Source organism: Emys orbicularis, chromosome 13 (genome assembly GCF_028017835.1).
Source record: "Emys orbicularis isolate rEmyOrb1 chromosome 13, rEmyOrb1.hap1, whole genome shotgun sequence".
NCBI classification, from domain to species: Eukaryota; Metazoa; Chordata; order Testudines; family Emydidae; genus Emys; species Emys orbicularis.
The window spans coordinates 34040979-34183452 of NC_088695.1; the positions used below are offsets into that span (position 1 = coordinate 34040979).

At 47.0% G+C, this 142474-nt stretch overlaps 4 protein-coding genes across 8 annotated transcripts; 3 read left to right on the forward strand and 1 right to left on the reverse strand.

The window, feature by feature from the left end:
* The first annotated feature begins 3519 nt into the window (after positions 1-3519).
* SRSF2 (serine and arginine rich splicing factor 2) lies at positions 3520-7094 on the forward strand. 4 transcript variants are annotated; one of them, XR_010561827.1, is made up of 4 exons: positions 3520-4208; positions 4619-4929; positions 5243-6149; positions 6661-7094. XR_010561827.1 is itself a non-coding variant. In XM_065415582.1 (3 exons), the coding sequence occupies exons 1-2, from the start codon at positions 3847-3849 to the stop codon at positions 4920-4922; spliced, it is 666 nt and encodes a 221-aa protein (XP_065271654.1). In that variant the 5' UTR covers positions 3520-3846; the 3' UTR covers positions 4923-4929; positions 5243-7094. The 4 variants fall into 4 exon arrangements, 2 of the variants coding, with proteins under 2 accessions (XP_065271654.1, XP_065271655.1); XR_010561826.1 differs by having other exon boundaries at positions 5243-5346; positions 6038-7094; XM_065415582.1 differs by having other exon boundaries at positions 5243-7094.
* A 1014-nt stretch (positions 7095-8108) lies between these two features.
* METTL23 (methyltransferase 23, arginine) lies at positions 8109-13844 on the reverse strand. The gene is given in 6 exon segments (XM_065415839.1): positions 8109-8656; positions 8935-9019; positions 10722-10959; positions 11775-11879; positions 13657-13809; positions 13812-13844. Coding segments are annotated over 6 exon segments (801 nt in total). The 3' UTR covers positions 8109-8469.
* A 2133-nt stretch (positions 13845-15977) lies between these two features.
* On the forward strand, positions 15978-32241 carry JMJD6 (jumonji domain containing 6, arginine demethylase and lysine hydroxylase). 2 transcript variants are annotated; one of them, XM_065415633.1, is made up of 7 exons: positions 15978-16106; positions 17980-18368; positions 20221-20507; positions 22395-22530; positions 23916-24054; positions 25324-25451; positions 31937-32241. In XM_065415633.1, the coding sequence occupies exons 1-7, from the start codon at positions 15978-15980 to the stop codon at positions 32181-32183; spliced, it is 1455 nt and encodes a 484-aa protein (XP_065271705.1). In that variant the 3' UTR covers positions 32184-32241. The 2 variants fall into 2 exon arrangements, with proteins under 2 accessions (XP_065271705.1, XP_065271704.1); XM_065415632.1 differs by lacking the exon at positions 31937-32241 and having other exon boundaries at positions 25324-26746.
* Positions 32242-38996: 6755 nt separating this feature from the next.
* On the forward strand, positions 38997-89011 carry MXRA7 (matrix remodeling associated 7). Its single transcript, XM_065416251.1, has 4 exons — positions 38997-39494; positions 62092-62152; positions 69258-69357; positions 88897-89011. Exons 1-4 carry the CDS (start codon positions 38997-38999, stop codon positions 89009-89011), a joined length of 774 nt encoding a protein of 257 aa, XP_065272323.1.
* The last annotated feature ends 53463 nt before the right edge of the window (positions 89012-142474 follow it).

Below are 142474 nucleotides of genomic sequence, written 5' to 3' on the forward strand. Positions count from 1 at the left end.
TTTTAAAATAAGTAATCCTCAAGATCAGAAGATCCCTATTTTAAAAAGTGAGTAAAGCCGAAAAAGTAAGTCAGACATCTCATATTAAGTCTACCCCCACTTCCTGCTATTATTATTTAGTACTTGTATTAGAAGAGTACCCAGAGACCAGTGAGGATTGAGCTAACTCAGGGGTTCTCAAACTGGGGGTCTGGACCCCACAGGGGGTCGCGAGGTTATTACATGGGGGGTCATGAGCTGTCAGCCTCCACCCTAAATCCTGCTTTGCCTCCAACATTTATAATGGTGTTAAATATATTAAAAAGTGTTTTTAATTTATAAGGTTGGTCGCACTCAGAGGCTTGCTATGTGAAAGGGGTCACCAGTACAAAAGTTTGAGAACCACTGTGCTAACTGCTGCACAAATACATACAAAGACATAGGGCAAAACTGGCCCAGTTGAAGTCAATGACAAAACTCCTATGGACTTCAGTGGAGTCCCAGTTTCACCCACCATTATGTCCTGCCCTGAAAGGCTTATCCAGAAGTTACCATTCCAACAACAGCTAAAAACAATATATTATTCAATATTTTAAAGATTGCTCAGCTAGTATTTTACAAAATTGTACAGTATTTTATTTGAAACTAGAGCTTTGTTGTTACTTATGCAAGTCAATAACACTACTCTTATGAGTATTGACTTGGAATAAAAGAGCCAGGGCTCAAGGGGATGCCTGCGTGGATCACACTGCAGGAGAAGGCCTTGGTTATGTACTTGGGAAGAGTAGCTCTTTCCACCCAGTTTCTACATTATGAACACTTACAACAGGAGATTTCTAAGAGACATAGGAGGGAGACTCCCTCTACCATTTTGAGGGATTCGCTGTAAAGCAGATTTTTAAATCTCTCCTGATATGAAGGATTTTTTGTGGTGCGATTCAAAGAGAAATTTTAAATCTCACTGTTCTATGTGAAATGAATAAATAACAAGAAGCAACAAAACAGAAATAAAAACAAGAAGTGAGACATTATTTCCTTAATTTAGATTACTCATGCAGGAAATACCTTGCTTCTTGTTTTTATATCAACATTATTGCTTCTTGTTATATGTTATTTTCACTATTGAGCAAAATATTTATTAAACAAAGCATTACACTAAGAACAAAAAGTAAAATCTAACTACACCTCTACCCCGATATAACACGACCCAATATAACACGAATTCGGATATAATGCGGTAAAGCAGTGCTCCGGGGGAGCGGGGGGTCTGCACACTCCGGTGGATCAAAGCAAGTTCGATATAACGCGGTTTCACCTATAACGCGGTAAGATTTTTTGGCTCCCGAGGACAGCGTTATATTGGGCTAGGGGTGTATTAGCTTTTAGAAATCTCTCGTTCACACTGTAATTCCAGTTAAAGAGAGATCTCTGGAAATGCAGTCTCTTCTTCATTTCAGTTTATTTTCTTTTTAAACAAAGTAATTTATGAAGAACACAATCATAAACCTTTAGTAATGAGCTACATAATAATTAGTCATTATTATTAATTAATTATTATTATTTGACTAGTATCATTGAAGAAAACAGTGTAGACAGGGTCAAATTTCCCACTATCACACTAACACTGGTATTGCACCACTGGCTAGTGGAGTATGGTCACAGTACTAGTATGGATTGGCTGATTGTATCTCTACACCAGTTTGAGCAGGCGTAGACAACAGAAAAGTAACAATTCCAAATGCCAGTCTACCCTAGTACTCCCACTATTGCTACAATCCCACTAGTGGAGCTACACTGTGGCAGTGCAGCAGTGGGAAATCTGAAGAAAAATGCTAGCAGTCTTTTGTGCCACTGAAGTGTATATGTGATGTCCTAGCACCTTGGAGTAGAGATGTGGAAGCCATTGAGAGGTGATATCCATGCCTTGGCGTCAGGGAGGTTTCTATACGATGCCAGCAGTAACATGGCAGCATGCGTATGCTTATGCAGCTTTCATGGCACCCCAAAACCTTGGCAATGTGCATGTAAGCTTTCACACAGCACCAGCAACACTGTCACAGATCATGTATAAGAGCTTTTCCACAGCACTCCAAGCAATATGCTGAGGTATCCTTGGGAACTTTCACATTGCTGGAGAGGGTGTATACATGCATGGAGAGTTCACATGGCACTCCCAACACTATGGAAGTGCATGAATGTTTGTGGCGCTTTTACACACCATGTCCCCAATAGTGTGGCAATGTATATATGTGTGAGGGGCTTGTGTGCAGCATTCCCAACCACAGGATGAAAAATGTGTGTAAATGTGGGGATCTTTCATGTGGCACCCCAAGCAAAGTGGTGGGATGTATTTGGGAGGGAGTGCTACTTTCACAAACTGCCTCCAGCACTTTGGCAGGGGGAGGGGGTGGCACTTGCATGGGACACCCCAGCATAGTTGCAGGGAGTGTGTGTTTCGCGGGAGAGAGAAAGGGAAGGAGTTTCACACAATGCCCTGACACTACACTTGTAGCACGTGGCAGCTTGACATAAGGCTTCATGCTGGCCTTACAATAGCAGAGCAGATGTGCACGGATGTGCTGAGGCCTTCAGGTTGTGTCCCCCCCCCCCCCCCGTGTGGATTTGGGATGGGGGGTTTAAAATGACCTTTTGCACCTAAGTGGGCGTGAATGCAGGGTGAAAAGGAAGTGCCTACGTGTAGTGCCTTCACCTAGCATCCGCTGCACCACGGCAGGGCGAGTGGGGGGCTTCATGCACTGACCCCATATTGTGGCGATGCAGGTGTGGGGGAGAAATGGGACTTTAATGGGGACTGACCAGCACAACAGCAGCGTGTGGGTGTGCCTGTGAGGAGCACAGGCTATGGTTCCCATCCCACATGAGGGGGTGAGCACGGGCCTACAGGGTGCAGGGGGGGAGGGGAAAGTGCCCTCCCCAGTATCGCTGAAGTGAGAGGTTCCTAACTGATCAGCCCACGATACTGGTGAATGTCGTGTCCAGCTTGTATCTAACTTTGTTACAGCGCCCTCCCGCCTGTGCCTATGTTTCTGGCCCTGTCACTCACACATGACAAGGCCTGGCTCGCACCTTCCCTCCCCCTCACACCCACCAGCCCTTTCTGCTGATCGTCCGCCATTTTGACTCGTTTCTTTCCTCAACTGCTCCCCCCTGCTTCGCCACGGGAGGCTCCTCCCAGAAATTTCACGTTGTATGGGTTTTTTTCTCCTTTCCCAAAGGGACCAACATTCACCCTCGATCTTTGTCCCGATTTTCGGGCCACATTTCATTCAAAATTTCCCCGCCTCAGCCAATCCCTTCCGGGGTCACGGCCCGGCCGCCCCAACGGCCACTTTCTAGGATCGCCGAAATATTTATTTAGAGGCGGACTCGCCACGGATGTTTCGCGGCCGCTTCTGTAAAACGCGCGAAGGGGTGAAAAAAAATGAACGGAAAACGTCGGTTACGGAGAGAGCCTGGCGGTCGCGCGCGCGGACCCGCTTCCCTTCCGGGTCAGAAGCGGCCATTTTGTGGCGTTAAGTAGGAGGGCGCGGACTCTACCTCGCTCATTTGCTAGTAGCAGCGGTGAGAGGCGGGTGGCCGCTGCGCTGCATTTGCCCTTCCCCCTTCTTGGCCGCCGATCCCCGGGCTGGGTTCCCGTCTGTCGCCTCTACGGAGCCCGTGAATCTTCTGCGATCTCATTACACGGCCTGTAGCTTTCCACCTTTGTGGCCTAAAGGTCGGGGCCCGCTTCGGCGTCTATTCCCTGGCTTGAGGGGCCTCCCAGGCCAGATCCGGTACCGACTCTCCTGATCTGTTCGCCAGGTTTCTCTCCTCAGTCCCGCCGCCCCTCGGGGGCCTCTGCCCGCCATGAGCTACGGGCGCCCCCCGCCTGATGTGGAGGGCATGACTTCCCTGAAGGTGGATAACCTGACCTACCGCACGTCTCCAGACACGCTAAGACGCGTCTTCGAGAAGTACGGGCGGGTGGGGGACGTCTACATCCCCCGGGACCGCTACACCAAGGAGAGCCGCGGCTTTGCGTTCGTCCGCTTCCACGACAAGCGCGATGCCGAGGATGCGATGGACGCCATGGACGGCGCAGTGCTGGACGGCCGAGAGCTCCGCGTCCAGATGGCCCGTTACGGGAGGCCCCCGGACTCCCATCACAGCCGCCGGGGGCCGCCGCCGCGCCGATACGGAGGTGGCGGCTACGGACGCCGCAGCCGCAGGTGAGAGCCCAGCAAGGCAGGAGTGCTAGGTGGGGGAGGGGCAGAAGGCTGCTTTCCCGGGGCTATAGAGGACTTGGGAGGCGCAGGGCTGAGGGTGGGAACCATGGGTTTGGGGGGGCAGCGGAGGTACAGCCTGGGGGAACCAGTGGCCCCTATGTGACGCGATGGAGGAGGGTGTTTCATGGCTGGGAAGGCAGGATCGGCGCGAAAACGCAGGCTTACAGAGCCACGTGGTGTCCATGGCGGCGGGGAGTGTTCGGGGGTGGATGGTAGGCTCAGCCCCAGGCCGCTTCCTCGGAATAATGACGTCTTGTAACCGCCGCGGGGGGGAGACTTGTTCCACTTCCACCCTGACTAGCCCAGTGCAACACGCCTTTTTCACGTCTAACCGAGTGATTTTAACGTTCTAGCCCCAGAAGACGCCGCCGTAGCCGATCCAGGAGCAGGAGCCGCTCTAGGTCCCGCAGTCGATCCCGCTACAGTCGGTCCAAGTCCAGATCCCGCACACGCTCCCGATCTCGCTCGACCTCTAAGTCTAGGTCTGCCAGGAGATCCAAATCCAAGTCGTCATCCGTCTCCAGATCCCGATCCAGGTCGAGGTCCAGATCCAGGTCTAGAAGTCCCCCACCAGTCTCAAAGAGGGAATCTAAATCCAGATCCAGGTCTAAGAGCCCCCCCAAATCTCCCGAAGAGGAAGGAGCTGTATCCTCTTAGGAAAATGGTAATGTAGCTGGAACTGTATGCAATTTGCATGTTACTTCATAACAGCCCTTAAGTGGGGTGTATCGGGGTAGTTCTTACCATATTAACAACCTGAATCAAGTGACTCGTAATGGGAGACACTGTTCGCTTTTTGAGCAGACTTTTCAGTTATTTGGCTAGGGAAATAAATTTTTGCAGAGGACATATTTTTATGTTTTGTTGAGAGATTAATGGTTTGGTTTAATGAAAATATTGTATGAGACGCAACCTATTAATGAAAATGACTATTTCTTGCTGTTTTTTATCCAACATCTGCATTTTCCCCTTTAAAGCTGCGGTCTCCTGTTTGCTAAAAGAATATTGGCCAGTATTGCAGATTTTAACTGATTTGGCTGATCCTCCAGGGACCAGTTTCTGTGGGCGTGTATTGGAGCAGGTTTGTCTTTAAAAGTTAAAGATACACTATCCTTTTATAATGGAACATCATCAGTTCAGTGGTCATTGCACTGACTGGAGGTAAAAAAAAAAAGTTCTTATAGAAGTGGCAAATGCAATGCAATAAAATGGAAACTAGTTTTTCCTCAAATGAACTTTAGAGGCTTCTAAGGATATACTGGGTGGGGAAAGGATAGTGTGTCTTTAACCCCTCAAACTGTTTGGTCCTGTTTTTAAAATGGAAATGGGCCTAAGATAGTTGTAAGGTTAAATAATTGTATGTTAAAATTAATGATACTGTCTCAGATTGTATTGAATGCCAGTTGGAAGATAAAATTAAGTCTTTAAGTATTACAAAAATTATTAGTTTCTATAACTTCTTATATGGGCTGAATTCAAGTTAAGTGTATGATTTACAGCCTGATGCTTGCTCTTCACTAACTCAGTTTAAACTAATGTGACTATTAAATGCTTCTTCGCTATCAACTTTGAATTTCAAATTTGGCCTTTGAATTAGAGGTAATGTGGTGACAAATGGGGGGAGGTGAAGCACTATACATAATCCTTAATAAAACTTAATTAAATTAGGCAAGGCCAGTTGAATCACAACCAGAAGCATACTTGAAGTCATCCACATAATTGGGAAGGTGCATGGTGGAAATGTGGCTGAACTGTTCTCTCTTCAAACCTAGATGCATCAGATAAATGAGAAATCTACATAAAGGACGCCTCTGGGGGAAAAGATCCTATGAATCTTCAGTCCATTGGAGAGACCCCAGGCACAAGCAACCAGCTGTTGAAAAGGTTATTTTGTAACATTTTTGTCTAACTTTTTACTTGTTTAAGTTGAGCCTCAAATGGCAGACTTTACATTTTATGTGCCATTTTGTTGCTGTTATTCAAATTTCTTGTAATTTAGTGAAGTGAACGACTACCGATTTCATTATTGGCTTGGATATTTGAGGTAAATTTTCATTTTTGTTTATATAGTGCTGGCTTTTGTTTGACTTTAAAAAAAAAAACTGATGGTAACTTAATTTGTTGCCTCAAGTTTCATGTTGCGGAAACATGCAGCCATTACATGCCGAGTAGCTGACTGTCAAGGAAGTGTTCTCAATTTGCCTTCATTCCTTAAATAAAATTCTGCAAAACTTCTTCGGATGTAAACTTCTTGTAAATGCTATTTGCTTTGAATTTAAATAGTATCGTCTATTCCAAATTTGTATAAAACTTTTCAGGTGACAGTTGATTTTTGAAAGGATTGTTTTATCAGACTCAATTCTAATCTCTTCTCTTATGTATTTTTGTGCACTAGGCGCAGTTGTGTAGCAGTTGAGTAATGCTGGTTAGCTGTTAAGGTGGCGTGTTGCAGTGCAGAGTGCTTGGCTGTTTCCTGTTTTCTCCTGATTGCTCCTGTGTAACGATGCCTTGTCGTGCAGAAACAAATGGCTGTCCAGTTAATTAAAATGCCTGACAACTGCACTTCCAGTCACCCGGGCCTTGCATAAAAATAATGGAGCATACAGTGAGCACATCTAGCTGATGATATACACACCTTATTTTTTCCAGAATGGTAAATCTTACCATCTTCTTTTATGAACTTGCATATAAGAAATGTAATGTTAAGAGCAAATGTTTCATTCCTTTGTAAGTACTGATTGGTGTATCTTTTGCTTATGACATTATGTACTATAACCACTGTCCCTGTAGTTACTATTAAACATTTTTCTTGGTGTTAACTTTTCTCAATCTAATGTCTGAGTCAACATTTATTTTTAGCTTATAAAGATCTCAGCAATTATATTGTGAATGTTTAACTTCTCTTCAGTAACTTTACTGTCCATTGCTTTTAAATTGTATCAACAGGGGGTAGCTGTTTCAATACTAGTTTAGTATATCATCTTAGTAACAAACGTTTCTTTTTGAACAATACAAACCTTAAATATTAACTGCTTAGGCAAGGTGCCAAGTGGCAGACCTGGTTGCTTGAAGTCCTGTTTGTTAAAAGAACAAGTGATGAAAAACAGTACTTGTTGGATTTGCCTTTGTGCCAGCTTAAAAGTGAAGGTAGCTAATCTTGTGAGAAGTAATGGTAGTATTTTTGAGCTAGACACCAATGGAGTTGTAATTGCAGCCTGCAAGCACTATGTAGAAAACCATCTGTTCATCAAAATGCTGCCTCAGTGCACATCTAATAAAGTCTTGATTACCTAATCTTCAGACTTAACAGGGATATGAGTATCAGCGGGCTTGTCTAAACTTTTAAAGTTAATGCAGTCTTGAAAGTGCTTATTCTAAATAGAAACAAGGTGCACTTGTTCTAGAACAAATGTCAACAATGGAATTAACTTTGTGTAGATGCCCTAAAAATTAGTGTCTATCTAATACTAAGATGTCTAAAGTAAATTGTGACCCACTAAACTAGAACTTTGTTCCAGGAAAATCTTACTATTCACATAATTACATCTTGTTATTAAATACAGAAAGGGTAACTGCATAAAATGAACATTGTTCAGATCCTTAGTTAAATTGTTAGTACACTATGTTTAGCTCTTAAACTGGAAAACAGGTAAGAAATAGTAACTTTCAGGCTGAACATGTAATAGTCAAGTTCCTAACTTGAACTTTGAAGAAAATCACAACCTGGCCATTATAAATAGTCAGCATGGTAAGCTAGAGTATGTAGACATGAATGTTTTTTGCCAGAATTTCACTGTTTGTCTTTCTCCTATACCTGTGATGCAATTAAAGTAGATGTAAAAATCCTCTTAATTTTATTCTCTAGGTGTGAACACAACTCTTTAGAAGAAAGGCATAACCAAACACTTTCAACAGATCTTATTCATACAATGCAAGATAAGATGAAATAATTCTGCTTAAAATTGTACTAATTAGTATACCTGGTTTCACAAGAATTACACTAAAGCCATTTAGGGGTATGATAAATGACTTTAGTAGCATGGATCGGTGGAGGAAATGCATTCTGTTTTGTGGTAAGCAAACATTTTCCCTGCCTCTTGATCAAGTAGCATTAATTTCTCCAAACAAATGGAAATGCTGTTTATCCAAAACTTGCTTGAAGTGGAGTGTAGTCAGTTTTCTGAGGTACTTTCTTGAATTAGAATCAGCAACGGGAAGAAACTGAAGTGTAGCTTGCTCCTGCTAGTGAGATGATCATCATTTCAATGGTATGTCTTCCTGGGAGCGGAGAGGTAGCCAACTGTTCCTTGTCAGCATTAAAAGACCGTAAGGGAACGTGGATATTCTTCAACTTCCATTTGTACAGCAAAGCTTCAATAGACCAGTCAGAACTGAAGGAAAGAAATGTCAGATGGATTGTTTTGATAAAAGTACAGTCTTAGTTCAGTGCTTGTTTTGTCATTAAACTACTGTGCATGAACAAGCACAGTAACTATAGAAGAGTGACAAACTTAAAATACAAAAAGCTTAAATACACAGCTACCCATATGTTTCTATCTTATTCTGTTGACTGGTTTAAGGCCTTGTTTGTCAAAACTCTGCCCTTTGCATCTGTTGACTTTGGAGCCTCAAGACAAAATGCACACAAGTTAGTTTCTCCTGAAATTACCTTCGGACCTGATATGTAGTCCAGAACTGAGCATCTGGGTTCCTTTTCATCAAGAAGTACACTGTAGTTATAACATCTTCAAAATCTGCATATAGGTTTTAAATAAACAATTTGATCTGGTTAGGTGCATGTTCAAAGATGCCTGGGCAAACACTGCACTAATGCTTAGAATAACTTCAGAAAGTTACAATTGTGTAAGACCACCTATGGTTGGAGCATAGTTCTTCAGTAACTCTTACACACAACAGTTGTCCTAACACCATTGCTCCTAGCTGTAAAGTTAGCTATTAACTTTCAGTATTTTCATCCCTTTTATAGTTTGCTTTTTTGACCATGTTTGTTGTAATATTCATCTATCTGCATGGAACCTATAAAGATAGGAGTTTGTTCCCACACAACTATTAAAGTCGAACACCCAGCTGTGACTTTCTTCAAGCATGCATTAATTTGCAGTTGATTAGGGAATGTTTTCTTGGTGCCAGTCACAATTTTTTTGCTTCCCTCTGAAATACCATGTTGCCAACTTAGCAACTTTGTCACTAGATTTAGTGATTTTGGTTTCCCTACCAAGAAAATGTGTCAAAGTGACCAGTGCCAAATCTAGCAACTTTCACTGCAAATTAGTGACATTCAGAGAAAAGTCACCAATATCTATAGTCAATCATTCATAAGTAGCTCAGTGTTAATGAAATCCATTTCAGGCTCACTACATTCTGTTGTACACCAAGTCACTATCATTGTCTTAATTGAGCATGTCATCAGAATGAATCCTATTCCAGGGCTTCTTGGAAGGTGGGATGAGACAAGGCCATCTGCCCCAGTGGGGCACTGTGCCTCCAGGAATGAAGCCTTTACTCCTCGATCAAAGATGGAGCTATCTTGCTTTCAGCTGCCCTTTACTCCTTTCCCTGGCTTAGCTGCCCAGCTGTTTCCAGAAATTAAACCCTGGAAGTGTGGGGGGGAGGGAGAAGGGGTCCAGCTAGTGGATTTTTGTTTTAAAATCTACTTTCTTGGCTCCCTGCAGCAGCGAGTTCAGGTCAGATGGATGCCCCCTTTCCCCCTGAGTCTGGCCTCTCCCTTTCACTAGCCTGTCTGTTTAAATCGAGGCTGGCAAGAAAGGGTGGTTCAGCTGCAATTAATCAACCCCAGCCAGCCTGGGCTGCAGTGTGCCCTTCCCAGTGAGCAGAAGGCTACGGTTTCCTTCTCAATGAGCAGAGGGCACCCTCCTGAGGATGACTGTACTATTATTGCTTCTGGTGTGCAATAGTATATAGTAAGAAGAGCATGGAAAGGATTTTATTAATGCTATTGAGCTGCTTGTGAATGATTTTGAGACATATGTGCCTATGTGTGTATACTAAGGGCTTGTCTATATTGGCAATTAACAGCGCTACAACTTCCTCACTCAGGTGTGGAAAAACACCCCCCTGAGCGCAAGTTGCAGCACGGTAAAGTGCCAGTGTAAACAGTGCCCCAGCACTGAGAGCTACACCCCTCGTTGAGGTGGGGTTTCTTAGAGCACTGGGAGAGCATTGCCAGTGTAGACAAGCCCTAAGCCTTGGTTGAAGTCTGGAAATTTTGTTTGGTTACAGTTTTGACACCTTTTGAGTGTTTAAAACAGCTACATCTACCAACTTTTCAGGGTGTGTCCAGTGACTTCCTGCTAGGTAGAGTTGGCGACACTGCCATGACTAAATTAAATATTACCATCACTTAACTCTTTACTTTCTCTAGCTTATTGTTATATACATTCATAACATTTTATTTGCTTATGAGTAGTCACTAACCTTCTGGTTCAAAAAATACATCAGAGGCCAGAATAATGTCTACTTGAGGCAGAGAGAGCAGATTGGGAGATATTTGGCCCCATGTGAGTCCTATAATGTGTACCCCTAGAAGGTTATTTATCCGACAGCTTCGCTCACAGTTCTTCAAGCACTGAGGCAGCTCTTCAGTATCTGACAGTATCACTTCGGCCCCACATTTAGCAGCTACTATACCAGGTAGGCTCGTGCCTGCTCCAATCTAAACAAAATAAAAGACTAATCTCATTCATAAATTATATTTAATGCAAAGGATAACTGAAGGATGGGGGAGTATATTCTGTATCTTGCCTCAAAGTGTTTAATGATGCCATTCTTTAGTTGAATTCATGGTAACTTTAAAACTACATGTTCACCTCTGAACTGCCCTTGCTCAGGAGAAAAGACATTTGTATTTGATCTGTAGCAGCAGTGGTACACCACAGATATAAATTTAAGAATGTCATGAATCTTACTTGTTTCTGTTCTTGTAAATATAGTGAAGTGGATGGAATCCTACATGCTTAAACATGTTATTCACAAAGATAAATCCTGCAGTTCATAGATGAGCAAAACTTATATTTAACAGGAAGCCCCTTCGATGGCTCCTAACTGCTGCTTCCATAAATCAGCCTGCAAAAATATCTGCTTTAATTATGGTTTTACTATATCACTCCTTTGAGTATTTGGGCATTTTTCCAATGTTTGACCAAAAGAACTTGCAAACTGTTTCATGAATCTCCAACCACAAAAGTTACCACAGTAATTTTTTGACATTAATTGGATCAGAGGTTAGACCATTTTAAGACACATGGGCAGAACAGAAAATAAATGCCAAAAGGCAGATCACGAAGTAGGATCATTTAGAATTATATTAATACTGAAGCAGAAATAGGAAAAAAGCATCCTGCAGCTTACCTAAATAAAAAAAGAAATCAAAATTAAAACTGATTGAGCGTTAAGACAAGTAACCATGAGCCTAATAATTTTTTTAAAGGTAAGTTTGTATGATCAAAAATCTTTCAAGACTACATTTACCTCCAAAATTCTCTTGCCAGGTAGCATTCTTCTGTGAAACCATAGGTACTGAGCAAGAACCACAGCACAGGGCCAAACGTACATGCCATATTGGGAATCCAGGACCTGAAACAATAAGCCCCTTCTATGATCTTTGGCAGCACCATAAAACACTTTGAAAGAGACAGAAAAATATTACATTAGTGCATTTTTACTCTAGTCGTGCTTTGGTCACTCATTTTGAGCCTGATCCTGAGCTATCCCTACTTCAGTTGACCTACTGTTATTTTCTGCTCATATGTAATTCAAACAAATTGTACATCCCTACAATTAAGTTATTTTCCACATGGCTAGAGCTTTCCCACTTGATTAGCAAAGACTCTTGCCTCACCCTCCTGGTTAACTTTTCTAGACTAGTAAAGATTTAAGCATGCAGTCTTGTGCTTTACCAGTGCAAGTTTGAAATACATCAAGCAATGACACTTCTATCATCTTGTTTTGGGATATTCCACAATCTAATGGTCTGGTTCTGGAATTTTCACTCAGCTAAGTAGTCCTATTACAGCAAAAGAGCATAGGTAGGCACACATTAGTAAGGAATTTAGGATCAAAGGGAATCTTTGTTAAATTTTTATTCTGAAATTTAGCCTAGATTTATTTTCTTGATTTCATCCCATTTTTCCTTGGTGAAAGTTCTCTCCTGCAGCCTTTACTCAGGCAAAATTCCTGTTAAAGTCAATTTGTGCCTAGATATGGTGATTCAGTGCATTTTAGACCCAATTATCTATGTCTATATCAGTTCTTCACAATTTAAAAATGAAGGCCCTCTGTGTCTACACAGTCAAAAGAAATGAGTTTACCAATGATTCCAAGTATCAGAGGGGTAGCCATGTTAGTCTGTATACACAAAAACAACGAGGAGTCCGGTGGCACCTTAAAGACTAACCGATTTATTTGTGCATAAGCTTTCATGGATAAAAAACCCACTTCTTCAAAGCTTATGCCCAAATAAATTGGTTAGTCGTTAAGGTGCCACGGGACTCCTCGTTGTTTTACCAATGATTGTTTATCTGGGATTGAATAATGGGTTTTAGCCTATTTATTACATGGCTTGGAGGAGTCTACACAGGTCAGAACAAAGGGGTTAAATGCTGCATTTTAGCAACAGCTAAATTTGACTGAGTTGTATAGATGGGGCCTAAGGCACTTACTGTCAAAAAGGCAGCTCACTTGCAGGGCTTCTAAACAAGTGAGCACTAAATAGGTTTCTTATTTTAGTTTTCTTAATGCATTCTCACAAATAACATTTTTACCATTTAAAAAAAAATATTTTCAATCAATTCAAATTTTTGCAGGAGTTAGAAACTATTTGTTCAAATTTAATGAATGTAGAAATTCAAAAATAAAACCACTATTTGATCATTACAGAACATAAATGTGTTACTACTTCATCTTTAAGCATCCAGCAAAGTAGAATAGTGAATTCTGTGCTAGAGCTACACGTGCACTTATGAGCCAATTTGTAAAATTTACTTTCAACTTTCCTAGAAGGTCCTGTCCCCACCCCCCACTTTATTTTTTCTAGTAATGCCCAGAGGCCCCAATTTAGGTTGGAGCCTCCTTATGCTAAGAAGGTGCTGTACATACAGTGATTTCTGCTATACAGGGGCATATTGTGGGTCTGAATTTATTGGACTAGATAAGAACAAATGATACAAAGAAATCCAGGAAAGGAATGCAAAATCTAGGCCTTTTTGTTGTTATATATATTTATACAAAATCCTGCCCCTCTTTTCCATCCCCACATGGCTCAGCGTTCCCGGCCCGTGCGCCCCGATTAGGGGAGGAAGGAAATCAGGCTTCACAACGAACTGAAGGGCTACAGGTGTAAATGTATCAGCACCTCAGGAATCAGCACCACCAGCTCTGGCCTCGGCTCTTCTCTTTCTTGCTCGTCCTGCTCTTCCGCAAACCTGTACTCCTTGACACTGAACCGCGGACCCTCGTCGCACATTGGAACCACTTCTCTAGCGGCGGCGGCTGCTGCTCCGATAATTTACTCACCTCTTCCCCTGTGCTGACTTCACCCATGAGCTGACTGACACCAAAGCAGACCAATCACAGGCAAGAACGTTTAAAGCAGGGTCTTGTCAAGGTCCAACCAGCGGTAGCTGGCTGAGAGGGTCTGAGACCCGGGAAGATAAAATGGCACAAAGGTCCACCCCCTTCCTTCCCTTAATCCCTTCCTGCAGTCTCCTAGCTCCTCCCCAGCAGTAGCGCACGTGCTCTGAGTCTGCTGTTGCAGTGTGACTCTGAAGTTAGGGTGACCAACAGCAAGTGTGACAAATTGGGATTTTGGGGGGAGGTATAGTTGCCCATATAAGACAAAGACCCTAATATTGGGATGATCCCGATAACATCACCTTATGATTGCAGGAGAATAAAGCGCAGCAAATTTCTGGGCTAGTATCCAGGCTCACACACCACCCCCTCCTTCCCTTATGAAAACAGCAAAGACTTAAATTGCAGTGGGCATTTGAAGGCCAAATGCTGTACTCCCACTCCAGACTAAACCTTCTGAGTTTTGATCCTGCTCCCTTTGAAGTCAATAGGAGATTTGCAGACATAGGGAATGCAGGATTTGACCCAAAGATTATTGCATAATTTTTTCTAGGCACTGTAGAGAGGTAAAATGAGCTATTCGTGTATGACGATCTCTTCCCTAGCCAAATACATGCCCTGAAGAGTTACTGTCTCAGTTTGTGGGAAGTTACAATAATTAAGGAGTTTGATCCTGTGACAATCATGTGGGAAGTCTTTTACTCCAATGAGCAAATCTGTAGGATCCAAGCCTTAAATTAGGTTTATTTAAGAAATGGTGGCTCAAGCTGAGGGTCATAGCCACCCTCCCTTTCTTCATGAGTAGGTGAAAGAGAGAACCAGGAAACTTTTTTTCCTCTTGTAACGTGGGATCACAAAATGGGAAAGGTTGAAAACTGCTGATCCTAGTGGAATCATATGGAAGACAGAAAGCCTTTTCTTGCTGTCATTAAAACTCATGCTGACTTCAATGAGAGTTTTACCAGTGCAGTGTTTTAACACTGTACAATTTTGCCCTAAATTAACTCAATGTATTTCCATCTAGTGGGATTGAAAACTATCTCTTGAAATTTGTTTAATGGAATTGTCTGGAATTCCCTCCTGCAAGCCATGATCTCAGGATCTACCCTGGTTTCCATCATTCCATCTTATTAGAAGTCTCAATTTCCAAAAACCCAGTGTTTGGGAGCTTTGCACAAATAAATATTGTTCTTATTGGGATGATCAACATGATGAAACAAGCTGCTTGTTGAAAAAGTTGGGGTTTTTTTTTTACACTGTTTCTGACTTGTTTTCAGTTAAGACCCACAAAATATAAACATTGAAAATACCGTGTTGTGTGTCATTGAACCAATGAAAACAATACAAGAGACAAAAAACCCACAAACCCAGATGAACAGTTGCTACAAAAGGTAAAAGCTAATCTGTCAGTGTGGTGATTCCAGTGGCTGCAGACCCCCGTTTTAACCATTCAGAGCCCCAACCCATGACAAGCTGAGCCGCCTGAGCTCCCCTGGGAGTCAGAGGGAAGGGACTGAGGGTGCTGCTCAGTACATTTAAGTCTCTGAAAAGACAATGGGCTGGTGGGAGTGAGTAGAAGTGGAGGAGGGTGGAGAGAAGAAGGGAAGGAAATCAAGGCGAGCAGAGACAAAGTGGAGCGAGGGGGAACCTGGAGAAGAGAAGCACAAGAAAGGAGGGTAGGTGGAGCAGGGAGCTGCCCTGCTCAGCCCTCCCTCCCTCTCGCTGACGTTTCCTTCCCAAGATGGCGGCAAAGACCCCACCTCTCCGGGTTCGGCGCGGCCAATCATTGCTGGGAATGGGCAGGGGCGCGTGGCGGAAGGGAAGGCAATGACCAATAGGATCGCGCCGCGGCGCTCGTGGGCGGGGCTCCGGTCTAGCTGAGGTAGAGGTAGGGGCAGGGGTGAAATTTCTCGAAATTTCTCCGCGGGTTTGGCGGAGTGGCGGGCGGCCCTGGCTGGGAGCCGAGCCGGCGACGGGGCCGGGATTCCCTAGTGGTGCCGGCGGCAACAGCAGCGGGTCCTGGGGCCTGGAGCGGAGGAGGCGGCTGTCGGGGCCCGTCCGGGAGCGGAGGAGGCGGCGGGCCCCGGCCCCGGGTCGCCGAGCATGAACCACAAGAGCAAGAAGCGGATCCGGGAGGCGAAGCGCAGCGCCCGGCCCGAGCTGAAGGACTCGCTGGACTGGACCCGGCACAACTACTGCGAGACCTTCCCGCTGAGCCCGGCGGCCTGCACGGTGCGGACCGGGCTGGGGGGAGCCCGGGGGTCGGCTCCTGCCAGACCCGAGCCTGGGGAGGTGCACGGTGGGGGCCGACCGGGAGGGGGACACCTCGTTCCAGACCTGAGCGCCAAGGGGAGGGGGCTTTACGGTGCGGGCTGGCCAGGGGGTGTCGGTTCCTTGGCAATGGGATTTCCAGGCTGAACTCGGATCCTGGGGTAAAGAGCCTAGGATCTCTGGTGAGGGAACGGTGGAGCCCCCCCTCCGAGATGCCCCAGGAAGAAGAGGCACCCAGGGAAGGGGGTTGGCGCGTCCCTAGAGCATCCATCCAAGGTGTGTGTGGGAGCTCGCAGAGGGGAAGATGGGAGACTTCACACACCCCCCCCCAAACTACCCCACATATGAAGAGGAGTGGGGAGGGGACAGGCGGCTCTGTGGTTCCCTAAGGCAGGAGTCTGGCTTGGGAGAGCAGCGCAGTGTTGCGCCGGACCCGTGGCCTAGTCCTATGAAGCCAGCAAATTATTCACAGCCAGAGGTGTTGCTGGTACTTCATCCCAAGGCAGCTAAGAAATTGCCAGGGTCTGGCCCAAAGAGCTTTAGTCTAAACTGGGTATCGTACAAGTTGTGGGAGAGCAAGGGACTGGCCAGATCAAGGGAAAGGGTTGGCATGCATCACATTGCCTTCTTACTAGAAGTAGCTTCCTCCTTACTTGAGAGAGGGAGGGAGCGCCTCGTGCTGCTCTTCCTTGAGTGTGACTCCTAGGATTCAGGTCTGGTGGAGCTCTCTCCCCTTCCCGGAAGCTTGTCAAGCACGTTTTTGATGCTGGAGTATGAGTGGGGGGAAGGGACAGGAGCTGAAGATAATGGGCAGTATGTGGGCTTAAAGGAAAGGAAAATGATTGGAAATGGAAAAAAGCTATTGTCATTTGGTTAACTGTCCTAGTGGTGAATGATTGTTGGTCCTACAATATTAACTAGGTGACCTGAAAGGAGAGTCTGGGAGATGCATAGAAATGTCTGAGGAAGACAGGATGGGTGAATCAGAGGATGGATAATAAAAAACAAAATAATAAAAACAGGATTGACAAGGGACTTGGGAAAACCTCTGGATTCTATAGTGGTGTGTATTTTTACTTAATACAGACGTGCCTACTTAATTCAAAGGTAGTTTCTAAATCCCTTCCCCATGGTATCAGGGGGAGGAAGAAACAGAATTCTCACATCACAAATAGCAGAGTAAAATGCTGTGCAAGGGGGACTGTTTGCCAGCCTTCAGGCTATGGATTTCCTTACCCCTAGTGGATCTTGGGTCACCTCTACAATGAAGAGCATAAAGCAAAATTTAAATATGCTCATGTTTCTCATGATGTTGGTGATGTGTGTAGGAGCAGGGAAAGAGACTTATTACAGTTGGCGTCTGACACTGCAGTATTGTGCAGGGGAAGCCTAAAATTGCATGCACTCTGTGTAATGTCTCCATATCCTCTAGATTTGAATGCAAGTGTAGGGCTTGCCAACGTAAATTTACCAGATGCAGCTTAAGCCTGGCCTACACTTACAAGTTAGGTCGACATAGCTACAGCACTCAGGGGTGTGAAGAATTCATACCTCAGAGTGCTGTAGCTATGCCAATTTAACCTCTGTGTAGACGCAACTAGGTCAATGGAAGAATGCTTCCGTCAATCTAGCTACTGCTGTTTGGGGAGTTGGATTATCTACAGCAATGGAAAAACCTGTTCTGTCACTGTAGGAAATGTCTACACTATGGTACTACAGCTATAGTGTAGACATCATTTTAGGTACCAACCTTTAGAAACTTGGCCTGTGGTGATTAAGATGGTTTGTGGTACATTGCAGTTCTTTTTTCCCAACTGTTCTCTGATTTTTACAGGATAATGTGGAAAGGGCAGATGCACTCCATTTATCGGTGGAAGAATTTGTTGAGCGTTATGAAAAGCCTTATAAGCCTGTAGTTCTGTTGAATGCTCAGATGGGCTGGTCTGCCCAAGAGAAGTGGACTCTAGAACGCCTGAAGCGCAAGTACAGGAACCAGAAGTTCAAGTGTGGTGAGGACAATGATGGGTACTCTGTGAAGATGAAGATGAAATATTACATAGAGTATATGGAGACCACACGTGATGACAGCCCCCTCTACATCTTCGACAGCAGCTATGGAGAGCACCCTAAGCGCAGAAAACTCCTGGAAGACTACAAAGTGCCCAAGTTCTTCACTGATGACCTATTCCAATATGCAGGAGAGAAGCGCAGACCACCTTATAGGTACAGTATCCATGGGGTGGCGATGGGATGTAGATTCCAGTTTCTTCTGTCAGTTGCTCACAAGCAAACTAAATTTACTTTTGATTATAAATATCTCAAGATTATCATGCAAATATGGAATAGAGAGGAGAAAACTCAGAGTAAGATCTCCTGAGTTCTGTTAACAGCTGTTGGTACAGACTTGATATGTGACTTTAGACAAGTTGCTCCGTGCCTCAGTTTCCTCATCTGTAAAATGAGAATAATGCCTACCCCAGAGCCATGTTGTGTGGCTGTAAAGTGCCTTCGAATTTTCAAATTATGTTACTGGTCTCAAGTTTACTATTAGGCCTTCAATGAGACTTTGGTTGTGCTTAAGTCCAGCCCTGCTAAAGCAAGCAGTATTTTACGTCATGTCTAGATTAGGGCTAAAACTGTACAGCAGCAGTGCTGCAGCTGTGCTGTTGTGGCTCTTCAGTGTAGACAGTATCTGTTTGCATAGGTAATCCACCCTCCCCTGAGAGATGGTAGGTAGGTTGAATTCTTGGATGGAAGAATTCTTCCATCAACCTAGTGCTGTCTACACCAGGGGTTAGGTCGACATAACTATGTGTCTCAGGGTTGTGGATGTAAGTTTCCAATGTAGACCAGCCCTAGGAAAGTGTCAGGTTTAGGTTAGACTTAGCTAGTTCATGTTAGCTCCATATTTCATACAAGCTCTGCCTAAAGGCTTTTCTACACTAGAGTTTTTACCTTAACTGCCTATCAATTAACCGTAATTGTCTCAAAGTAGTGAAGGTTTTTATGAAAGCTAATTTAGATGCTCCCCACACATTTGGACTGGCCTGCACTACAAAGTTAACATCGATCCAACTATGTAGCTCAGGGAAGTGAACAGTTCTTGTGTCGGGGGTATTTGCCATTTCCAGCACTGTCACCTGGTCATAATTGATGTTCTCAAAGCATCTTATTGAAATAGGACTCACAATTCCCTTGTTTGAGTGCTTAATTCATAATCTCTCTTCTGCCCATAGAAACCTGCATTTATTTCCTTCTCTTGTGGACATCTATTAGTGATTAACCCCACTTAAGATAACAGTATCTAGTATGATATCTTACGTACATTTTCATATCCTGTCCCAGACCAATTGAGATCACTAAGGATGGGTGTAACTTTAAGCCTTCGAAGCAGTAGTTCTCTGCATGGAGAAAAATGACTTGCATATCTTCCCAACGAGACTATTGGGGAATTAACTATGACCAGGTAAATGATGCAATGGTGAATAGAAAGTCACAAGTGAACAGTGTGTGGGTGATGGGAGCTGTCTTAACTTCATCTTCTTAACCCTTATCTGAAGATGGTTTTTGTTTATTCCTAATTGGAACAAGAATTGTAGAACAGCACATCTATAGATGCTACTCACAACCAGGAAAAAGCTTAGAAAAACACAATTACCATTTTATACACCAGGTGGTTTAGGCCCTTAAAACAGATGTAATCATCATCTACTGAGGAACAGTTTCTGGTTTCTAAACAATTTTTATTGTAATATAAACAAACAAACCCTTGCTCCAAGAAACTAAGAAAACAATTGCCATTATTTGTATAGGTCCTAGGCAAAAATGTTATGCACCTTTTGCTGCAGTATTAAACTAACAGTCCCTATAGTCAATGCTTTGCTGCCAACTCTGCTTCTAGTGCCCAAACAAAGAAATATATAAAGAGCCATGTTAATTTCAAGCTGTGGTAGAAATGGAAGGGAAACATGCTTGCTTAATGGAAAGTTCATAGAAGAAAGTAATTATCTCTTGTAATGCACCTGATGTTTGGTTCTCTCCCTGCCTTCCCCCCCCCCCCCCCCCCCCCGTGCAGATGGTTTGTAATGGGCCCACCTCGATCAGGAACAGGAATTCATATTGATCCTCTGGGAACCAGTGCTTGGAATGCCTTAGTCCACGGACATAAGCGCTGGTGCCTCTTCCCTACCAGCACTCCCAGAGAGTTGATCAAAGTGACACGGGAAGAAGGAGGGAACCAGCAGGATGAGGCGATCACTTGGTTCAGTATCATATACCCTAGGACGCAGCTCCCCACCTGGCCTCCTGAATTCAAACCCCTGGAAATTGTGCAGAAACCAGGCGAGACCGTCTTTGTACCAGGTATGTGTGGCTGTCTCCAATGGAAATCTGTAGTAGTATGGGAGAACACGTATTTAGATGTATCCTTGTTGAAAAAGTATCCACACTTGTTTACATGGTCCTCCATTTTCCAATTCTGTACACTATAGGACACTGTTTAAAACCATTTTTATGTTGCCCTTTGAATATCCAAAACATAAATGCCATGTATGTTCCCCTGTTACAGGGGACTGATGGCATAACAAGCAGGACATGTGTGCTTGGGAAAATGATCCTGAACTAAACTATACAGTGAGGAAGTAATCAAAGCATGGAAGAATAGAGGCCTTTGAAGACCAATAACTTTCTCTCATTCTCTGTTTTCTTGGGGTTACTGACAGTGTAATAAATGACAGGATTTGTGAGGTGTGAGGAAAAAGTCATGCAAAAATGCAGACAGACCCCATCCATCTTCTTTTTTCCACAACTTTAATTTCAAATGCAAGATTATGCCGTAGCTTCTAAAAGTGTCTCTATTAAAAGGGCATAGCATTTCTATGAAATTGATGCACACTTACACCTCCTTTAATTGGGAGGGGAAGGAGCACAACTGTTGGATAGAGCAGGGGAGTTTGACACCTGAATTCTATTCTTATTTGTCCCTGACTTGCTATGTAAGCTTGAGCAAATCCTTTATCTCCCCTTCTGTGCCTGTTTACTTCTCTGTAAAATGGGGATGATGATTTCATGTTTGCAAAGTGCCTTGTAATAATCTTGGCACTTAGTGCCTTTTTATTATGTCTTCAGTTAAGAAGGCTTTGGAGCCTTATCAATTTCCATTATGAATCCTGGCTTTATTTTTTTATGGGATTACAGCATGACCATATGAACCTCTCTAATTTTACCCTTTTATGGAAAAAAGCAACTTTAAACATTTCTATTTAAAAAAAAAAAAAAAGTAGTGAAATTCTTCAAGCTAAAAACTCCCTTGAGGGTGAAAATTGATCTGCAGTTAGACCTTGGGCCTTTGTGCAGCTTGGGTCACAGTGGCATTTGCAGTTAAGCAAGCTGTCAGTAGCCAGATACTCAGAAATACCACTTAACCAAAAATGAAGATTTAACTTATAGTGTGCTGGAAAGTTCTGTCACTGAACTTGAAGAATACTGCACTGAGTCAAAGGATTACAGCTTTCCGATAGGGGCTTATGTATGGGGGAAATTCTGGAATAAGAGAGCTAGGAAAAAAGCCTGCAGGCAGTCTTCTGTATTTGGTCATCATATGGGGAAGATGTTGGAGTGTGAGTGGAGGGACTTCCTGGTATGAAGGTGTGACAATCCGGGTCCAGAAACTCAAAAGAAGAATAGATGGTTTAAATCCCTAAAATGAGCAGTTGAACCAACTGATTGTATATTGTATTATTGTACTATAAAAGTGTATCAGTAAGGCCTTTTATGGAGGCTTGTAATGTTCTGAACTTGATTGTCATGAGATGTGTACAACTGTGGTTATGACTTTATAATATACACACATACATAAATTCATAACCACAGACCAGTCTTAATATACATGCAACTCCACCTCTTAATGTGGGCTCTATTAGCTATTGCTGATTCCATCTGCTGAGGAAGGATATTTCAGTGGTTAGGGCCCTTGCCTGGGACTTGGGAACTGAACTTGATTCTCCCTGCTTTGCCTCACACATCATGTGTGACTTTAGGTAAGCCACTTAGTCTCTTGGTGCATCAGTTTCCCATCTGTAAAATAACAGCACTGGGGTATTGAGAGAAAATGCATTAAAGATTGCGAGGTGCTCAGATACTGTGGTGATAGGGGCCATACAAGTACCTTAGATAGCTGTATCTACAATACTTTAGATAAACAATATAAAAAAGTGTGTTTAAAAGTTGCTCTTGCATTGCATTTTGTAGGTGGCTGGTGGCACGTAGTTCTCAATCTCGATACAACCATTGCCATCACACAGAACTTTGCCAGCTGTACCAACTTCCCTGTGGTATGGCACAAGACAGTAAGAGGGAGGCCAAAATTATCAAGGAAGTGGTACAGGTAACGGTGCAGTAAATTCTGTTCCTATTTCTAATTTCCAGGCAGTTGAAGGGATAGTCCAAACACTTTCTTTCAAAGCAAGACATGCAGCTGGAATAACACTAATAGTATATATTTGCTTACAACTTTCTTGGGGAAAAACACATTGAGTCATTTTAAAGACATGTTTTCTAAACTATGTCCTGCTTTTTACAGCAATGTTTCTTGGCTCCCTCCCCTGGAGTTGGTAGATTAGTCTTGCTGTTTGGGGAAGGATCTGATCTGGATTTCACCTCTCGTGGAGCTGACTTGATGAGTTCAAGTGACATGCATAAAACTTAGACGATGCAATCTGAAAATTCTTTGCTAAGCATGATAAAATGTAGAGGCAGCAAGTTAGTAAACTAATGCTCTAAGTCAGGGATTGCCAAAGTGTGGTACATGTTCCACTGGTGCTGCGTGAGTTTTATGTTCCATCAGTTACTTCACAATTTTTTAAGAAGGTGGTACGTGATCCAATATGCTGGGTGTTGCTGCTCTAAGCATTTAAGGGGAATTTAGTATTGGTGAAAGGATTTATGTTAGCGGGCATGGAGATGGGAGTCCTGTTATTTGCCTTGGAGATGGAAGTCCACTATCCCCTGGAAAGGATATATCTTTTCCCCGGATCTGCAGAGATAACTACTATGGTGAGAGTATCTTATTCTCCCTTCCCATTTACTCTCTGGTTCTGCAGAGACCACCACCAATAAGGCTAATTGTGATGTGGTTCTTGTGACATGGACAAGGCTCTAGTGGGAGGAGCTGAGATTCTGCTAACTAGCCATCAGGTAGCAACAACTTTAGGTCACTACTGAAGTGGCTCATGTTTATCCATGTAAACTAGAAGTTAAAGGCTTCATATGCCTTATTGATTTCTAGAGATGTCTATTGTCCAGATCTAGTATCTTATGGAAACCTTTAAATTCAAGGTATTTTTCTCACCCAGTAGCCTCTGAATATAAGCACAGTTTACTTCTAACTACTTTAAATAAAAAAAAAAGGCAACTCAGTTATCACTACTAATTCCATTCTCCCTTCAGGAGGACCTTATTGATATCAAAATCTTGTTAATGTCCTCTACTCTGATGTTCCGTGTTAGAATATTAAATTGAGGTAAAATAACTATGGAAACTATATAAAAACCCATCAAAGCTAGAGTGCAGGCAGTTGCACAATGCTACGTGATGCACCTTGCTAGCAAATCATTATCTGTTGCTCTTGCATTAACGTGGCAGTGGACAGATTTTGTGGTGTATGCTAGTGTAAATTAAAACCATGCTAGTGTAAATTAAAACCCATAAAAGCAAGGACATTCTTTTGTTTCTCATTGTGTTCTAATTGCTAATCATGATGGTTGTGTTTAGGATCCTAAAACAAGAGCATCCTGAGCTGGCAGTGTTGGCTGATTCAGTTGATCTACAAGAATCGACAGGTATTGCTTCTGATAGTTCCAGTGATTCCTCCAGTTCCTCTAGCTCCAGCTCCTCGGACTCTGATTCAGAGGTAAGGATTTAACACTGCAGATGACCCTTATCCCATGACTATGCTACCCTTTTAAACCAGTTGTCGAAGGAGCCTTGCCTGTTTCTTTTCTAAAAATACATACAATCTCCCTGACTCACAACTCTCTAGTGGGTTTGACGGTAACAGTTGAATAAACGTTAGACTCCAAAGTTAAATCCTAAACTTCAGAGAAGCTAATAGTGTGCAAGTATAAAGCAAAGGACTGGACCAGTGGGGATCTTGGTGAGAGCTTTAGTCTTCTGTGAGGGTTGGCCCACTCCTCTTGCCAAAACAAACTTGGTTTTGAGACGTTCCTGATTCTCTGTGCTCCCCAGAATCCATCTTTTTATGCTTAATATACTTTGTGCTGCTTCTTTCACCATCTTCTAATGGCTCCACTGGCTTCCCATTTGTTTTGGCATCCAGCTCCTTGCAGATCTTCTTCCCTTGCTTTTAAGTTGCATGGATATACTCCCAACTTCTTTGAGACCTTGTCACTTCCGTGAGTAGGGACTTGTGTAGACCCTGCTTCCTCTCTCCGGCCATACAGTGTTCACGTTCTGACACCTGGAAACATTCTTCTCATTTTCTCTCCCATCCTTCAAACTTTCTTCTTTTGCCACTCAGTAGTAATATCTATTAACTGACTCTTTATTAAATTGCATAATTAATTCTTTACGGTGTTCAGAGGAACCTGAATGAGAGATTCTCATCCAAAAATTCTTAGTGGGAGGGAGGGTGAGTTTGAGTTCCCACCAACCTTTACAGCCTTTGAGAAAATTTGACTACTTTAGTACTTGCACAGCACCTTTCACCTGAGGCTCTTTATTCACTTTACAAATTTCTATCTACCCTTTAAATAGAAAGTAAAACTATCCTTATTTTGTAGATGGGGAACAAGGCCACAGAGTTAGGGCCAAGATTTTTTTAAAATGTAACTAGTGATTTTGGTTGCCCAACTTGAGACCCCTTAAGTGACTTGACTTTCCAGAAAGTGCTGAGCACTCAGTCTGAAAATCAGGGGCCTTTGGGTGCCAGATTAGAATACCTGTAAATCTTAGCCTAAGTGTATTGCAGTAAGTTGCAGGGCATGCAACATGCTCTCTTGTATAGAAATTGTGATGCTTCGGGGAAGAACATGCATGATAACTTCTCTGGTGACTGTATTAGCACAGGTGTGGTTCACTGTCAGATCTTCTGAGTAATAACTGAAGGTTTGTATTTCTCTGCATTGATTTGCTTATTCATTTTGTCTTTCTCTGTACTTAGTGTGATTCTGGCTCTGAGACTGAAGGGATGATGCATCGGCGGAAAAAGAGAAGGACTTGCAGCATGATGGGTAACGGTGACACTACCTCTCAAGACGACTGTGTGAGCAAAGAACGCAGCTCCTCCAGGTGACCAGATGTGACGGCTCTTTCTTTTTCCAAACAAAAGACGTTTTAATGCAGGGATGGCAGGGTTAGGTTAGGCTGTTCCATCATGCATGGGATGCGGGGGGGTGGAGGATGAGGGGGCTGCCTAGATTGTGAAACAGCTTGCCACTGATGATGTCCTCTCTCCTCTCCCTTCTTCCCCAATTCTAATTACGTTGCCCTGCTCCAAACAGGAACTTAAGATCTTCTCTTTAAAAAAGAAAGTGCCAAGGAGAAATTTTACATTATTTAATAAACAGTTTTTTATAACTTTTTTCTAATCATTTTTTAATATAGAAGGAATGCTCCAATTGCTGGGGATGAACTTGGGAGTAGCGGGGCATTTTGCGGGGAAAGTGGAATATCAGATTCAGTGCCCATTGAGGAGCATAATTGTGTGGTAAATTGGCAAAGGGAGGAATAACCAGCAGAAAACAAGGCTTGATCACCTGAGTGTCCAAACTGAAAAGCTTCAAGCAACTCTGTATACTTAGTCTTTCCTACTTCACTGTTGCCTGGACTACTTCAATTCTGCCTACTATTCAATTTTTGTAAGGATTAACAGATTATAAACTTCATTCTAAGGCCTTGTTGCTTTAACACTTAAAAAAAGAGAAAAAAGAAGCTGTGCCCAAGCCTGAGATCTTAGCTGATTTGTGGAGGGAAACACTTAAAATAAATGATAACAGAATTCACTTGGTGTGAATTTATTGGGACAAGGTCTTTTCTCCCATCCATGGGCTCCAAGGTAAGGAGGATCGGAAAACGTTAGGCATTTGGGAGATATTTACTACTAAAAAGCTATGGCAAAATGCTTCTGAGCAGTTGTCCCTGATTCCCTTGGGTAAAAGGTACAAGTTAACCACACTAAAGTGCTGTTTGTACCAACCACCTCACATTCATTTATGCATCCCCTAATTCATCACAGACCTTGGGTTGCTCTGCATCTGTCTTGTGGTTGCAAGCTCTGTGATGAATTAGCAGAAAGATGCACATAGTACTGACCCAGCTGGAGGAGTCTCGCTTCCCAGATGCATGCGTAATGTGCCTGTGTAGGCCCCTGTCTGCTCTTTTGGTATATATGGCTATCTAACATTCAGTGATACAGCATTCAACTTCTCCTGTCTTTGAGTAGTAGGCAAGTCATATGGAGTTGAGTCAAAACACCAAACTATCCTTAAATGTTTGGAGTTAACTGAACTAGCATCTTATTTCCCAGCTGAGGTTCTAATCCAGTGGTTCTCAAACTTTTGTACTGGTGACCCCTTTCAAATAGCAAGCCTCTGAGTGCGACGCCCCCCCCTTAAAAATTAAAAACACTTTTTAATATGTTTAACACCATTATAAATGTTGGATGCAAAGCGGGATTTGGGGTGGAGGCTGACAGCTTGCGACCCCCCCCATATAATAACCTTGTGACCCACTGAGGGGTCCTGACCCCCAGTTTGCGAACCCCTGTTCTAATCCCTTCTTATGATACTCTCCGTTTCAGTTCTAGCAGCCAGTTCTGACTTCAGGCTGAGAATGAGCAGCAGAAGCTAATGAACACAGATCCTGGTTTCCTGATCTCTTAGAAATGCAAACTATATTGCAGAGCTCCATCCTTTCTGCATTTTTTTCAGCCTCTTGCAGTGAAAACATTTAATTTTAATATTTGGTATATATACCTCTACCTCGATATAACGCTATCCTCGGGAGCCAAAAAATCTTACCGCGTTGTAGGTGAAACCGCGCTATATTGAACTTGCTTTTATCCGCCGGAGCACGCAGCCCTGCCCCCCCGGAGCGCTGCTTTACCGCCTTATATCCGAATTCGTGTTCTATCGGATCGCGTTATATCGGGGTAGAGGTGTATTACAAAAGACTAATAAGTTAGCACCTTGTCCAAGAGTCCCTCTCTGTTGTCCAGATCTCTTCCAGGCCTTTCTATGTTGCAGCTCATGATTTGCTTGTTACCTCTGCCAACTCCTTAGATGACACTGTAGTGCTGGCTGGGGTTTCAGCTGCAATTGTGTTGAAGAATACCGTCAATATAAGCAGAATTGTTTCTAAGCCTTGTCAAGCACGTCAGCAGCTTTATTAAAAAAACAAAAACAAAAAAAACCCTTAGTCCTTTGCTTAGGCAGCATACTGCTGTCTTGCATTGTGACACTGGAGGAAAGGTTATAGTCATGACAGGCAGTTGTACTTTTTTTGACAGGATTAGGGAATCTTGCGGAAGCCGCGCTCACCCCTGAGAGCTAACAAGAACCGTCTAGAGGCAGCTGCCACTCGAAGCTCCGTTAGCAGCCAGCTCTGTTCTACCCCTCTCAGCTCCTATCTACTCTTATGATCCTTCTCAAGTCTTCACTGCTACTTTGATCCAAACTCCTATCTTCCATCACGTGCTGACTAAAGATGACTCCTTGCTAACTACTGGGGGGAACTCCCAAGTCTAAATGACTGTGCAATGCTTAGTGCCCTTCTGTACCCCCAAAAAAGTGCACTAACTGATCAGAAAATAACCCAGCTCTGGGCAAGGACATGCCATGTGTCTTACAGTTCATGAAGTTGGCAAGGAAAACAGTCTGATACCTGTTTTTAAAGGACTATTTTAAAACCAGCAGCTACATCCAGAAACCTACCCTGTTTTGACACTGTCATACGTTTACATGTACTGCACATGCTGAAACTAGGAGAGGATCTTGGCACCTTTGCTCTACACAAACATCCGGTGGATATTGTACCAGAGCGCTGGAAGGGATACTAACTCTGTTATGTACTCTGAACTCCGAGGTGACTTCAAATGACTAGAAATGGCTACCTGTGAGAAGCACCTTTTGTGGTCATATTAATCTACGTACACTCTGACTAAACCCAAATAGTCTAAGATGTGACACCTTAACCAGCAATGATCATATGTACTTATGCTTGGTATCTGCCATATTAAGTATAAAAAGATTAACTGGCACTTGGATGTAGCATTGGGGCTTGAGGGAACAAGAGATGAGTGGCTTCTTGTATAGTAGAAGCCACTGAAAGTCACCATCTATCAACAGTTACCCATGAACCTTACGTGTAGGGGGAAAACTATATAACTGAATTACAGACTTTATTCAGCCCCAGCAAGCAGCTGTCTCTTTGAGGTCATGTATTTAGGAGCTTAGTAGCACTTGCTCTGGGCTCTGTAAAAGAGTACCGGGGGGGGGGGGGGGGGGGTATTTTGTCTTAAATGTTTTAAAATAACAGGTGATGCTTGGGTTCACACAACTGCAGTGGTATTGTGCCAAGATAAAGACTCATCCCCAAGCAATCTACTAGGATGGTTGATATTAATTTACCAGGGCCTGTGCATTAAAGCTTTCCTATAGCCTGCTCCCAGCCACCTTAGAGGCTGTGCTTGTGGGGAAACGGGGGAATAACCATCTTTCTCTGATACAAAGAACACTGCACACAAGAGCCAGCTAATTGGACTGTTTCTCTTTGCACCCTCATTTCAGTTTTGCTGTTTGGGAGGGGGAACTGAAAAGAGAGGGGCAGTGCACTCTCTCATATAAGCCGCAATGCCTAGGCATTAGTGCAGAGGTCTTCAGTCGTGGGGCATGCCCTCTGGGGGTGTGTGTGTGTGGAGTAAAGTTCCGTGGGGTGCGGCGGAGTAAAGTTCCGTGGGGTGCGGCTGGGGCCCAGACCAACCCCAAAGGGGGCGGGGAGGGAGCACTGCCCAGCTGTGCTCCTGGCCTGTGCCTGGGGATCCTGGCTGCCAGCCCTGCACCCAGGGTCCTGGCTGCCAGCCCCAGGCCCGGGGATATGCTCCCGACCACGGCTGCTGGCCCCACATCTGGGGTCCTGGCTGCCCGCCTGGCCGCAGCTGAAGGCTTCTGCCCCCAGCTGAGGATCGACCCCTGGCTGAGGGTCTGCCCCCGTCCCAAGCTGTAGCCCCAGCCTTGGCCCCGTTACCATTGTCCGCATCCCCCCTCTTAGAGCCACAGCCCCGCTCCTGGCTCTGTGGGGGGGGAGCGTGGACAGGGTATGGGGGGCATGAGGTAAAAAGTTTGGGAATCACTGCACTAGTGACTGAATTAAAATGCAGACTGGCAACCTTAACTGTGAATTTTCTGTATACAGTGTATTAAGTAGACCCCCTGAATGTTGGTTTTTAACTTGTCCTTTACTATTTGTGTTCCCTCTCCCATCTCAGGATATGGCCCAATCTGTTGTAAAAGTGAGCCCTGCGTATCTTGGTTTGTCAGCAGTACAGACCTTTGTTTCCAAATCTCCTTTGTGGCAGTCACTTTTATGTAACAGAGAAGTGGGAGGGAGTTTGGAGGTGTGAGGCAGGTGGCTTATCAGTGCATCCCTAAGCAGGAAATCCAAGGAGTGCATTTGTGGCAATAGAACACAAATGCGCAGACTTCTCTTCAAAACTGCTGCAGTCTTTCCTGCAGGGGGACTCTTCCTTAAGGCTGCTTAGCTCCGAAGACGGTTTTGTGTCAAAACATCCAGATTCCCTGGCCGAGGATGCCTGTAGTCTGCCTAGCTCAGGGGGCACATTGGCAGCTTGCCCAGAGCCTGCATACTGCACGTTATCTTCATAAAATGGAGCAGGCTGCAGCTGCTATCACTTAGAACAAGATAGGGGGCTGTGGTGGCTACAGGATTAGAAGGGTATCCCCCTCCTAGTGGCAAGGGTTAACCTGGATTATAAAGCTCTCGGGGCTGTGGTTTGGGCCATTGCCTCGCTCTGAGGTGGCTAGCTGCCTTCAGCAGCATGGTTACAGCTGTGCCTCATCTTAATATTTTACTGTATGAAAGAAGTCTGGGCCTGAGCCCTTGAAGTCTGTCATGGGGAAACCAACCTGCCTCCCACTGCCAAGAAAGCTGCTCCTTTTCTAGCAATTGCACAGTCTGATGCTCCAGAGTGCAGAGCACTTTTCCATGCCTACGAACAGATCAGTGGTGTGACAATAAAGCTGTCAATTAAAATGGACACCGTCTCCTCGTATTGAATGGTCTATAAGGTAACATTTGAAACTAGAAGTAGGAAAGGTAATGTCAGCTGACTTCCACAAAGCCATCCCTTGCCTCAACTGAGAAGCAATGGCCCTGTTCAGGCCGCCTAGTACAAGGGCTGGAATTCTGACTACTCGAATGTTCTTCCTCGGAACGGGTTGACTTTGCATAGAGGTATATTGGGTTTCATGAAAACTTTGTTGGGAAGGTTCCTCAAGTCTAGGATGGAGTTTCTACTTAAAACTAGAGAGACAGACCCAGAATAGCCAAGGCGCTCACCCGAGATGCAGGAGACCCAGGTTCATGTCTCTGTTCTGCCTGATAGTAGGGACTGGAACCTGGGTCTCCTGCATCCCAGGTGTGTATCCTAACCACATGCCTATAGCACCAGTCATTAAGCTGCTGAATATTTGATGATTTATACAAAGTGGAATAGCTTCAGCAGCCGGGAGTGAGCAAAAGGGACTGACTAGCCTGCTGGAATGTGCACCTCAGCATTTTTTGTGAAACAAAATTCTTGTTTTCCAGCCAGCCTTACTCAGGACTGCTGGGTTTTCTTCTTAGGTCCACTACTTTCATGCTGTGTGACTTTGGCCAAATAGCTTAGCCTCTCTGTGTATTTGATGTCCTAGCTCTAAAATGGCAATAATACATACCTTGCAGGGATGTTGTGAGTCTACTTTGAATTAATGGTTGTAAAACACCCTTGATCCTTCTGCAAAAGGTGTTACAAATGACTGAATATGGTTAAGCCCCTATTAAGCAGGCTAGACACTGCTTTCTAAACTGGCACTAGCTCCTCCCACTAACAAGTGCTACAGGCACAAAGGTTCAGTGCTTCTGGGCACTTGCTCAGCGATAACTTCAGAAGTGCCCACTTCAAAACCAATTCACCCTACATTAGGGTGACCAGATGTCCTGATTTTATAGGGACAGTCCCGATTTTGGGGGCTTTTTCTTATATAGGCACCTATTACCCCCCACCCCCGTCCCGAATTTTTACACTTGCTATCTGGTCACCCTACCCTACATGAACTGTGCCAAATGTAGGGGTAGGTTTCATTGAGCTCTGGGATGAAAATATTGGTGCCTAAACTTGCTGAATTAGAATCCCAGGTTTGCTACTGCATGTCAGCTTTGCTGTCCTCTCTTCTTTCCTTTTGGCCAATGAACATCTGAGATCAGGCACTGCTTTTCTACCCCTGTTTAGCAGCTGATGTGAATCAGTTGTATCCCAAGTTCACCTCTTCCCTTGTTACAGGTTAAAGGGACTGACTGGTGAAATCTTGTCAGAAACATAGCTACAGTTCATAGAATGCATGTTTCTTTGAAGATACCTGCTCCATACACATAGGGCAGGGGGAGCTAGTAGTAGCCTCCCTTCCTACTAGTAGTAGGAAGCTAGTAGTAGCCTCCCTTCCTCCTTTCTCTAACTGTGGTCAGACTAATGCCAACTTCTTCTCCCAACTGCTTACTAGAGAGATGTCCGCCTCTGGCAAGATTAATCGAGAGGCCCTTTTCCTTCCTGAATCCCCAGCCATCCTATGGGGACAGATGGGTGGCACTGTGAAACCTCTGTGCGGGCTGGATTCCCAGAGACCGTGCTGTGTGTTCCTCTTGGGAGGGGGGCAATGGAGCCTGCTGATTCATTGGACAGTTAAAGCCCTATCACTGCCACTAACTTCTCTTATTCGTCCTCTGCCAGGCAGAGCTGCAATGCTCTGAATTGTTTTGTCTAGATGATGATTGTGTTTTCTGCTTCTTATTTTAAATAAAATGATTATTTTGCATTACTCTATTTGTCACATATTCTTTTTCATCTAGCGATCTGGAAAAACTACATATGTGTAGCAGGTGTCTCTGTCATCTGCTGTGCTGTAGCAGCAGACAGAAATTAGTTACAGTAGTAGTAGTAAGGAGGAGCCTCCATCATTGTAGCGTATGGGGGGGAAGTGTCAGTCTCTTTATCTCACAGTATCCCTGTACTACCTATGGTCTCAGTCATAGCCCTGTGCTGCATGTTCGTATCAGATGAGGACAGCACACATTCTGGAAGCTTGTGCCACCATGGAAAGCTACTAGGGACATGATGGCGGCCAGGAGAGGGACCCTCATATCTAATATTCATTGTCAGACTGCAATCAGTGGGAGGGAGGGGGACAAACAAGTGAATTGCTGGAAACTTGCCTCCTGCTGCATGTCTCCCTTGTCACAAGCCAGCAGTGGGCTTGATCTTGTGAGTAGATGGGGTTGTGTTGGAGCCAATACAGCTGACACATGCAATGTAGAAGATGACCAGGCAAAGGATAAATTCAAAGTGCAGTGCAGTGATTTGCGCCCCTCCACTGCTTGTTAAGTGCTTTGGTTTTTTTCTGGTGGACTAATGGAGTTAGCCTTCCTGGAGGACACTGGACTATCCTAGTTGTCACTGGCAGAGACTAGACGGAACTCATCTATATGTTAAGCCTGCCCATATACATGTGTGCATGTATTGGAACAACATTTGGAACTTATCACAGGGTTTGTTGTAAGTTTTATCATGGGCCTTTCAGGAAACCAGATTCCTATGGTCAACAAGTTAACACAAAGCACATGGCAGCAGCGAGGGAGAGAAAGCCCTGAGGAATCTAAGAAACTTATTTTTAAAATATTCCAGAAATTATGGAAAGAAAAAGATCTGAAGGGGAAATGAATTTGTGGCAACACCAGACAAGAATGTTGCTGACTTGTGCCTTAGCCTTGGTCCATTCCTCTCATGTTTGCGCCTCTCCCTGCCGAGGATTGATTTGAAAAACAAACTTTCTATTCCTTTTCCCTCGGTGGAGCTCTTGCAATGCAAGAGATGCACAATTGCTCTCTCTTCCCTTGCCTGCTGGAAAACTGGCTGGAACTAAACAGTGAACCAACAGCAACTGCATTGTTTAACGAATCCAGGCCACCAGCACATGCCCTTCGGGAGAGTTAACATCTTGATGGAGATGGAGCCATTGAAATGCTAACATTGTTAAGGGCTGCAGTTTGGATTAATGCAGAGCTGCAGAAGTATTTTTGCAATGGCGGTCATTCTGCTTTTCATCCCTAGAATTCCCATGATATATGCTTTCATATGTCCCCAAATTGGAAGGACTGCTATGGCCCTGCTCTGTTCTTCCTCAGATTTCTTTTATCCTTTTACTGCAATTGCACCATGGCTCCTCCCTCTAGCATAGAGGATGGGCACATTGATCCTTTGTTTAATTGCTGCTAATGAGCTGCTGGAGGAGGTTACATCAGTTGGAATGTAAAGCTGTAATTACCATGTGACAGCCTGCCTAGCGCTGCCATCTTTCCCCTATTAGCCTCAATTAGAAGCACACTTGCCAAATAAGGTAAAAGTGGCCCCCTCCTTACAGGGTCTGATGTGAAGTGAATGTTGTCATGGACCTCAGAACAGAGGTTAGAAACAATGATGTTTCACAGTGAATCTCGAATGCAGCATGTGCAGTACCCTCACAACCGTATGCTAGAATGGCAGTGTTCCCACAGAGCTGAAAAAGGACCACCTAAACACCACTAAATACATCGTGGCTGCCATGGTTGGGTTGGGCAAATCCCTGTTATTAAAATAATATCGTGCACAACAGGCCCTTCCATGCAGGGATCTCACAGTGCTTTACAAGGCACCACCCATATCGCACTGGCTTGTAGATTTTGGACAAGGGCAAACTAAGGCATGGCTGGCCAATGTTTTCCATGGGCCTTGTGAGTTTGGGGTACCCAACATATGAGACTCCTGATGCCTGATTTTCAGTGAAGCTGGACTCTCATAACTCCAACTGATGTCAAAAGGAGCCATGGGTGCTTAGTAGCTTGAGAATCAGGGGTGCAGGTTGACTACTCAAAAATGAAGGCACCCAGAATGGGTGGACATTTGAAAATGGTGACTTGAGTGTCTTGCCTAAGTTTATACAGTGAGTTAGTGAAGTAAGCGCAGAATCTGCTGTGAGCAGAGAGAGATGATAGGGTGGTTAAAACAGCAGCAGCAGCAGATTTACACTAGTGCTCCTATCATTGCCTGTGGAGATGCTCTGGTGCGAGAGCGGAGTAGGGGAATTTCAAAAGCACCTCGGGGCAGACCCAACCTAGGGCGTTTTCTTTGGCAATAGATGGGGCCAAACTCCTCTCAGTGCTTGTTACAGAAAGCATGACAGGCCCCTAAATTATAAATCAGTTTGGCCTTCCCTTTGGGGATAGAATCAATCTATTAATTTATTTTAAATTGTGCGGCAAATAACTGTAGTTCAGGACCCTGTGCTAGCAAAACTACTAAAGGAGGGGTTGCTGGTGGAGAGGGGCTGTGGTTGACACCTAGGTCATTTCTCTACTACAAGGGCCTCCTCTGAAGTTGTCCATCTGCTTCCAGGAGGCCACATCAACCCTCATGCACTGTTATCTGTAAGGTAGGAAACTGACATGGCCCTGGTGGACTGATTAGATAAACTTACCTCTTGTCGGACCTTGAAGCATGGCGTTTGCTAGCAGTTTCCTTGGCGAGCAGGATATTGCTCCCATCCATGCAGGGAAGATTTTCAAGCATGACCCAACCCCCACCCCAATATGGCAGTTTTGAGAATATAGAGCCCTTAGTAGGGTTGTTGCTAGCACAGTTTTCATCCCATGTGGGCAGTAACCCAGCTGATATATTGAGCCAGGATTATACCTGAATAGAGCAGGATCTTGTCTCGCTAGAGTGAGATGAAACTGTTCCTGGTTGCTTTAGCTCTACTGTGAATGGGTGTGTCCCTTCTGTGCCAGAGGCTCCTGAGGGGACAAGTGGATCTAATTCCTCTGCCCATGAACTGAATATATAGAGGTGGGAGACTAGCAGCTGGTCACATTCTTAAGCACCTCGACTGGATTTTCTGTCCCTGGGGAAATGCCCTTTGTTAAGTCATCTCCTTTTGGCTTTTCTCTTCCTCTTTTGTTAGTTAAAAATATCTCCAGCTTTTTTCAGCCCCTCTGATTAGATCCATCCACAGATGGTTGGCAGAGATGGTTCCTCTTAGTTTGATGATCACTATGCTTTTACAAAGCCACTGTCTGCCTTTCTGTGTAGGCTAGCCCTTTTCCATGGATTATTTCATACCCCTGTTGACAGTTGAGTGTCTGGTGTAGAGCCAACCTTTTCCCAGTAGAGGGCAGCATGCTCTTCAAAGATGGCTCACAAATACATGGTGGCTTTCTCAAAAGCTAGCCCTGCCCATTGAAAAAGGGCTGTACCCATTAACAAACAGCACTTTAAAAAGGGGGGTAGTCTTAGCGAGTGGAATCCTGGGTGATGTATGTCCCCAGAGCATTAAACACCGTCACGGTTAGCACTACCTGATCCCCTTGGCGCTGGCAATGGCAGCAGAGAAGTCAAAGATTGAATAGACACACACAGAGTGGAGGGTAAGACAGGGTTGATTGACCAACTGTGTTGCACCCTTGGCAATCCATGCTGCCAAGCCTGGCAAGGGCCCTGCTGAGTCTTTTTACATGGTGGGCAGGAGCAGAGCTAGAGCAGGGCAACAATCAACAGGGCTGGGAACCTGAATAGCGAATTTGACAGATAATGTGAAAATCAGCCACGTTCAGCAAGCTGAGTGTTTCCAGCCTGTGGTTTTGCTATGTGAATTCTTGGCTTCCTGTCCCTTAGTCTGCTGCAGTCAAGACAAGAGCCGGGGGCATTAATCCTGCTGCTGGCTTGGAATCCCCCCTCTTCTTGGTCTCCAAAGGCACAGGAAGATCTCCCCCAGCGGCCGTCCTCCTTTGGGATCCAGGAAAGGAGGTCCCTATGAACTTAGACCTTCAGGGAAACAGCTGGTTACATGAGCTAGGTTTTTCAGGGGCCTAGTGCACCCTCAGTTTAAGGGGCAGAATTTGTTAGGAGAAGATGAGGGAGCTTGGTAGACTGCCCAGCCTGCCTCTCTCCCCACCCCGAAAAAAATACATGCTGGATTGGGGGCAGGTTGACGTGCCTGGTGCAAAAAAAGATGCACAATGAGCCAGCATCCACCTGCCCCTTGAGAAAAATAGAGAAGAGGGGAGGGCCACCAGCTATCCTCAGCGAATGGCTAAATGTGTGTGGTGTATTCCGGGCCCATTGTGGGAGATTGTTATTCGGAAGTGGAGGAAAATTATATTCAGGAGACCAAAGAGCATCTGAAGGGTAGAGGGAGAGCAAGGTCCAGTGGTTAGAGCCAGAGGCTGGACTCAGGAGATCTGAGCTCTGTTGCTGCTCTACTGCTGACTCACTGGGTGAGCTTGGGCAATTGCATTGGGTGACATTTTCAAAGACGTCCCAGCATTATTGGATGCCAAACTTTCAAGACCTCTAGCTGGTTTTTCAGAGGTGTTGAGCCCCTGCAGATCCCACTGACATTAGCTGGAGTTGTGGGTGCACAACATCTCTGAAAATCAGGTTCCAGGTGTCTACAGTTGGGCACCTGAAAATTGAGGCTCTCACATCAGAGGCTGCTATTGTACAATTTGGCCTTAATTGCTCTGTGCCTCAGTTTCCCCTTCTGTAAAATAGGAACAATGCCCCTGGATCACTGCGGGTTGTGAGGCTCAGCTCATTTGTAGTGCTGTAAGATCCTGGGATGCAAGGTGCTAGCTGAGGCATGACCTCTGCCTAGGAATATCAGCCAGAGCCGAAGAGTGGGGTATTTGCCATGCCCTAATAATCAATATTCCATTCAGTGCCAAAAAGGGAGCTGACAGACGTCAGGCTCTCAGCCTGGCAAGGCCCACCCCGGGGAACAATGGGCCATTATAACAGGAGACAGCTTGAGAAAGAGGTAGCCTCCACCAGCTATAGCCCACAAGGACAACTGAGATGATGGAGGATTCGTTCTATGGCATACCACATTCTTTTCCCATTACCTCTATTTAATGAGTCAAATTTTCTGATGCTCATAACATTACCAGCCTCAAGAGTGGAGGGGAGAGGTAACAAAATATGTGTTTGAGAGGCCTGAGATGCTGCATTGAATCTCTAAATCCCGAGTAGCTGTAAATCATTCGTTATTGTTCGGGTTGAGCTGTAGTGTGGCTATGATGATCTCCCATGAAACCTAAAGCTGCACAGAGAAGAAGAAGATTAAGTGCTGTGGTTGTTTGTTACTAAGAATACAAATATCCATAGGCTAATGAGCTCCTGCTTGATAGGATTACCCAGAGCAGCAAGAATCAGCTCCAGTCCATTTCCTCCCTCCCTTGGGATTTAATTTGGATGGGGCGGGGGGGCTATTTTTTAGTCAATCAATAAACTGCCCACTCACATATGCAACCACGGAATGTTTGCTGGGGTAGCTATGGGAGCCAGATTCCCATGTCTGCTCCCCTGACACTCCACTGTGGCAACAATAATTAGCACTCATATAGCACCTTCTATTTTCAAAGTGCTTTGCAAACCTTAACTGAGCCTCCCGCAGGCAGGGAATCCTGGATGGCAGAGACTTAAAAGTCCTGACAAATCACCCAGTCCAAGCTGGGTCCAATGCAGCTGGGTCCCTGTGAAGCATTTGGCCCAATCTAGTTTTAAAATGTTCCACGCAATGTCCCATCACTCCCTTCCGGAGAACATTCCACAGCCTAAGTATAACCAACCCCATTTGACAGATGGGAGTAATACAGGCATCTAATTTTCCCTGCTAGTCCTTTTTATCCATGCAAAGGGCAGCCTGGCCAGTCCACAAACAAGGGCTCCCTGTCACTTCCAGCATGGAGGGAGGGAGGAAGAGGAGGCATTCTGGAGCTCTGGCATCCTCTTACCTCCAGATCCACCTTTCCCATGAGCAGCCCTTCCATTACCGAACAAAGGGATAATAAGGTGCAAATCATTCACTACAGGGTCCCCAGATCCTGCAGTCAGATCCAAGTCAGTAGATGCCCATGCAGTGAATTTAATTGGGCTCCAGGAAGGAGAGGGAGGGGCTGAGAGTCCGGTGCCCTACAGAGGAGGACAAGGGTGCTGCCTAAACACTGCTACAATCAAAACAAGGCTCATTTAAATTAATAACTCGATGAGTCCCCGGAACTTTCTGGAAAGAGCCTTTTGGACACAGCCCGCTTCTAGAAGAGCTGATCATTTCCATCAGGCTAGCTTGGTTGTTCCCAACATCGTCCCCCGGGGGGGGGGGGAACCCCTTTCCTAGGGGAGTAGAGACCTGGTTCTCAATGCTCGGGGAGGGGGGCTGGGCCCGGGCTGAGAACACACTGAAGGAGAAAGGGGGAGAGAGAAAACCTCACAACTTGGGCTGCCTGCGCGGTGGGAAGGCAGCTGTGGGCAGGGCCCTGGGAAATGACGCGGTTGCTGTGTATGTTGTGAAACCCTATCCAGCTTTAGCAGAGCCGGGATTTCGCTAACAGCTGCGGGCAGATTGCGCTGCCCGTTGAAATTAATCAGAGCTGGTCAGTTGTTCCCAGGCAGCAGCCGCGCAGGGGAGCCAGACAAAAAAAAAAACAAGCAACGCCCTTAGTCCCTTGCAACTCGGCTCCAGAGGCTGCCCAGAGATGGATGTGGCCCTGGATCTGTACCTGGCGGTCCCGCTGCTGTTCACAGTCCTGGCTGTGATCCTGGCTTCGGTCTTTGTGAAGCTGAGAGCGACTGAAGGGGACAAAGCTGCCGAGACAGCCAAGGGGGAAGGGTCCCAGGGCAAGGAGGCAACTGAGCAGGGGGAGGAGAGGAAGGATGGCGAGGGGGAAGGGAAGGAGGGAGAAGCGCTGAAGGAGGAGGGGATTCCGAGGGGGGAGAAGGACGAGGAAGGAGCGAAGGACGAGGGGAGAAGGATCCCGGTGGAGGAGATTGGGGTTGAAGAGGGGAAGGCGAAGAGAGCCGAGGAGAATGAAGAGCAGCAGCCCAAGGAGGAGGCGGTGGCGGTGGCAGCGGCAGCCAGGACTGCAAAAGCAGACAAGCAGAGCCACCCTCAGGAGATGAACATCCCCCGCCAGGCTGCTGAGGTGGTGGAGGAAGAAGAGGAGGAGGAGGAGGACGATGAGGACGAGAGCAAGGTAAGAGCGGGGAGCTCCGGAGAGCTCGTCTTCCTTGTGTAACTTTGGGAAGTTGGGTTGGATCCTGCTGCCTGGCCCTGTGGGGGTAGGTGCTGGAACTAGGGGAGCTGCAGCACCCCCTGGCTTGAAGTGGTTTCCATTATCCAGGGTGTACAGTTTGGTTCGACGGCTCTCAGCACCTTCCCCCCCCGCCCCCTAAATTGTGCCAGCACTCCTGCCTGTGGGAATGACGTGTGTGCAGCTCCCCACCTAGAAGTTGTGTTGCTGTTGTGTGTGTGTGACAGCAGCAGCAGCAAATGCTACGGTTGTCCTGAAACCTGGTGTTTGTCATAACCCCCGTCAGTCCAGGCACACCCATACAGTGCTGTGCACAGGGTCTGTAAGTTACTTCTGCGCTGGGATCTCATGCACTTGGCACAGAAATGCCTCTAGCCAGCCAGTTTTGTTTCTCTTTGTGGCCTCCAGATCATCCCATCCTGCCCCAAACCTCAGATCTATTTAATCTCTCTCCTTCCCACCTCCTCTGATCTAATGAGTTATGACAAGCTTGTTGCTTCTGAGAGTGTGAGAACAAAATGCTGCTTCATGTTGCTCCACTGAAATTTTGATTTAGGATTTTAACTCCCAACCCGCCCCGCCCTGCCTGTACCTCTTCTAAAAAAATAAATTCAGATTAATCTTTGCTTGAGCTGACCTGAGTCTGCACATCTGGTTTGTGAGGCTCCTCCCTCTCTATCACTGGCCTCACTAATCCAGATAAGGAGAAGGGGTTCAGAGGGTTCCCCCTCAGTCTCCTTTTTGCACCCTTTATCTAGATGTCTCTGGTGGAAGCTGGCTTCTTGCGGCTCTGAATATAATGGGGATGAGCCCTTGTGCAGCGGCCTCCAGTGCTCCTCCTCCCCCATGCCAAGGAAGGAGAGATTTGAACGCACTGCCCTGCAGTCTCAGCATGAGACGACTCCCAAAATCTAGACTCAGTGCCCAGTAGCCCTGAAAAGTGCCCTGGGTATCTGCAGTGTGTGTGGCAGTCACCCAGTGCCATGCAGCAAAAGTAAATCCTCCCACCGCTCCAGATCTTGGCTGCTTAAAAATAAATGAGCAATCCAAGGTGCATGAAGAGTTCATGCTTCGTTGCTACCCCTCCTCCAGCACAGCCAGGACTCCAGGGGACCAGTCGCCAATGGATGGTAAACTTGGCCTGATGCTTCTCTCACTCTTTTAAACATGAATTGCAGTTACCAAAAGCTTTCCCCCAGGGTTTGCCTGGTGGTTATTTTCAAGGGCACTTTGCATCTGTGGGTCATTGGGTGAGTAGCTTAAGGGTGGCTTTAAAAAAAAAAAAAAAAAAAAGTGTGTGTGTGGGGTGTCTATTTAAAACCCACACTCCAGACAGGATGCTCCAGTGGAGGGAGCACAGGCCTGGGGGCCAGAGATGCCTGGTTATGTTGTTGTTAACTTTACTTTTAAAATGTCCTGGCCATGGTACAATAGACACAACAGAGCCAGCCCCTGCCCTGGAGAATTTACAATTCTTGGCTCACTATGTGACCTTGGCCAAGTCACTCTGTTCCTTCATTTCCCTACCTGTAAAATGAGGTTAACGCTTTGTAATGTGCTTTGAGCTCTATGAATGGAAATGTGCTAGATGATGTGCCAAGCCCTATTAATTAGTATGGAAAGAAGACTGAAGCAGGCGTGGTGACTTTGGCACATGAATGCAGGCCTATATTTTAACCATGCTCTTCATGATCTGTAACGTCTCTGTAGTGGGGCCTGGGCAGTATCCATGCTCAACTTTACTTAGCTTCTCACTTTCAGAGGTGCTGAGCTCCCATAACCCCTGAGTTCAGTGGGACTTACTCATGGGCAGCACCTCTGAAAATCGAGCTACTCTAGCTTGGTCATGTTGTTCCTGAGGACATCCTTATCTCTTGTCCCACTGAGGATTGTCCGTATTATTGGTCTCATAATGGGAGTACTTTGCCTCTGGGATAAAGAGGATGATACCTGGAGGCATAAATTGGGGAGATACTAGCCCTGGAGGTAGCCACCCTGTTGACTAGGCTTGCTGTTGAAAAGCTTATTAGCCAGGTTTCTCTGCACTCCTCAGTCAGCTGCAGGGTCCAGTATGTGTTCCAGCTTTTCTGGCTGGAAATGGGCAGCATCCCATTAAAGCTGCTGACTTTATAGAGGGTTCCCATCGGTACCCTTGGCTTCCCTCCAGGCTTATTGCTGCTGTAGCATGGCTCTTGTTTGGAGGGCTCTTCATCCTCTCTCTCATACATATACACACCTCACCCCACACATGGTCCCTATTTCAGAGCTTCACTAACCAAAGCCGCTCGGATCCTTTTAAACAAACATGGCTCTGTGGGGGTTGGATGCTCATGCTCAAACCAGTAACTCGGTCAGGGTGACCGTTACCGTGCACCTTGGTTTGCATCATCCCCCAGCTTGCTCAGAGTTCACTCCAGACCCTGGCTGGGTTTGGTCAGTGGGCAGAGAAGCTAGCCAGGGCGTTTCCAGACAGAGGGACAGGAGCCTGCCGGTTTTACTCGCAAGGAGAGCGTTTGCAGCTGAAGGCGTCTCTTCATTGCTCAGCGATGGGGCTGGGCAAATGAGACGAGACCGCCATCCACAGTGAAGGTGTCTCAACCAGCTTGTCTGATCTCCTTGCCCAGTTGGCTTGTTGTCTGGGCTCCACAGGCTGATTGGCAGACTGCAGCTACATTTCTCTGCCTCTCTCCCCAACCCCATCTTAAAACAAGGGTTGTTTCCCCAAAACTTGTTTAACCCCTTCAGCACCTTGCACTCTTGAAGGATAGGAGTCCGTAGGGTGGCATGGCTGCCTCCTTGTAAAGTATGCCCAGAGAGAAGGGGTGTGTATGTGTCAGGTACAGGAGAAACCATAAAGCATGGGGCATATGTGGATGGAGAACCACTATCCTAGTCCACTTTTTTTCATGAGTGGACCCCTAAAAAATTTCGACTGGAGGTGCAGACGCCTTTGGAAATATTAGACATAGTCTGCAGACTCCTAGGGGTCCATGGACCACAGGCTGAGAACCACTGGACTAGAGTCCAGTGATGTATAAACCGGAGATGTCTCCCATACAAACTGGCCTCTGACATGCTCTAGAGGGAGAGGCGCGTGCAGGTGAGATGTGGAGAGTCAGTGAGGGGGAGTCTGTTTTGAACAGCAGGAGCTGCGGAGGAGAAGGCTCCTGCACCACCAGTGTTGAGCTTGTGGGAAAGGATAGAGCAGGGAGGCTGATGCTAGATGAGTGCCCGGGGCGGGGGAGGAGAGCATGGGAAGGGCCATGAAGCAGGCAGAAGGCAATGGAGGGCTGGACCCTGAAGCGATTTAGGCAGCCAGGGAGGTGGCTGATCCGAGTGATGCCACCTTGCATGCCTGCAGGCGGGCAACTTGCTGTGCTGCTTGAAGGCTGGTGCACTTGGCTCCCCAAAAGAGCCCACCTTGATGACTAATCACTTAGAGGAGCACAGCTGGGACACTGACCCCGCCGGGCACTTCACCAGGGCATGGACTCACCGCAGCGCTTCCTTTGACAAAACAGGGCAAGGGAAACTGCTCTGTGCCACCAGGAACCCTGCCCCAGGCCAGCCCCGACTGCCCCCAAGAGCAAAGCCCAGTTCCATGGCCAGCAAACTCCCAAGGGAAGCAAACTTGGGGCAATAGCTTTGTTCCCTGCTCTGCCCCTTTCTCCTCTCCCTGCCCACCCTGTTCCCTGACAAGCACACTCCTGGGCAGGGCTTCCTTCCCTCCATCACCCTCTTTTCCCCCTCCCTCCCCCCCCCCCCAGGTTCCCAAAGTGAGTTAAAATAGGCCCTCTCTGCCATGCAAGGCATTTTTTCCCCCCCTGGGAAGAATGACTTCATTCAGGTCATGCTCCAAACAGTCTCTCTCTGGTGGACCTAAGGCTGTGGACGGAGAGGGTGGGTGGGGGGGACATTTTTCTGTGCTGAGTGTGTAAGAGAGAGATCTAGCTTGTGCTAGGACTCCTCTGAGCAGGCCGTTGAGTTTTACAACAAGGGCACTAGCTAAACAATCTGATTCAGGACAGTAGAGTGGAGGAAAGAAGATGTGCCATCCCAAAGGGGAGTGTGTGTGGGGTGGGGACTTCATACAAAACAGCTAATGCCCCATCACTGTACTTCTTGGCAGCTGCTCACCTAGACAGAGAGACGTCTTTCTCTGGCTACTGTAAAAACAACAGGGTCTCTGTCTTGGGGGAAGGTATTTAGCTCTCCCCACGCCCCCTCTCTCAGAGGAATTTTCAGAACATGCTACATACCCCAAGGTTGGGGTGTGACTTTGCCAGTGACTGGCTTCCCATCAGCAGACTGATGATTCTCCCATCAGCAGACTGTAGGAGTGTGAGAGCGCTCACTGTCCTTGGGCTGCTAACCTCACCCTGCACCCCTGGAGGAGAGGGGCCGAGAGAAGAGGTGTGAGTGGGGTATGGCAGTTCTCTGTTGTGTTTGTTGTTACAGCAGAGTCCATACAGAAGAGGTTGGGAGCAGCACTAGGCAGTCATGTGCCCCATAACTTCTGTGTATCCTAGAGGCTTTTAGTAGATGCGAAAAGTGCCCCAGGAATGGGCAGGGGGACTAGAGAGGTAGAATGGAGGTGAGCTAAGCTGGTGCTATCCAGACAGCACCGAGGTTAGACTCTGGGGTGTGGAGCTGTCTCTGACCCTCAGTAAGGATCTGGGTCTAGATTCAGGTCCAACATCCTGGCCACAGGCATCTTATGGGCAACTTCTGGTGCTGGTAGAAATGCGTCCTGTCCAATGGGTCCAGTCTAATCTGAAAAACTGCAGTCCCCCAAATGACTCAGCACACAGGATTCCCAGACACAGTCAGCTGGGCTGTCTGTTCCGTAGTAATGGCAGGGGTTTGCGCTGCGGGCTGAGAGCTTTATAAATGAATCAGTACATCAGACTGGGGGGCGGGGGGTGTTCTGCAGTGCCAGCTTGGGTTTCTTCCCTTGATCAGCAGATGTACTGCCTCGGAGTGGTCCAATTTCACTACAGCCATTAACCAATCAACCAGAACATTGAGGGAGAAACGTTTTTCTGAGCAAGCAGCACTGGCGTGTCTTAGTCTTTCGTGCTGACTGGCTGGGGTCATGAATTCTGCTGTCTCCGATTATTTTTCCCTAGCATACGCTCATGCCATGCTGAGCTTTCCCTTAGCACTGCCAACCAGCAGTGTCTGTTTAACTTTCTCTGCTGCTCTTCCTCAGACAGCTTCAGAGTCGTATGCAGTGGTGGTGTAGCCGTGTTGGTGCCAGGATAATAGAGAGACAAGGTGGGTGCGGTAGTATATCTTTTACTGGAAGAAGCTGGTCCAATAAAAGAGATTACCTCACCCACTTTCTCTCGCTTCAGAGTCTGTTACTCTTCAGTGTACCGAGATGATGTACGGTCTCCTGGCTAGAGCAGTGGAACTGGGCACCAGGACTCCTGGATTCTATGCTTGCCTCTGCTGCTTGCTTGCTTACTGTGTGAACTTGTGGAAGCCTCTTAGGAGTTCTGTGCCTCGGTTTCCCCTTTTGTGATATGGCTACAATAGGCCCCACCTCACGGGGGTGCTGTGAAGCTTAGCTAATGTCTGTAAAGTGCTTTGATATCATATGAAGGTCTGACAAAGAGATCCCTTTCCTCCCTCCCCCAAAGGATACCAAGACTGCCTGGCTTGTTTTTTCCACTTGTTTTGATCTACATAATCTAGTAGGATGGAATGCGGTGACCCCTCTGCTATGGGGTGAGGGGTGAACATACAGCAATGGCTCTCCCGGCCTCTGCTCTTGCTGGCCCTGGCTGCAGGGTGAGTCAGTGTGCAGGGGTCAGGTGGCCAGAGGAGCTTGCGTCTAAGTGCCTTACCGCCGGGTGAGCTGACTTGGGCTGGTTCAGAAGCAGTTCAAGCTTCCCAGCTGCTTGTCATGCTGCAAAGCCTTGACGTGGAAGCAGTTTTAAAAGGGATCTAGCGCCTGGCCAATAACTGTCATGGGTCAGACAAGAGGGGAGCTTCCTCCTAGCAAAGAGTAGATGAGACAAGGCCTGGGGTAGCTTGTTGCTAAGAAAGGCCATGCTCATCCTTTCCACGGAAATGCCCCTTACAGACACCATCTCCGTTAATGCTATTGGAAAGGAACAGACATTCAAAAGCTATCAGGGCTTTCCAGGGCGCTCTCCATCCCTAGATCTCAAAGTGCTTTGGAAAGAAGGGTGGGGGAGAGGTCTTCCTATCCCACAGAAAGCTGGGTAAGAGGGTAAGTGACTAGCTCAGTGGCAGATCTGGGAACAGAACCCAGGTACCCTGACGCCCAATCCAGGGCCCTTGCTACCGGACCCCCCTTGCACGTGAGAATCTCCCTCCCCTTCTGATGACTTGAAGTTTATTACAGAGAGTTTGTCCATATGTTGTTTCGAAAGTGAGCTCAGTGTGAGTTTTACGCGCACGCACGCACTCCCTGATGTTGCCTTCTCCAGGTGCTTCCAGCTGGGGGTGTGAAAACATCCAGGCTCTGGCCCAACTTCCTTGGGAAGATCCTAAACCAGAGCAGCTGAGGCCAGCACTGAGTGAACAAAAGGGATCAGATCCTTGCCAACAGTGCAGATAACTGCTCCAAGTGGTTTTATCATTTTGGCTGTCAAATCTGCTTTGCTGGAAGGATCCTGAGAGCTGGGATGTATAGGAAGTGGGGGAGCAAACTGGCTCCGTTCTAAAGGAGATTCTTATGAGCTGCCCCATCCTGTAAGGTGCTGAACATCCTCGACTCCTACTGAGGTCAATGGCAATGTGCAGTACTCAGCACCTTGCAGGATTCGGACCCAGGTGAACAGAATGCTCAGAACTTCCCTAGCACCTTTTGTGGAAGGATCTCAAAGCATGTTATAAAGGTATTCATTTTTTGCAACCAACCTAAGATTCAGACTCATTTCACAGAGGGGGACACCACAGACTGAGGCGAAGTGACTTGCCTGAGCTCACAGAGCAAGTGAGTGGCACAGCTGGGGAAGAGAACCCAGGAGTCCTGGCTTCTTTAATCACCAGTAACGCTTCCCCCTTCCTTTGATAAAAACTGATCCTGCCAAAGTACTTGATTTTGATTGGTGTCTAATCGTCTGCTCTCTGATAACCACCCACTGGTCATGTTGTCATCTCCTTTAACACAAGATGAGTTTATATCATGAGTTCTTTCGGAGTGTGAGAACCAGACCAAGCCATCTTTGAAATTAACCGGTCTGGTTCCTGTGAGAAATTTAATTAGAAAATCCCAATTCTATTCTTATTACAGTAGCCCCAACCGACATTGGGGCTCACTGGTACGAGGTGCTGTACAAACACCTACCGAGAGAGAGTTCCTGCCCTGGAGAGCTCATGATCCAAATAGACAAAGGGTGGGAAGGGAAACAGAGGCTGAGACGGGAAGTCAGTTGCCCAAGTTCACCCAGCAGGTCTGATGGCAGAGATGGGAATAAAGCCAGGTCTCCTGACTCCCAATCCAGTGCCCTAGCCACTAGGGAATGCTCTGTTCTAAGGAAAGCCTCAGGGCCGTTGTCCGAGGTGAGAGAGAAACATTACAAAGCACCGGTCCTCCCAGAAAAACTGCCCTTTGCAATTTTCCCATGTGAGCAGCCCTGGTAACAAAAACCAAAATAGGGAAGGGGTGTGGGTGTGGGGGAGACAGATAACAATCCCGGCAGAACAGCCTTTTAAAGGGGTTGTTTTCCATGAAGCAGCAGAGAGGGTGTCTGAATGTCCTTTGGATAGGAGCCATCACAGGACAGAGGTCTCCTGCCGTTACAGATATGGGGAAGGTAAACAATCTCCTTTTCTGGTTCTCTGCCTGAGGGTGGGCTCAGTGATCTCCTTATCCACAGCCCACTGAAGTCAAGGGGAGGTTTTTTTCCAGTGGGCTTTGGATCAAGCCCGTCTTGTAGAGGGTTAACCATAGGGTGACCAGACAGCAAGTGTGAAAAATCGGGACAGGGGGTGGGGGGTAATAGGATCCTATATAAGAAAAAGACCCAAAAATCGGGACTGTCCCTATAAAATCGGGACATCTGGTTACCCTAGTTAACCACCAGGTCCAATCACCGCCGCCTTGCACTAGAAACCGCCTGTCAGACCAAGCAATCAGAGCAAACAATGGCACTAAGACTGCAGGGCAGTGAGCAGCCTTGGGCTTCTTGCAGGAGCCCAGGCTGTGAGAGGGCAGGCCACGTGGAAGGTGAACTGTGCTAAGACAAAGCTGGCCTTCTTCTCTGGATAAACTGACACTTCCCCCGCCAAGCCAGCTGGCCTCCCACCTGGGGTATCACTTTGCAGGCGGACAAGGCCTTGATTTATGGCTGGGGGTGGATATTAGCCCAGCTGCTCTGATGGTCCTGCTGTGTGGGTGGCTGGGAGTCAGTGATGGCTACCCTGGCATCAGCTGGGCATGGGGTAGCTCTTGTGAATATCCACTTGGGAAGCTAAGACCAGGATTTGAACAGGGCAAAGGGAGAGAGGTGGAGAGAAACTGTAAGGAGGGAGCAGAGTTTCAGTGTGCAGGGGACATCCAGCTGCTGCTGGGTTTAAGCCTCAGTCCTGCAAGCTGATCTGTGCCCTATGTGGAGCCCATCAGTTCAGCCTGCAGGATTGGGACCCAAGTCGCAGCAGTTTTGCAAAATCATCATGAAAACGTACCAGGTCAGGCACAAAATGCACTTGTCCAGATGCTACCACTAGGATAATGAAAGCACTAAAGAGATTTTTGTCTGCCTGTGAAAATCCCTTCCCCTGTGAAGTGAGGTTTTGCATGACATTTTTTCCCCCATAGCGTGCGTCATGCCAGCATCTTTATTACTATGTGCATGCTCTGACCCACAATGCATTGCAGTTTTTATTTTCTTTGGATTTGCATGAAACATTGCAAAGCACTCATCCAAGGGCTCTGAATGCCTCTGACCTCTGGTATGTTGTTTAAAAATACGATAAACCCAGCAGCCTCCCCCACACCAGGAAGTAACCAATTCCTCCCATGAATACCAGCTCTTGCCATGCTCCTCCCTTCCCCAGGACCTGGGGAGATGAGATCTCACCTTGTCATTATGTCTCCTGAGACAGGCTTTAAGTGGGTACCAGCAGCTCTTTTGGGGTGGATTTGGGTTCGTCCCGTGTTGCTGCAGGAATGTGGTGTCTGCCCTTCCATCCCATGCTCCTGATTCTGCCTGGCCTGGTGTGGACTTCTAAGGAAAACCACATTCAGCCTTTTCCTGTAGGATTCTAAATCAGAGGTTTGGGACACGAGCGGGACCTGAATGTTGTCTCCCCTTTGTACGTGTCTATCGCTTTCTCTTCCTCGTGTCCCTGTCTTCCCCCAAATCTGGGATGTGCTTCTGAGGAGGTGCCGGTTCTGGGGACTCTAGAGCTGTTACTGTGGTGTTCACTGTAGCCACTTGGAACTTCCTGGAGGCAGCTGTGGGGGTAAAACTCTGATCCTCCTGCTCTAAGAAGCACAGGCCCCATCTTCTGAGGCTAAAGGAAAATCTTCATTAGCAGTATAGGGTCTATGATGCCCCATCAGACAGTTCTGATTCCATCCAGTAGAGGGCAGTGGTTCACAGACACTAGCCAGTTCATGACACTACTATATAACTACTCCACTGGGCCGGGGCGGTGGGCTAACATATATAAGCTCCCCCCGCCCCTCCCAAATTCAGTTTTGTTGCTAGCCACTTGCTAAGCTTTTGAATCCAGTTTGGCCATAGCAGTTGCGGATTTCCCTGGAGAAGGAGATATACTTTGCACTTACAGCCCCTTTCATCCAAAGATCATCAGGTACTTTTAAATTAGTGGGTGAGGTTTATCCCAGCTTTACAGGTAGGGAAATTGAGGCACAGCAAGGTGCCGTGACTTGCCCACAGTGGGGACTAGAATCTGCTGACTACCAGTCCTGCTCTCTAACCACTAGAGACGCAGCCTCCTTCGGTTTCTTAAACACGGTAGGGACGCGTCAGTGCTGGCCGGCCAACCTGTGACTACACTGACCTAGCAAATTGCAGGGAGAATGTAGCCAGGGGCCTGGTGCTGACCGGACACAAGACATCCCAAGGAGACAGAGGAGTCTGATTGCGACGCAGCCCTTCTGTCACAGCTCACAAGGGAGATCGGAGACCTTGGGCAGGGAGAGGGAATAAATAACCTGAGATTTGCGCAGCCAGAAATCTGACTGTAAAGGAGCTGCCTGGGTGTGGTGCTGCCTTGGTGATAATTCCCCACCTGGGATACTGCAGGGGTCCCAGGTGCAGCCGCCAGGGCATGTGACTAGCTCCTGAGAGCTGTGTTCCCCAAGGTTCCCAGTCTGCCCTGGGGGGACGGCGTGTGTAGAGCGTTCAGTGCTAAAAAACGGGACAAGCTTCAGAAGGACCTTCTGTGCTGAGCCATGGAGTCTCCCCTGGGTGGACCTGCCCCTTCGGCCGGTTCAGGATGCACCTTCGCTGTGAGAACAAGCCCCTTGGCTGGCAGGCTGCAGCTGCTCCATGGCAGTAACTGGCGGGCGGGGAGGGGAGAGGCTGAGCCAGTTGTCCTGGAGGAAAAGGCTCTGGAAGGCAGGGAAATGTGTAATGGACACATGGCACTGGGGTGAGTGAGAGCTTGCTGGTGTTGTTGCTAGCTGAGCACTGGGAAGCAGGGGAGGAGAGGTCAGCTGGGCCAGTGGTTTAATCAAGTGATTTACAAAGCAGATTGGCTAAAGCCCAGACAGGGCTTTAGCACCTAGACTAGCATTTTTCTCCTGGCTCCACCCCTATTGCTCTAGTCCTGGTGCTGCCCCACCTGTGTGAGCAGGGGGACTAGGACAGACCAGCTGCTGGTGTTTAGCCCCTCTGCCCAGAGCTGGTCTGCATGACCCTGGGGTTAAAATGCCAGCAGCTGGTCTACACTAGCACTCCCAACATTGCCACCAGCAGTACGACAGCCCAGAGGAAGGTGCTAATGCAGGTGAGGCCTTGGGGGGGGGGGGCATGGAGACTATTGAGGATTGGGGGTGCAAAGGAACAACAACCCAGCCAGGCAGTTGGACTCTCCCTAGGAATGTTTTATTAAACCTAGTTGCCAGTGGGCAGGTGGGAGCTGGGCTAGGTCACCCAGCCATGGAGGGATTTGTCTCCAGAGAGGGTCAAGCCCGCTAAAGGCAGGGAGGTTCTCGTCAGCTTTCAAGTCTAAATCTCCGAGAGCCAGCACAGTGAGTGCCTGGCTTCCCCCGGCAGCTGCGGGAAGGACTTGCAGGATGGGGAGGCCACCGGCAGGGCTCTTCCACCACAGGAATGTCTATAACAGGGGAGCAAAAATAGGTCAATTCAAAACCACCCTGGCTTAGGGGTCAACCCCCATCCGGGGACGTGGCTCCTGCCTCCTTCCCAAAGGTATTTCCTGGCACCTTAAGCCCCAGTTCATTGCCCTTGCTTTGAGCACTTGGGCAAGGGGAAGGGGTGACTGAGCTGAGGATTAACCCCTCAGTCGCCAGGGGACAGCCAATGCCTCTGCCCCCTATCTCACACCCGCAGCAGCATCTAATGTGGCTCACAAGATAGTCTAGGTCCCCAGGTCTGGCCCAAGGTCTGGGCTTCACAAAGCTCTGGTCTCGTGGTCCTAGAAATGAGAGGCGGAAAAGAGACATCCAGTCATGGTGTCTACTGCCAGCATTCGGCCCAGCCCAACACTCCGCCCTCTGTTACTTCAGGATCTAGCCACAACAAAGTGCTGTCTTCGAAGGGAATGGCCGGTGCAGCAGGAGAGCAGGCTGGCCCTGCCCTTTTGACTCCCTGGTGGCCCCCCGACTCTCTCATGCCACCACAGCTGTGAATAGCTTTGGCAGGCAGGGGAGACATGGAGGGTGACCCACTAGCGCTATCTGCACTGCTGCTCCCCCCTCTGAAATAATTGACAGCTCCCCTGGGCCAGGCTGGAGAACGCTGCCCTGTCCAAAACGGCCACTCATGCCCTGGCCCAAGAGGCCCTGTCCCCCTCAAACGCTCAAATTCACCCGCTCTCCAGCCGCATCCGGGATTTCCACTTCGAAGAGCCGCGCTGCAGCTGGCAACCCGTTTCTTTGCATAGAACCGTGGGGGCCTCGTGCTTTCGTCTGCTGGAACCAGACGACAGTTTGGCTCAGCCCTGCCTGGGGAGAGGCCTGCAGTGCTGAGTCCCCATCCCAGGAGTGTGAGCTAGTGTTGGTACCTTTCTCCCACCTGCCCCCTAATGAAGGGTAGCTTTGCCCAGTCCCTTCACCCTCTGATGTGCATGATTAACTTACCCAGGAGCACCTCCCTCGCCCTGTGTCTTCCCCCTCTTCACAGTACATCTGCCTAACACAGGAGCTGTTTGAGTGTCCTGATGGTGCCAGCAGCCGATTCCCAGCTTTCAGGGCTGCCTGCTAAAGAGGTGGGGGGGGGGGGGGAAGAAGTGCATTCCCCAGCACTGTCAGGGGGCTGCTGGGGGATCTCAGTTGCATGCCTAGACCCAGAATGCTCCTGTAGCTCACAGCTAGGCTAGGACTGGGTGCCGCTGGCGGAGCCTAGCGGGAGGCGCGGCTGAGCCCGTGGAGGAGCAGAGGGTCTGGATGTGGGGTGGAGTGACTGGGTCACTTGCAAGTCAGGATGTGGCCTGGACCTGTTTCACCAAGGACCTGCCTCTCCTCGTTCTACCCTCACCCCCTCAGAAACTCCCCCGCCATGACCTCTCCATCCCCACACCAGCCTTTTCACCCAGCCAATGGATACATGTATATTTTTGCCTGGCTGGGCGCAATTGGACTAGGCAAGGCAGAATTTTATGCCTCCCTATGGGCTAGAAGGGAAGAATATTGCCCCATAGCTTCAGTGGGGTTCCTTGTCAGAGGCAGCTGCCCACTTGCTTCTGCAGCTGTTTCCTGGTGCATGGGAGAACTGGAATTCCCCAGCTACACGTGCTTGGGACGGGGGCAGCACTGAGCTGGCGATGGGGTGGGGGGGAAGGGGGCCTTTATGTGCTGAATCGCAGCCAGGCCTGAGGTGGCTCGCATGGCATGTCCCTGGTTGGCCCCTCAAATCCTCACTGGCCAGGATTATTTCATGGGGGAGCAAGGAGGTTTTACGTTGTAGCAGCTGCTTTCCTAGACGCACAAACAAGGCTGAGTGGCGTGATTAGGGTCAGAGGGGACAGGCTGGGCGGTGACCATCTGCTCGGCCAAACTCCGCAGAGAAGAAGCCTCTTCTTTCCCCCTTTTCTCTTGGCTCTTCTTTTTTATTCCCTCTCCTCTCTGTCTGCCCCTTTCTTTCTCTCTCTTGCAATGTCTTGCATCAGGCTTGGATCAGAAAGCGCAGCCATAAATGGCAATATGTTACTCATGTCTGCGTGGTGCCTGGGAGGTTATTCCAAAGCACACTTTTCCTCCCCTCTCCTGTAGGCTGGCGACTCGCTTCTCCCTCCTCCCCCCGGGGTAAGAGAGACACTGGGGCAACTGGAGCTTCGCCTCCAACAATGAAGGGCACCTAGACGCACCAGCCCACTCGGCCAGATTTCGGTTGCCCCCTTTGCTAAAGGGAGGGGAGACTTGGGCTTGAGGGAGCTCCTCGCAGAGAGGGTTTGGGCTGCGCAGAGGAAATGGGAAGAGGCGAGGTAATGGCTCGCATTGTCCAGCACTGTGTTTAAAAACAGATTATGAGATGACTTTGCCAATGGGTGGAGGGTGGAGTGAGGGGACAGACTTGTACAGCAGAGAGTGAGCTGGGTCTCCCTCCCTCCTGACAATCTCTTCTTCTGATCCTTCCCATTTCCTCTCTCTTTGTCTCTCACTTCCCGGTCCAAGGGTTAGGACTTTGAGTGGGCTAATCATTAATAGTTGTGTGCGTTCAAAGCACTCTACAGGTATTAAGTCAGTCTCACCACGAGTGGGAGGTGGGTAGATCACTATTGTTATCCTGATTTTATAGGTGGGGAAACTGAGGCAGAAGGTGGTTTGACTTGTCTATCTTAAGGTTTTACACTGCCACCTATCATGTATCCTGACTGTCTTCCACATCAGATCAATACCAAAGTCCCTAGCAGACTTCAAGGCCCCAGACTGGCAGAGCCAGGACTAGAACACAGGACATCCTAGCTACCTCCTCTGGACCACCCTGCCTGTACTTAAGTCAGTTAAAGGCCAAACTTTGCTCTTAACTTTTTTCAGCATTCTTGGGATTTGACTGCAAATCTCATGATAATTGGTGTTTTTCTTAAAGCCCCAGCTGCTGGAGTCATGTGAACACATGAGAAGCTCAGCTGTTGTTTAAAAAATTCCAGGAAAGGAAGTTTTTAGCTAGGGTGACCTACGTTCACCCTATAGGTTCAAACACCAGAAGGCAAATAACAAATAATTTTGGTTATTTTTATATCTCATGATTTTTAAGCCAATCTTATGGTTTTGGGGGTGCCTGATTCAGGGTATTTTTCACATTTGGGGTTGGCGAGACTGCCTTTGGAAGCGTACTATCCTTTTGTTATTGGAGGGGTGTGTTGGAAAGTTGCCTTGTTTTTTGGTGACGCTGGGAGTCGGGACGCTGGGTTCTGTTCCCAGCTGGAAAGCTGACGCTCTTTGACCTCAGGTGGGTGACTTAACCTCTCTGTGCTTGTCTCCTGGGGTGTTGTTATAACTCCCACCCCTCTCATGTGTGCCGGGAGGTGTGACTGTCTGCAAAGTGCTTAGAGACTCTGCAAGAGAAGACATTTCACTGCAGTGTTGTTATTGCTTGGAGGCACCAGCAGGGGAGGTGCTGTAGAATGGGCCAGGTATGGCAGGGGAGCAGGAGCAGGCAGGGGTCACTGAGAGCTGCATCGGCCAAGGTGGCTGATCTAGGTCTCTGCTCTGGGGCTGGGCAGCTGCTGCATAACCAGGCCCGTCGTTAAGCCTGCAGTAACGTGATCTTTGTCTGTTACAGCAGCTGGCCGGAACTGCCTGTGTAACTGTCCTCCAGATGCTCCCAGATAATTATCGCTGTGTCCTGCCTCCCTAAGGCAAGCAGGGCTTTTCACTGCGGGGAGGTGTCCTCCCTGGGAGCCTGTGCTTGCTGTCTGATGCAGCCAGCGAATTGTGGGGAGAGGAGAGGCCGGGAGAGCACGGGGTTTATGGGCTTGCCTAGCCAAGGTGCTTCAGATTCTGCTGCCAGCTGGGCTCAGTCCCTGCTGCTGATGAGTCCCCTTCTCCCAACTCTAGTGCTCCCTTTGCTGGGAGGGGCGGCTTGCCCTGATGGCCCTAAGATGTCTCCTTGAGCCTCCCCCTGGCTGCTTTTCAACTGGGCAGAGCTCTGGGCCCAGCTTCGCACAGAGCCTGGGCCGGCTGGGCTGTCTGCCTGCCGGAGCTGCTGCGGTTGGCTCGGCTTCAGCAGGTCCTGGAGCCTCAGTCACACTCAGGGCTCGGCTGGGGTTAAAAACCAAACCCCGTCTGCATCTACAGTGTCCAGGCCGGGCAGCCGCCCGCTCTGAAAGCAGGGTGAAGCCCCACCCCTCTATTTCACACTTTGGGAAGTGAATGGGGTCCAGAGTGAACCCTTTTCATGAGCTGATTATTCTAGACTGGGATTCAGGCGCTCTCGGTTCAGTTCCTGGCAGGTTAAGAGCCCAGTGTCGAGAGCTGCACAAAGGAAGCCAAAGCTGCTGTTGGAGCGTAACAACCACCAGTTTCATTGGTCCTGCAAAAACCCAGGAGCTGTGGCACGTATTCTAGCGCACCACCTGCTGGCCCCTTCTCTGTTAGCTAACTGTCCACATCCCTACGGACATGGAGCAGTCCTGTAATGTCTCTGACTCCCTGCGTGACCTTGGGCAAGTCACTTAGCCACTCTGTGCCTCAGTTCCCCACCTGTATAGTGGGATCATAATCCTCCCTTTTTCCCCACCCTGTGGTTTTGTCCATTTAGATTGTAAAAACTTTGGGGCAGCAAGGAAGGGCACCAAACCCACCTGCTACTCCCACTTTCCCACTGTTGCCTCACTAACCTCCCCTGCTCTATCTACTGGCTCCGTTCCCCTGCCCTGGAGGCCTCCATGCACTCCCCGTATGCCCCTGGGGCAGTAGGGGTGTCCTCAGGCCTCTGCCACTGGGTCCCATCTGTCATGGAGCTCCCCTTCCACTGTGGGGCTACACGCTGCGCTTCCTGAGTCCCTTCAGCTGCCAGTATCCCCCTCTCCCTGCCTCCCGTCTTGTCACAGGGGCTACACGGCGCGAGGGGAGAGCTGTTGCTCCGGTGGCTTGAGATGCTCTCCCCCTGGTACCTCCCCACCCCACCCCAGCTGGGGACTGTGGCTCTCACTCGGCTTCTTGGCATGTCTCCTCAGAGAGGCAGGGAGCGCTCATACCAAACTCCCTGGGAGGGGAGCGGGGAGGGGGACACTTCCCTGTTATCCCCTCCTATCCCAATGCGGATACCTTTGTGAGCCTCTCTTCTAGCCAGCAGCTGGGTGGGTGCTGCAGGTCTTGGCTTGGTCCTGCCTGTTGTGAAGCGAATTGGACACAGTGGCCCCGTATCCCTTCCCCTGTGTTAGCATCAGCTCTCTGCTAGATGCAGTACTGTCAAAGCCAGGGCGAAGAGTCTGTGGCGTGAAGGGTTGGCAGGGGTGGGTGGGAAATAGGGCTGGGCAGGATTTAAACAAATGTCTGCGCAGCTCCGCTTCCGAAGCTGGCAGGGGTCAGAGCAAACGGGCCGCCCCGAGCTCTGTACCAGGCTGGGCAAGTTGGCAGGTGGCTGCAGGTCTGCGAAGACTCTCTGGAATGAGCAGCTGTCCAGGGGAGGTGGGTCTGCCACACAGACCCTGCAAGTGCTGACAGGGTAAGAGGCTGCTTGCCTCTCCTCTCCAAACTCCTCCTGCAGCCTGCTAGCCGAGACTCAGTGCACTGGCATCTAGGGGAGCGGTTCTTATCACCCTGCCAGGAAATCCAGACCGGCCAAGCCTTGCAACAGCCGCGATGCCTTTGCCTTAGATATGCTTCCAGCTGCTTTCGTGGGCCCTTAGGAGCCAGTCCTTTAGCTCGGACCCGCCTTCGTACGTGCTGTTGAAAAACTCTCGACTATAAGTTTGTCTGGTTCCTTGCATTACCTGGGTCCAAATCCTGGCTTGGGTCACAAGTGAATCAAGCTTTTTAGGTCTCAGCTTGATATTCACCAGTGAAACAAAGATGACGCGTAACGGTTGATGGCGGGGGGGGGGGGGGGCACAATTTAAAGGTTCTGATGGTATGGAGCAGGGTTCAGGGCAGGGCATACAAACCCTGGCAGAAATCTGGGGGGGGGGGGGAACATGTGACCCCACGTGCCTCCTCCCCCACATGTTGCCTCTGAGCTCAAAGGTCAATCTGTGCTCAGGAGAGGCCCAGGAATGGAGTAGCGAGGATGGGTGGGTGGGACTGCAAGTCCGCTATGGGGTTTACCTGTTTAATACAAAGGCTGGTACCTCTCTGCCATGGGCTCGCTTTATTGGGGTTTTCCACATCAGTCCAGATGCCGCAGCATCTTGCGCGCTTTTGTGATCAGGCCTGTATGTATCCAAATAAGGGTCCACGTCACCATGCCGACGACAGCTTTCAAAATGGGCAGAGGCAATCCCAAGAGGCCTGGGAGTGTGGGATTGCCCTGAAAAGTCCATTAGAGCACAATGAACCAAGTCGTGGGTGGGCCTGGGCCTGGCGGCAGGGCTGCTGCTGGGGTTGCCTGTGAACAGTGGTAACTGCGCCAACATGAGAGAGCGATGCTACCCGAGTCACGTATTGTTCCAAGCTAGTGCCAGCTGCAGAGGGGCGAAGCCACGTGGTCGGGTGATTATAAGCTGGGAGGTTCTTGGCTGCACAGAGATGCCAACTACTTTATAAAGAGGAGCGAAGCTCCGGGGTATAGAGTCGCTGCTTATAGACTGTGCGCAGACCCATGGCTCCGCTAATGGGCCGAGGTCTCTTCCCCACGTTAATGAGTTGGCGGGTAATGCAAAGCACCAAGGCCCTTGAACTGTGTCACAGATCTAGCTATGGAAGTGGGTTAAGAAGCCTGTCGTGTCAATCCGAAGTGCACCCAGAAGTCCAAGGGTAGCGGATTTGCTGTCAGCGGTGCAGAGTAATTTCTGAAGCACAGTGGTGGCCATGAAAACCCTCAGGCCACATCCTTGGCTGGTGTAAGCTGCCGTAGCTCTCCTGACTCTCACGGAGCTGCACCCGCTGAGGAGCTGAGTTAATGTTTGCTTCCTGGCTGGCTGCCCTCTACCTAAAGTGGGTAAGGGCTTGTCTACACGGGGAAACTGACGGGCATAACAACTCCCATGTGGACGCTGCATTCCAAACAGTGGGGTGCTGCCTATGTACACAACACATGCACTGCGTGCCCATGTAAGCCCTGAATGTGTCTTCCTGACCAGCTGTGCCCACAGGACGATTCCATCCGGGCCCCGAACATGCACAGAGGATGCCATTTTGGGATCCTCCACGCAGCATGACCTCACAGGCCCCGTACGTGCGAGGTCATGCCTTGCACGCAAGTGTAGAATTGCATGCGTTACTAAAAATGCCCTGGCACGCTCCGGAGTCCATAAATAAAAGGGTCTTTATTCCAGAATAATCATTCCACTGCCCAGCGTCTGTATTTATTCTGGAGCTGCCCCTGTGGTGTGAGAGTGGGGGGATCTCAGAGATAGGGTGGGGGGCTGGCTCAGCTAAGGTGTAGAGAGTGGCGGAGAATCAAGAGTGGGTGCGGAAAGGTTGAAATGGACACAATGAGTAGCCAGGATGAGACCCTCGGGGGTAGACTAGAGGACCCTTGCGGTCCCTTTTAACCTTCCCCACCTACAGCACCAGGCACTTCCCAGGCCTGGGGTTTCCTGATGCTGACAGACGGGAGCTCTCACATCTGGCTCAGCGCAGTTCATGCAGGATAACGTTGCACCCCAGTGTGCAGAGAGGGAGGGATGGGGCTGTGCTCGGATGGATAGTGCCCTCTTCCTAATGGGAGCCTGTGCTGGCCTGCTGCTGGCTCTACGGATGCTGGGCTGGATTCAAAAGCCCTCATTGTTCCCTGCTGCAGATATTTCTTCCCCTGAGCTGGAGCTGAGAAATTATTCTGCATGAGGAGTTATTGGACTGCAGACTCTAGCTGGACCCCGGGCCTCAGGATGTCCTGCTGGGCTTGGTGGGACCCACAGCTCCTGGTAGAGAGGGTTTTCCCCACTGTTGGTGCCTTCCTGTGAAACGCAGGCCAGGGGGAGCTCCCAAGGAATACCTGGTAATCTGACCACTAGGCCCGCTTCTCTCCCCACCTACTATCCTCTCCCAAAAATATGCCCATCTACACACAGGCACCACTGTGGCTTCATTGGTAACTGGGGGAGTGTGACTTTGTGAAGGAACTGCTCCCAGGAGTCCCAGGGCAGTGCTAGCCAGCTGGCTTATGCCAGTGCTAGCCTAGGGCTCAGCACCGCTTTGGAGGGGATCCTTCATGGGGGAATGGAGAACTGAGCCCATGAGGCTGAGGGATAGTCTCTTCGCCCATTGCTGCAAAACTAGCAAAAAAAATCAAGTCAGGGCCTGATTTTTCCAAGGACTTGAACACCCCAGGCACCCATAGAAGAGCCAGGCAGCTCTGAAAATTCAGGCACACGACAGCAACTCTGTAGCAGCTCGGAAATGGACTGGAGGAGCCCAGTGAGCCTCTTCCATTGCCACTTCCTCTGATTCAATGTGGTACATGCCAAGGACGGGAGCTACCACGGCACCAGCCCCCCTGCAAGGAGAAGACACCTCTGCATTGAAGCTCTTGGCATTCCTGGGACCTGCGCTGAGTCGCCCTCCCGGCAATGCTGCTGACATTCTTTCCGCCGCTGTTCATAAAAGAAAGGGCTCTGCGGGCTCCCCCACCCATGCGGGCCTGGGAAGAGATGAATGGAGAGTGAAAGGGAGCTTCCATTTTTGGAAGTGTGGCCCAAAATAGCTGTGATGGGCTGTGTGAGTGTGAGAGATGCTGGGCATGTGCGCTGTCCGCGAGCCAGGGACCGGAAGTGCAAGATGAGCCCAAATGGCCGTGAATAATGCTCATTCCCCGCTGGTGACATAACGTGTCCAGTCCTGGGCTCTGGGCTACATCCCAGATTCCTGATGTTTATATAAAACTGTGCTGAGAAACCCCACTGGCCTGTCCTGCAAGGGGGGAGCTCCTGTCCTGTCTTTCATCTCTGCATTGCTGACTGAGCTCACCTGAACAATGCCCGTGGCTCAGCGAGTCGGCCCTCCCAGCCATCTTGGTTCTCTTTGTCTCCTCTCCCATGCAACTTCTCAACCCCCTTCCTCCCTAACTGAGCTTGGCAGCTTCCCCTGGCTCTTTCTGCTCGCACACAAACCCACCCCCTGCCCTTTGCGCCCCCCCCTCCCCTCCTCCCCCCCAGCAAGCTGGGGCAGCTGTGAAGGAGCCGTCGCTTTGAATCAAACGTGGGAAGCCAGACGAGCCAGGGGTGGAGGCAGAAGCCAGGACTGCATACCCTCTGGATTCTGACAAACTGCGGGTCTCCTCCCCGGTGATGGGGAGACAGAGAGAGAACACTCTGCCTGCTGCCTTTCTGATGTGCATTGCAGAATGTGTGTGTGTGTGTGTATGTGTTGGAGAGGGGATGGGAGACACTCTGGAGGCATCACTATGATTTTGGAGGAAGGCAGCTGTGGTTTTCTTCTCCTTTTTTCCAGCCCATTCTCCGTGGACAGTATCCTGATCAAAGTCTAGGGCGGTTTTCTTTCCCATGCCCCCAACATTTGGGAAAATCCCAATAACAGTGGCTGCATACAGCCCTCTCTGAGGTGCCACTGATTTTGGATCCTGCCCCATGGTAAATTTTGTTCCTTGTTCCTTTTGGTGGTTTAGTTGTTAGCCCTGGGCTGGCCTTTAGGACAGAGAGGATGGGCTCATTTCGCACTGTACAGGACAAGGATGACTCTGGCAGTGCTCCTACCCCTGCAGATTGTTAGAGTTGCCTGACTCTTCCCTTTACAAGACCCTGGGTTCCATTGCTTACGTCTTTGCCAAAATTTAATAGTTTGGGCTGAAGTTTTCCAAGCCTGGTGTCTGCCTGAGGCTAAATTTTTTTGGAAAATTTCAGCCAAACCAGTTCAGCTGTTTCCAAGAACGAGGCTAGGGAAGAAATACATTGCTTTGCTGATGTTAAAGTCTGGTGATTGTTTTTTAAGACGTTCTAGCACCCCCATGCGTTGGAGCAGGGAGGTGCCCTTTGTATCAGGGATGTGCCTTTTGACATACCTGTGAAAATTGCCTGTATTTGGCCAAGTAATAAGCCTTTGAAAACTTGCAATTTGCTAATGCATAGTAGACTTGCTAGAGACTCACAGCTTAATTCCCCAAAGAGTCCATCCTCACTGAAAAGACACCAGCCCGGCATTGAGCAGGACTTTCCCTGCAGTTGCAATTCCTGACTTCTGGGCCATGCTGGGTCTAGTCCAGGCCTAGGAAATTAGAGGATGCTTCTACATAACATCATGTGGAGGAGGACGCTGATTGAATCAAATGCAGAGTGGACAAGAGTCAGACGTGGGAGACACAGGGGAGACTGGGACTGGAGGCTGATGGAGGGGGAGTGAGATGGAAACTGGCACTGGGAGTTGGATGGAGACTAGCACTAGCTGGGCAAGGAGACTGGGTGGAAATGAGAGTGGCTGGCCAAAGAAATTGGGACTGAAAGCCAAGGAGGGAAATGGGTGAGGGGGCTGAGATTAGACTAGGGGAGACTGGGACTGGGAAGCAGTGGGGTGGAAAAAAGAAGGTTGTGGGTGGGGGAGAGTGATAAGAAGCCAGGGTCTGACTTGCAAAAGTGTGAGCACACTCAGCTGCACCTGAAGTCACTCAGAGCGGTGCTTGAATGTGTCAAGTACTGTGAGAAAACAGGTGATGGCTCCTCATCTCACAGGAGTGCCACGAAGATAAATGAATATGTGTGGAGCACTCAGATACTGGAGTGCCCTAGAAAATCAATAGTTCTCCCTTCAGAGCAGGATTTGAATTGTGTGCTGTAAATAAGACTGAGGGCCACACATGGAATAATGAAGAGAAAACAAAATATTGGATAGCTGAGCATTAAGTGAGCACCGTCCATCCTGGGCAGTGAATGAGGCAGGGGTCCTGTGGAAAATATAGCATGTGACAACATAATTAAAGACTGTATCGTCATGTATGTGCCCAAGGGGGGGCTAAAATAAGGATGCACAGGCAACCGTAATGTTCTTTTGCTGTAGTTTGTGTGTGTGGAATATATAATTTTATTAATAAAAACTAACTCTTTTCATCCATAGATCTCTATGCAGGTCAGGATCATTACCCCTATTTTACAGATGGGGAAACTGAGTCACGGAGGTGCCGTGATTTGCCCAAGCTCACCCAGCAGCCAAATGGCTGAGCCAGAAATTGAACCCGAGTTTGCCATGTCCCAGTCCATTGTCTGATCCACCAGGCCATGCCGCCTCGGGGAGCTCCGTTTGCTCCGCACACGGTTCTCACCTCTGAACTGCTCTGCTCTTCATCCTCTCCAGGAGGAAGATCAAGACTGGGAAAAAGAGAGACTGGTGGTGAATGAACCAGATCTGGACAATGGTAAGTGCTGGCGAAGCAGCAGTTGGTGGGGGAGAGGGTGTAGATAGCAGCCACACTGCCAAGGGCCAGCTTGGGTCTGAGCTGGAAGCTCCTGAAGTCTGAGAGTGAAATTTCCCTCTTCTAGAGTTCTAGGAAAAACAGGAGACAAGGCCGGAGTGTCCAGGGTCATAAAACACAAGGAGGAAAAACTGTATTAAAAAACCCCCAACGCACATTGCGGGGCCTTTTTTCATACTCCATAAAGAAATAATCTGCCTGCCGCCCCCGCAAAAAAATAGAGTGGCAGGTGACACCCCCTCCACTCCTCCCCCATACAGATCACCTTTCAGTTTGTGGGGGGTGTTTCCTTCCACCCATAGGTGCTGGAAATAGGGGTGCTGTGGGTGCTGCCATACCCCTGTCTTGAAGCGGTTTCCATGATAGGGTTTACGGTTTGTTTCAATGGCTCCCAGCACCCCTGCTTCCACCAGACCCAAGTTGTGTGCAAACACACTCAGTGCTGCAGTAACACAAGGGGCATCTGGCTTTAAGTGTGCACAGTACAATCAGACCATAGGGAGCGGTAGGGGGTGTTCGTCAGACTGACAAATCTCCGTTCTTGGGACTTAGGTCTCTGTCCCTTTAAATTCCCAGCTGGCAGAGAGAGTGGAAAGAGAAGGGAGGGCTGCAGGAATGCAATGGCCTAGGCATTCCTCGCCCTGCTCATTGTGTGCCAGGCACAGAGTCTGGGGTGGGAGGGCCTGTTCTAGGACAATGCTGGGGGACCAGGGCAAGGTTGTCACTTGCTATAAATACAGCCCCTGGTCAGCAAGGCCTGGAAGCTGCTCAGCTGCAAGCCTCCCGGGGAAGGCTGGGGATTAGCTCCCCATAGCAGCTGACGGCTTCCTCTTCCTCCTGATTATTGAGCTGTTAATTCATTCGGCTGGGCTAGAGTCAGCGGAGCACAAAGAACAGATAGCATCGCTGGCATTTGTCATTGCGGCAGCAGCCTGGCAGGCCCAGGCGGGGGAGGGGGACCAGGATAAGCCATGCTGCTGCTGGGTTCCGCGGTGCAGAGAGGATGGAGAGCTGGGGACAGGCCAGCAACGTATCAACACAGCTGCCTTAATCCTTTTAAGACTGCGTGTGGCACACCAGCTCCACGGCCGGCTCTTGTGGGTTCCTCTCACCTCCCCTCTCCTTGCATTGCTTTCACCCCAGCAGCCCCCTCCCCAACCTGATGACAGATGTGCTGCGCCTTCTGCCTCCAGCCGTTGGCATGACACGAGAACAAAGCCTGCCAAAAAGCTCCTTGAAGGCACCGGGAGATCTCCAGAGGGTTTAGCTAGAGCTGTGTTTAACTGATTAGTCAATTACTTTATTAGAAAATGATTAATTGACTAATTGGGACAACAACAGGAACCTTGCTCATAACTCCCCCCCCCCACACACACAAACACACATCCCAAAACCGATGATGACAGGCAAGTGTGTGTGTTGACCAGGAGACAGTCCCACAGCAGCACCACGGTCAATGTGATGGCTTCCAGAAAAGCCTCCATCTGGGGGGGGCTAGAGTGGTAGGAATCCCTCCTCCCTGTCCCACTTCCTTGCTCGCCTTTACAGCCCCCCGTCACAATCCCTCTGGCGCAGGAGGCTTACGATGAATGCTAATAGGCAAACGCTAATCCTTGCAATGTGCCTTCAAAGCAGGGAGCCGCTATCGCCATTTCATAGAAAGGGGTGTGTGGGGGACAGAGCCTGGCACTGCGAGCTGGCCTGACTTGCCCCAGGGGAACACAGCCAGTGGGTGGCGGAGCTGTGACTAGAACCCAGGTATCCTGACTCCCAGTCTAGGGCGCATGCCACTCAACTGTGTTGCCTTTTATCCTGACAAATTCCCTTCACCTCCTGCAGACCTTCAGTGCTACTGTATGAAATGCAGCTGCCTCTGGGGTGGGAGAGGGCACACAGCAGGCCACACGTGGGGGGGGAGGGGAGTTTGGGCCCAGGATCCTGCGGCAAACTGCTCTTGCAACCAGTCTGTTGTTCAAACTGTACGAGAGCCCTACCAGCCAGCCTCAGAAGGAGGTCAGCCTGGGCTAAGGACACTGGGATTGGAACCTGTGCTACCAAGGAGGAGTCAGAGCTCTGGCAAACCCACGCTTGGAGTGGGGCTGAATTAGGAGTCCCTCTATTGGCCATTGGCACCCCACTTTAACTGGCTAGTGGGGTCAGTGTTGAGGGGCTCAAGGCTCTTCCCTATCTTCTCACACCTGGAAAAAGCACCCCCTCCTCCTGCTCTGGGCTGACTGCACTGCCCCAGTCCCTGCAGCGCCAGGCTCCAGGCACGATGTCTTCTCCAGGCCGCCTGCCTGGCAGTACCTGCTGCGTTAGCAATAGGCTGCCACACCGGCTTGTTTTGCTAAATGAGGGCCTTTGCGATGCTGTGCCCCCGGCCAGCATTACGGTAAAGGATCAAGGCTCCAGCCTTTTCCAAGCTGTAAAAATTCTCTTGCTCAGTTCTCCTCCTTTCTGCCTTCAAGAGCGTTGGGCCAACATTAACAAAGCGCTTAGGCCAAGATTTTCCGCGCTAAATTCCTCTGGCTCAGTTCTAAAGCTCAGCCACGGAAACTGATCGGACTCGCACTAAGCTGCCCATCTATCTCCAGCCTCTGCATTTCCCTTCCCAAACTGCTGTTTGCTCGGGCATTCACCCGGCGGGCTCTGGCTTGGGTTCTTCAGTCTCGGTGACATGGTCGTCATCATCGTTATTTTATTAGAAGAAAAGAAAAAACAGAACCTGAACCGTTTTCTCTTCCGTTTTTTTTCCTCCTCCCCTCCTTGTTCAGTGGTAAAAGGGAAAAAGGAAGTGAGATGGGTAACCCCGTTCTGCCTGCCTGAATTCCTCCAGCAGTTTGAAATAGATGCTATGATCTTCAGTTCCTGTCCTAAACTGTATTGCTGGGTGCTGTTAAAGTGTTACTGTGTTCCATCCCTGAAGTGGCTGCATTTCAGGGTTAGGTTAAGTGATCCCTTCTCCACTACTGGCATGGGGAGGCAGCGGGAGTTGTGAGGTTTAACTAACTATCCTGTCCTTGGATAAATGGTACTGTAGACATGCAGGCTGCAATTCATTCCCTTTTAAAGGAATGTTCTAAATAATTCAGGCATTTTAATGGGCTGGATAAGATGATGACTCAGTCTGGCCAGTGAGGATACTAAGCCACGTGAATGCATCTAATATAACCACAAGGGTCTCAGATTGCTAGCCAGCTACCTTTTTATTTCTTTAATGAATTTTCCATCTAAGCACTTATAGGGCCTCCATTGCAGTAGTGCCTGAGCACTTCACACTCATTAATGAATGCATCCTCACATCTTCTGTGAGGTGGGAAAGTATTATTGTCCCCATTTTACACATGGGGAAATTGAGGCACTGTGCGATTAAGTGATTTACCCAAGAACATGCAGGAAGTCTGTGGCAGAGCCAGGAATAGCATTCAGGTCTACCTAAATACTAGTTGGATGGCCTAAACACAAGAACATTCTTTCTGTTTTCTTTCAAGAAGTAAAGTTGTACAGAAACCTCTGGGGAGCTGGCAGGTTCCTGGAGCTAGAGCCAAGGTGTCTGGTAGAGAAAGAAGCGCTGGGTGTGGAGAGGTAGATTTGAATTAGGACTCTTTTCTTTTTACAAAATGACAGCCAGTAAGAAAATACCCTGCAAACCCAGTGTCTCGGCAACCAATGCAGACATTGGCGGGGGAAATACACAAGACAAATGTCTTTTTTAAAACTCACCTCACGGCTGTTCTATTTAAGTAGGTCACTTTATACTCTTAAATATTTTGCAGTTCATGGGAAAAATCATGCCTAGAATTTTCAATGTATTTCCTGAAGTTTGTCTCCACTCTGAAGAGAGAGAGCGAGCCCTGGAGCACTGAAAACTTCCAGCTCTTCCCTTCAAAACCGACACGCACACGTTGGCAGGCAGATGGGTGGATGGCTATTCCCCTTCCCCTCAATTTCTAGAGTCCCTTCTTCATTCTGATCTGAACAGCCCCTGTTCGGGGAGGGAAAACCAGCTTGGTTTTCTATCGAGCAAAAAATGTTAAGAATAAAGATTTCTGATGTGAAGGGCGCAGATGAAGCCTGATTCTCCTTTCACGTACCTTAGTGAAACTCCACTGACTTCAGAGAAATGACTCCTGATTTACGCCAGTGCAAGTAATAGGAGACTCGAGCCTAATATCTCCCCGAGCAACAACCAGTTAAAGGCACATTTCAACAGCACTTTTAAGGCCTGGTTAACTGAGCCTAGTCTCTGTTTGCTTCCAGTTGATCAGGCTTGTTTGCCTGCCAGTACGGAGCTTTTTCCATTGAGGGAAATGAGACTTTATGGAGCTGCGTTTTCTGGGCTGTGACGTGAGGGCACTGTGACAGGCTTAGGTTTGCTGAGCTCTTGGGCGATGGGTGTAGCTTTTCACAAGAGGCCAGACAGCGGCTTTTGTTTTCACTCCAGCGCTACAGGGAAGTGATTAGCCCTTGATTCGGGACCTTCCCCACTGGAAAACTGACCCGGATCAGCAGTGCGAGGCTTGTTGACACGCTGAGGTGCAGCGACTGGGGAGTGAAATGTGAAATATTTGTGGAGGCGGGGGGGTGAGGAGAAGCTCTGTCTGGGAACCTCTGTTTCCGGTTAAGTCGGCAGTTTTAACAGGTTTGTACCGGTAAACGTTGGTTCACACTAAAACCTGGATGCATGCTCTGTGGGATATTTTTTGCCCTAGCAATGACTGTCATGTAATAAACAGGACACCTGGGTTCTATTCCTGGCTCTGCCTGTGTGGCCGTGGGTGAGACCAGGTGGGTGAGGTGATATCTTTTACTGGACCAACTTCGGTTGGTGAAAGAGACAAGCTTTTGAGTTACACAGACCTGCAGAAGAGTTCTGGATAAGCTCGAAAGCTTGTCTCTCTCACCAACAGAAGTTGGTCCAGTAAAAGATGTCACCTCACCCACCATGTCTCCCTAATATCCTGGTACCCACATGGCTACACAACACTGCAAGCGACCTTCGGCAAGTCATTTCACATCTCAGTTTCCCCACCTGTAAATTGAGGCTTGTACTTGCCTGCCCCATGGGTATGCTGAGGCCTGGAAAGTGCTTGACGCTCAGCTGTGGACAGAAAAGCAATGTGGTGGCAGTTTTTGACCTCTGTTTTTCCAGCTCTTGAACTTGGGAAGTAGGAGAAAATAGCTTGATCAGGCACGGACAAGAGGATTAGCAAACAAAGCCTGGATCCTTCCAAGGTTCAAAAGTTCTCTCTTTCTTGCACTAGCTAGGGCAGGTTCCAGGGATATTTACAACACCCCTAGTCTGTATCCTTCTCCTGTGCTGGAAGGAGCCATGCTAGAGTATCTGGCAAGAGGCAATATGGCACTATGGTCCCTGGAGTGTCGACTTTATCTCAACACAACCGCTAGATGTTTTATTTATTTGTCATAAAGCCAACAAATATGCCCAAGCCCCGGCCCTCCTGGGATGCATTTTGGGCTGACTTCGTGCAGGAAGATAACCCCGAGGAGTGGTTTAAAAATAAACAAAGAGCTCGAGCAAAATCTGCTTGGAGAAGCTAAAGCTCTGGCTCCACATCTGTGAGCTACAGAGTTTTAATTAGCACAGAGATGTGATCTAGGGGCTTGGGCAGAGGAGAGAACACCTGCAATAGAGCAGTGGTTTTCAACCTTTTTTCATTTGCAGACCCCTAAAAAATTTCAAATGTAGGTGTGGACCCCTTTGGAAATTTTAGACAGCCTGTGGACCCCCAGGATTGAAAACACTGCGCTCTAGCAAAGGGATGCTACCCAAACAGGTTAATAAAGAGGATCCTTTTCCCGTTGTGTCTATCCATTGGCCACAGAGGGACTTCAGCACCACTGTAATCACAACTGTTGATCCGGTCGAGAATGCTTTGGACCGTCTCTGTTTGCAGCCCAGGAGTTTGCCGCATGGTGTCTCCCTTTCCCAAAGCCATTTCTCAAGCTTTCTTGCAATGCTCCTGGCTGCTGGAATGTTGTGATTTCAAAGCCCAGGGCATGGCCAGGGTGACTGGACCATCGTGAGTTTGAATAGATTGTGTGGCACATGCCCAATGTGCTTACAGCATGGTCTCCTGAGCAATTATTCACAAACCCAAAGTATAAGCACGGGGGTCCTAGTTCCTGGGGAAGAGGGGAAAGGAATGTCCAGACAGAAATAGAGATGAATTCTGCAGGCTAATCAAAGTGGAGGTTACCATCCTCCTGCTAAGCCCAATGAGTCTCCAGAGCTCTGACTCCAGGGGAGAGAAATAGACCAACAAGGTCCCTATGTGCTAGAATTTAAAGAGGATAGGTCACTAACAATGGACCACAGATTGTTGCCAACTCCAGGTGAGTCGGGCAGACTCAGTGACGCCAACATTGGAGAAGGACCAAGCTGGGCTTGTAAAGAGCTGCTCTAATGGGAACTCTAATGACACATGTGTCTCTCCTTCCCCAAGACCTGAAATACGCATTGCTACAAAAACCACCACTGACCCATTTTGGCGTGTTGAATCTTCTTGTTCTCCCCTGCACCCTCAAAAACAAAACCAAACCCAACTGCAGTCTTGAAAGATAACTTGAATAGACTCTTTGGAATATTGTAACTGAAAAATGAAGAGACTGTTCAATTAGCGTTCTTTATTTCTGTGCTCAAATATATTGACTTAATTTTTATTGCCAGTTTACAGGATTGTTAATAAGTGTGAGCATTATTGATCCTTTGAAGAAAAAAAACAACCAGCATTAGATGGTTGTGGTGATAGTCAGCTGTAGGTAGGACTCTAAACCTCTCCCCGAATGACCAGGCCGGGGTCTTGTTACAGGTACCGTTGGTCTTCCACTGGAATCATGTAACTTTGTTGAAGATGCTCATGTCTCCAATTGGTGTTTAGCTGTCAAATGTGCTTCCAGGGTGCCGCATGTCCCACTCTAGGGTGCGGAGGGAGGAGCGCAAGGGATCCATCCATCCCATTGGCCGCCTGCCAGAACTCACCGGGGTCTCCTTTCTCACATGACTGCTCTCTCTCTCTCTCTCCAGCAGCGGACGAGAAGATCTCCTTTAAATACAGCCCCGGAAAGCTGAGGGGGAACCAGTATAAGACAATGATGACCAAAGAAGAACTCGAGGAGGAACAAAGGTACATTGAGCTTCCTCTTACTTTTGGGCACAAGGCCCCTTGCGGCCGTCCTCTTGCAGCACAGTGTCGATTTTAACCCCTCCCTTCCATGAGTCACAGCGGGAGCTGTGGTGTGAATGTCTGGCCAGTGCATTTGGTCTGGCCCTGTCCCTTTCAGAGAGGCTGGAGAGCTGTTAGAAGCAACCTGGACTTGGAAGGCCGGGAGACCATGACACTGGGTTCCCTTGTATCTGTTCAAGCTCCTTCTGTAGACACTCTGGGTCAGATCCTCAAAGGTATTAGGTGCCTAACTCCCATGAAATCAATGGGAGTTAGGTGCCTAAATACCTTTTGAAGATCTGGGCCTCAGAGGCAGATCCTCATCTCCTGTAAATCGGCACAGCTCCACTGAAATCAAGGGCCAGATCCTCGTCTGGGGTAAATCAGCATAGCTCCACTGACTTTATCAGAGCCATGTTGATTTCATCCCGCTGAGGCTTTGACCCCCATCTACCTTTCTCTATCACTTACCTGCTGTGTTTTCATGGAAGGTCTCAGAAATGAGGGTGTTCAGAGATTGACTAAAACCCAGAGATGCTGGAACCCAGAAGTTAATATAGGGCTTTAGTAGTATTTTCATTGAATACAATAAGATTGTGCCCTGCAGCCTGAATGTAAAGGGATAGTAATAACCATTCAAGTCATTGTAAAATTACATGAGACAATCCTATGGTACAACCCGGAGAGGGCAGGGGAGAACCGAGAACCTGACATTATGAAGTGCTGAGCACTCACAAAATTGAATGAGGTCATTGGAAAGCGCAGGTACTCAGCAGCTATGAAACCCAGGCCCCAGATGGCCTAGTGGCTTTTTCCCACCTCTGATTTCTGTGGATCAAGTTCACAGTTGCTTGCTGAGAAGGCCTGAAGTTTGCTGCTCCTCTAGAATTCCAGCTTTTTGTTGTATCCACCAGGCAAAGTATTAACAACTTCAACAGAACTTTATTTACAGTGGAAGTCTCTTTTCCAAGCTGTAACTGCGCACTCTGTAACTCTCCCAGCCTCCTCAACTCCTTCCTTCCCAGTTCTAATAATCACATGCAGCATCTAAACACCACACTTTTCAAGGCTCTTTATGCCCCAGGGCTTGCCATGTTTTCATAAAATGAACTTGGCAGATTATGAGTTGCCATCTTGCAATCTGATAAAGCCCAGACTAAGCCCCCACACCAAACCGCAGCCTGTGTATAAAACCCCATTTTGAATGAACCGCTGCTCTCAGCTCAGTGACTATGAGCAGTGGCACCAATTCAGATATTTCTTAGGCGGGGCAAATTCCATGTCCTCCCTTCCCCTCCGCCCCCCAGCTGGGACCCTGTTCCAGTCCCAGCTCATCTCATCCCATCCCCCCCTCTTGTTCCTCCTCCCCCCACAGAGACCCCGGGTCTCCCTCAGCTGGGGAGTCTCCTCTCTTTCTTACCCACTCAGTGCATGAGCTGGTGCTGCCAGACATCAAGTTCTCAGTGACTCCTCTGCCACTCCGCAAAACAGGAAGAGACTTCCCGTGAGCCAAGCTGCAACACCATTTGGCCCAGCCTCCATGTGTCTGTGCAGAGGGGTGGCTAGGCCAAAATTGAGTAGCGTCGCAACCCCATGCGCCAGGTCACAAAGCCTCTCGTGGGTCAGTTTCAGTGGCACTGTGACCATGCAGCCGAAGCAATGTTCCATACTGCTCCAGCACAGCTGTATGATTTAGTACCAAACCACTGCTTAAAAACCACTGCATGGTCAGGCCGTGACCCGTCTGCCTCTGCAGCCTAAGAAATTTTGAGCAAGTGCAAAAACCTTGGGGATGGGGGCCTTCTCCCTTCCCCCCCTCCCTCCCCCCGAGCCAGTCCCTCCTAGGTTCCACTAACTACTAGCGAACTAGTGTGTACATTGCTGTACACCAGCTCTATGGGGCTTCTCTGCTGAGACTGCATTCTATTAACTGCGGTATGTTCTTAACAATTACCTCCAGACAGCGTCTAGAGTGGTAACTACCGGTACTGTACCCTGCAGTGCTACCCACCCAACTTCTGCGGTTCCCTTTCATTCAGGCCAGGGGAGAAGTTTTGCCTTACCTCAAAACAACAGAGCCCAGACTTTCTCCCTTCATACGACAACATACTCTGGGGTTTTTTACCCATCACCTTTTCAGAACTCTGATGAAAGTTGCTTCGCTGATGAATTCTCAAAGGCTGCCTAAGGGACTCTTGTCTCCTAGACTGTTCATTCCTCTTCAGATGACTATCTCCACTGTGAAAGTGCGCGCACGCACACGTACGTCTCTATCAGCTGTCCGATGGACTGAATTTTCTTGGGACAATTACAGTGGAGCAAAGTTTTCCAGGCCCAGTGTTTTGGGTCAATGCCATGGTGGCAGGTCTGATATAAAAGCCTATGGTACAGCTATAGTTACTAAAGACTTGAGTGAAGTGAAGGAAGTTTTATACCCTTATCACTGCATCGCAGACTTAGCAGTTAGGCAAATTTAGCTTCAGGACCTTTGTGATTCCTGCTGTTCGGTGTCCAGGGTTGGGGATAATGCTGGTTTTCTAACTCACTAGCTGCCAGGATAGTGGGTTAGGCAGCCCTCTTCCATTGCTAATGGGTTGGCTTTCGTGATGTGGCGAGTGGGGGTTCAAATTGTTGTCCTTTCACTATAAAGTTGTCTTCCCCTATGCTATAGTGAAGCAAATATCCACCTCTGCTTCTGTAGTGGAAGCCCTGGAGCCTGATTCTCCATTGCCCTGCACCTTGGGTAATCACGTACGCTAGTGCAGAGTGGGCGGAAAAAGCTGCTAAATCAGAAGGGTAACATTTTACACCTACTCTGTACTGTTGTAACTGCCTGCACAGAATGCGGGGCAAGGGAGAAGCAAGCCCTCTGTTTTATCCCACTGCCTTGTGTGCTGGGGCATGGGGGAGCGGTGGTCTGGTGAGGACCTGTTGAAAGCAAATTGGGAACTTGTGACACAGCCAGTCTACCAGAGGATCCAGCCCAAGACGTGTGTCATAGGCCAGGTTCCCCTGGTCTCGGGAGATAAAACAGAAGGCTGATGAATCATAGGTTGCTGCCATCTTGATCCTGGCAAAGCTGAGCCGGAACCAACCGTCTTATGGGATTTTCCCCTCAGGAACCCTCTGAGACTGTCTCGTCTCATCATGAGATCCTAGACATCATCCTTTCAGTGCCAAGCAGTGAGGGAGGGGCCTCGCTGGCTTTGAGGAGGTAAAGGAACAGTGAATGACCTGCTGTGTTCCTAGTCTCCTAGAAAACTGACATGGCCGCCTTGTAAAACGCACCTTTGGGATGAGATGGGCCCAGTTCAGTTGGTGATGTGTCTCTCTGGGCATGAGGGTTGTAATGTTAGGGGAAGAAGCGCAGGATAAACTCCTGATTGCTGGGCTAAGTGCAGAGAATGCCTAGCACTACCAAGCCCCCGCCCAAACAAGAAAAAAAACCACTCACTAGGATTCCTGCTGAGTGCCCTGAAGTTAGGTTCCCATGAGTGAGCCTTGCTTTCCCCTGGCTGCATACCCTTTCCATCTCACTGGGTGGAGATCACCTTTAACTGTTACGTTGCACTGAAGTTAGAAACCTTCAGGTTACCTTGCAGCCCGATGGCATTTTACCCACATCCTTCTTACTGGCACATTGGAAAAGTGCTGTAGTCAGAAGAGTGACTCTCCATATAGGTGACACTGTGGGGTTCTGTATTTAGTTTTGCTCCAGATCAAACTTGCTCCATTTATAACTCAGCAGAGGATTTCCACTTCCCCTGTGCCCCAGAAGCTTCAAACTTCCCTGGGGATCTGAGAGTCAGGCTGGGCTCTTTCTGTCTTACGCCATCATCAGTCGTAAAGAATCTGGAACAAAACTTTGTTGCTAGTTTTGTTGCTGATCCATGAGGCAGAACAGGCTCCAGTTAGCTCTGCTGTAGCTGTAGTGACCCTGTATTGGTGACAGCAGTAAAAACTTGATTTGCGTTTCCCCTTTCTTTATATTTCTCTCCGCACCAAACTCTCCACTCACTAACCTGTAGCAAGTTGGTCATGTCTGGTTGCTGCATCCCATCCTTTCCACTCAGACAGAGCCCTTATAGACAAGTCCTGTAGAACTGAAGTGAATGACACCAATAGGGTTCTATAGAAATTACTCTTGGAAAACCTATTCAACCGAAAGACTATCCTACTCTACAAGTGTTTAAACCAGCTTCTATCATACTGTGTGCTCTAGCTCAACCAAAAGTTATGGGCTGGAGGCAGGCATTGTTGTTTGAAGTTATGGCCTGGAATTCCTGTTCTGCAAGAGGTCAGACGAGATGATCATCATGACCCCTTCTGGCCTGAGAATCTGTGGCTGAAATCCTCGGTCACTGAAGTCAATAGGAGTTTGACCATTGACTTCAACAGGGCCAGGATTTCACCCTGTGAAACTATTAATTCTGGAGAAAGGTTGATTCTACAGGATGGCTTCCTCATCAGGTGCATTGACACCCGGCCCCAGCCTTCCAGGCACACACAGGCTCCAGCATCTATTTCCATTTTAGTTCCTTTTTAAAGGGGTTTTCTGTGGGGTATCGTCACACCTAGAACCTGACGAGAACACCTGGAGTTGGCTCTTCCACTTGGGGGTTCTTTTCAAAGTTCTGCTCAGCGTTCCATGTGAAGGGACATTGGCCGACTGTTGTGTTTCTCCTAACAGCTCCTTTATTTTCTTGTCAATGTTCCATGTTTCTGTGTGTTTGTCAGAAGCTTGTGTTTTGTTTCTGGTTTCTTGTCCTCTGGAGCTCGGCTGTGGCATCAGCAACTTTTCATTTCAGGCTTCACAGCTTCCTCTTCTCTAGCTGCTCTATTGGGGCAGAGCTGCCCGCAGGTAAGATGCTAAGCAGATCAGTTGAGAGTAGCAGTGCAGCTCAGCCTCCTCCTTCGTCCTGCCTCATACCCCTTTACGTCCCCCACCCCCGCTGCCAGGCACCTCCTGACAATGCTGCTGTTTTGATATGACCCAGGTTTGCTGCGTTTATATTACAGGATTGAACTGACCTCTGACCTCACATCCCTGTAGCAAGTACCTTAGGTCCTCGGCCACAAACATTCTTGCAAATCTTTTTGGTAAGGAGATGATGTTTCTTAGAAGTAGTGGTACCACCTGATAACCTCTGCTAGTGTTTTTGTTTTGTTTTTTGTTTTTTTAAATGAAGTAACCATGTCTGTCCCACCTTCCTCACCCCCCCCCACTCCCTCCTCATAACAAATTAATAAATCGACTCTCCTCCGTGCCCCCATCTCATTTTCCATCAGCACCACAAACTGACCTAGACCTTTGTCCCCTCTAGCTATGGCCTGTACTGAGCAGCTGTGATCTCTGCAGGAAAAGCCACGCGTGCTCAGCACCTCTTAGGCTCTGTCCGTCACACCTGTGTGCTCGGCCTTTGAAACTTGGAAGTTAGGCCCCTAAATCCACTTTTGTCCGCCAAGTTTGAAAACTAGGGTCACAGCCTGGATGACGGAGCCATCGCGAGTTGTGCCTTAGGTTGTGCAGGCTAAAGTTGCACAGAAAGGCCTTTTGGTTGTTTTTCTGATAGCATCTCTTGTCTGCGCCTGGAGGAGTTGTCAGCCCCATGCAGGAAAGGGGAAGGGCATGCAGCAGAAATGGTTCTTGAATAGAAAACCATTTCTGCTTCATGCCACCCCACATTGCCTCAAAACTGCAGATATTTTTGCACCACTTTGCTTGATCCAAATTGAGGATTTATCCCTAAATCTGCCCTAAATGCCCTGATAGGGGGAGGAGTATGTTATGTACTAGCTGCTGCAATTTCCTGTCTCTGATCATTTCAGTCTTAAAAATAGAGGCACTTCTCAGAAAGGGAGAAGGACGGTGACCAGACTGGTGAATGTTTTGGCTAAACGTGGTTTGCCAGATCCTGTTTCTTAAAAGCCTTGTCTTCTGCACTAGGGATTTGCCCCAGTTCTGGCCATCGGTTGCCAGCCATACGTGTAGCTGCCCCAATGCAAACCACTGGTGCAAACAGGCTAATCCACAGCTTGCACTGGTGTGGTTTACCCCGGTTTCATGCTATACCTGTGCAAATCACTGCTTGTAATGGTTTAACCTGGCTACGTGAGGTGCTTGCACTGGTGCAGCTGTCCTGGTGGCTGGGCCACAAGGGGGTACAGGCAATGCTCTTAAATGCAACTACGGTGACCGACTGACACACTGACTATTTTTAAAGTAGCCTTTGTCAGCTGCTTCCCAAACTTTGCTCCGAGTCCAATAAAAAATGTTGCAACTGGGCAGGAAGATGATCAGGACTTCACGCAACTCTGTAAGCTTCTGCAGGGCTGGCAGATAGGTGTTTTTAAAGAGGAAGTAATCCAGGAATAATTCCATTTGGTCTGTTAATCCTTTTGTGACCTCTTTTCTTGGCCCAGAGCCTGGTCCTTTTAAAGTGCTTGGCAAAACTAGTGTGGACATTAGTGGGACACAGGAGTCAGGCCCCAGGAGTCTATGCCTTTCTTAACATGCCTCCCTTCCCAGATTTATTGGCTGACCTTGGCTGGAGAAAGGAGAGAGCAAGTGTGTTTGACTCAGCATGAGTGTTTGTGGGAGGGTCTCTTCTCCCTCCTCCACTCCTCATTCCAGGGGTTTAGGAGAAGGTGAACATAGCCAGAAGTATCTGTAGGGTCTCTAATCCTACGGGGGGAAACGGTAATCAGTGCGAGTTGGAGAGAGAAAGGATGGCAGCTGTATTTTCAGCATAATCACCTTTCACTGGTGGGTGTCAACTCAAGCATCATAAATGCTTCTAATTCTTGCGTGGGCTGCAGGGTTAGAAAGGGGAAGTCCATACGCTCCAGACATTCTTGGCTGAAACTTTAGGGTGTCAGCTAAGCCCAGCTTGTATTAGTGTCAGAATGGGATGGGGGGAAGGCATTGGAAATGGAACGGGAAGGCGTTTGCCCCCAGATTTGCTCAAGGATGAGGTTGGTCAGGAAGGAGAAGTGGAACCCTGATCCTGAGTGTGCGAATTCCTCCCCATCCTTTGAGCTTCAGGGGTTATTTTTCCAGCACAGCCATAATATGCCTGGAGTAGGAGCGCCCTCTACAGGGTAAAGTGAACCCTTTTGATTTGGATCCCGACTTCAAACCCACAAGTAGGACAAACTAGTTGGGAGGCAAGATTCCCTAGTATGTGAACTTGCTACTTAGTGGGAGCCACTGGAAGTAGGGACTAAATGATCCACTAGACTCTATCCCGCCCTGCTTATTTCACATGTGTTGTGCAGCTGAATCTGCAAGTGCTTTGAGAAATCCCTGCCTTGCTCAAGGCTGGGGAGGCTGCAGAAAGACTGGGTAGGGGAGGGCAGTGATTGTCCCATTTGGGGGAAGTGGGCTCATTATCCAACCAATCAGCTGAACATTTTGGGGGCAAATTCTCTCCCTCCTTCTGAACGTCCCCCTCCCCTCCACTCTCCTGGCCAGTTCTTAGCAGAAATGAGCTGAGGGGGTGATGCTTGGATCTGGCTTAGGCTTAGGCTAGGGTTCAAAGCTAAACTGGAGTCCAGCCCCAGGGGAGTCAGAATATTATGAGCTGATCTCATGAGATTTCCATTCTCTTGGGCCTCAATTTAGAACTGGAAAATTGGCCCCTTTCCACTTTGGGTCCAGTCTGGAATCTGAAGTTTTAGAGTATTGAAATTCAAAGGGACGGGGTGGGAGAGCTGGTTTTCCAGTCTGTGCTCACCCCTAGTTAAGGATGGGGAGAAAAGACCCTGCCATGACGTAGCATCGCAACATGAACCTAGGATCAAAACGGGTGCAGCTGGACATAAAAAGGGAAGGTGGTTGTTTTAAAATTTGGACTGGAGAGCAGTGGTGGCGACTCCTCCAGAATGGACAAGGGCTGCAAGGGGCTGGTTGACAGTCTGACAATCTTAGTCTATTCGCTGTGTATATTTCAAACCCCTCCATTATTGTTTCCCCCAAGGGTGCAAAAGAGGTGGGGCTGTATCTGGACAGGTCTCCATTAGCATTCCCAGCCCCTGGGCTCTCCTAGCATCTCCATCGCATGTTCCCCTCTGCTTGCTCATCGGTGCCTTCTGCTTGCTTTCTCCTTTGTGTAGCATGGGGATGGAGTGGGCATTTTCCCTTCCTCCTTCATCTCTTCCCCTTTGCTGCTTGCTTTCTCCCTGGCCCCTTCCTTGGCAGCTGTGCTTTCCTGTCCAGCATGGCGCTTCTTTTGGATGAGAGAGGCTGGTAAGTTTTTGTTGTTCCTTTTTTGGCTTTTCATCTTCTGCAGCACGATAGGTGTCCCGGGGCGAGGAACAAGCAGCGAGGAGAAGGGGTTGGCATCTGCTATTTTATTTAGGTCAGAATGATGGCCCTGTCTAGCAGCAGAGAGCATTATGGGCAATGCAATGCGTATTGCCATTCAGCCAAAAAAAACCCAACGCCAAGAAATGTATTCCCCTCCCTACCACATCCCTGATGGGAGTCCTATGCTTCTCCGGTGGGTCTATGTTGGGCCCACACTGCAGTTGGGGTTAACCCGCCCCCAGGCATAGCTGCAGAAGTGCCAACCCTCCCCTCCCCTTTTCTGGCCAAATATTTACCTCTTCCCACTAAGTCCCTACCAAAAAGGTCTTCTAATCTAAAAGAGTTAAGCTCTGGCCCGTTTATTGTTTTCCAATGTAGCCACTAATCCAGGGGTCTCAAACTCAGATGACCCCGAGGGCCGCATGAGGACTAGTGCATTGGTCTGAGGGCTGCATCACTGACACCCCCCCCCCCGCTGCCTCTGGCCCCGCCCCCACTCCACCCCTTCCAATTAGGCCCCTTCCCTGCCCCATTCCAATCCCTTCCCTGAAGTCCCCACCCCAATGCTGCCCCCAGGGGGTGCAGAAAGGGTGCAGGGTGCAGCGGGGGCTGAGGGCAGGGAGTTCAGGTGCAGGAGGTGTGCAGGGTGCTCAGGGCAGGGAGTTGGTGTGTGGGGTACAAGAGGGGTGCGGCAGGGGGTCAGGGTGCAGCAGGTGGCTCAGGGCTGGGAGTGCAGGAGGGGTGCGGGCCGCGTGTTTGAGACCCCTGCACTAATCTTACTGCAGCCTTAACTATGGTCCAGAGCCACAAACGATGCTTCCATAGTAGAGAGCCAACAGTGTCAAGGAAAAATCCCTGTTTCCCTCCCCACACTTAATACCCAGACTTAAACTTTTCTGGGGCAGCTCCCCCGTTTGGTAGAACACCCTCTACAAATGGGGTGTTGCACATAAAACAAACATAAGAGTCACATGTAGAAAATATTGCCCGTGTCCTGTGTGTGGCAACGGGGGAGCTTTGAGAGCTCCTGGCAGCTTTTTCCATAGGTTTAGAGTCTCTTCTCTTTCACTGTGTGAGGCTGAGAATACGGGCCCCGCTTTGAGCTGCTGGATTCTCTTCCTTTCTCTGCTCAGCTCCCCAATTCTCCTCTGGTTCATGGCTGCTTCTCTGTGTCTCCCCGGTCCATTATTCATGACATGTCTTCCTCAGCTTCTGCTTTGCTTAGTCCTGTGTTCCCATGGGCAGCTTGCCATTCTCCATCTGCTAACTCACTGGGAGTCTCAAACCTCTGGCACGCCTGCATTCTCCCATAGCAGGGAGCAGCATGTGCCTGTAGAGGCACTTGGGTTGAATACCAAGACAATGCATAAGTTACAAGCCAATAAGTGGGTGGAAAGCCAAAACCTGGTGTAATTTATATGCCAAGGGGCCAGAAGTAAGCATAAGTCTGCCTCTTGCTCCACTTTACTCATCACTTTGGAGTCTGGCCCTTTGGGCAGGATTTTCAGGAGCTGAAGGGACGTAGGCCTGGTCTACACTAGAAAATTCAGTCAGTTTAACTCTGTCAGTCAAGGGTGTGAAAAATCCACACCCCTGAGCGATGTAGTTAAGCCAACCTGAACCCCAGTATAGAAGATTTCTTCCATCAAGCTATCTACCACCTCTCAGGGAGGTGGATGACCTACGCTGATGGGAGAATTCCTGCCGTCGGCCTAGGTAGTGTCTACACTGAAGCTCTGCAGCTGTGCCGCGGTAGCGTTTTAAGTGTAGACAAGCTCCTGGAGCACAAGTCCTACTGAAAGTCAATGGGGCTTGTGGTCCTAAATCATGTAGACTCTTTTCAAAATACCACTTGCCTAGTGTCCCTGTGAAACGATGGACAGGCTGGGTACTTCCGGAGCTCATTTTGTGTATTTAGCCTTTTGACTTGTTAACTCCATGCTGCAGGAGGCATTTGGACTCCCGTTGATTAAAGCTCATTCCGTAGCTCTTCACCTTCCCTCTTCGTCTCTCTTTCTAAGCGTAAACAGTCTCTAATGTTTTCTCTACGCTGAAGCAGTCTCTCTATGCCTCACCCACTGGCAGAAGCAGCTAGAGAACTCGGGTTCGATGTATCCTTCCTCAGACTCCGCAAAACCTCAGAGTGCTGTGGTGAATCAAGGAGAACAGTTAAGGTCCCAGCCATGGGGGGCAGTTAAATTTACTGGGCACCCCTTGCTAGCCGGACCCTGTACTAAATTTAAGATGGTAATTAAAAAGGGGCTCAGTACCTGCAAGGGACAATATGGAGGAAAAGTGGTGGTGGGAACATCCCTCACAAGAGGAACTGGGAGGCCAAAGGTGGGCTGGGATGCTGAGAGAAGCTCTTCCACCCAATGTCATGGTCTACCCAGTTCCAGTGGCCCTTCCTCATTGACATCCCATCAGAATCGAGCGTGTTTTCACTCTGGACTGGGAGAGGGTTGGCCCTTCATGGAGCCAGCCAAGCTTCTGCTTCTCCTTTCTGGATTTCATAGACGCCAGAGGCTGAGCAGCTGGCGCTCCGGGCAAAGTCTACGCTTCTGAAAATCGGGCCCTAAGTGAATCAGCTGCTACCGTATTCAGCCTGCAAAGGCATTCCTATCTCCTTCAGTGAGCAAACAGGACCTGCACTGGGAGCTACACCATAGCCCCTGAAAGTCTGGGTCCGCACCTCGATGTTTAGCAAGGGTTAATCCAAGTGCTTAATAGCTGGCCCATCTGGTATGGTTTTCATGTGTCTGACCTCACAGTGCCACACACCTGTCCCCTTCAGCCAGTGCGTGGAAACTGCCTTCCCCTTTGCTCTGTCAGCACTGCTTAGGCTCTCCTGCTCTCCCCGGAGGCTGGTAGTCAGTCCCATTTGGATGAGGAAACAGAGCCACAGAAAGCCTAAAGGACTCTTCCCAAAGCTCCAGAGGAAGCTTCAGGTTTCATGTAAACCCCGATGCGTTCGTGTTGGAGGGTGGAGGAGGGAGGCATTTGAAATGGAAAAGGAAGGAAAGGGACTTGGGAGCTTTTTGCTCCAGTCCCACTGGCCAGTTGCTAGATGGTGCTTCTCCCCTGATTCTGTGTCCTCCATGGGTAAGCTGTGGTGCCACCATTTCCACCCCACCCAGCCTAATGCCTGGACTGTAGGAACTCCTCCAGCGGGTGCATAGTATGGAGTCCTGTTATCTCACATTGACTGGAGTAACTTCTACACCCTTCCTGCTGTGCCCCGGCTGTGCCACATCAGCTGTGGGAAGGGGCGGCGCTGGAGACCCCACCTCTGCTCTACCTGTGAAGCGGGAGGTCCATGACCAGAAGTCTTTGGTTCCCTCTGAGTGAAGGGAATCAACAGCAGGGCCAGACCACTCCATAGAGTTCTAACGGCCTGGCCTGCAGCTGCCCTCATCTCTGCTTGGGAGGTGCCACCCACGGAGACAGCATGTCCCCGCCTGACAGGATTCTGCTGGGATCAAGGTGGAGCATGGCCTTCTGGGTCCTGCAGCATCCAAACCTCCCCTCGTGCTAGGTGAAAGTGCCTCTGCTAAACCAGCTGGGTGCAGTTCTTGGCGAGTTACCAATCTGGCCCTTGGGCGGGGGGCATTTGGACAATCCCTGCCCCAGCTGTGGGGATAGGCCTCCCTGTAAAGGAGGAGCCTAAACTGAGCCTTTAGCACCATGTGAATTCTTGTGCAATCGGGTTAATGGCATTTGCATGAGAGACTTTGTAGCCTTGAGATGAAAGTGTGGGGTGAGGGGTGTGGACCTCCATTAGCGACTCTCTTGAGGAGACTCTCAAGCTTTGATGCCAGGCTCAGACAGTATGTGGCAGTCTGACTCTCCCCTTCCCAAGCTGTTTGGGGATGAAGGGCAGTAAGGGCGGGGGCTGGAATAGGAGACATTTAAATCTGGCTGCTTTTTGAAAGAGATGTTTTGTGCTTTAATCATCTAACAGCTGCAGTGGCCCGGGTCCTAGATGGAGAGGTCTGCCGAGAGGTTCCCACAATGTGTATGGCCATGGGCCAGTCCAGAGCAGGGAGTCTGGCTTCCACGGGAATGCAGGGCCAGGTTCTCATTTACGTTGTGGTCCCTTTACCCCATGCTGGCGCCTTGGAGGCGTAAATGTGATTTACTCCTGCTTTAAAGCCGGAGCAGAGTGGTGTCAAAGGGGATCTCACAACAATATCCCATCTTATCGGCCACTGCCAATGGCAGGATTCCAGACACCTGAGGCTCCGGATAAAGGGGAACCCCCCCTCTGGGGATCCTCCCCACCCCACCCAGACACTCACAAATTGATACACTTAGCTAGATGGACAATGCTGTACCTTTCAGTGGAGAGGAAAATCCTTCTTGGCCCCTACAGCAATCAGCGTATTCCCTGAAGTATGGAATCTGATTCTCCTTCTCTTCCCAACCATGGCAGGATACTGATGACCCGACTCCCCGCACAGTGAATCCTCCAGAGCGATTATCCCCTCTGAAGTATTTCCTTTATGCTAAACTGGGCAGCCGCTGAGCTTGCTTGTGCTCAGCCCGGTAGTAGAGAAGCTTGACTGATGCTCAGTGTGCATCTCCAATCTGGATCTAGCCCATAAACTAGGCTCACTTACCTGTTGGGAGGTGAGGGCATTTTGCACGGAGGGACTGTACCCCTGCCTGATGCTGAAGACACTACTACACTATAGGTGTGGAGACCCACTTCAACTGGAATTAGGAGCAGAAATACGTCAAATGGGACTTAGTCTATGAAAGACGTGGGCGTGCAGCTGAAGAGCTGAGGCGTGTTTGGGCTCGTCTTCCTACCCTTGAAGGTTATCCTTGCCTGCTCTGACAGGCATCCTATAAAAAGTATGAACAGTGGGCTAGAAACAAAGCTAAGCCTTTCCAAGAATGGAGAATTCTTAATGGTTCGAGCCAGAGAGCAGTGACAGAACTACTGTGTTCTAGCCCTGGCTCTGGCAATGACTTGATATGAGACCTTGGGAAAGTCATTTCACTTCTCTGTGCCTCAGTCTATCCATCTATAAAATGAGTCCAATGCATCTTCCCTACCTCCTTGGCAGGTCCTGAGCTTTACCGCTCATAAAGCAATTTGAGATCCTCCAATGAAAAGCGGAGTAGTCGTGTTTATGGATTGACCCTCTTTTCCCCCCTCCCCCCCAGGCCTGCCATGTGACTATGTCCTGTTTAATACAAAAGGGACAGACAGCACTAGAGCAATAGGTATTCTTTTTAGAGGAAGATTTTAGAAAGAACAGTCTTATTCCTCTTGTCTTTGCATGCTCAAACCTGCTACCGATAGCATGAGAACGTTAGCGAAGCAGTCACGTGTTCACCACAAGGCTTACTTCCCCGAGTTGGCTTGGCATGTACTGAGGAATATTCAGCCAGGCAGGTAATCCAGTTGCTCTGGAATGCTCTGGGTGGGACAGTGGGTCCACTCAGAATAGGAGCTGCTGCAGCACCCAATTTGTAGGATCAGAAGGGTCTGAATTGTATTGGGTACCAATCAAGAGGGCATGCAGTCATTTGGCTTACTCTGTTGTTTGGGTTTAGACTATCTTGCTGCAATTGATGAAGCAAAAGGCCTCTTACTTTGAGGCACTACAGTCTGCAAATGGCTCTTTGTGATTCAGAAACTTCCTTTGCCTCCCCCTCCAGCACTAAGTCCTTTTCCCTTGCTCGTTACAAAAATAATTAACAAACCAAACTCAAAAGGTGAAATGACTGAAATGAATTCTCTTCTTTTCTCCTTGTTTCTCTTTTTGCAGAACTGAAGACTATATGAAGTTATCCCTAGCCTCCTCCTAAAGGCTTTCCCCTTGGCATCTTAAAGGCTTGAGAGAAATACCAAAACCAACCAACCACACAAACAAAAGAAAAAATAATAAACCCTCAAAACTCGGGAGTTTCTCCTTGGCTGAAGTTGGGTTCTTCAAAATAACTCCTTGTGGTATCAAGGTTAAGGAGAATCTCTTGCTTGGGTCCCTGGGCACAACCAGGCTAGAGCTGTGACTGGAGTTGTGTTTGGGGGGTTCAAGACCTAATATGGGACTGAGACCCCCCAAACAGAACCCAGAGTGGACACCAAAAATTCAGTGAGTCTATTGAGTTGTGTTAATCACACTCTGTCTGCCCTATCCTGAAACCTGTATTGATCCTTTAGAGGAAATGGGCAAAATCCAGATGTTATTTTAGATCCACCCAGACGTTGTACCCAAGTATCCAACCCATTTCTTCCGGGGACCAAACTCATCCTTTAGCTTTGAAAATTACAGCTGGAGATTTAAAACATTGTTTAGCATTGGGGGGAGGGGGGGAAGGGGGTTTGAGAGACTATCACTGGACTGACTTAATCTTGCTCTGTAATCATTTCAGCAGAGAGCTGATCCTTTAGTTTAGGTAGAGGGAAGACCTAAGAAGTGAGATTGGTTTGTCTTGTAGCTCTAATGTTTGTGGTGACTTCCCGTTTAGGAGCCCAAGCTTTGTTAATGACTGGTAGTGCCTGGATTTACTTTTCCCTGCTCCAGTTCCCAAGAGGGAGAGGGTGGATGAGGTAGCCCTGAAATTGAGGGCTCCCTCTGGATTATGATGAGTTTCTGGGGGTGCCAACAACGTTTCCCGTTCCCTTCTCCACACCACCTTGCTGTTCTAATATCCCCTTCTCTTTCCCATTCCTTTTTGTCACTGTTGCTGGCCTGCCTGCTTTGCCCGAGGTTCAGCTCCTCTTCTGAGCCTTGTCATGTACAGGAGATGAGCTCTGATGGGCATCAGCACCCGCTCCATTGAGATCTAACTTCAAATAGGGTCGGGTTGGTTTGCAGGAAGTCCTTCCATGGGAAGAGGGTTTTGAGTCCTCTGCTGATATCACCTCATGTCCTGCAGCATTACAGCATAGTTGGAATCTGTCCTCCAAGCTTCCCTTCATTTTTGTGGAGAGGCCGCCTCTTAGCTAAAGCTTCAAGCATATCAAAAACCAGGCTGCTTTGTTTTATTCCTACACAGACAATACTTGAAACTATTTACTCGGTCGTTCTTTGCAGCGCCTGGGTTTGGAGAATGTTTGTCTGTAAAAAGGGCTCATTTCACAAACAGCCGGAGGCTTCAGCTTTAAGGAAGCTGCCCCTTCCAAGCCGGTAACTGCTAGCACATTAAATGGATTGCTTATGACTCCTAGACACACAAGGCCGTTCTGCTTCGAGGTATCCAACATGGCTGGCCATTCTGTCTCCAATTCGTGCTGGCTGGCAGATTTGACGTTCCAAGCGTGTGACTATGCAAAGAATGCCTTATATACAGATATCTTTAAGTTATATGGCAAAATGTACATCAAGCAAGCAAAGTCTATAGCCGAGCCCAGATTTTGCAAGTGGCAGCAAGTTAAGCTATTTCTTTAACAACAAAAAAGGCTGTCTAGGTATTTTTTTAACTTTTTTTTTTTTTTCATCTGAAGGTGGCTCTTATACACAGGACTGTAATTCTAGTGGCTTGAAACTGTAAATTGCCTTTGTTCAGTTCAATAAATCTTTGAATAGTTTATTTGGATGGGCATTGTGTTGTTTTTACCTTTTGCTTTTTTCCCCTCCTTCTCTCTTCCACAGAACTTGTCTAGTGGTGATTTATAGCATTACATCTGGGTCACATATCTTTCACTGCTTTTGCTGCCCTAGCAGGGAATTCTTATTCATGTGAAAATACCCAATAAGGACTTGTTGTCGTATAGAATGTGGCGGAAGACACTTGTAAAGTCTTACTCAGCAGATTTGCTTCCTATATGTGCCCAGAGTTAGGACTTTAGTGACAGAGGGCCAGACTGTGATGTCACTCTGTGAATAAGGGTATCTTACTCCACACGTAGTCCCATTGACTTCAGTGGGAGCAGAGTTAGGCCAACACTGTTAAAAATCACACCCTGAAACCTTTTGATTTTACTTCTGTTGGAGCTAGGCAGAGTCAGTGAAGCTGGGAGAGATGAGCTGGACTCTATTTTTGCTCCTTCAACATCCGTAGTATTCGTGAAGTTCCAATTGCAGAATCTTTGGCCAAGATTTTCAAATGTGACAAGTTTATTTTGGGAGCCTCCATTTTTGGGTAGCCAAGACCCTGTACGGCAGGGGTTCTCAAACTGGGGGTTGGGACCCCTCAGGGGGTCGTGAGGTTATTACATGGGGGGGTTGCGAGCTGTCAGCCTCCACTCCAAACCCCGCTTTGCCTCCAGCATTTATAATGGTGTTAAATATATAAAAAAGTGTTTTTAATTTATAAGGTGGGTCGCACTCAGAGGCTTGCTATGTGAAAGGGGTCACCTGTACAAAAGTTTGAGAACCACTGCTGTACAGGGACCTGATTTTTCAGAAGGTGGGTACTCAGCACTTTCTAAAAATCAGGTCCATTTGCAGGGTCTCAAGTTAGGTGCCTCAAATCATTAATTACTTTTGAAAATCTTGAGTTGGAATTTTCAAAGAGCTAAGGGAACAAGGAGCCCAAATACCATTGATTTTCAACAAGAGTTCAGCTGTTTTGAAAATCCCAGCCTTAGCCTATTTTGTCAGTGATGAGTGAAATCCAAGTGCATTGATATTGGGTTGAAACAAAAACAAAACAAACAAACCAAAAAACATGTTGAGACTTTTCTGTGACCATACTAGACAAAAAGTGTTTGGTCACTAAAAGTTGCAATTGTGTTTAGACTTTTTCTCAATCTATTAAGCTTCTTGGAACAATAAGGAAGAGAACCAGAACTAGTTTTTGTTCCCAGCTGGAATAAACTTCAAAGATGCCTGTGTAAGGAGAAGAACACATACTGAATTTCTCCAGACTAGATAGGAGATATGCCCCCTGGAATCCAATTAGGTTCTGAAATAAAATATAAAGATCTGTAACTGCTCAGCCTCCCTTCCTTTTTCCTATTCTGAAAAGGTTAGTTTAATGTGTTCTCATGCACGTGAGTAAAGTATATGAGAGACAATGGGATTCTTGAGGGTTATAGAGTTGAGATGTCATTGGTTCAGTAGGGGTATAATGACCGCTCCAAGCCAAGGCTGTACAGAGAAGCTTTCATTTCATAACAAAATGATCCTAGCTCATTAACAGAATATATATAGTCTTTAAATGCTACAGCCACATGGGTTTTGATTGTAGAACAAAGTAATTGGCACAATAACGGCTGCTGTTCGCTAAGCTCTGCTTTTTCAGAATTCTGTTTCCCCTGCAATGTTAAAGCAGGGTGGGAAATGCAGCTCATTTGTCACCACTTCTGATCGGTATTCATGTTTATCAGTAGATGTAAGGAACACGCACAACCCTTCCAGTTCCAGGTTGTGCTTCACAGATTGAAAGCTCCTTTGTTCACCTGTGACTATGGCCCATCTCCTACCATTGATTTTGTTTTTTAATGCAAAATTCCCAGTGGAATTGCTGTTGATGGATCAGTGCTGTGCTCTGTTGTTTCACACACACATTGAACCTGTTTCTGTCTTCTCTAGGGAAAGAAGGGAGGTTAGGTAATATTTTTTTATTGGTGAAAGAAACAAGCTTTCGAGCTACACAGAGCTTTTCAGGTCTTTTGTCTGCTCTAGACATTTATACCACTCCCAGCGCCACAACTTCTAAGCAGCTTCCCCCTTAAGTTTTAAGCAGCCACATTCCTAAAACTGTGATTTCACTACCAAAAAAAGGTGCATTTCTACATCAAGGTATCTAACTCAAGATAACTATCTAGATGTAAAATCCTAGTGGAGACAAAACACAGATAAATTTTAATTCCTTGTATCTAGTTGAAGTTAACCCCAAATTGGGGGTGGGGGAGGGTGTTATAGGATTGGCCTCATCCAGCTATATTGACTTGTCTCCAGTAGGATTTTACATTGATATTACTATCTTGATGTAAAATCACATCTTTTAGTGCAGTGAAGACATAGCTTAATGCCGGCTGAGTTCTGATCTTCCATCTTCCTGTGCTTGTGAGATTGCCACTTGTAATATCTGCTTCCCAGCACAACCTGCAGAGACTCATTCCATGGTGGTATCGTCACCATGGAGTGAAACAAAATTCTCATGCTTTCATTTGTTAGCGAAAACTCTTGCTGCAAACTCGCCCGTTGTCTGTCTCGGGTGCGGCAAAAGAGTCCCTAGAGTTTATTACCAGGGCCGGGTGCCAGAATATCTGGCAGGTAAGGAAGGGACTTGTCAGGATAGGTTTGGCAACTGAAATGAGAATGAGATTCTACTACTATAGACAGGAGGGCTGGCTGTGCCAGAAGCAGAGAATCCTGGGAAGGTGGGTTTTGGGACGGCAGAGAGTGAAGGCCAATCTTCCATCCCCTGTCAGCAGCCTGCTCCAGGGACCAGTGATGCTGAGGGGGTTTGAATCTGTGGACAGCACCAGCTCTGCATTTCTGACCTGCTGTGGGTCAACAGACTCTGTTCTCATGGGGGATGGAAGGGCAGTAAGAGCTTTGAGGTTTAGATAATAATAGCAAAGCCTTGTTCCGCCCTTGTTACAGTCATAACACCACGGCTCCTTTAGTTCTTATAATCCTAAGAAGGAGAGCCAAGGACTGCGTGTAATAGGTGGGAAACTTGCTGCACTCTCAGGGAGACTTGCAGTGAGACCACATCAGTCCTGTAACCAATCCCAGCTAGTAATGAAACAGTACTCTCTCCTCCTTCCCCCTAAAAAAAATTAGGGGTATGTATAACAGAATATGTCCATGTGCTAGGTTCAGGGCCAACTCCTGATGCCCATTACTCAACACTGGAAAAAAAACCTAGTAAACCCCAATGCAAGACTGACTTCTCTCTCTGATCACTCATTTCCCAGTAGCAGACTAATGGCTTGTGTACACTTGAAAGTTAATTTGGATTAAGGTAATATTTAAAGTGCAATAACTATTTTAGCATAACTCCATGTGTGGACACTTATTCCAGAATATAAGAGTGTCTGTAGACAAGCCCTAAGAAAGCTCAAAATAAGGGGGTATGTCTTGGAATAAAGAGTTGGATAATGTGTGTGTATGAGGAGTGGGTATTAAGGGTCAAATCCTGCTTATTGTATATGTGCAGGTTTGCTGAAGTCAACAGGACTCGTAAGGTGAGCGTCATGTCTCATTTGACTCCATTATTGCTATTCACAGTGCCTCTTGGAGAGTGGCTATTTCTCCTTTTACTTTTCTTCTTGACAGGGTTCAGAGAGAGCAGCTGACTGCCATCTTCAGGCTCATGAAGGAAAACAGTGAGACATTTGGAGAGATGTCTGAAGGAGACATGAAGGAGCAGCTTAAACTTTATGACATGTAGGCTCACAGCCACTACAGTCTATGGCCTGCCTGCTGCCTCAGCCCCTTATCATTCGACACTGGAGACTGTCGTGCTATAAAACTGTCACTAAATACATAATCAGTTTCATATTTTGGATGGTTTGCAAAAATGTATAGGCCTCTTTGAAATATTTCAAAGACTTGTCATTTCTATCCCTTTTTACTGGTTTTCCTAAAGGAGCTATTGCTGTATTTTCATCTCATGCAGAGATATTTCAACTCTTTTTGGCCAGTTTGTAAGAGCCAGACCGTACCGCATGGTGAAAGTTGTAACTGTATTCTGACTATGCTTTGTAAGTACGTATTTCTTCACTCTGATCCTCCATCATCTTGGTGTCTAAAGGAATCCGAGTAAAGTAAAACCACAGCTGCTGCACACTCTAACATGGATAAAATGGGAGTGTAATGAGGAGTTCACTTGCCCTCGCAACAAATCAGCCAGAGACCTCTTCTGAGTGCAATCACCAGTGCTTTTTATTTTCAGTTCCCACCACCTTCTGTTTATAGTCTGCTCCAAACCAGCAACCTGAGGGACAGCTAGTTTCTCCAGCCAGCAGGGATGCACAGGCCTCCCTCCCCCCTTCACTTCCTGCCTGCCTGCCTGCCAGCCTTATAAAGCCCCCTGGCTAATGAGGCCTGCAGGTGCTTCTCTTCTAGCAATTTGGCATGGCCTACTCAGCCAGCCCCAATGAATGCTTCTTAATTGGAGCTGGGCTAACAGGGGCCTGGCTCAGGACCTCCTGGCCAGCACCCTGTTACAGGGAGGTTACCCTTTTAGGGTATATCTGCACTGCAGCTGAGAGTGTGCTTCCCAGTGTGCATAGACAGACACACACACACTAGCTTGAGCCATGGTGATACAGGTAGCAGCTTGGGCTAGCCACACAAGTACAATCATGTTCAACCCCCTGTATACATACTCAGGCAGCTAGACTGAGCTACTGCCTAGGCCACCACAGCCACACTGCTATTCTTGGTGCACTAGTTCAAGCAGAGCTAGCATGTGTCTGTCTTCCCACAGTGGAAAATATGCTCCCAAATGCAGCATATACACTTAGTCAGGATCATGCCTATCAATTATTCAGAGAGTATGGGGCTGATATCAGATGATTCACCAAGTTTTTTGGTGGGAAACCAGTGATCCTGAAGGAGGATAAAGCTACCAGGCACAGTATGTGAATAACTTTTGTAAGTGCATTTTTGCTGTCACCCACACCAAGTATCTCCTTATGGGTATATACTGTATCTATAATCACCATCGAAACCTACGTGGAACAGAATGTTCAGTCGAACTATGTTTCATGCAAATAACTTTTCCATTCCAGTTTGGGAAATTTCATCCCCCCCCCCCCATTTGCTTCTCCATAAAAGTGTGTTTTTCTCACTCCATAATGCAGCAGCAGAAAATGCCACTTCCATTAGAATTTTTGAGTGGAAGCAAGACAATGGCCATCTTTGAAAATGACCTTTGGTCAGAGGCAAGAGGATGGGAAGCACAGTGAGAAACTGATTTACATCTACGTCATAGTCCTTTGTGAGACAGAGTGAGGGAGAGCAGGTTTTAGATTTAGTTAAGGTAGATTGTAGTTGTAGGTGGAGCATGGAGGTCAGGTCAGGTGATGTAGCTGATGGTGGAGGAGAAAGGGCAGAATGTCCAAAGTTTGGGAATACTATTCCTTGGATGAAAAATGGGCTTGTAATGTAATATTCAGTGTGGATCCTAGCCATGGTCCTGGGCCCCATGTAAGGAACAGAGCACACTTCAAGAACACATATAAAATGGGGTATTCGGTCCTGGTGCTGGGTGCCCAGAGATGCTCTGCCAAGAAAGGAGAGCCACCAACATAGATGCCAGCAGGCAGGAACACATGTTGCAGATTGTAAGCTTTGTGGGAGAAACTGTCTTTGTTCTGTGTTTGTGCAGCCCCTAGCACAATGGGGCCTGGTCCATGATTTGAGCTCCTAGGTGCTATCATAATACAAATAATAATAATTAATAAAGGGGCATCAGCATCAAGAGGGGCTGAATTAGTTCTCTCACACTCTGGTTCCTGATCCCATTGTTTATTAAATAAGTAGCTAAATCTAATGCATTGGTACTTGGATTAGGAATCCGTTCCAGTTTCTTATATCCTTTAAGGGCAAGTCCCTTCCTCCTCCACACCCTACCCTTTCAAAACAAGTCAAGATGGTTCCTGCTGATCCTCTTGAATGCATAGGCTCTGCCTATCAGTCAGCCTGAAGAAATACCACGTAACTTCAACCAGGTAACAAAACCCATTGGTAAATACACTGCCAAAAGATGCATTGAAATTATTAACAGGAATTACCATGCCCAATTTGGATTAAATTATCCTTGATGCAGAATGTTTGTGGGAAACTCCATGTTGTGGAAGCTCTGTGAATTCACAAAAAAGGGCATGTTTCAAATGTGTTTTATTTCATGATAAGTATTTTACAGCTCTGGCCAGACGTTGGCACTTTTAGTTCATCAAGAAAATTGTAGTGCATTCCATATATTTGGTATGCACCAGTTTCTCTCTTTTTTTATGAAATATTTTAAATCCCTTGACATTAGGGGACATTTCCTAGTTTATGCCACTGCTGCTGTCACCCAACATCCATTTAACTTCTTCCAGCCCCATTCTAAGGAATAATCGCTTTAAAAACTAAGATTTCTTTATACTAGCCCTTTAGGTTTGAGAAACCATCTCACTAGCAGAACACTTCTTCACCACGTATATTCCATAATACAATAACATATAACTTTTAAAAAACATCTTGCTTTCTAATTTTTTTCACTTGGGTGGAGGACTTGCCTGCAGGCATATTAACTACAAGATCATGCTGGCTTTACCATGAAATCATGGTTTAATTTGACTTTCATGTCTGAAAATCCTGTAGTTTCAGGATTATTCCTGTCTTTTTTAGTTTTTTTCCTTTACATTTGGGCTGCTTCTTCTACACAGGTAGAGTTCTGAAAATCTCCTAACAATACACTATCACTGATGACAGCAATGGTAGAAGCACCAGCGTAGACCATCTGCTGGCATTTTAACCCCTGTCCTGTCTAACCCCGTTTAGAGGTAGGTGACATGGGTGGTTAAAATTCCAGCAGTGGTTGTGTAATGGTGAAAGATTCTCAGAAATTTGCCAGAGCTAACAAGGCCCAAATGTAAAAAGAAATGAAGCCAATTAATCTACGATCTCCCTGAACTACGCTAAGAGCATAATAGTTAAAGGAGATTAGAACCCTTTGCCGGTTTAATGTTCAGTTTCTTAATGTGTGGGGAAAACAGTGTACTTTCTTAGAAAGCTTTAATAAAGATAAGCCTGTTGTACATCTATCTGATATTAGTTTGTCTTGTAGAATAGAAACACAAAGTCATTTTGTGTGCAAGAGTTTGAAGGTACAAAAACTTTAGGGAAATTCCCTTCTTTAATAAACTGACTACAAGTTTCCTCTCCACTTCTGATCCATCAAAAAGGGCGTGTCTACACTGGGAAATTTACCAGAATTACTATACCAGTATAATTATAGCACTATAGTTATACTGGTATAATTCCTCATGTAGACACTGTTATTAGGAAAAACAATAGCCCCTTTCTCCTAAGCTAAATTGAAAAAAAAGCCCACTGTTCTGCTGAATAAATGTCCTCACAGGGAGCTAGACTGGTATAAATATAGCAGTATAATTATACCAGTATAGTAATGCTGGTAAATTTTCCTGTTTGGCAAGCCCTCAAATCCAGAGATGGGAGTTCAAGGAATGGCAATTCCCACTTGACAGGCTGTGGGTTCAATATTACATATTTTTTTCTTTTTAAATCTACAGGCCACCTTTCATTTGGATACTACTGTTGAAATGTATCTGTGTAGGGTATGACAGGTTAAAGGGCACTGTTAATTTAAATTTTAAAAGAACCAAGATTCCACTATTGCAGCCACTTTAAAGAGTGTGCCCCAATTCTTTTTTAACTAATTAAAAAATTATATGGGTTTTTCAGCTCCCGTGTTGATGTTGATACGGAGTTTTCAGCAAGGAAAAAACTGATTAGCTGTTCTCGTTTTATACTGAGACTGTATAAACTCTTTGCATCAGGAACCCTCCTTTGGTTATGTTTGTACAGCACCTAGCACAGTGGGAAGTTACCCACAGCTGAGGCTCCTAGGCCCTGCCACTATATAAACAATGAATGACAATAATAGGTATGGGAAACAACTGAGTGTACACAGGCAGATGGCAAACAGTTTAAACATTCAGCCTGCCTACGAACTGCAGTGAGACCCTGCCATGTGAATCCCCGTGTGGCTGCCATGGGAACAGAGACCCTGGTCTGTCACCATGGCAACCCCGCCTGAGACCCTGTGTTGCTGCCATGGCAACACCGACCTGCGAGGCCCCTAGGCGCCCCGACTTCACACAGGCTGTGGGAAGATGCCGTCGGGAGGATCGAAGGCACGCAGCCATCACTGGGCGTGACTGGCTCCCCTTTCCCAACTGAGTTGTGACTTTGGTTTGAATTATCCCTGGCAGGCTTCCGTGGTCAGCCCGTGCAGCAGGAGAAGGACCCAGCTAGAGTAGCCCCCAAATCCAGTACAGCGCATGCGTGTTCGCAGAGCCGCTCCGGACGAAAATATGTCTTGCCTCCGGAAGCGGCTGCGAGAACCGTTACGCACCGCGCGTGAGCCGTTTAGAACGCCTAAAGCGCGCTCTGCGCATGCGCCTACGCGGGGCTGGCGACTGATGTCGTGCTTTGCGCATGCGTAACATCTTGTTATTATCGCTCTAAACTCTTACCATGCGCGGACCCAGGGAATGCCCGGATGGACGCGTCCGACGTTGCCCCGCGTTGTGCGCATGCGCAGTGTCAAGATGGTGGGGCTGGATATGGGTAAGTGATAGCTGAGTAAATCCCAGCCAGGTCATTAGGCGGCTGGCCCGGCCCCGCCCCGCGGTTAGTTCTCACCCTCTCTCCCTTCTCTCAGATTTCAGGGACCGGCAGCTGAGGCGGCGGCAGCAGCAGATGCTGCAGCAGCGTCAAGGTAACCAGGTCTGGCGCCTGCGCCGCGGGGCCCGCTGCCCCTCAGCCTGGGCCCCGTTCCAGGGCCAGTGCCAGCAGCCGTGGCCAGTCGCTCGCAGGAAGAGAGCGGCCGGCTCTGGGCAGCGGGGATGGCAGCCGCGGCCAAGGACGGCAGCCGCCCCCAAGGCGAAAGCAGCCGGTGGGAGCGCGGCATCGGGCCCTAGGGCTAAGGCGGCTGGAGCGGCAGACCCCAAGGTGGCTGGCGGGAGCGTGGGGGCAGGGAGCGCGGTGGGCCCAGCAATGACGGCGGCCTCAGGCGGGAGCGCAGCGGAGACGGCGGCGGCCCCAGACCCCGCGGTGAAGGTGGCTGGTGGGAGCGTGACCATGGTGGTGGCAGCCTCGGGCCCTATGGTGAAGGTGGCTGGCGGGAGCGTGACCATGGTAGCTCCGGCCCCCCCAGCAAAGGTGGACGCTGGGAGAGTGGGGGAGATGATGGTGGTGGGTTTGGGTCCTGTGGTGAAGGAGGCTGATCCGAGCACAGCGGAGACGACAGTGAAGGTGGCTGGTGGGACGGTGACGAGGACAGCAGCAACCTCAGGCCCTACGGTGAAGGTGGCTGGTGGGAGCACAGTGACCTCAGGCCCTGCGGTGATGTCGGCGGCCTCAAGCTCTGGGGCGCTGGGCCCCGCGGCGAAGGTGGCCAATGAGATCATTCAGTCTCCCTCTTTTGGGTCACAGGCGGCCACCCCACTCCCAAAAGACAACAGTAGGATATCTGTATCTACAGTGGAGCCCAACAGCAGCAGCACATTGGCTTTCAAGGGTTCTGTGGTTTCAATGGCAGCCACAAAGAGACACAACAACAATGTCCCTGTGTGTGGGACTCCAGCAGCCAAGCTCCTCAAATTGCCTGGGCCTGATGACAACCATAGTCCAGCCCTTTTGGAAGCCTTCAAGGCTGTGGTAGCAGCTGGTGGGAGTGGCTGGCTGGACCCAGTGGCAGTGGCTGCAGTGAAAACAGAACTGGAAGTGGGCTGTTCCTTTGAGGAGGACCTGGGAAGCGGGAGCAGAGAGACAAGTGGCAAGAGCAGTGAGCCACAGCAACTCACCTGGACCCCCACCCTACTTGTGACAGAACGCAAGAGAAAGAAGAAGCCTATTAGCCAGGAGCGCACAACCTTAGTGAACCTTGTACCATGCACTGAGGATAGGATAAAGAAGCCTAAGCCCAACCCCCTGGGATCAGAGGACCAAGCAGAGGCCTACAATATGGAGCCCATGTTGTCATTTTTCCCACCAGATTCCCCCATTAGAGGCATGGTACCAGGTGAGTGGAGTGGGAGGGCTTCAACCTATGGAGTTCTATAATGCAGTCCGTGGCAACAGAAGATGTTGAAACTGTGGGTTCCAGGGTATGATGCTTTATCTTTAGAGGTAGTCTGAAGATCATTTGTGTATATTTTCCTGCTTCTTTATGATGTATGATAGAAAAACCCTAAAAAGAGATTGATATACATATAATGGTGCGGGAGAAGTAGAAATGATTGTATGATTTTCTGTAGATCCCTGTTTCACCTGGAAGACTATGGGTGACTAGAAAAAATTAGGAATAGGACATTTGAGAAGCCAGGCAACAAAAACCATAATTAACTGAGAAGAGGTAGTGTTTTTTTATTTTTATTCAGACTGTTTAATATTTCTTGTTTTTGTTAACACTTTTTTTTTTTTTAACTCAAACATCTGAGAATCCATTAGGAGAAAATAGATCTTAAATTATGGACTGAGGGAACTCCAAGTTCACATCTGAGGCTTCCAAGGAATCCTGGCATATTGCTGACTCTTCCTGCCCCCCTCCCACTGCTACCCCTTCCCCATCTCCACATTGGCCCTTCAGTCTTCCTCTGTTCTTCTTCTTCGGTAGTGACTCTTCTTTTTTGCTTACATGACTGGGGTACTTTGTTACTTTGCAGCCTCTAATGTCACTGTGGTATTACCACCATAACAGTGAATTAGTGGCAGGGAAGATGTTGCTCTGTAAGCAGTAACTAAATAACAGAAAATCTTAGGCAGTTTGGATTTGGAGGTGCAGGAAATGTAAACTACTAACTGTCAAAAGTTGTCATGCTGTGAGCTGGAGATTACTTGTATGCAGTGTCGTTGTAGTGGTTTCGGTCCCAGGATGTTAGAGAGACTCTCTCACCAACAGAAGTTGATCTAATAAAAGATACTACCTCACCCACCTTGTGTCTCTGGAGGTTACTTGACTTTCAGTGAATGAAGCAATGGCAAGGAACTGTAGCAAGGAGTGCATTGCAGCTGATTCGGAATGAAAAGGTGGAGGTGAGTGAGACAAGCAAAGACATCTAATGTCCTGTGGATTCTAATTTCACATCTAGGGGAAAGTGAGCCCTCATCCTGATTGCTCTTTTGGAAAAATGTAATGTATTTGGAAATCATCTTAATGCTAAAACAAAATTATGCCTTTCCCCTTCTGATTTTTCAGTATCTTTTGTTATTTTCTTACCTGAGGTTATGTGACTTAGTCTTTCTCTGATGCTTGATTTCAATCAGGAAATGTGGGAATTGTAGGAAGTAGTAATGGAAGTCATCTGTTCAATCATTTACTTTACACACCTGCTACCTGACTAGGGCGGGATTGTTTGCTACAAGACTTTTTCCCAGTGCTGTCTATAGGTCTGAATATCCCAGTCGATGGAGTTTCCACTTCCTAGTGGCAACATATATTAGGCTGTGCAATAGGGAAATACTTTCTTGTATTCAGCCTACTTTTTTAATCTTTGTTCCATTCTTTGCTGTTATTACTTGAATTGAGGTAATGGCCAGAGGCCTCAGTCAGGATTGGGTCCCTGTTCTGATTCATTCTGTACATACCCATGGAAGATGGTCACTGTCTTAAGTGTTCACAGTCCCCATGCACTACTGTAAGTTATTTATCTTCCTCCTTAGTGTTTATATCCTTCACATATTTGAATTGCTACTTCTTGATTGAGTACCTCTTGTTGTGACTGAGGGGTGATATCTGTGGTTGGCTGGATTTTTCTTTCTTTTTTTTAATTCCATGTTCTTCCAATTAAGGCTCTTCTTTCTTTTCTCCTTCATCTGTTTTTGACAACCTTTGCTGCTTCCTATGTCTCCCCTTCCCAAACTCTGCTCCCTTTCCTCTTTGTGCTCACATACATCCATGTATCCAGTTGTCCCTCTTCCAGTTCTTGCTTGTATTGTGGGCAGAATTGGAACAGGAGTACTGATAGCAGGCAGAGTGTGATTTGAGAGTGAGTGACTGGAATTAGCATGTGCTCTTGCAATATGAGGACTGCTGTCCTGCATGCATTCTACTGATGGGATATGAGGAATTAATACAGAAAAGCAGGAAAGTTCTGTGAAAATCTTTGCTTAAACTTGGTCATGGCAAGAAAATCAGTTGAGTGACCCTATAGAGATTAATAGCCTGAACAACATGGTATGAAGAATCATGAAGGTGACCTCTCTCTCTCTCTTCTCCTCTCCCCCCCCCCTCAAAAACAAATTGACAATATTGTGTATCTTGTATGGGAAAGACATGTGACATTAGGAATAGGATTTAATTCAAACTCTGAGCCTATCAGTGAAGGATGTTTGTGGGGAGTTTGCTTTGAGCTTTAAGGGAAGTAAGGTGGAATTTAAAGTATAGATCTAAGGGAAACCAGCCTGCTTATCATGGGGTTGGTTTTTACTCTTTTCTTTGTTATAGTTTGGTACTTGAAAAACTGTCACACTTGTTAGTTTGGATCTTTATAGTTTTCAGTCAGTTAGGACTGGTGTTCCTGGGGTGGTGGGATATACACCTTATAGGGTCTGTAAAATGATTAACTGTATGGTATTTTATTTTTAGGTGGTGATAACTTTTTGCAAGCTGAACCAAAGGAAATATGGATTTGCGGCCATTCTGTGATTTTGGTGACAAAGAGGAGGGCAAGCACTCACCCACATGGGCTGCAGCTGGGTTTCCCAAGTTCGAGTGCATTTTTGTATTGGCATGGCATACAGGCAATGCTGTGGGATCAGCTCTTGCCTCTTCTTCATGAAATTTATTATCTCAGGTCTTTTCCATCAATTATAGTAATTCACCTTGGGGAAAATGATCTTGTGCAACACACCAGTATGTCACTTATTGTCAAAATGAAAAATGACTTGGGCATCCTTAGAAGGGCCTTCCCTGATGCCCATATAATTTGGTCTTCACTGTTGCCAAGGCGTTTTTGGAAAGGAGCCGAAAAACCAGTGAGTATAGAAAAGGCACGGAAGGGGATTAACAGGGAAATGTCCCATTATTGCAGTGAAAATGGCATAATGTTTTTGAGACATGATTTAATCACTTACGATAAGCCAAACATGTTCCTGCCTGATGTAGATGACCTGTCTGATGTAGGAGCTGATGTTTTTACAGCAGATTTAAAAGGGGCCCTACATTCCTGCCTGGGTTTTGGTAAAGGCTAATCTGCTTTTGTCTGGGGAAATGAATTTTTCAGGACTGTTCCATGACATCCCATCTGTGCACGGGAGTCTAGGATTTGGGGGGCAGGAAGGGAGATGGTCATACCAGTTAAAAGTTAAAGCTTCGTTGCTTTCAACTGGCAGGAAGGAGCATTTTGCAGTTGCGTCCACATCCTGTTGTCCTTGGCAAGTTCTTGATGTGGCGGAAGTTAAGGTGGGTTTGGGTTGCCCACCCATGGAGTTTCACAGGTCTGTCAGGTCTGTGCACAAAAGACTGTAGTAACTATGGATTTACCGCCCCCCCTTCCCCTGTGAAGAGGGGAGACTGGACAGATACATAACCTCTGAGCGAGTTAATGTTCATTGTGTTAATTTTGTTCATTTTGATCCCTCATAGCAGTATTCTTGTAGACAATACAAGAATTGTCAGGGTGGTTAAACACTGGAATAAATTGCCTAGGGAGGTTGTGGAATCTCCATCTCTGGAGATATTTAAGAGTAGGTTAGATAAATGTCTATCAGGGATGGTCTAGACAGTATTTGGTCCTGCCATGCGGGCAGGGGACTGGACTCGATGACCTCTCGAGGTCCCTTCCAGTCCTAGAATCTGTGAATCTATGAATAAGATGTAATTCAGGATTAACGAGTTTCAGATGGCTCGTTCACATATTTCTATCTTAAATTAGATGTGTGTGGAATAAACATTTTGTTTGTTAGAGGTGTGTGTGTGTGTATATACACACGTGCATGCACCATAACACATTTAAATGTAAGTGTGCAGCATGGTATGTTGTCTCTTATGCTTTGGTATAATAGACTGTAATTGTTGGAAAGTTATGAACATTAGCAGGGCTTTTGACCAGATCCTGGAGCTGGAGCGTAGAGCAGCTCCGGAGCAGTGGAGCTTCAGGTTTTTGCCTGGAGCTGGAGTGGAGCCAGAACACAGCTCCAAAGCCCTGGATATTAGGGCTCTGACTAAACAGACTGTTTCCAATTATTCATAGAAATATAGGGCTAGAAGGGACCTCAAGAGGTCATCAAGTCCAGCCCTCTGAGTGCTGAGGCAGGACCATCCCTCTGTTCTTAAAAACCTTCAAGGATGCCGATTCCACAACCTCCCTTGGAAGTCTATTCCAGTGCTTAACTACCCTTCTAGTTAGAAAGTTTTTCCTGATAACCAACTTAAATTTCCCTTGCTGCAGATTAAGCCCATTACTTGTTGTCTTACCTTCAGTTGACACAGAGAACAATGTAATCACTGTCTTCTTTATAACAGCCCTTAACATCGTGGAGGACTGTTATCAGGTCCTCCCTAGTTCTTTTCTTAAGACTAAACGTGCCTAGGGTCTCCCCTTCTCTTCCCTCCTCCCCACCCCACCGGTCAGATTTTCCAAACCTTTTATCATTCTTGTTCTCCTTTGGACTCTTTCTAGTTTATCTACATCTTTCCTAAAGTATGGCACCCAGAACTGATACAGTATTCCAGCTGAGGCCTCTCTAGTGCCAAGTAGAGCAGGACAATTACCTCCTGCATTTTTTATATATGGCACTCCAGTTAATACACTCCAGAATGACATTAGCTTTTTTCACAACTACATCACGCTGTTGACTCATATTCAGTTTGTGATCCACTACAACTCCCAGATCCTTTTCAGCAGTACTGTCACCTAGTCAGTCATTCCCCATTTTGTAGTTGTGCATTTGATTTTTCCTTTCTAGGTGTAGTACTTTGCACTTACCTTTACTGAATTTCATCTTGTTGATTTCAGACCAATTTTCCAGTTTGTCAGTCATTTAGAATTCTAATCCTATCCTCCTACGTGCTTCCCAGCATGGTGTCGACTGCAAATTTTATAAGTATACTCTCCACAGCATTATCCACGTTATTAATGAAAATAGTGAATAGTACCAGACCCAGGACTAACTCCTGCGGGACCCCACTAGAATCATCCCTACCAGTTTGACAGCAAACCATTGATAACTACTCTTTGAGTATGGTCTTTCAATCAGTTGTATACTCACCTGATAGTAATTTCAAATAAACCACATTTACCTGTTTTACTTATGAGACTGCCATGTGGGTCTGTGTCAAAAGCCTTACTAAAAATCAAGGTATATCATGTCTACTGCTTCCCCTCATCCACTAGGCCAGTAACCCTGTTAAAGAAGGAAATTAGGTTGGTTTGGCATGATTTGGTATTTCTTATAACCCTGCTATCCTCTAGCTGCTTACAAATTGGTTAATAATTTGTTCCAGTATCTTTCCATGTGTGCAAGTTAAGCTGACTGGTCTATAATTCCCTGGGTCCTCTTTGTTCCCCTTTTTAAAGATAGGTACTATTTTTGGCCTTCTCCAATCTTCGAGTTATTCACCCAGCATCCATGAATTCTCGAAGATACTTGCTTACGGTTATGAAGTTGCTTCAGCTAGTTCCATAAGTACAATAGGATGAATTTCATCAGGGCCTAACAACTTGAATACGTCTAACTTATCTAAATGTTCTTTAACCCGTTCTTCCCTATTTTGGCTTGCATTCCTTCCCCTTTGTTGTTAATATTGTGACCCAATACTCAACACCATTAACCTTTTTAGTGAAGACTGAAGTGAAATAGGCATTAAACACCCAGCCTTCTTGATGCTGTCAGTCATTAGCTCTGCTTCCCTGCTAAGTAGAGGACCTACACTTTCGTTTGTCTTTCTCTTGCTCTTCATGGTTAATCCTGTGTTAACACTAACAAGTACATAGGGCTTGCAAGTATCCTCTATCCCGTTCTCATTTGAGTCTAGCTTCCATCTAGTGTCTGACTAGTAACGGGACACTGATTCTGTAACCTGCTCTGCAATAGAGGTTTTGACAAAACTGGCTTCCTCACCATCAGTTGCTCTGCAACCTGTCCTCAAATAACACATTAATTTCTGGCTATACTCAAGAACTCTACCTTCCAGCACACTACTGGCTTGGATGCTGACCTGCAAACAAATCACTTACCTCTTTGTGCCTCATCTTACCATTTCGTAGTCCCATTTCAAATTTACCCATTTACCTACCTCAAGGGGTATGTTAAAGATATTAAGTGCTCAGTAGCTAGGGATTATAATTTTTTTTTTTATACGTCTGTATAAGAACACATAACTAGTGGGAATTTTCTCATGAGGGTCCAGTGAGAAACTTTCTCTTGTTTTGAGATCATTTATATGAATAGCAATCAAAGAGCTGACTGTTGAAATGCCATCTAATTCTTTCCCTATGTTTGTGTTAAGCCTACAAGTCATTGCTTAGAAGGATCAGAATAACACTGTTGATGGTATACTTGCCACAACACGTGTATATTTTGTTTATTAAGTGGCTTATACTGAGAGGTCATCAGACTGGGAATGGCAGTAACTCCATGACTTCCTGTCTTTGCACGGGAGTCTGGAATGGGGGTGAAAGGGGGTTGAAATACCATAAGCTTAATTGCCAGAAATGGGCAAGAAGAAAAGTTGTCCATGTTACCTGTGAATCTTTTGGAAGACATGAGGTGGAAGATTTGGGGTAGTCTAGGAGCGCCTCTCTAAGGCAAGGCTGTAATAATGATGGAATCTCCCAAGAGTGGAGAAATTGGCTGATGACCTCTTTCAATTGGCTGTACATAGTTGTTGAGCATTTTTGTAGGTGGAACATATTTGTAATGTGAACAGCACTGTAACTTTTTGTACATTAATAAAGCTATGATTTTTGTGGTGTTCTCTTCAAAGCTGTGATATATTTGTATGCCTTGGTGAAGTGCCTACCAGTGTTCAGCTTTCTGCAGAATAGCAAAACCTTGCATGCATTTTGTTTTGCATTGCAACCCAAAAGTTAACATGGAGGGGAGAGCTGTTCCCATTGTGGGGCACTTTTAAGTAAAATTCATTACTACTTCATAAAGATTATAAGCAACATATCCTGGTGTTCCTATGGTCTTCAGGTAGAACTGACACATGCTTGCAATTTTCCCCCCCCCACCCCTATTTGGTTTCTATAATGGCACTGGCACAATGCCACTCTTGATGTCTGTCAGTGACACTCAGAAATGATAATGTAATTAAAATTTAATTTTGTCAAACAACTTAGTTTTTCTATAGTATGAAGTGAAACTTCAGAGTAGTGCTGAGTAAAACTTTTAATATAGCAATTAAACTGCAAGTCTTTTTTCCCTATGCCTGTGCCCGGTATCTCTATGAATAAGGCTTTATAGGCCTAAATGTCAGTGCTCCATAATGATTAATATGGTAGTAAAAGAAATTACACGGTATATCTTTGTAAATGCTGTGGTAGCCTTTCACTTATTAGCTTGTACCAGCCTCTGTTTTTGATGGTTCTAGTCTTGGCTAGAACTCGCATGTGGTACTGAGATACTACCATCATTTTTATATACATACCTAGAGAAATGGGGTCCTTTTTTCCTCTGCTCCTTTTTCAAACTAGCATGATCAGACCATTCCCCTTAAAAGGTGGATCATTGGTAATAAGTACTAATGAATGATGCTCTGTTGGCTGTCAGGTGGCATTAACAAATTATTATTGTATTGTATTGTTTCCTTCTCTTTTGTCCCTCCCCAAAGGCCAAGCAGAGAATTTAAAAAAACAAACAAATTGAGGGCAGTGTGATACTTGCTCTACACTGATGTAAACCGAGTGCATCTTCATTTACTTTAATGGAGTTACTCCTGACTTGCACAGATTTGTAAGGGCAATCAGGCCTTAGAGATGCTGTTAGGTCATATAGTTTGACTTTCTGCTGTGTCTAGGTGACAGTTCTGACATCTCAATAACATAATTGGCCCTCTAGCACAGGGAACAAAGGCCAGTGGTGGCTTCAACTTTCCAGCTCTGGTCTTTGCCCGTGGTTACGTTGCCATTGGTTTGGGTGTATTTAACCTTTAAATTGAACTTTCAGAATGGAAATGCATTTGATTGTTTAACAGAAGACTGATTCCCTAGAAATATTAGCTACATACAGAACAGATGTGAGGAAAAGGACAGTGTTACTGATTTTAGGCCAGAATTTTCAAACTGGATGCCTAAATTTAGGTTCCTAAATAAGAGGCTTGCCCCCACTTTTTTGCTGTTGTACAACACTGAATCTTGTAAAATTACCTGTATTAATGAACTTCTATGGAGTTAATAACATTAGCCTTTAGTAAAATGTAGAAAGTGAGTTACCACTTCTTACCTCTTCTTGTGAAGCTGTATGCAAATAAAACTTAATTCTTTTGGTTTATACACAAGTCAAATAAGAGTAACACAAACTTGTTATGAACTGCTGTATTCTTTTCTATTTATGAATAAGTCTTTGTCGTCTTATCTGGTAAGATGCACTTTCCCATGGGTATATAGCATCAATTTTTTGTTGAGTGCTTGCATTTACTTGGGAAAGTCTAGAATATAGTTTTCATTGTCTGAAATAATACTTAAAAGTACATAGAGCTTTTATCTGTAGGTTTCAAAGTACTTTGCGGAGATGGGTAAGTATCAATGTATAGAAAAGAAGGGGAAACTGGAACATCTTTATTAGTGCGTATATGTATATGCTGTATGTATCACTTCTATTTGATTGTTGCTAACAATTTAATAGCTTGATCTTCAAAGACAATATGCAAAGAAATATATCTAGAGATTTGGCTTTGTTCCTATTGTCTATTTTCCTGGAAACTACATAGGGAATCCAAGTTGTCCCATAGTCCTTGTCTATGCACGATTACTTGTAGGATACGGAATATGGGTATGCCATGCCCTCGGTGAGGACCTGTGACATTATCCAGGATACAATCTGGACAGATGGACAGCTGTGTCCCCTCAGATCTCCAACCTGGGGTGTCTTTTACGTTGCTGTTCCTGCCGTGAGCATAGAGGAATGGAGGAGAGAGGTAATTCGTGTTTGTGTGTGTTTCTCTATTCTTATACCTTTCTCCCCTCCTTGAAGGTCATCTCCAGCTGGGGTTCAGGGGGCAGCCAATCTGTTTACACAGGAACCCCTAGCTTTTTCCATTGCTAATATGTAAATTTCTCACACCTTTCTTCCTGCCAAAGAATGGTCACTTAACTAGGTGATAATCCACTTGACTTTGTTGGCTTAAGCCACCTGGCTTAGTTGCTGGTTTGTCTTTTGTTTCTGAGGAACTGGTTTGTGCCTGCTTTTCTAAACTTGGAGCATGTTACAGCTGTGTTATACTGTAGAATCTTATACTTTACATACAATGTTGATACACCTATTTTACCAGGACAATAATGTCCAGCAGGTTGAGTTGTCAAATGATACCTCACAAGGCATACTTTGTACAAAATATATCATGGTCATGTAAAAAGAATGGACATAGGGGTACAGTCTGTCACAGGGTCACTGCATGCATAGGACCCGATCCAAAGCCCATTGAAGTTAGTAGAATTTGACTTCAGTGGGCTTTGGATCAGGCCCACAATCAGGTAAATCTGTTTATGAGATGGCCATTGGCTAAACTGTTATCTCTTTTTCCTCTTATGTCAATTTAGTCTGTGATAGCCTTGGAAAGCGCTTGGACTGACCGCTTTGGAAACAGACCTGTTGACAGAAAGCTGCATCTGGAGCAGTGCAAGATGTGCCATCCCATCACCCCAGTATCTTGTTGGACGGCATACCCCTTAAGATTCTCCCCTTCCCTGCAAGTGATGTTTCCTTTGCATTGGGGCTGCAAAGAGTGAGATACAGGAACTCTTTGCACGTTGAAGATTCTCCCACATGGGGATTTGGCAGCAAGGGACTTGTGTGGATTTGCACTCCCTGAGTGCTGCAAAGGCAGAGGTTAGGAGCAGAGAATCTGCCCCTAAAACTTGAAAGGATCCTAGTACAATCATGCTGGCAGAGCTATGGCCTACTGGCCATAAGTTATATAAAACTATATGTTGAGGTAACTAGACATTCCCAACTTTCCTTATCAGTTTGATCAAATTACCAACAGTCAACTGCAGCTTTGCCTGTTAGAGGAGAATGCAGCTGGATCACTAGGTAAGAAATACTCGGAACAACATTTTGGCATTTTGTTTGGCTGCTCTATGAAATTAACCATTTAGAATTCGTCAAGCAATGAATGGAGATTGGGGTGATCAAGTTTGAACTGATCTCTGCAAAATGCATTTTATCAGAACAAATAGCCTAGGACATGGAAAAAAGTTGTAATGAACTCAGGACATAAGCCTGCTCTTCCTTTTGTAGGGTGGTTTTTTTTGATTGTTTGTTTTTAAAGGGAGAGTTCTTTTGGTAAAATCACCAGTGTTTGAAAGCCAGAATTAGAAAACTTGGAAGTGTGGGAATGCACATCTGTGGCCACTCAAGCAACCTTAACTCTACCCCTGTATCCCGCCAACCTTCCATTCTCTTCACCTGTTGTACTTAACGAGTAAGATGGAGAACTTTTAATGCAGGGCTTTCAAATGAAGGTGGTTTTGATGAGGACTAAGTTCACAGCCAGTGGCTGCAGACATCTTAAATCTGCTCCTGTTTGCCGAGCTGTGGAGTGCATGGGTTTGGTTTTGTACAAATGTATCCAATATGAAGGTGTGATCTGCTTCCTGCAGTGGCTCATGTAAGCCACTTAACTTTTAGTCTAGTGTTTGTAGTTCTGGGTACAGTAATTATGCATCTATGCTAGGGGTCAAAGTAAGGCATTCTTTGGGGCATTGGGTAATTTTCTGAATATGATCCATTTCAGTGAAAAGATGCACTAGTGCTCTCTGCTAGCATATGGCCTTAAAGAAAGCAGGAGCCATTGTAGATGTAGCCATATGGCTTTCTTTCAGTCCTCCTAGACTGGCATTTTAGTGCCCCATATGGGTTTCTTCCTGTAGGCCACACCACTGTTTCCTGCCTGCTGCCTTCCCTCCCACACTCTCTCATTGTGGCAATCTGCATTTAAGGCAAAAGGAATGTGGATGGTATTTTGAATAACTTCCACTAAGACGTTCCTCAGAATTAATCAAAGGCAGCAGTTCTCATTACGATACAACAAGCTAAAACAATGAGTTCCTAGGCCAACCCATTTTGGAGTTATGATGAGCTAAAATTAGTTCAAGAAGTCAGATCACTTTTTTTATTATTATTTAAATCCTCATATCTCCTAAACACCATATCCAATTTTACTCCTATTTTCCAGGGTTCTAAGATCGCAATCTGGGGGGGGAGGGGAAATTCACACAGTCAAAATCAGATCACAGGTAAATTCACCATACTGTAGTAATTAGGATTGTAGTATACTATAAGTTATGGTAGTTTTCAGTCAGTTACTTCACTCTGATTAGGTCTCTAATCAGTCCTTTTATTAATAATCAACAAGATTAGGAAAGATGTAATCATTGTTCTAATTGGTAATCAGACAATAAGAAAATGCATGCTATGTGTAGCTAGCAAGTTGCAAAAGCAGCACTTGTTTTTCATCAGTATTAAGAGGTTATTACCAGTGCGAAAGACTCATTCATTGACAAGGCAGAAGGAACGCACCAGGATTGAAAGAACAAAAAAGCTTTTCAGATGCTGCAATGTTAAGGTTATAAAATTATCTGTCTAGTTTTTTTAGACGGTTGCTGATCACTGTGGGGTTTGAACATGGCAGTCCTGGGAAAAATATTAGGACTGCTATTAATCTTTTTATCAACTATCTGGATTTAGTTTCTTGCCTCAAAGATAAGATTTATATGCATTATGACTGATTTTGTGGATATGATCTCTTCTGTAAGTCCTCTCTAAATGTCAAATGGAGGAGCCAAGTTATTAGCTTATGGGCACGTGCACATTTCCAAACTACATTTGTGGAAACAACACTGGGCAATAGGAGTCTACAATGTTCAAGGTAAGTCCAAAAGATAAAAATGAAGCATTCCTATTTATAGGAATATTTTTTTTGTTTTTTTTCTGGCAAATGTGTCGTGTGTCCCAAACTGTGAATCCCTGAGTGTTCCCCAGAAAGCAAGTGCTAAGGTTGTGGGTTGAGCTGAACATACAATGTAAGGCAGAATATGGAGTTGCTGTTTGGATAAAAACATCAGGTGCAGAGAAAACCGAGATTAAATTGTGACAATTATAATGAAGTTGGCACACAGAAATTCAGGATAATTCTGAGGACTAGAATGTCAGTAAAGAGGAGACTAATCTGTACAGGAGAAGATGGCAGGGTGCCACCAGGTTATCAGGTGTGATGAAAGGAATTGTTTGGGTATAGATAATGCAAGGGGTGATTAACAGAACTGTGGGCATCTACTACAGACATTCAGAACAGGAAGACCGCAAGACCTAAGAATTCATGAGGTATTCTAACTGCCCAGGTATCTGTTGGGTATTGAGCAATAGCAAAAGATTCCAGAGTTCTGCAGAACGTAGAGTTTTCTAGCAGACGAGAAGCAATCTGAACCCTGTTTCTTATTGAGAGTCAGGCACTGCTTGAGATCAGAAGATTAATGGGGAGTGGACACACAACACAATGGGGAACATAGGTTAGAAATACAGAAAATTAATATCGAACGCTAGCAATTTTATTATTTGCATTAGCATAGTGCCTAACAGAGTCCACAACTCAGATTGGGTTCCCATTGTACTGTACACTAAAGGGAAAAGCTTTCACCAGAACTTAAGTCCCAAAAGAGACAGGCTCCTAGGAGCTGAAGTGCAGTGCAATTTGGGCTGCATATACAGAGACACATCAAGGCCTGGTCTACGCTATGGGGGGGGGTGTCGATGTAAGATACGCAACTTCAGCTACGGGAATATCTTATTCCGACTTACCTCCCGTCCTCACGGCGCGGGATCGACGGCTGCGGCTCCCCCGTCGACTCCACTACCATTGCTCGCTCCGGTGGAGTTCCGGAGTCGATGGGGAGCGCGTTCAGGGATCGATATATCGCGTCTTAACGAGACGCGATATATCGATCCCTGATAAATTGATCGCTACCCACCGATACACCAGGTAGTCTGGATGTACCCCAAGAAGCAGAAGGTAACATTTTCTTATATATCTCCAGTGCAGCTGCACCTGGAAATGGCCCTTTCACTTTTAGACAGCTCAGAGCCAGCGAACTGGTTGGAGTTTAGAGAAGGACAGTACAAATGATTAGGGTGCTAGAGGTGCGACTTAGATTAAAAGGTAAATGTGTCTAGCTTTTACAAATGACAGCTAAGGGGGAGGTGACGTGAGTTAACAATTATTTGAGATGAGTTTATATAATGTGCACAAGAATAGAACTATGCAATTGAGAGGGAAACTTGCAGAATTGTAGGAAAAAATTCTGGATTGTGAGACGCTTTTGGATTATGGATAGTTTTGTAAGGGAAGAGGTGGAAGCACTAGCACTTAAGACTAGGCCAGGCAAAGCACTGGAACATGTACTGCAGAGAATAATCGGAGATTGGCAAGGAGACCACTTGGATATTCTAATAGGTCTTTTCCACCTTTACCTTCTATGCATTGATGTATTTAGGGAGATGTGTTGTGAAACTGGGGAAGAAAAGATATTTGCTTTCATTTACTATAGTCCAAAATGAGGTGTACTCAATCTTGTCTTCTACACTTGGTTTTTGTACCCAAGCCCCTGTGCCAAATAGTCATGACGACACAAGTTTAACCTCTGAGAACTTTATAGCCTATCACAAAATGAAGCCTGTTAAATAAAAAACTTGTCTCAATAAAATCTGGTGGAAACTTTATGTTCATATCCACTATAGACTTAACATAGTAACTTTGTGAAAGCTGTTTAATTAAGAAGCCTAATATTTACAGGGCCTCATTTCAGAGGTGTTGAGGGTCCACAACACCATTGGAAATTGATGGGAGTTGTGGATGGTTGGAGTTACCAAAAAACAGGTGCATATTGACTTAGAAATATTAAATGCTTCCATTGAAAAACAGTCCTCTTTGGACTCCTGGTTCTTAAGACTTATACCCAGGACTTTGTTTGTTTAGTACCCAGAACAATGGGGCCCAACTTGGTTGTGTCTTTTAAGCATTCCCATAATGTAAATGCTATCCTTCCAGGTGAGAAGGATGGGTGCACACTAGAGACCATTGCAAGCTGGAAAAACTGGGAATAAGTATCCACAACTATGGGACATCCCTTTTCCAACAGGTAAAATGGAATCCTGTCCTTTCCATGTGCTTTTCTCCCTCCAGTAGTAGATTGGGAAGGCTGTCGTTGAACTGTTCTATGGGTAGTTAAAGAAATGGAAGTATCATGTGTTTCAGATTTTGAATGCTCCCAGTCACTGGCACTTGTTAACTACCAAACTGTACTGAAAATGACAAATAAACTAATAAAAGATAAATATCTTGTATTTAGTCCATGTGTCTCCTTATTTCCATTTCCAAAGAGGCAGGTAAACAAAAATAATTTGCATTTTCTGATGGCAGCAGCCTGTTGACTTTATTGGCTGTGACTGTGGTTTTTATATAATAGACCAAACAATTGGGGGGATTAGGAAGGGAAGAAGTGAAGAAGCCAATCACCTCCTCTTGCAGGGAAAGGGAACCCATAGGATCTCACTGCAGCCCCAAAACTGGCAGTGCTGACTTTAGGGGGCGGGACATGTAGCAGGAGTACATGTTGATTTAACTCATGACCTTGGTAGTGTTGTGGAAAAAGTCACCCACGCATTGATTTTAGTTCAGACTCAAGCCTGAGGCCAGTTTATTGCAAAACATACCAACGCGTTGGGGTAGCAGTCCGAAAACTACCACACCTAGCACAGCACGCAGGCTGCTTTATTCGCTCAAACCGCAAGCATAGTACAAATAATGCATCATTTATGCGAAAATAAGAGTTGGGGGTCTGTCCCTTTTTCCCGGTAGCTCCCTCATTATTTACGAGAATTGGGTGCCTATTGGGTGGGGGGGTTTCCGACATGGGTGGTACTTGGCACCAGTTGGAGTGTTAGTTTTCGTCAGGGTACAGATTTGTTTTTTTTCCGGGGTTCTCTGGTTAAGGGCATGGGACGCCCAAGGATGATATATGATTGGCAGATAGCTGGAACTATAGGGGAAGTTGGCCTTTACTAGAAGCAATTTCTTCATATAAGCTGTTATCTTTCATAAACAAGCAGTTATGTTCTTACAGATAGGCAGTTATCATGTTTCACAACAAGCGGTTATCATGTTTTTCATAAACAAGCAGTTATTATGTTGCTAAGCCTTTCACATTGCTCCCTCCCCCCCCTTTTTCCCTCCTCTGGTCATAGCCTTGACAGGGGCTTGTACAGCTTAGTTTTGTTCAGGCCCTGGCCTGTACTGTTCTATGTAAAGGCCGTCTGTATAGTCAGCTTCTGTCAGAGGGCCTGAACTTGGGCCTTCGGTGTTACTTTGGCTGCCATAAAGAAGGCCACCTAGTTCTTTTTCCCCACAGTAGCTTCTGTTTGCGAAATGCCTGTGGAGCCCTGACTGTAAAGTAAATCTGCTCCCCTCAACTTGCAGAGGGAAAACTCAAAAGGAGGGGTGTAGTGGCAGCACCATCTGCCCTCCTTGAGGATGAATTCTTCCCTATCCCCTAGGATGAGGGATCCCAGGCTGGTGCAGTGAGGTGTGAATTTGTAAGTCTCCACCAGTGGTAGCAGTGATGGAAGATGTAGCTGCAGAGAGGCTCAGACTTTTTTTTAACCATTGTTATAAAATGCCCGAGGCCTTTCTTCCACCATTGCTCAATGCTAGTGAAGAATTATGGGTGAGGTGGCTAGTGTAGGCACAGCCGTAGATTGACTGGCTGCCTGGGAAAGGTGGAAGAAATGGGTTATGTTCATGTTCTTATTGTCCTCTGGCTGGCTGTGGTTGAAAAACCAGTCTCTGTGCAAATATACAGCCACCTTGCTGAAATTGTAACACTTAAAATTCTGCTAGTACTGTTTTCCCCCCATAATCTGTTTGATTAATAGCTATAATAGTAATTGTGCCATTCCCACTAGGTCAGTGAGTACCTGAAAAACTAATGACTTCAAATTTTAATTTTGATATATGCTGCAACACCGTGAGAGATGAGCAAGTAATGCACAATTTTTGTTTTGTTTTGCATTGTGTTTTTAAGCCATTCAGTGGGGATAAGTGCAAAATGTCATTGTTCTGAAGATGGCAGCAGTGATATAGGGGCATCCTTGTTAGAAGGCAATTCATGCATACGTGACTTGGAAAAGGATGGAAATAGGTAGCGTACATGGACTTTCCAGCAGGCAGCGAAATCTAGCTAGGTGCTCTGCTACCTTTTGTCACAGCTCAGCTGCGTTACCCTTTGAATTGGACCTTGCTGGCAACTGTAGAAAAATCAGAAACAATCCAAACAATGCACTGGTAATAACTTGTTAGTCCACTGGATGGTACTGTTGCTGTGTGCACACTTCACTATTATTCTAATTCCGAAGGTTCCTGTGCAGTTCAAAAATAAGATTGTTTTATTTCAGAGGTAAACTAGGGGGGAGGAGAGAAGTGTGTGCAAACCTTTTCTATTTAAAATGTAGCTCACACCCTCCAACCCCACATGTTTTGTGATCTGCCTCTTAACCAAAATTTGTCTGAGCCTGTTGGCTGGACTCTGATTAGTATAGATGAAAATGGCAAGTAGTGCCCTAACCAGCTGCCCTCATCAACCTCCTACAATTCCAGCCTTTGAGTGATTACGCAGCAACATGATGTCCAGTTGTTGTTTTTTAAATTAAGCTACTTGCAGATATTATTGTGCCTAAAAGGAAAGTAATCCCAAGATTAACGGGGAAGCTTTCCCCTCAAAAGTGAGCATTGCTCAGCTTTGGTGTGGATGTTTGCAGGATCAGTAAGGTGCAGTAAATTAACCCAGAATCATCCTAGAAAAGCTTGCTATGCATCATATTATTTCCTGTTTTGCAGAGGCAACCTTGCTTAGCCAGAGCCCAACACTTGAGTTTGGTGTTTGTTTTTGCCCCTGCAGTGTCAGACAGCCTCGCTCATGTGTGAAGTTAGGGCATCTGAAGATTGGTACTTGTGACTGTTGTTCTAATGTCCTGGTAAAATCCTGTTAATGTGACTTAATTCACTTCTGTCTTAGTCTTTCCATTTTTAGTATCTCCTAGAGCACTCTTCCCCTGGACAGATCCTAAAGTATTTTAGTAGGTTTCCTGCATCTGCAACTAGGAAGTTGGAGCTATTCAGCAGTGCACAGCAATGCTATCATGACTTATAGGAAAGGACGCAAAAAATATAGTGTCCAGATGCAACTGTAGTGTGAGCCATTTCTGCTTCTCTAGCCCTACCTATTTCCCAGTTGCTGGAACTGGGCTGTTGATAATTAGCCAAACTGAAATTTGGTCAGGACGTTAGCTTAAAAGAAAGATGCTCTGAGTCTGTGATGACCACAAGTGACAAAGGCCTTGGTTAAACAGCGCATCCTAAAGATGGTACTTCTTGTAGCATAGTTTCTTCCGCCATCACGCTAGAGCATTGATTCTGTACTGACTCAAGGCGGAGTGCCACATACTGCATCACCAGCACGCTTCTCTCAGCATGTTGGGTTTGTCTCCAATATCAGCCAGACCTGACTCTAGCTTATGAGGTCAGATGAAATAGTGAGTAGGTATGGCTGCAACGGATAACAGGACGTGTGAAGGTTGCAGCTGTCCAGGATTTGATGACAGACTTCTACAAATAGGGGGTGGTGTTGAGAGGTTGCTGCCTTTATTTATGTGGGGTAGTTCCTTACTCCAGTGACTTCAATGGGAGTATTGGGGAATAAGGCCCTATTCAAGATGAAAAAAGGGATCAGAATCTGTTCTTCTGCTTCTGTCTCTCACCTTGTGCATAAGCCTCTCAGACTCAATGGAAGAGTTCCATACTGGGATGTCTTAACACGTGAATTCTAACTTTCTGCCTGTTACCTAAGACAGAATCACCTGTAGCAGACAAATGTGTACTGAAAAATTAAATAAATCCTCCCTTTAATGTCAACAAGGTCTTTTTTTTTTAAAATGTGGCCTTTCAAATGGGAATAAATCTGGTGCTCCTGCATGTAATAACACTTTCAGCTACAGACAGCACAGTTCTAGCAAAGAGGGAAATGTCACAACCCAGCAGTCCACGGTGATAGTTATAAGTTTTAGAGAGAGGGAATTGATGGATTTATTATGGAGATGAATGATGGAGGAGATGTTACAGGTACAGGAAAGAGCAGGACTGCCTGTGAATACTGGATGTGCATGTGTTTTTGCAGTTACTCGTGAGTGATGGAATGATTGGTTGGGCTCGTTTAAAGATACGTAATAAATCTCTCTGCTCAGAGAAGGCTGTTCTGCAGGCTGGGTGTGGGTTCTGGAAGCTGCTGAGACGTGGCAAAATAGCTATGCACTTAGTTCTCGCCACAGCAGATCTTTGGGTTGCTGCTAGCCATGGTTGGTTGGTTATGCTTACACAGATTATCTCGCCGCCGCCGCCACCACTCCCTTGGCACTTGGAAGTAGTTGTCAATTGGCCGTGTTGTTTTCTGGCATGATGTGGTGATGTGATCCTGTTGGGTGAAGTGCACAGATGTGATGTTCTGCTGAACAGCAACAGAGTGAGCCATGGAGATGTGATGAAAAATATCTACATGGAGTAGAGCTGGTTGGGAAAATATTTTTTCTTCTTCTACTGAACATTTTGACAAAAATGTCTGTGTGGAGGGGAGGAAGGCTTCCCTTTCTCATTGACATTTTTGGTAGAAAATGTTGACTTTTTTTTGCAAAACCCCAAATATTTTGACTCAAAATAGTGGTGCCTCATAGGAGTTGTAGTTGGATGCCTTATCCTCCTATTTGTAGTCATAAGGTAAGAAGCGACCATTGTGATAATCTAGTCTGACCTCCTGTATAAAACAGCCTACGGGTCCTCCCTGAATTAATTCCCGTTCTCCTCTATGGGCTTAGGTTCTTTGGCTGGAGTACATCTCCCATGATGTGTCATGGTTGGGGCTCCTATGATGCAGCCCCTCCTCCCCACAAAGATGGGGGGGAAAGTGGTGCATCATGGAAGATGTAGTCCAACCAGGGAGTTTCTCCCATAGAGAAGAATGGGAGCATAAGACACCCAAACTACAACTTCCATGGGATGCGGTGGTGCCATTTTGAATCAAAATATTTTGCTTCTTGAGTATTTGGTATTGTGAAGAGATATTTAAATATTCTGCAGAAAGCAGACCCTTTTGTTGAAAACCCAATCTTCCCTCAAAACAGTTTCAACAGAATATTTTCAGCCAGTCCTAACGCACAGTTCTTTCCGCCCCCCCCCCCCACACTTGGCTGTTGGGCATAGCTCCCAGGCATCTGAGGGGTTTCTGGGGTTCTCAAGGCTGTCTCCACAATCTCAAGGTAAGGCCCGACAGGTCTAGAACCTAGACCCATAGACCTTCCAGACAGCTGGTGTCTCCAAGCTGCCACGCAGCGGCAGCTGTAACCAACTTTGCACTCCACTTCCAATGACCCACTGTGGACCCATCCCTGGGCAGTACTGCCTCAAAGGTTTGAGAGACAGCAGCCCCATCATTCCTGATCAGCTCCCTGCTTTATATAAACGCCAGGGGCATTCCAGGAAGTGTCCAGGCAACAGCGCAAATCTATAGCTGCCACGACCATTCCTGCTCCTTGCTCTTAAATTCCTGATTTGACTTCGGCTTGATTTGGACTTCGCCACCTGACTTAGACTCTGACCCTTGGTATTGACCCTGGCCTGGACCTGACTACAAACTCCTCAGCTACTCCTAGCCTCAGGTTTGCCCCTGCTTTGACCCTTGGCCTTGATTGCCCTTGTTGGGATCCTGATACTCAGTTTTTGTTAGTGTCTCAATGGAAGGTACCACTGCTGTGATAGTGGTGTTGGATAGAAGAACAGAGGAAGGCTGGAAACAAGACAGTTTTGGAAGTTTGGGCCCAGCTCTTGTCTATGTTCACTAAATGTGATGGTTGTAGTCCTGATTTAAAAAAAAAAAAAAAAAAAAAAATCTTCTCCACCCCTCTTCCCTGTTAATTATTTATTTTATTTATTTTTAAAACAACCCAGTGAGGAAACCATTGGGTGGTAGACGTAGCTGAGAGGACTAGCAGGTCTACTGTAGTGGCGTGGCAAAACATTTGCTGTGCTACAACCTTTTGCTTCTGGGCCATGCAGTCTGGACCTCAGAGAAATTCCCATGGGGGGAGACTCCATTATTTGAAAGTTGGAAATGTTGCACCTACCCTGGACACGAAGGGTGGGTACCCTAGGGACCTGGTTCAGAGTTGTACTTTACTGAGAAAGCACTAGCCATCTTTTTTCTGGAAACCTTCCCGTCAGTGGAGCTCTGTGCCATCTCGCACTGGTCCGAGATCGTCTGTCTGCACACTGTGATAGCCACCAGCTGATCTGCACTAGTGCTCTCGCTGCTGCTGCCACCAAAAGCGTGGCCCCAGCAACAGTAATGGCGGGAAATTGCAAAAGGAAAGAAGTCTAGTGTAGACATAACTCCACCTCGGCTCACGTCCACTCTGTGGCAGAGAGGGGCAATGCTCTCTACTTACCTGAAGAGGACTGAGCTTGAGGGTGGCACCCAAGCAAAGGACTCCCTGGATAAGGTGCTGTTTGCTGGCAGACACCGCATAGTGAGGATCTTGCTGGGGGGAAGAGCACCACGGTCTGCCCTAGTGTGGGCTCCGCACAATAGGGATGGGGAAAGGGTGAGTACCCCCCAGTATGCTGCTGTGGGCTCCAGTGCTCAGCAAGTCATCCCTCTTATTTGCAGAGGGAGCTACTGTACCTGTGATACCTCACACGTCAGACTGAAAACTCATAAATATTTGTAGTGAAAGCACCTGCAGGCTGAGTGCCAGCTTCATCATTAAACGTCCCAAGGAAGTACCCATTCAGGTCACTGTTTTAGATACGCGTATTGAGGTAAGTCCTGCTCTCTGCTATCAGGGGTCCTGAGAGGCTACAGTAGAAGTAGCATAATTCTGCTGCACAGGTGTTCTCCCTGTCCCCCTGTGAGAGGAGTAGAGGGTAGGATCAGGACCACGCAGATCCACCAGCCATTCTCCCTTCTGGGGCAAAGGTTAACCATACTTGGGGGGAACAAGGGGTGTGTGTGATGGCTTCAACCCCACTTCTGGGATGTCATCTGGTGTACTGGGGTGTCACTGAGCCCCTCCTGCTCCACTAGTCTGGATTCCCTCTCCCTGTTTTGCTGAATTAGGCTTTCCAGCCTCTTGCTACACAAACAGGTGTGACGGTGCTGTCCGTGGGAGCCAGCTGAGGTCACTCAATTAGGACGAACTGCAAACAGAACGGGGCAGACAAACCCAATCACTGGTGGATATTCCAATACTTATTTTGTGCTGGCTTGGTAAATCTAACTTCTATATTACCATACAGGTTACTCAGAAGTCCAAACAACGCAGTTCCCTTAAAGTACCCAGCCTCAGGCCTCCATCCAGACACACCTGTCAGATATGATGATTACTGAAAATCTTATCTCCTCATATAAAAGAAAAGGTTCTTCCAATCCCAACGGATCAGCCACATACCCAGGTCCAATTATAACTTAGATATTACCCAAAATACACGCTATAGCCAATTCTTATTAACTAAACTAAAATTTATTATAAAAGAAAACAGAGTGTGTTGGTTAAAAGATCAATATACATACAGACTTGAATTCAATTCTTGAGGTTCAGATACATAGCAGAGGTGAGCTTGTAGTTACCAAAAGTCCTTTTAGAAATAGTCCATAGGTTATAGTCCAATGTCCATATTCAAGGTGGCTCCATGACTGGGGCCCTCAATCCTTATGGCTTAAGGTTTTCCCCCTCTTGAAACCCAAAGCAGATCTGAGATGCAGAAGGACCATGTCCCAAGGTTTTTATACATTTCCAGCAGCCTTTTGGCCTGAGAAAACAATAGGCTCAACTTTCCTTTTTCTTAACATCATGGCAATTAGCACAGGATAATTTATCCATTAAACAGTTTAGATACAGGTTACCACAACCTTCAAAGAGACATATAGACAATAATACTATTTCACTCAAGCGTCTTCCTAAATGTTAATATTACTTTTTTTTATCTTTGAATTAAAGCTACAGCAATAGACAAGACTTGTTTGCTTACATCACAAGACCTGAGCAAACATCTCCCCTTCTATCTCTAACCATGCAGACTTGCATTTCAAAGCGCTATTCATTTACATATCTTCCTAACCAGTCTAGTTCGGCCATAGGTCAGGTCAGTCTGTGAGTTAATTAACTCTTTCTGGCCCTGTCACCTTTCAATGAGATATTATATTACACTCATAACGTCACAACAGGCCACACCCAGCTGCAGACACAGACTGAAGTCAGCTCTGTGTTAGAGGATTCACCCAGCACTCACATGCACACCCCCTTTGGGGAATAAACCCAAAATAATACTGTCTTGTGCTGTACAGAAAGATCTGTACGGTGCAAGCTCATAAAAATTCTCCCTCTCCCTCAATGTGGAGAGAGAGATGCACAACTTCTCTTCCCCCCCCCTCCCCAGAGATTGCACAAACTGGGTTTAATAATAATAATTTATTAACTATAAAAGGCAGATTAAGTGACTACAAGGGATAATAAATAAAACAAAACATGCATACTAAGCTTAAAATCTTAGAGACTGGTTTCAAGAAGTAATTTCTCACCCTAAATGTTATTTTAAGCGAGTTGCAGAGTTGCTGTAGCTTAGAGTTCCAGTTATTTCTTCTTACAGACTAGACCCCTGTCTCAGTCTGGACTCACCTTTGCCTTTCCCCTCAGGTTAGTTCCTTTGTCCCTTCTGGTACTTTCAGCAGACTTTCTTCTGGGGTAGCCAGTGGAAGAGAGTCCAGATAACCCCCTTCCCAGCCTTAAAAAGGATTTACCTAAAGCGGGAAACCTTTGTTTGATCCCCCTCCCCCTACAGTGGAAAAGTACCAGTAGTGTCTACGGTGATATTTTGTATCAGGTGATCTTATTACCTGACCTTGCAGTGTCAAAGCAACTATGAAACCAGGTTTATTTGCAATGTCCACAGGAAGAAACTCCAGGCAGATGGGAGATCCACATTTCCAAAGACTCATTGTGTTTTTCTAATGGCCCATTAAGGCTGACTGCTTACTGTCTGGTGGGCGTTTCCCCAAGTACACACACAGTTGTAATGGTTATAGTCAATATTCCTAACTTCAGATACAGAAATGATACATGCATAAAAATTGGATAATCACATTCAGTAAATCATAACATTTCCAATGATACCTTACAAGCCCCATTTTGCATAAAATATATCTTAGTCACTAAAATCAGCAGGTGCAAATGACATATGCAGGGAGCAGAGCTGGTGAATGGGGGGGACGTTTATGGCGGGGTGGGAGGTTGAGGCAAATCGCCTGGCCGCTGATTACGTGCAGCCAGACACTGGGGCAGTTAGAAGAATACAGGAGGGCACGGTGCGCATCAGAGAAGCTTTGAAAACCAGTTTCATGACTGGCCAGGCTACGGTGTGAAAGTTCTGTTTGTTTCTATTTGATGAACCTCTCTCCCTCCCCCCCCCCTTGATTCACTCTACTTCCCTGTAAGCTAACCACCCTCCCCTCCCCCCTTCAATCACCGCTTGCAGAGGCAATAAAGTCATTGTTGCTTCACATTCATGCATTCTTTATTAATTCATCACACAAATAGGGGGATAACTGCCAAGGTAGCCCAGGAGGGGTGGGGGAGGAGGGAAGGACAAGGCCACACTGCACTTTAAAACTTATTGAATGCCAGCCTTCTGTTGCTTGGGCAATCCTCTGGGGTGGAGTGGTTGGGTGGCCGGAGGGGGCCCCCCCCACCGCGTTTTTGGGCGTCTGGGTGAGGAGGCTATGGAACTTGGGGAGGAGGGCGGTTGGTTACACAGGGACTGTAGGGGCGGTCTGTGCTCCTGCTGCCTTTCCTGCAGCTCAACCATACGCTGGAGCATATTAACTTGATGCTCCAGAAGCCTGAGCATTGACTCCTGCCTTCTGTCAGCAAGCTGACGCCACCTATCATCTTCAGCCCGCCACTTACTCTCTTCAGCTCGCCACCTCTCCTCGCGTTCATATTGTGCTTTCCTGCACTCTGACATTGTCTGCCTCCACGCATTCTGCTGTGCTCTGTCAGTGTAGGAGGACAGCATGAGCTCAGAGAACATTTCATCCCGAGTGCGTTTTTTTACCTTCTAATCTTCGCTAGCCTCTGGGAAGGAGAAACATATGCAGATGGTGGAGGGGAAAAAAGGGAGAGTGGTAGTTAAAGACACATTTTATAGGACAATGGATACAATCTTTCATGTTAAACCTTGCTGTTAACATTACATAGTACATGTGCTTTCGTTACAAGGTCGCATTTTGATGGCTTCACCCCTCCCCCCACCGAGTAGCTAACAGCGGGGAACATTTCTGTTCAGCCACAAGCAAACAGCCCAGCAGGAACGGGCACCTCTGAATGTCCACTTAATAAAACTACCCTATTTCAACCAGGTGACCATGAACGATATCACTCTCCTGAGGATAACACAGAGATATAAAGAATGGATGTTGTTTGAATGCCAGCAAACACCGGGACCATACGCTGTAATGCTTTGTTCTGCAATAATTCCCAACTACGTGCTGCTGACCTGGCGTGGTAAAGTGTCCTACCATGGAGGACAGAATAAGGCCGCCCTCCCCAGAAACCTTTTGCAAAGGCTTTGGGAGTACATCCAGGAGAGCTTTATGGAGATGTCCCTGGAGGATTTCTGCTCCATCCCCAGACACGTTAACAGAGTTTCCCAGTAGCTGTACTGGCCGCGAATGCCAGGGCAAATTAATCATTAAACATGCTTGCTTTTAAACCATGTCTAATATTTACAAAGGTACACTTACCAGAGGTCCCTTTTCCGCCTTCAGGGTCCGGGAGCCCGCCTTGGGTGGGTTTGGGGGTTACTGGCTCCAGGTCCAGGGTGAGAAACAGTTCCTGGCTGTTGGGGAAACCGGTTTCTCCGCTTCCTTGCTGTGAGCTATCTTCAACCTCCTCATCATAGATTCATAGATTCTAGGACTGGAAGGGACCTCGAGAGGTCATCGAGTCCAGTCCCCTGCCCGCATGGCAGGACCAAATACTGTCTAGACCATCCCTGATAGACATTTATCTAACCTACTCTTAAATATCTCCAGAGATGGAGATTCCACAACCTCCCTAGGCAATTTATTCCAGTGTTTAACCACCCTGACAGTTAGGAACTTTTTCCTAATGTCCAACCTAGACCTCCCTTGCTGCAGTTTAAGCCCATTGCTTCTTGTTCTATCCTCAGAGGCTAAGGTGAACAAGTTTTCTCCCTCCTCCTTATGACACCCTTTTAGATACCTGAAAACTGCTATCATGTCCCCTCTCAGTCTTCTCTTTTCCAAACTAAACAAACCCAATTCTTTCAGCCTTCCTTCATAGGTCATGTTCTCAAAACCTTTAATCATTCTTGTTGCTCTTCTCTGGACCCTTTCCAATTTCTCCACATCTTTCTTGAAATGCGGTGCCCAGAACTGGACACAATACTCCAGCTGAGGCCTAACCAGAGCAGAGTAGAGCGGAAGAATGACTTCTCGTGTCTTGCTCACAACACACCTGTTAATACATCCCAGAATCATGTTTGCTTTTTTTGCAACAGCATCACACTGTTGACTCATATTTAGCTTGTGGTCCACTATAACCCCTAGATCCCTTTCTGCCGTACTCCTTCCTAGACAGTCTCTTCCCATTCTGTATGTGTGAAACTGATTTTTTCTTCCTAAGTGGAGCACTTTGCATTTGTCTTTGTTAAACTTCATCCTGTTTAACTCAGACCATTTCTCCAATTTGTCCAGATCATTTTGAATTATGACCCTGTCCTCCAAAGCAGTTGCAATCCCTCCCAGTTTGGTATCATCCGCAAACTTAATAAGCGTACTTTCTATGCCAATATCTAAGTCGTTAATGAAGATATTGAACAGAGCCAGTCCCAAAACAGACTCCTGCGGAACCCCACTCGTTATGCCTTTCCAGCAGGATTGGGAACCATTAATAACAACTCTCTGAGTACCGTTATCCAGCCAGTTATGCACCCACCTTATAGTAGCCCCATCTAAATTGTATTTGCCTAGTTTGTCGATAAGAATATCATGCGAGACCGTATCAAATGCCTTACTAAAGTCTAGGTATGCCACATCCACAGCTTCTCCCTTATCCACAAGACTCGTTATCCTATCGAAGAAAGCTATCAGATTGGTTTGACATGATTTGTTCTTTACAAATCCATGCTGGCTGTTCCCTATCACCTTACCACCTTCCAAGTGTTTGCAGATGATTTCCTTAATTACTTGCTCCATTATCTTCCCTGGCACAGAATTTAAACTAACTGGTCTGTAGTTTCCTGGGTTGTTTTTATTTCCCTTTTTATAGATGGGCACTATATTTGCCCTTTTCCAGTCTTCTGGAATCTCTCCCGTCTCCCATGATTTTCCAAAGATAATAGCTAGAGGCTCAGATACCTCCTCTATTAGCTCCTTGAGTATTCTAGGATGCATTTCATCAGGCCCTGGTGACTTGCAGGCATCTAACTTTTCTAAGTGATTTTTAACTTGTTCTTTTTTTATTTTATCTGCTAAACCTACCCCCTTCCCATTAGCATTCACTATGTTAGGCATTCCTTCAGACTTCTCAGTGAAGACCGAAACAAAGAAGTCATTAAGCATCTCTGCCATTTCCAAGTTTCCTGTTACTGTTTCTCCCTCTTCACTAAGCAGTGGGCCTACCCTGTCTTTGGTCTTCCTCTTGCTTCTAATGTATTGATAAAAAGTCTTCTTGTTCCCCTTTATTCCCGTAGCTAGTTTGAGCTCATTTTGTGCCTTTGCCTTTCTAATCTTGCCCCTGCATTCCTGTGTTGTTTGCCTATATTCATCCTTTGTAATCTGTCCTAGTTTCCATTTTTTGTATGACTCCTTTTTATTTTTTAGATCATGCAAGATCTCGTGGTTAAGCCAAGGTGGTCTTTTGCCACATTTTCTATCTTTCCTAACCAGCGGAATAGCTTGCTTTTGGGCCCTTAATAGTGTCCCTTTGAAAAACTGCCAACTCTCCTCAGTTGTTTTTCCCCTCAGTCTTGATTCCCATGGGACCTTACCTATCAGCTCTCTGAGCTTACCAAAATCCGCCTTCCTGAAATCCATTGTCTCTATTTTGCTGTTCTCCCTTCTACCCTTCCTTAGAATTGCAAACTCTATGATTTCATGATCACTTTCACCCAAGCTGCCTTCTACTTTCAAATTCTCAACGAGTTCCTCCCTATTTGTTAAAATCAAGTCTAGAACAGCTTCCCCCCTAGTAGCTTTTTCAACCTTCTGAAATAAAAAGTTGTCTGCAATGCAGTCCAAGAATTTGTTGGATAGTCTGTGCCCCGCTGTGTTATTTTCCCAACATATATCCGGATAGTTGAAGTCCCCCGTCACCACCAAATCTTGGGCTTTGGATGATTTTGTTAGTTGTTTAAAAAAAGTCTCATCCACCTCTTCCACCTGGTTAGGTGGCCTGTAGTAGACTCCTAGCATGACATCACCCTTGTTTTTTACCCCTTTTAGCCTAACCCAGAGACTCTCAACACTTCCGTCTCCTATGTCCATCTCTACCTCAGTCCAAGTGTGTACATTTTTAATATATAAGGCAACACCTCCTCCCTTTTTCCCCTGTCTATCCTTCCTGAGCAAGCTGTATCCATCCACACCAACATTCCAATCATGTGTATTATCCCACCAAGTTTCAGTGATGCCAACAATGTCATAGTTGTATTTATTTATTAGCACTTCCAGTTCTTCCTGCTTATTACCCATACTTCTCGCATCATTGGAAAGGTTATGATTTACTGAATGTGATTATCCAATTTTTATGCATGTATCATTTCTGTATCTGAAGTTAGGAATATTGACTATAACAATTACAACTGTGTGTGTACTTGGGGAAACGCCCACCAGACAGTAAGCAGTCAGCCTTAATGGGCCATTAGAAAAACACAATGAGTCTTTGGAAATGTGGATCTCCCATCTGCCTGGAGTTTCTTCCTGTGGACATTGCAAATAAACCTGGTTTCATAGTTGCTTTGACACTGCAAGGTCAGGTAATAAGATCACCTGATACAAAATATCACCGTGGACACTACTGGTACTTTTCCACTGTAGGGGTAGGGGGATCAGACAAAGGTTTCCCGCTTTAGGTAAATCCTTTTTAAGGCTGGGAACGGGGTTAATCTCTCCTCCATTGGCTACCCCAGAAGAAAGTCTGCTGAAAGTACCTGAAGGGACAAAGGAACTAACCTGAGGGGAAAGGCAAAAGTGAGTCCAGACTGAGACAGGGGTCTAGTCTGTAAGAAGAAATAACTGGAACTCTAAGCTACAGAAACTCTGCAACTCACTTAAAATAACATTTAGGGTGAGAAATTACTTCTTGAAACCAGTCTCTAAGATTTTAAGCTTAGTATGCATGTTTTGTTTTATTTACTATCCCTTGTAGTCACTTAATCTGCCTTTTATAGTTAATAAATTATTGTTTATTATTAAACCCAGTTAGTGCAATCTCTAGCTGTGGGAGGGGGCGGGGGGGAAACTTGTGCATCTCTCTCTTCACATTGAGGGAGAGGGAGAATTTTTATGAGCTTGCACTGTACAGATCTTTCTATACGGCACAAGACAGTATTATTTTGGGTTTATTCCCCAAAGGGGGTGTGCATGTGAGTGCTGGGTGAATCCTCTAACACAGAGCTGACTTCAGTCTGTGTCTGCAGCTGGGTGTGGCCTGTCTGTGTGGCAAGAGGCCGGAAAGCCTAATTCAGCAAAACAGGGAGAGGGAATCCAGACTGGTGGAGCAGGAGGGGCTCAGTGAAACCCCAGTACACCAGATGGCATCTCAGAAGTGGGATTGAAGCCATCACGCACACCCCTTGCTCCCCCCAAGTATGGTTAACCTTTGCCCCAGAAGAGAGAATGGCTGGTGGATCTGCGTGGTCCTGATCCTACCCTCTACTCCTCTCACAGGTGGACAGGGAGAACACCTGTGCAGCAGAATTATGCTACTTCTACTGTAGCCTCTCAGGACCCCTGATAGCAGAGAGCAGGACTTACCTCAATACGTGTATCTAAAACAGTGACCTGAATGGGTACTTCCTTGGGACGTTTAATGATGAAGCTGGCACTCAGCCTGCAGGTGCTTTCACTACAAATATTTATGAGTTTTCAGTCTGACGTGTGAGGTATCACAGGTACAGTAGCTCCCTCTGCAAATAAGAGGGATGACTTGCTGAGCACTGGAGCCCACAGCGGCATACTGGGGGGTACTCACCTTTTTCCCCATCCCTATTGTGCGGAGCCCACGCTAGGGCAGACCGTGGTGCTCTTCCCCCCAGCAAGATCCTCACTATGCGGTGTCTGCCAGCAAACAGCACCTTATCCAGGGAGTCCTTTGCTTGGGTGCCACCCTCAAGCTCAGTCCTCTTCAGGTAAGTAGAGAGCATTGCCCCTCTCTGCCACAGAATGGACGTGAGCCGAGGTGGAGTTATGTCTACACTAGACTTCTTTCCTTTTGCAATTTCCCACCATTACTGTTGCTGGGGCCACACTTTTGGTGGCAGCAGCAGCGAGAGCACTAGTGCAGATCAGCTGGTGGCTATCACATTGTGCAGACAGACAATCTCGGACCAGTGCGAGATGGCACAGAGCTCCACTGACGGGAAGGTTTCCAGAAAAAAGATGGCTAGTGCTTTCTCAGTAAAGTACAACTCTGAACCAGGTCCCTAGGGTACCCACCCTTCGTGTCCAGGGTAGGTGCAACATTTCCAACTTTCAAATAATGGAGTCTCCCCCCATGGGAATTTCTCTGAGGTCCAGACTGCATGGCCCAGAAGCAAAAGGTTGTAGCACAGCAAATGTTTTGCCACGCCACTACAGTAGACCTGCTAGTCCTCTCAGCTACGTCTACCACCCAATGGTTTCCTCACTGGGTTGTTTTAAAAATAAATAAAATAACTAACAGGGAAGAGGGGTGGAGAAGATTTTTTAAATCAGGACTACAACCATCACATTTAGTGAACATAGACAAGAGCTGGGCCCAAACTTCCAAAACTGTCTTGTTTCCAGCCTTCCTCTGTTCTTCTATTCAACACCACTATCACAGCAGTGGTACCTTCCATTGAGACACTAACAAAAACTGAGTATCAGGATCCCAACAAGGGCAATCAAGGCCAAGGGTCAAAGCAGGGGCAAACCTGAGGCTAGGAGTAGCTGAGGAGTTTGTAGTCAGTCCAGGCCAGGGTCAATACCAAGGGTCAGAGTCTAAGTCAGGTGGCGAAGTCCAAATCAAGCTGAAGTCAAATCAGGAATTTAAGAGCAAGGAGCAGGAATGGTCGTGGCAGCTATAGATTTGCGCTGTTGCCTGGACACTTCCTGGAATGCCCCTGGCGTTTATATAAAGCAGGGAGCTGATCAGGAATGACGGGGCTGCTTTACGGTAAGAGGTGTGTCACAGGGTGACATTGGCCCTTTAAGAGGGAAGGGGTCAGTGCATCTGCAGCAAAGCTGACCCCTGTGGGGCTTAAAAGAGAGCACCTGGGGCCTAGAGGGGAGAGACTGGCAGATGAGGCCTGCCAGAGACCAGGAGACTTTTGGAGGTTCCTGGGGGAAGGCTGAAGACAGGAGAACAGCCAGTGAGTTTTGCTAGCTGACCTCCCTAAGCCAGGGCTGGAGAAGGCTGAAGGGAGCTGACTGCAGATTTCTATGCCAGAGAGATTAAGCCAAGGGCCAGAGATGGCTGAAGGCAGAGTAGCCGCGGAAGGGCTTACCTCAATGGGTCTTAAATTTTTGTACTGGTGACCTCTTTCACATAGCAAGACTCTGAGTGCAACCCCCCATATAAATTAAAAACACTCTTAAATATATTTAACATCATTATAAATGCTGGATGGAAAGCGGGGTTTGGCGTGGAGGCCGACAGCTTGCAACCCCCCATGTAATAACCTCCCAACCCCCACTTTGAGAACCCCTGGCTTACCTGCTGATATCTCCATGCTGAAGAGTTGGAGCTAGAGGGCTGAGGGTCAGTGGGAATGAGGGATACTCCCCTGGTGAGGATGAACTCCTTGCAGAGTGGCAGTGGAGGTTTCCACTGGAAGAGCAGCCTTGCACTTCGTCCTAGTAGAAGGACAGAAGACCAAAGAAGAGTCCCAGTGTTCTGGAAGACACTGGAGTGTGGTATGTTGGTGGACTAGAGGATGTGGGATTTGAAGGACTGTATGCACTTGATAGGAGAAATGGACTGTGTTTGGGACTTTTGTTATGGATTATTTGAACTATTTTTGGTAATACTGTCCCCAAGGAGGGTGTTAGAGTCAAGAAAGCCGGTGTGGAGTTACTGAGGACTCTGAAAGAGGGAAACTGAGGTGAGTGTGCTTGTTCTGCCACTGGAGGGGGTGCAAGGTGGGTTGCCTTAGTACTAGGTGCTATATAAAGCTAAGAAACCATAATACATGTTATATGAATGGACTCTTAAATTACTTTGTTACACAGATCAGGACTGCAACACCGAACATTAAAAGGGATAAATGATACCCCCCCCCCCCATCATTATTTTCTCCTCTAGTTGCCTGCCTCCTCTTGCCCTTAAACACTCTAAAAGAATTACTTCACTTAAAAAAACACCATAGCTAATCGTCGTAAAGTCAGTCTTCTTTATATGGTGCTGAAACTTGTCAAGACCCTATTTTCTAAACTCCACATTTTTATAAACAGCTGCCTTAGACAAATCCTCAACATCAAATGGGTAGGGGAAAATCCCCCACAAATGAAGAGCTTTGGAAGATGATGAAACAGAAACTGATAAGACTGGAAACTATGGAACGAAAATGAAGATAGCTACAACACACATGGAGTTATGAACGACGTAACAAGGCAGGCACTGAACTGGAAACCCCAGGGCAAGAGGCAGTGAGGTAGACCAAGGACAACCTGGAAATGCAGAACTGAAAACTATTACAATGCTAGAGGAAGAAGCTAAGACTTCAGCAAGAGACCTCCAAAGATGGAAGGCAGTGGGGAAGGCTCTATGTTCCGAGTAGACTCAGTCTCATAGCCCTGGTCTACACTATGAGTTTAGGTACCTGACTCTGGAAGAAAGCTAGGAAGAGGCTGATGGGTCAGGCGTGCAGGCTGAAAAGAGTGTTTTTGGTCCTGTGAGCGAACAATGCTGTTTCCTGCTATTAGATTCCCTCTGCATTCAGAAGACGTTGTACACTCTTTGTAAATAAACAAAACTGCATCAAGACCTGACTACCACCAACTTCTACTCTCAGCTTGAACATCCAAACCTTGACTAGATTGCTTGGGTTGAAAAGGGGCAACAAGACTGTGCTAAAAGAAAAGTGACCTGTGAGCTCACTAGAGTTAAAAAGCTCCAGGCCCATGACACAGCCTCTCTCTCCCCCCGCCCCCCACCCCAATGTGTTCACTGGATTTAAACTGGGCAGCTCCATTGGACACAGGGGAGTCACATGCCTACAAAGTGCTGCTGAGAGTGAGTGTCCCAAGATGTTTCCACCATTCCAGCACAATGCACTATTCTCCTGTCCTAGCCAACTACTTGCTTGAGTCTTCCCAGCAGAAGACAGGTAGGTTTTGCCCAAATATCATGATATCCAGCATGGTGACAAATGGCCAGACTCGCTATAAGGCTGGAGTAGACTCTGCCAAATGAGCTGGAGTGGGATTGAGATGATGATGCTTGTTGTTGCTTGACATTCATGCCTAAAGGTGTCTGCATGCCTTAATGCCACAAGAACCTTTTGACAATCCACCCCTTTGTGCTTCCCTTTAGGATGCAGGAGGATGTGGTGTGCACAGTGAGTTAACTCTTGGAATCCTCCCACTTGCATGGCAGCTATCTGTGCTTCTGGCTAGCCCAGGAATTATAGAGGCTGTCAGAGGGCCAGCTAGTCATTCGCCCAGTAAATTACTTGCTCACCTGCCTATAATAATTCCATACTTACTGGCGTATGAGCCTTAGTGGGATTCCTTGCCAAGCCAATGAGCAGGATATTTTCCTCCTTTCCATCACACTGGTTTAAAACTGAAATTTCCCAGTTTTTTTTTTTATTTTATGTGCAAAACCTCTCGCAAAGCCCTGGTGGTGACATGGATAAAGGCCACGGGGTTGGTTGGAAAAAGAAATTCAGAACTGCTCCAGCACGCGAACGTAGATGCAGCTGACTAGCGTCTGGAACAGCTACTCCTCATGTCACAGGATACGGCCAAATCATTAGTGATGAAATCCTGGCCCCATGATGGAAGCCAATGGCAAAACTCCCACTGATTTTAATGGGGGCCAGGATTTCACCCTAGATTTCTATATGGCTTTCAACCTCACACACTTAGAACTCTTCTGCGGAGGCGTTTTACCCTCTGGTGTCAATGTTGGATGCACTGGTATATCTGACCCTAGAGTTTGCACTGGGGCAGCTACCTTGGTATAGCTATGCCAATGGCTAAAAGCCCTTGTGTACACAAGCCTGACTCTCTAGTGTGGGCCAGCTGTGGTCACTCAATTAGGGTGAACTGCAAAGAATGGGGCAGGCAATCCCCACAAAGCTGGTGGATATTCCAATACCTAGGGCTTGTCTACACTTACATTTTATAGCGCTCTAACTTGCTGGCTCAGGGTGGTGAAAAATCACCCCCCGGAGCGCAGCAAGTCTGAGTGCTTTAAAGCGCTAGTGTAGACAGGCTCCGAGCACTGGGAGCCGTGCTCCCAGCCCTCGGAGCTAATCCCCTCGTGGAGGTGGATTACCAGGAGCTCTGGGAGAGCTCTCTCCCAGCACTCGCGCGCGACCACACTCGCACTTCAAAGCGCTGCCCAGAGAGCGTTCCCGCGGCAGCGCTTTGAAGTTTCCAGTGTAGCCATACCCTTAGATTCACCAAGCCAGCATAAAACAGCTTCTTTGGGCATGGCTACACTTGCAGATGTAGAGCGCTTTGAGTTAAACCAGCCTTCGGAGAGTGCAGTAGGGAAAGGGGCATTGGGAGCGGTGCATTATGGGCAGCTATCCCACAGAGCACCTCTTCCCATTCCGGCGCTGTGGCTTGTGGGAAGGGGGCGGGGGGGGGGGGGCGGGGCATTCTGGGTCCTGTCCCAACGCCCCGTGATGCATCGGTTCGCATCCCAGCAATCCCTCTGCTTCCTTCCACATTTGGCGCCATCTTTCAACGTTTTTTGTGCTGCTCACTCTGTCTTCCCTTTCGGTCTGTGGGAATGGAGCCCGAACTGCTGAGGAATATGCTGACGAGTCTCGCCAGCATGTCACGTTTGGCAGTTGAGTTACTCTTTAACATCCAAACTGACAGTGAGGACTCCGACGATTATATTGACTCGAGTAACGCATACGACACGAGATTGCTTGTGGCATTCACGGACATGCTCACCACCGTGGAACGCCACTTTTGGGCTCGGGAAACAAGCTCTGAGTGGTGGGATCACATCGTCATGCAAGTCTGGGATGACGAGCAGTGGCTGCAGAACTTTCGGATGAGAAAAGCCACTTTCATGGGACTGTGTGAGGAGCTCGCCCCCACCCTGCGGCGCAAGGACACGAGATTGAGAGGTGCCCTGACGGTGGAGAAGAAGGTGGCTATTGCAATCTGGAAGCTGGCCACTCCAGACAGCTACCGATCGGTCGCTAACCAGTTTGGAGTGGGAAAGTCTACCGTTGGAATCGTGTTGATGCAAGTTTGCAGGTCCATTAATCACATCCTGCTCAGAAGAACTGTGACTCTGGGTATCGTGCATGACATTGTGGCTGGCTTTGCACAAATGGGTTTCCCTAACTGCGGAGGGGCGATAGATGGGACGCATATTCCAATTCTGGCACCAGCCCACCTAGCATCCGAGTACGTTAATCGGAAGGGGTATTTCTTGTGGTTCTCCAGGTGCTTGTGGATCACCGTGGGCGTTTCATTGACATTAACGCAGGCTGGCCCGGAAAGGTGCATGACGCACACATCTTTCGGAACACTGGCCTGTTCAGGAAGCTGCAAACGGGGACTTTTTTCCCAGACCAGAAGATCACCCTAGGTGAAGTCGAAATGCCCATTGTGATCCTTGGAGACCCCGCTTACCCTTTAATGCCGTGGCTCATGAAACCCTACACAGGGAGCCTTGACAGCAGCAAGGAGCGGTTCAACAACAGGCTGAGCCAGTGCAGAATGACTGTGGAGTGTGCTTTTGGCCGTTTAAAGGGCCGCTGGTGCTCTCTGTATGGGAAGCTGGACCTGGCCGATGACAGCATCCCCGCAATTATGTCTGTGTGCTGTACCCTCCATAACATTTGTGAAGGGAAAGGTGAAAGCTTCACTCAGGTATGGACCTCAGAGGTTCAACACCTGGAGGCTGAATTTGAACAGCCAGAGAGCAGGGCTATTAGAGGGGCCCAGCATGGGGCTGCAAGGATTAGGGATGCCTTGAGGGAGCAATTTGAGGCTGAACGCCACCAGTAATGTCTGATGCCCTGCACGGGCGTGAAGTGCAGTGGTTCCAATGTTAGTAGGAATCTGTGTTTGCTACACTGACTTGCAGTGCCTGTTGCTTTCCTGGGCTAAGGTATCTTTTACTTTATGCAATAATAAAGAATGTTTTCAAAGCCAAAAAATCCATTTATTGAAAAGAAAATTCATTTATTGAAAAGAAACACAACTGCTTGGGAAACAGAAAGGGCAAGGAGGGTAGGGTGGGGTGGGGTGGGGAACGGTACAATTGCAGATTTGTGTATGTCCTGTTATACTCAGCCTTCCTGTTTGGAGTGCTGTGCAATGAGTGCTGAACTTCAGGATGGCTATACTGCATGGTGACGGGGGTTGAGTGCAGTGGGTAAGGGTCGTAGTTTTCAGGGCTAGGTGGTGAAGCTACAGGTGTTGGAGGCAGTTGGTGGCGATAAGAACCTGTACTTAAGGAGGGCAAGCACAATCTACACAATAGCATAATTTGCCCGTCCCAAAGCGAGCTGTCATAACTATAAAGGGAAGGGTAACAGCTCTCCTGTGTACAGTACTATAAAATCCCTCCTGGCCAGAGACTCCAAAATCCTTTTACCTGTAAAGGGCTAAGAAGCTCAGGTAACCTGGCTGACACCTGACCCAAAGGACCAATAAGGGGACAAGATACTTTCAAATCTTGGGGGGGGGAAGGCTTTTGTTTGTGCTCTTTGTTTTGGGGGTTGTTCGCTCTTGGGACTGAGAGGGACCAGACATCAATCCAGGTTCTCCAAATCTTTCTGAACAAGTCTCTCATATTTCAAACGTGTAAGTAAACAGCCAGGCAAGGCGTGTTAGTTTATCTTTGTTTTCTCAACTTGTAAATGTACCTTTTACTAGAGTGTTTATCTCTGTTTGCTATACTTTGAACCTGAGGCTAGAGGGGGGTCCTCTGAGCTCTTTAAGTTTGATTACCCTGTAAAGTTATTTTCCCATCCTGATTTTACAGAGAGGATTTTTACCTTTTTCTTTAATTAAAAGCCTTCTTTTTAAGAACCTGATTGATTTTTCCTTGTTTTTAGATCCAAGGGGGTTGGATCTTGATCCACCAGGAGTTGGTGGGAGGAAGGAGGGGGGATGGTTAATTTCTCCTTGTTTTAAGATCCAAGGGGTTTGGATCTTGATCCACCAGGAGTTGGTGGGAGAAAGGAGGGGGATGGTTAATTTCTCCTTGTTTTAAGATCCAAGGGGTTTGGATCTGTATTCACCAGGGAATTGGTGAAAAGTTTCTCAAGGCTACCCAGGGAAGGGAATTAGCTTTGGGAATGGTGGCAGCGGACCAGATCTAAGCTGGTAGTTAAGCTTAGAAGTTTTCATGCAGGCCCCCACATTTGTACCCTAAAGTTCAGAGTGGGGAAGCAGCCTTGACACGAGCACACATAACCCACGGGAGCCCCAAAATGGTGAATAAGCACAGGGTCAAGGGGGACTGATTGTTTCATGGCTGTACTGTCCTCTTGGTTTCTGTGCACTGGGGAGAGCCAACAGCTGCATGGGGCCCTTATACTGAACACTGTCCCCACATTTTCCACAGGAGTTGGTCCTGGAAGATATCTCGCTGCTGAGGGTGACCTGGGAAACAAGGGAGGGTCTTCTTCTACAATGCAGCTTCCGCCCTGGCCCCTATGCAGCTTGCCTGTGTGCAGCAATGGTCCCCCCCACCCCTCACGGCACACTGGCACGGACATTTTAGCCTGACTGGGACAAAGACCACAGTGGTTCTCCCAAGAAACCTGCGCAAGTGCATTGCCCAAGTTCTGGCTGAGATCTTTGAAGAGATCACTGAGGCCGATTACCGCGGTGTGAGAGAGCACATCAACGCCCTATTCTGCATCTAGGCATGCATGCAGCCCTAACCCTCCTCGCCCCAAGAGCCCGCACCGAATAACTTCCTTCCCAAAATAAAAGCCGCTTACCGGGAACCTCCTCTGGTGTTTGTCCTTCCCCAAGCACCGGCCGCCGCGACTGGCTACCTTCCTCCTGGCTCGAGAACAGCTCCTGGCTGCATGCATCTAGGGATTCCGGGGTGTCTTCCTCTGTCTCATCACCCTCGCTCCTGCTTTGCTCCTCCTCCTGCCTTGCTGAACTGGGCTCTGAAGTGTCCATGGTGGTACTCGAAGTGGAGGTGGGGTCACCCCCAAGTATCGCGTCCAGCTCTTTGTAGAAACGGCAGGTTGTGGGGGCAGCACCAGAGCGGCGGTTTGCCTCGCAGGCTTTGCGGTAGGCATCCCACAGCTCCTTCACTTTAACCCTGCACTGCAGTGCGTCCCGGTCATGGCCCCTTTCCATCATGTCACTTGATATCTGCCCGAAGGTATTGTAATTCTTATGGCTGGAGTGGAGCTGGGACTGGACAGCTTCCTCCCCACAACACTGATGAGGTCCAGCACCTCGCCATTGCGCCATACTGGGGATCGCCTGGCGCGTGGAGGTATGGTCACCTGGAAAGACTCGCTGAGAGCACTCCACGCCTGGCTGAGCAAACAGGAAGGGGATTTTCAAAATTCCCAGATAATTTAAAGGGCGGGTCTGATGGTTGGTCACCTGAGGGCAGGGCAGTAGAGTTCAAACTGATGACCAGAGTGGCTGGAACAGGCATTGTGGGACACTTCTGGAGGCCGATCAGAGTGCATTAACAGACCAGGGCGACCACACTGGCGCCGCGGCGCTCCAGCGGGGGCACATCAAATGTTATTCCACTCGCCGAGGTGGAGTACCAGGAGCGCTCTAGCCGTGGAGTCAGAGGGCTCTACGTGCCTTGCCAGTGTGGACGCGTCCTGAGTTAGAGCGCACTGGGCTGCTTTAATGCGCTCTAACTCACAAGTGTAGCCATGCCCTTTATTACCTCACTGGTTACTCAGAAGTCCATAGTTCCCTTAAAGTGATTCAGTCTCAGGCCTCCATCCAGGTACCCTCTGAATTATCAGAATACAGCATAGACAGGGACTGTTAATTACATTGTCCACGCTACTCATACATGTGCAAATACACAAAAACACGAACGTTATCTCCCCACATGTCTTTTGAGGGTATTTATTTTGCAGGATGTTTAACCCTTTCTAGCCACGCGTCACATCTTGGTATACTATTGCAAAGGCTAAAAGCCCTCCTGTAGACAAGTCTGATTCTGTGCCAGGCCCTGGTGTGCCAGCAGTTACAAGTCACCACACAGCTCTTTCCAAGCAGCACATTCATCCAGGATTGAAAACAATACAAGGATTTAAATGTATCAGAAAGCGTCCGTCAGTCCTATGGGGCCTTGGCAGGCTAAAGTCCTTCCAACCTTTCAGCAAGGGCTGCTCCTATCTCTGCTCCGGACAAAAGATAATGTCTGTTTGCTGGATTAGAAAGAAGGTCTGAGGCCTTGTCTACACTACACAGCTAAATCGGCGCTCTTGCAGCAGGTCTGGTGAAGACGCGCAAAGTCGATGGGTGAGCGTTCGCCCGGCGACGTCTATAATCCACTGCAATGAGAGGCGGAACCTATGTTGCCAGGAGCGTGTCCCCCGTCAGCCAGCTGTGAACTTAGCCATTCCTGGATCATTTCAAAGGAAAAAAAGAAGCCACCTGCAACCAGAATGTAGGAAACTATTCACATCACTCACCAAACTCAAGCCACCGATGCCTGGCCAATGGCACTGTGGGTTGTGGGTGCAGCTCTGCACGTTGACTGAAGACTCATCACAATGACCCAAGAACACTGAGATAAGGCTGAGTCCTGCCGCTGAGTAAATACTGTGACAGGTATTGCAACCACCTGCACTGTTTTGGGGGACATATTGTCTTTAATGTTTAAAGCATGAAAACCTCAAAATACCATTATATTGAGATGGGCCAAGCAGCATGAACTACAGAACATGCATAGCCCGTGCTACCAACACTGGACACTTGTGTTTGTATGTTCCTGGCCCATGGGGAGGGGGAGGTGGGGGCGGGGGGGAGGGCCTGTGAAATCTGGAATCACAGATACCCAGCCTTTGAAGCCTGACCACCCAGCGAACATGGGAAGGGATGGGTTTTACCTGTGGGAGGGAAAGGTTTGGGGATTTGGAGGCTGAGTTAAACAAACTCAGACCTGTTCTACACGAACCAGGGGCACCGGAACGGGGTGGGGGGCTCCCGCTTTTGAAAGTGGACGGGCCTGGCCCAGCCACTTTTTGCCACGGGCCTGGTCCCTCAATTTTCCCCCAAGACCCTGCCCCTGACCAGGCTGGAAGCTGGAGCCCAGCCCAGGCAGCTGTGGGGAGACACAGACCCTCCACCTGCCCGGCGTGGGGGGCCCGAGAGCAGCCCCCGGGCCTGCCCCAGATGGAGAGTCTGCAACTCCCCACAGCTGTCCAGGCGGCTCTTCAGCCCCGAGGCCCTGCCCCCAGGCTGGAAGCCAGAGCTGGGTCGGGGTAAGAGCAGCGCGGGCAGCTGTGGGGAGCCGCGGACCCTCCACCTGCCTTTGACAGGGGGTCTGGGCGCTGGGGACATGGGCTGGGGGCTGCTCTCAGGCCCCCCCGCCCCAGGCAGGTGGAGGGGCTCAGACTCCCCAGCCCTGCTATGGCTTTGCCAAGGGGGGCTGGGCCTCGTGGGGAAGAGGGGCCTCGTGGCCCCTCCCCACTTTTAGGAAGGCTCCGTTGCCCCTGAAACGTGTAAGTCGATCTAAGTTATGCTAGTTACGTTACATAAGTAACAGAACTTAAGTCGACATAACTTAGATCGACTTACAGCGGAGTTCACACTATGCTACTGGATAAATGTGCAGTGGTGCTATCCAGAGGAAGTGCTCATAGGTATAACTCCTTGCGCTTCCTTCAGTGACACACACAGAAAGCTTATGTTAGCTACTGACCCCCTTCCCCCTCCCCCCAAAAAACAACAAACCTTTCTTAACAATGGGACTAGGGCTTTCATAGCCAGCTTTGTTTTTCTGCAATCTGATGCAAAATCAACCTCTGTTGCAGCCCTTTCCAGAATCCAGTTTGTTTACTTGGTGAAGGAGCAAATACACCTCTACCTCAATATAACGCTGTCCTTGGGAGCCAAAAAATCTTACCGCGTTATAGGTGAAACCGCGTTATATTGAACTTGCTTTGATCCGCCGGAGTGTGCAGCCCCGCCCCCCCGGAGCACTGCTTTACCGCGTTATATCCGAATTCGTGTTATATCGGGTCGCGTTATATCGAGGTAGAGGGGTATATACATTTTGCACATCCAGTGTATGTAATGAAATGTATTGGATCACAGATGTTAGATGGAAAAGTTCCACCAAATCATTGACTCATTCACCTTCAAAAGAAAAACTGTCCACAGATGAAGCATATCCAGGATGAACTATTAATAGATTTTAACTGAAATTCTGAATAGCCTTTTGTTATCACAGTAGATTTTATGTCATTTATGATCAGTAATATGAGGTTGGAACATTAACCTGGGCCTATTTCACTGCTGAGTATGATGATCTAAACAGGCTGGCTGGCTAAGATCTATTCTATAGTGGGTCATTTCCAGCAGCGGATAGGACACTGTTGCCAGAAACCGCAAGGCAGTTGACCTTGAACTAATACAACAAGGAAATGAATATCTACAAGAAGTTTGTCTTTCTAAATCCCCTTTCATCGCCTCACAGAAGTTAATGGTTTGTTTGAGAAACTTGTCTTTGGCTGGTGTAGAGCTTAGCAAATAATTGTTTTTTTGGTTTGGGGGAGGGGAGGATCTGTACTAAAAAAGAAAAACGGTTTCATTTTGAACTGAAGCTGAATCTTTTTGGTTTTCACGCCAAAAATAATTTTTTGTTTTCGATTAAAGACACCCAAAACCAAATGAAAAAATCAAACACAAGTTTGGGAGCTTTGTTTTGTGTTTTCAGGTGTTTTTCATCTTTTTTTTTTAAAAATAAATATAGCTACATTTTGAAAACTAAGCACCATTTCTAAATGAAAAGCCAAAAGGTATTTAGTTTTGAAATGGTCAACGCAAAGCATTTTGCCTTTTTTTTTTTGTTTAATCAATTTGTTTTTCACCTGAAACTATTCATTGAATTCAACCTCCACTTCACCAATAGTTTTGGTGCCCTGAAAAATACAAAAATTCCCGCAGCTCCAGACTGGTGTACCTGCAGCAGATTCAGATACTTTACAGTCCCACTCTACCCTATCTAAAGAGTCTTATCGCTGCCATCTCTGGCAAAATTCCTTAACAGAACAAAGAAAATATTTCCTTTCTGATCCCCACGAACCTCGCTAGTGCAAAGGTGGCTGCTGTCTGTGTAATGACAAGGTGCAGGGTTAACATGGGATTTCTTTGATATCTGTTATACTGTGTCTACATTCCAATTTCTTCAGTAATTAGATGCCCACTCTTAATTACTGGGGGAAAATTCCCAGATGATTTGGTGCCTGCAGTCATACACTATTTGCGTGTGTTAAGAAATTCATGCTGGTAGAGACGCAAAAGCCAAAAGGTTTGCACAAACCGCTGACTTTGATACCTCATTTTTTTGGGTGCTGAGTTTTCACAGCTGCAAAGATTTTAAGGCCAGAAGGGAACCATTATGACCAGCTAGTCTGACATCCTGCGTAGCGCAGGCCACAGAACTTCACCCATTGATTCATGTATTGAGCCCAATAACTTGTGGTTGAACTAGAGCTTCTTTTTTAGAAAGTTTGAGACTCTGAGGGTCAAATTCAGCCTTGGCTTAACACCATTTGTCTCCATTGCAATTATGTAAATTAGGTTCTTAGGTCCTGTCAAGGCTGTATCCCCACTTTGAACTTTAGGGTACAAATGTAGGGGCCTGCATGAGGACTTCTAAGCTTAACTACCAGCTTAGTTCTGGTCCGCTGCCACCATTCCCTACCCTGGGAAGCTTTTAGAAACCTTTCACCAATTTCCTGGTGAATACAGATCCAAACTCCTTGGATCTTAAACAAGGAGAAATTGACCATTCCCCCCTCCTTCCTTTCACCAACTCCTGGTGAATACAGATCCAAACCCCCTTGGATCTTAAAACAAGGAGAAATTGACCCTTCCCCCCTCCTTCCTTTCACCAACTCCTGGTGAATACAGATCCAAACCCCCTTGGATCTTAAAACAAGGAAAAATCAATCAGGTTCTTAAAAAGAAGGCTTTTAATTAAAGAAAAAGGTAAAAATCATCTCTGTAAAATTAGTATGGAAAATAACTTTACAGGGTAATCAAACATAAAGAGCTCAGAGGACCCCCCTCTGTCTTAGGTTTAAAGTATAGCAAACAAAGATAAACACTCTAGTAAAAGGTACATTTACAAGTTGAGAAAACAAAGTAAATCTAAGACGCCTTGCCTGGCTTTTACTTACAATTTTGAAATAAGAGAGACTTGTTTAGAAAGATGGGGAGAACCTGGATTGATGTCTGGTCCCTCTCAGTTCCAAGAGCGAACAACCCCTTAAAACAAAGAGCACACACAAAAGCCTTCCCCCGCCCAAGATTTGAAAGTATTTTGTCCCCTTATTAGTCCTTTGGGTCAGGTGTCAGCCAGGTTACCTGAGCTTCTTAACCCTTTACAGGTAAAAGGATTTTGGAGTCTCTGACCAGGAGGGATTTTAGTACTGTACACAGGAGAGCTGTTACCCTTCCCTTTATAGTTATGACACGCCCCCCAAATCACAGATAGTGTTGGACGTTCGGTTCCACACTGGCTGGGATTTCTTCCTGGAGTTCTAGGAGAAAACAGAGTTAATAAGACACATGTACCTTTAGACATACTACTGATTATATAAAAACTAACAATATGTTTTATTCCAAGAACAATTGTTAACCAGTTAACTCTGGGAAACTGTTCCGGGAGAGTGCAAAGCTTGTGCACAGCTCCTTGATTTGCTATTGCTGCAGACGTTTAAGGGTCGTGGAGAGGTTTACCTCTTCCACGCCACCATTTCTTTTTTCTTTGTAGTAGACACCTGCAGGCCACTCCGCGTCATCTGTTTCCTGGGCTGTAAACTGGCAAACGTTTAATTCTCTGGAATAAAAGGGCTTAAGAGAATTAACATGGTATACCTTAGGCTTTATGTTGGAGGTGGGGGAGGCTATGAGATAGTTAACAGCTCCTAGGCGCTCCTGGACCGTGAATGGTTCTTCCCACGACGCTTCCATTTTATGGGCCTGGAGCGCCTTTAAGACCATGACTTGGTCTCCTACTTTGAAGGACCGTTCTCTGGAATGTTTATCATACCAGGCCTTTTGCTTTTTCTGAGCATTCTTTAGGTTTTCTTTAGCAAGGGCTAAAGAGTGTCGGAGGGTGCTTTGTAGGTTGCTTACAAAGTCTAGAATGTTAGTTCCTGGAGAAGGCGTAAACCCCTCCCATTGCTGCTTCACCAACTGTAATGGCCCCTTAACCTTGCGGCCATACACAAGTTCAAATGGTGAAAACCCTAAACTGGGATGTGGTACAGCCCTGTAGGCAAAAAGCAACTGCTGCAACACTAGGTCCCAATCATTGGAGTGTTTATTTACGAATTTACGTATTATGGCCCCCAAAGTTTCATTAAACCTCTTCACCAGACCATTGGTTTGATGGTGATGAGGGGTGGCAACCAAGTGATTCACCCCATGAGCTTTCCACAGGTTTTTCATGTTCCCTGCCAGGAAATTAGTTCCCGAATTTGTAAGGATGTCGGAGGGCCACCCTACCCTGGCAAAAATGTCTGCTAATGCCTGGCACACACTTTTAGCCCTGGTGTTGCTTAAGGGTACAGCTTCCGGCCATCGGGTAGCAAAATCCATGAAAGTCAGTACGTACTGCTTTCCTCTGGGTGTCTTCTTTGGGAAAGGACCCAGAATATCCACAGCTACTCGCTGAAATGGGACCTCAATTATGGGTAGTGGCTGGAGAGGGGCTTTAACCTGGTCTTGGGGCTTTCCCACTCGTTGGCACACCTCACAAGACCGGACATAATTAGCAACGTCCTTGCCCATTCCCTCCCAGTGGAAGGACTTCCCCAACCGGTCTTTGGTTTTGTTCACCCCAGAATGGCCACTGGGATGATCATGGGCTAAGCTTAAGAGCTTTACCCGATACTTAGTGGGAACTACCAACTGTCTTTGAGGATGCCAGTCTTCCTGGTGCCCACCAGAAAGAGTCTTCTTGTATAAAAGTCCTTGTTCTACAACAAACCGGGATCGGTTAGAAGAGCTGAGAGGCGGTGGGGTGCTTCGTGCCGTCGCCCAAGCTTTTTGAAGGCTGTCATCTGCTTCCTGCTCGGCCTGGAACTGTTTCCTTGATGCTGGAGACATCAGTTCCTCCTTGGACTGTGGACTGGGGCTTGGTCCCTCTGGAAGCGATGCAGGTGCTGGGCCTGTTTCCATTGACTGTGAACCGCTGTCCGCTGGTGCACTATGTGGTATTTCAGGCTCTGGCTGAGCCTCTTGGGTAGGGTTATCTGCTGCTTCCACCAGTTCAGACTCGCTGGTGCCCTCTGGCATTGGAGTTGTAGACGGGTTTGCAAGCGCTGGACTCAGTGCTGGCAATGGTTCTGGTGCTGGCTGCGTTGCCAGTTCCGGTTCTGGGACTGGCTTTGGCTGGGTCTTTGGGATTGGATCCACTACGGCTGTTGCAGTCGTTGGCAGGGGATCCGGTTTCACCACCTTTGTTTGGGTCTCTGGTAACACAGACGGGGCCCTGGTGGACGGCTTAGGAACAGGGATGGGGGTGAAAGCTTGCTTAGCCTGGCTGCGGGTGACTATTCCCACCCTCTTGGCTAGCTTCACATGGTTGGCCAAGTCTTCCCCCAGCAGCATGGGGATGGGATAATTGTCATAGACTGCAAAAGTCCACATTCCTGACCAGCCCTTGTACTGGACATGCAACTTGGCTGTAGGCAAGGTTACAGACTGTGACACGAAGGGTTGAATTGTCACTGTAGCCTCAGGGTTGATGAGTTTGGGGTCCACTAGGGATTGGTGGATAGTTGACACTTGTGCCCCAGTGTCCCTCCAAGCGATAACCTTTTTTTCGCCCACTCTCAAGGTTTCCCTTCGCTCCGAGGGTATGAGAGAGGCATCTGGGTCTGGGGATCTTTGGTGTGATTGGGGTGTAATGAACTGTAATTGGTTGGGGTTCTTGGGGCAGTGAGCCTTTATATGCCCCAGTTCATTACATTTAAAACATCGCCCTGCTAAGGTATCACCGGGGCGATGTTGGTTGGTGGAGACTGGTGTGGTGGGGTGAGAAGGCGTCTGGGGTTTCCCTTGGGATGTGGGTGGGGCCTTGGGTTGTCCCCGGTGATAAGGTTTTGTTTCGGCTTGCCCCTTCTGATATTCGCTCCAACTGCTACTACCTTTTTTTTTTTCTGTCACCTCCACCCATTTGGCTCCAATCTCCCCCGCCTCGGTTACAGTTTTGGGCTTCCCAGCTAGGATGTACCTTTCTATTTCCTCAGGAACACCCTCTAAAAACTGCTCCATTTGCATTAGGAAGGGCAACTCTTCCGTAGATTTAACATTTGCTCCTGATATTCAGGCATCCCAATTTTTCCCAATGTGGTAGGCATGTCGGGTAAATGACACATCGGGTTTCCACCTTAGGGCTCTGAACCGCCGACGGGCATGCTCGGGTGTTAGCCCCATTCTGATTCTGGCCTTGTTTTTAAAAAGTTCATAACTGTTCATGTGTTCCTTAGGCATTTCAGCCGCCACCTCTGCTAAGGGTCCACTGAGCTGCGGCCTCAGCTCTACCATGTACTGGGTTGGAGAGATGCTGTATCCAAGGCAGGCCCTTTCAAAAAATTTTAAGAAGGCCTCAGTATCATCGCCTGCCTTGTAGGTGGGGAATTTCCTGGGATGGGAAGTGGTACCTGGAGAGGAGTTGCTAGGATGGTCTGATGCATCCTGCCTAGCCCTTGCTGCTTTCAGTTCATGCTTCCTTTCTTTTTTTCTCGCCTCCTCTTTGGCTTTTTTTAGCTCCATTTCTTTTTTGTGGGCCTTCTTTTTGGCTTTTTTTTCTTTTTTATGGGCCTCCTTTTTGGCTTTTTTCAGCTTCATCTTTCTCTTGTGGGCCTCCTCTTTGGCTTTCTCTTTTTTGTTTTTTAGCTTCATCTCTTTTTTGTGGGCCCCCTCTTTGGCTTTTTTTTTTTTTTTTGTCTTTTAGCTTTATCTTTTTTTTTTTTTTAGCTCCACAGCTCTCTTGTGGGCCTCCTTTTTAGCTTTTTCTTCTTTGGTAGTCATTTTCCTGTTTTCTTGTGCTGGGTCACCCCCTCTGCAGTTGACTGAAACTGGGATGTACTTAGCCCTGGCTGCTGCTGAGTTAACAGAGACTTTCTAACAAGCTACTCCCGAGGATGTAAAAAGAAAAAAAAAACAATTCAGCTTGTAAATTGCCTTTACCAGTCAAA

Excerpts from the sequence above, each read along its gene's own strand:
- JMJD6 (XM_065415633.1), top strand. The coding sequence starts at position 15,978 with ATGAACCACAAGAGCAAGAAGCGGATCCGGGAGGCGAAGCGCAGCGCC. Across the intron at positions 20,508-22,394 it reads CGAGACCGTCTTTGTACCAG|GTGGCTGGTGGCACGTAGTT; the intron begins GTATGTGTGGCT and ends TGCATTTTGTAG. Across the intron at positions 22,531-23,915 it reads TTATCAAGGAAGTGGTACAG|GATCCTAAAACAAGAGCATC; the intron begins GTAACGGTGCAG and ends GGTTGTGTTTAG.
- SRSF2 (XM_065415582.1), top strand. The coding sequence starts at position 3,847 with ATGAGCTACGGGCGCCCCCCGCCTGATGTGGAGGGCATGACTTCCCTG. Across the intron at positions 4,209-4,618 it reads TACGGACGCCGCAGCCGCAG|CCCCAGAAGACGCCGCCGTA; the intron begins GTGAGAGCCCAG and ends TTAACGTTCTAG.
- MXRA7 (XM_065416251.1), top strand. The coding sequence starts at position 38,997 with ATGGATGTGGCCCTGGATCTGTACCTGGCGGTCCCGCTGCTGTTCACA. Across the intron at positions 39,495-62,091 it reads ACGATGAGGACGAGAGCAAG|GAGGAAGATCAAGACTGGGA; the intron begins GTAAGAGCGGGG and ends CATCCTCTCCAG. Across the intron at positions 62,153-69,257 it reads TGAACCAGATCTGGACAATG|CAGCGGACGAGAAGATCTCC; the intron begins GTAAGTGCTGGC and ends CTCTCTCTCCAG.